The 144,179-nt window shown below is 39.4% G+C and overlaps 5 protein-coding genes across 18 annotated transcripts; 2 read left to right on the top strand and 3 right to left on the bottom strand.

The window, feature by feature from the left end:
* Positions 1-786: 786 nt before the first annotated feature.
* cspg5a (chondroitin sulfate proteoglycan 5a) lies at positions 787-60,720 on the bottom strand. 8 transcript variants are annotated; one of them, XM_086312244.1, is made up of 7 exons: positions 60,166-60,720; positions 37,879-38,863; positions 21,944-22,132; positions 12,354-12,432; positions 8,852-8,908; positions 5,195-5,296; positions 1,705-1,844 (listed from the first exon to the last, which is right to left on the bottom strand). In XM_086312244.1, the coding sequence occupies exons 1-6, from the start codon at positions 60,260-60,262 to the stop codon at positions 5,210-5,212; spliced, it is 1,494 nt and encodes a 497-aa protein (XP_086168370.1). In that variant the 5' UTR covers positions 60,263-60,720; the 3' UTR covers positions 1,705-1,844; positions 5,195-5,209. The 8 variants fall into 8 exon arrangements, with proteins under 8 accessions (XP_086168371.1, XP_086168366.1, XP_086168367.1 ...); XM_086312245.1 differs by lacking the exon at positions 5,195-5,296 and having other exon boundaries at positions 787-1,844; positions 12,276-12,432; XM_086312240.1 differs by lacking the exon at positions 5,195-5,296 and having other exon boundaries at positions 787-1,844; positions 60,166-60,719.
* An 11,857-nt stretch (positions 60,721-72,577) lies between these two features.
* LOC147319544 (uncharacterized) lies at positions 72,578-82,876 on the bottom strand. 4 transcript variants are annotated; one of them, XM_086310049.1, is made up of 7 exons: positions 82,522-82,876; positions 81,125-81,221; positions 78,966-79,060; positions 77,883-78,677; positions 77,129-77,326; positions 76,516-76,726; positions 72,578-74,133 (listed from the first exon to the last, which is right to left on the bottom strand). In XM_086310049.1, the coding sequence occupies exons 4-7, from the start codon at positions 78,586-78,588 to the stop codon at positions 73,881-73,883; spliced, it is 1,368 nt and encodes a 455-aa protein (XP_086166175.1). In that variant the 5' UTR covers positions 78,589-78,677; positions 78,966-79,060; positions 81,125-81,221; positions 82,522-82,876; the 3' UTR covers positions 72,578-73,880. The 4 variants fall into 4 exon arrangements, with proteins under 4 accessions (XP_086166175.1, XP_086166176.1, XP_086166177.1 ...); XM_086310050.1 differs by lacking the exon at positions 82,522-82,876 and adding an exon at positions 82,049-82,436; XM_086310051.1 differs by lacking the exon at positions 78,966-79,060.
* Positions 82,877-88,444: 5,568 nt separating this feature from the next.
* smarcc1a (SWI/SNF related BAF chromatin remodeling complex subunit C1a) lies at positions 88,445-115,313 on the bottom strand. Of its 2 annotated transcripts, none has more exons than XM_086312246.1 (28): positions 115,083-115,313; positions 112,725-112,844; positions 112,542-112,627; positions 112,101-112,182; positions 111,547-111,639; positions 111,371-111,440; positions 111,019-111,088; positions 110,732-110,807; positions 110,230-110,355; positions 108,560-108,654; positions 107,893-108,023; positions 106,548-106,607; positions 106,373-106,410; positions 105,872-105,990; positions 105,452-105,523; positions 105,200-105,313; positions 104,722-104,875; positions 104,022-104,132; positions 103,842-103,901; positions 103,299-103,557; positions 102,258-102,419; positions 101,157-101,212; positions 100,086-100,239; positions 99,667-99,851; positions 99,315-99,449; positions 94,705-95,062; positions 93,846-93,971; positions 88,445-91,690 (listed from the first exon to the last, which is right to left on the bottom strand). In XM_086312246.1, the coding sequence occupies exons 1-28, from the start codon at positions 115,266-115,268 to the stop codon at positions 91,599-91,601; spliced, it is 3,390 nt and encodes a 1,129-aa protein (XP_086168372.1). In that variant the 5' UTR covers positions 115,269-115,313; the 3' UTR covers positions 88,445-91,598. The 2 variants fall into 2 exon arrangements, with proteins under 2 accessions (XP_086168372.1, XP_086168373.1); XM_086312247.1 differs by having other exon boundaries at positions 108,560-108,678; positions 115,083-115,298.
* Positions 115,314-117,010: 1,697 nt separating this feature from the next.
* Positions 117,011-131,587, top strand: LOC147319546 (uncharacterized). Of its 2 annotated transcripts, none has more exons than XM_086312254.1 (7): positions 117,011-117,372; positions 117,550-117,630; positions 120,899-121,184; positions 121,766-121,920; positions 124,061-124,343; positions 124,766-124,896; positions 130,999-131,587. In XM_086312254.1, the coding sequence occupies exons 2-7, from the start codon at positions 117,567-117,569 to the stop codon at positions 131,064-131,066; spliced, it is 987 nt and encodes a 328-aa protein (XP_086168380.1). In that variant the 5' UTR covers positions 117,011-117,372; positions 117,550-117,566; the 3' UTR covers positions 131,067-131,587. The 2 variants fall into 2 exon arrangements, with proteins under 2 accessions (XP_086168380.1, XP_086168379.1); XM_086312253.1 differs by having other exon boundaries at positions 124,766-124,909; positions 130,999-131,586.
* Positions 131,588-137,976: 6,389 nt separating this feature from the next.
* Positions 137,977-142,723, top strand: LOC147319547 (uncharacterized). Of its 2 annotated transcripts, XM_086312257.1 has the most exons (6): positions 137,977-139,206; positions 139,403-139,474; positions 140,076-140,361; positions 140,725-140,879; positions 141,301-141,583; positions 141,807-142,723. In XM_086312257.1, exons 2-6 carry the CDS (start codon positions 139,411-139,413, stop codon positions 141,955-141,957), a joined length of 939 nt encoding a protein of 312 aa, XP_086168383.1. In that variant the 5' UTR covers positions 137,977-139,206; positions 139,403-139,410; the 3' UTR covers positions 141,958-142,723. The 2 variants fall into 2 exon arrangements, with proteins under 2 accessions (XP_086168383.1, XP_086168382.1); XM_086312256.1 differs by having other exon boundaries at positions 137,977-139,474.
* Positions 142,724-144,179: the final 1,456 nt, after the last annotated feature.

Raw genomic sequence — 144,179 nt, forward strand, 5'->3', positions numbered from 1 at the left:
GTGTTTGTTGTCATGATTTATGTGCTGTGAGGGCAATTTTTGTAACAGTAGACCAAAATGCCAGTAACATCGTCAAATCTCTGATTTTTTATTTTCATCCATCTATCTTTGTAATAAAAAAAAAAAAAGCAATTTCTGCATCCAATGTTTTTGTTAAGGTCAAAATCTTACATGTTGAAAGTTCCTACATCATCAAAAACACAATTTATTTTAAGTTTATTAACCAGTATGGAACAATTAACCCACCTTTTCCTCCAACTTCCATTTCATCTACAACTCTACTTTTATTTATATTTGTCTGGAATAAACTAGATTACACACATCCCTCAGGATTGACTGGTGTGTATAGTCCTAGAATTTATCATTCAAATCCTGGTGTTTTGTTCCCACCCTAACGTCCAGCCTACCTTAAAGAGCTTTCTGCTAAATATTGTTAAATTACAGAAATCACAAACTTTTAAAAATTCTTTGTTTGTTTGTTTTTGAAATTTTACACTAAGGTTAGAAAATCATAATGATTCTTGTGAAATATATGTCAGCATCTAACAGCCACTTAGGCTTATATGTGATACTAAATATCAATATTAGACATAATCTGTGCTTTTTGAAAATAACTATTAATTGTTGTGAAGCGGATCAGACTCCCCAACCTGACTGCGTAACCAAGGAAGTACATTTATGACAAGGACTGAAGAAGCTGCGTTCAAAGCCATGCACAGAGCGTTGGAATTCAGGGGTAAGAAAAGGGGGAGGCGACACTGAGGTAAAACACAGGACCCAAAGAGGTCATGTTAAAAAGGTTTATTTCAACAACTGTCTGAATCTTGTTTGTTTATTCTCTGTTCGAAATCCCAAAAAAGTACAAAAAAAACCAAAAAAACAAGTACATCAAAGGATTAGAAATCACATCAATGAAAACCAAGACACATTGTGTTGCTTCTTTTAAATCAATCCAAGCATTGTTTCTCCAATATTTATACATACTCACTGGATTAGTCAGACAAACATCAAAACCTCTCAGTAGCTTTATCTTAACTTTTTTTTTTTTTACATTGACGTTTTACGTACGTTTTAAACTTCTGTATGATTTCTTTCTTTTTACAAAATACACCAATGCAGGCAGGGGGAGGGTGTGTCTATGTGTGTGTGTGTATACATATAAGTGTGGCTATGTCGTCATCTTTTCACAGTGGGTGTATGCTTCTTATGTGTGTATGTGTGTGTGTGTGTGTGTGTGTGTGTGTGTGTGTGCAGGTAAGAAAGATAAGGGACAGTAGAGTGACAGCAACAAGGGGGTAACAAGGGGCTGCGAAACAGGGGTGTGGCTGGATGTAAGGGGGTGTTGCAGGGCAGCAGCAGGGTGCAATTGGTGGGGGTGGGGTTACTTTCACCTGGGGCAGTGACGGCGGCGATGGTCGTATATGATTTTTGCGGCGACTTGGGGCCGCTTTGTGGCAGTGTTGCCGTGTTGGAAACGGGTACAGACTGTGTTGGTTGGCTGGTATATTGGCTGGCTGGCAGGCTGGCTGATTGGTTGGTTGGTTGGTTGGTTGGACCACTTAGGTGCACACGGCAGCGGATGGACAGCAAGCAGGGAGGGGTTTGCGGGCACCCATTGCCGGCGCACCTTGTCGTTTTTCGATGTTGGATTGATGGGTTGCTGGGGTTGTTTTGTTTCACATCATGTTGTTCTGCAGTGAGTTTACCTCCGAGGAGTTCTCCTCGCCCAGGACCTTGTGGTTCTCATGTTTGGGGGTCAGAGAGTTGTGGATGTTGAGGGAGTCATCCTCCTTGGGCGGGGCCTTCACCGGGTCCTCCAGCTTGTTCTGGGAATTAGGATCATCCTACCCAAGAAGGGGTGGAGGAGGAGTGGGGGAATAAATTACAGTTAGAACCAAAGAAATCAATCAACCATCAGTCTGATTTTTAGTTACAACCCTGCTTATTGGTCGAGAACTGCCTCTGGGTTCATTTAAACTTTCTGCAAAAGAAAAGAGTGGACTTTCTTTATCACGAGGATTCTTCAGCAAACAGATTACCAATCGTTCCATATTAAGTAATTCTGTATTAACAATTTATGCCCAATGCCAGCATTCAGTGCCAGTTTAGGAAATATTTTGTGCTTTATGTACCAAGGCAAGGAAAGAATGTGGAGGTTGGAGTGGCAAATCGATATATGGCTACATCCAGCCACTATTCAGTAGTTTACATTATTAAAACCCACATTTTCCATAATGTTGACCAAGCATTTTTCAATAGTTTTTCAGTGAGACACACTCACCATAGTGTATTTTTCAGAAAAATGAATTCATGATTCACCCCAAGCACACAGATTCTGAGACGTCAGCACTGGCACTGAACCTAAATATTTATTTTACTGAATCATCCAGTACTAACATTCCTATTCTAGCTACAAACTTAAAGAAAACAAAAATGAGCTTTGGCTCAACACATTTTTGATAAGTTTTAATTTGTCTTTAATTTCATGCATGGAAACAAATTGTCATGTTCTAATGTGGTGCTTTAATGGACCACACTGCTGCTGTGTTTACCTTTTTCTTTTGCTTTTAAAGTTGGATCTAATGAGTTCCAAAAATAATACAATCAGTACTACATCAAATAATACATAAAAGTAAAGATAGGTATTGATTGATTGATTGATTTTTTTGTCTGCACTTAATGGTTAACTGTGAACTGACATTTATCAGTGCTTGGACAGAAGAGCACAGGTGTGAGAGGTGAAATAAGGATATACTCAAAACAGCAAAATATAAATGAAAATGCGTTATGTAATTTTAGGTTTTCACAAGCGTAGAAGGCCGAATGCCCTTTCTTGTGTGTAGAGCATGGGAAGCTGACAGATGCTTTGTGCATATATCAGTGTACGTGTGAATGTGTGTGGGGGGCTCTATTGTGCCAGATCGGCACCCTGAATGGAACAAAAAGTTCACTTGAATTTATGTATGTGTGGGAGCTCTGTGTGACCATGTATAAGCGTTTAAGATTTAATATGTATTTTATCCATGTTTAAAAATAAAATGCAAGTGAACTGCTCAATATGGGCATTCATTGATTTTTCTTTAATTTCGTGCACTGAAACAGAATTTCAGCTAAATCTTGTGTCATCTTGATCAGAATTGTGAAATAATGATGACTGAATTCGATTTACCTGCCACAGGTTACTGGAAACATAAAGCAACAATTGTTAAGGTTTAAGTAGCAAGAACCATTTTCCCCCTTGTGACAGGAAAACCTATCTGCCATGAAATGAAACCAACATAAGTTTTGCTGTGATGAGTATATCGGTATATTCAAGTAGGTTTTGGGACCAGTCACAGAGAAACCGGTCCTTGACACTCTGGCAATCACCAGTTACTAGGGAAAACTGTGTATTTCCCGACTGGTGAATGGTTGCTGGCAGTTGCTGGGAAATCGGTTGCAACAGCCTCAGTTATGCAGGTCTAAAGACAAGTCAGGGTCTCCCTGGCAACTACACTTGCCAACATATTCTTTGTTAGTTGACGAGTAGTTGCTGACAGTGAAATTGGTCATAAAGAGATATACAGTACTGCACCAACAGCCTCCTTGTGATTTCCTTGGTTGCTAGTAGATTGCCATAGTTAGCCCTAGTTTGCAGGTAAGATGTCTTAAAGATGTCTGCAAATACTCAACTTACTTGCAGAGCTGAGAAAGTGCAACACAGAAAACAGAGAAAAAGAAAATGTTTAGCTTCAAAGTAAAAGTTGTCTTTTAAAGTTGCAGCACCCTTTTGAAACATGTTGGTGCAATCAAAGCAACTGTAAGGAGGTTTTTGATCCAGCACGCTATTTGTGACCAATTTCACCTAATGACAGCCAGCAACCTCCAGCAACCAGTTGCCAACTGGGAAACACACATTTTTCCCTTGCAGCCTCTGAATACCAGGGGCTGCCACACTTCAGTCACACTGGCTCTTCTATAGGCCTGTGTGGCTAAGGACTTAAAATGTCAGCTAGATTTGAAAATTGCAATTATAAGGTGAGCATCCATAATGCATGATAATTCTTCACTTTAACCTCTTCAATCTGAAATTCATAAGCAAAATAGAACATTCATAACATTTAGTATACAGCCTATATAATATTTTGTGACTAGTTTAAAAAACGCTCGAATGCTATCATAATGTAAGCATGTAATAAAAAGGTTGTAATTTTTAGCATTTGTGAAAATATTTACAACTAAAAGTTTTATATTGGAAAAAAATACAATAATCTATGATAATCAGTTTACACCTATCTTCATTAGAGTGTGTTATAAACAAAAAGTGATTGCAGAAAAATGCTGGTGAATTGGTTTGACTTTGGATTTGTAAAAACTTTAAATTCTGCAAAAAACACACGTATAAGCCTTTAAAAGCTGTCAGAATGGTGAAAAATACCATCAGGAAAAACAGAAGGTATTGAAAGCAAAAATAATTTTAGTAGCAGTCATTTCAGTGGTTTAAAAGCTCTGCTGTTTATCATGCTTGGCTGGTATGTTGTGTTTGGTTGAGGCGACACTGAGGTGAGCTGCATGAGCGACACCATCCACCCGCCCTCCTTACACCTTCAGGCAACCCAGGAAGCACATGCACATCCACATGCAAAACCCTTACAATACACCCCATGGACAGTGATGACCGCTCATGCAGTGCACCCAGCGTCTTCCTGCTTCACCTCCACCGTGACCATTTAGTGTCCCAAAACACAAGAAAATGAACAAAAGTAAACTAACCCTGTTTGATTATCTGTGGGTACCACCGTCATACATACCCACCGGGGGAGAAAACTGTTGTGTTTTAGAGGTTTCAGTTTAATTCATCTGAATTTAATTAAGGTCAGAGGGGAAAAATTGATTGCAGAGTCTATTTTAGCTCAGTTTTCCAGCCTCTTAGCTTCCATTAATTTTGCATGGCATCATCGACCCTACTGAGCTGAGGCATCCTGGGGCGTCAGCCTGAGCCTCTCTGTCACACTCACAACCGCAAGGGTGCACCCATACAGGCAAGCACAAACAGAGTATGTCGAGATAGACACATTCATTCAAACACGTGCGCACGCACACATCAAATTCCAGACCCTGGGGCCTGTGCCATTCACAAACACCCCCTAATTGAATGTTTGTGTTTAAATTCAATGGCACTTTTTTAGAAAGGAAGAGCAGTGAGAGCATTTACCCGATGGCTGCTGGCCTAGATAGTAACTTCAGGCAAGACGTGTGGATACGTCACTTCCATGGTTACGGGATAGGGGCCCTCTTTCCTCCCGTCAGCGTGAAACTGTAAAATGTTTGTGTTTGTTGGATTTCAATGTTTTAGTGCATGGGTGGAGAGGGGTGTGGGCATTGAGTGGGCAGCAGTCACAGAGTCATCAGGACTTTTGAGTGGGTTTCATTTTGGGAGAGTGGGAACAGAGAAAAACAGGGCTTTGATGATGATGATGATGATGATAGAGGCACATGGACAGTTCCTGACGTCCTTCTCTTGTGTACTGGATTCCAATTTAGTTTAATGGTCCTGCAAATTGCATGAAAGCTTTGGGAAATAAATGAATATTGCACTTAAGATTCATTTGCAATCACTGTAATTTTAATATAATAAAACTTGATGTTAGTCTTTCTGTCTTTCAGTTATTTCCTGTTTTACTTAGTTTTCTCTCAAATCTTGTTATGCTTTTGTTCCTTTCCCTCCTTTCAGATTGTTATAACTTTCAGTCTGTGCCAGATCTTCAATGCTCCTCATGTATATGTCTATAAAGCCTCCCTATGTCCCCTCCATGTGTTTCACTAGTCCTTGTGTTTCGGTTTTTGGACCTATTTTGGTTTCACATTTGAACTTTGTGTTTCTGGGTTTACATCACCATTAAGAGTCCTGCATTTGCGTCCTCTCTCCACCCCTACCTAACCTGACATAAATACTCTTTGGTCATTATTAAATGATAAATCCTAAGCCTCTCCACACTTGCCCTACTCCCACACTATTTATGGTTGCCAAAGTCAGAAATATTTAAATAATAAACATAGAGGGTTTTTGTTAAGTAAAAGGGTAAATATGTTTTGGATCTTGTCAGAGACCTGAATTTAAGGATTTAGTGTTTTAGCTACAAAACATTTTGATGGTGTTGTATTTATGTATCAATATTTTCTTCAGTTTTTTCTCTGCAGCTGATTAACAGTGTTTAAGAGTCAATACACCTTTGTGTGTTTTAGCATTAGCATTATGCATGAACACACATCATATTAAAATATTTGTACTGGAATGCATGTGTGTCTGCTAATATTTGCCTGCTTGTATTAAAAGGAATGCCACCACGCATGTGTATACATAGCTGTTTGAGTTTACTGACTGATGTTTGCCCCTGAGTGGATATGTGTCTATATAAGGACTGTGCAGAGTTAGGGGGAAGCACAGGGTGAGGCAGGCAGTCGGGACACTGCACAATGCGGCTGTGACTGTGTGACTAATCCAAAAAGGAATAGCATGGCAAGCATCACTCCAACATCCTGACTTGGATCTGAATATGGAGTATTTTGAGTTTTAATCATATGCTACATTGTATGCATTTTATCAATTCAATTCAATTTCATTTACATAGTGCCAAATCACAACAACAGTCGCCTAAAGGTGCTTCATATTGTAAGATAAAGATCCTGAAATGATACAGAGAACCCCCAACAATGAGATGACTCCCTATGAGCAAGCACTTGGTGATAGTGGGAAGGAAAAAACTCCCTTTTAACAGGAAGAAACCTGCAGGAGCAGGCTCTGGGAGGGGCAAACATCATATAGTCTTATGTCTTTTAAAGGCCTGTGCTGAAGTGGTGTGAATTCCCCTAACGAAACAAGTCACTGAATAGGAAGTTGGGTCTTACCAACAAATAATTATTAGTAGAATTAATCATAAAAGAACAATTTCTTTGGATTTTATTACTGCAAATGGTTAAGTACCTGTATGCACTCACACTTACCTTTTTATTATTTATTTATTTAAGTGATTCTAAAGCTGCGTCCTTTCTCGAAAAATTTGGACAGTCACATGAATCATAGCAACAACAGTTCACCGCTGTCACAATGACCTACAGAGAAGTCAAATTTAAAGTCAGAAGTTTTCAACTATCTACTTTATTATCGAGATCAAAGATTAATCACAGAGTTTGTTGTTTTAAGACCACATGGATCACACTCTGCACAAAGGATCATAAGAACGAAATCATTTTTAAAGAGAGTATTTAGTATTTTCTTTGCTGATTTACACATCAAACCTGCAGCCTTTGCACTTCAGGTTAATTCTGTTATGATAAGTCAGTCTGAGAGCCAATTCAGTCAGTGGAAATGAAATCCTCTTAGAAATTACAGCCAGCTCTGCCTGGTCAACTCATTTTCTGTGTGGAATTTATTTAGTATTGACAGAAAACAATTTCATTTCAGGGTTTGCTGCAGAGAAAACTGTGTGTCTGAATTTCTGTGAAGGGAAGATTAGGGACAAGTGGGTTCAATCTACCACGGTGAATGAAACACAAAGCATTCTATTACTTTGAGTGTTTTTTGTGTTATTGTGCAGAAATGGCATTGTGTGAGGGGGTTCAATTTCTCTGTAAATTCGTCTTTTTCTGAATGGTATTTCTTCTTCCATTAAAGCCTCAGCATGTGTGCCTGTGTGTGTTATGGAGGTGGTACAGTGGCTGTCTGGACATGTGACAAGGACCTCACAAGGTCAGCAGCTCCTTGTGGCAGCAGCGATGCTGTTTTTATGCCTTTGTTAGACTGGATTTTTTAACTTCTAGGCATTGGATCTTTATTGCTGGAGGAACGTAACCAATTTAAATGCTATGTGTTACAAAAAAATGCTTAAAAAGGGTTAAAGGGCTACTTTAGTATCTCACTTTCATAAAATTTCATGTGACAGATTAACAAAAGAATAGTCAGATTAAAGCCGGCATGTCTAAAATATTCTCTTTTTTCTGTCTTAAAAACTGAAAATAAATGAAGCTTTGCATTCAAAGAAGACATTACTCCATTTTCATGAGCTAGCTAGCAATTTTTTTTCAAAATCTGGAAGCAGAATATTAGTGTAAAGCCCCTCAAATTTGAAATATATATATATATATATATATATATATATATATATATATATATATATATATATATTTAAATGTGCCTTACACTCGCAGGGCCTTCATGAGTTAGTGTGACCCACGAGTCCTAGTGCCAGTCTCAAGCCTGGATAAATGGGAGGTTTGCATCAGGAAGGGCATCTGGTGTAAAATCTAACCAATCTGATCTGTCCACTGTGGTGATCTCTCAGAAAATAAGGGAGCAGCCAAAAGTAATTACCTACACAAGTCAAAATTAAATGCTTTTTTTTTTTGCCCTTTAAAAAACCTGTCAGTTTAATGCTACCAAATAAGTTATATTTGCATCCATTTGGCTAACACATACTAACACTGCTTAAAAAAACAAAAACAAAAACAAAATAAACACCTGAAGACCATAAAAGCTGGAAAAATAAGGGTATTATATAAAGCCATACTTTTAATTCTTATTAATATTAAATGGAGCCCAAAGTTTACCAAATGTAAATATGTCAGGTCAACACTAAATATTGGCTGTCTTTGTTAATTTTAGTTGTGTGTTCTGCTCTAACATAGCATGTTTTTCTGACTTTACTATCCGTTTTTATTTTGGCTTTTATTGATTTTGTGGGTGGGAAAGGCTCAGATTGATTCACTGATAGTTGAAAAGGGTGATTGACAGGGCCACAGTAACAATGAAAGAGCTGTTTGGGAAGGCGGAAGAGAGGATCGGGACTATCTAACATTTGGGATTTGATCTTACCTCACAGTCGGACTCCTCTTTGGTCTTACACTCCCAGGTGTATCTGCTCATGGTTTTCTGAGGGGAGGGGGATGGGGCAAAGGGTTATACTCCTCAAAAACCATACAAGGCATCCTCAGAAAGACAGATAAGGACGGACAGAGAAAGAAGGAGGGTGAAGCGGAAAGAAAGAAAGAGAAGTAGCGAGAGGCACGGCAGATCAGAGGTGATACAGAGAGATTAAGTGGCAAGAGAGGCAGAGGGAGAAGAGGGAGGCAGACAGGAAGAGATAGAGACAGATAAAACAGAGAGAGAGAGATGGAGCACTGGAGACAGAGACCAATAGTAGGAGTAACTAGACTTCCTCTTGGATGTCAGCTGATATTCCCAGCTGGCTACAGATGCGGACTCTGGTGCTGCCTGGTTGTAACTCTGTATCACCACAGTACGTACAGTTTTGGATATTTCTGTTCAGGTCTCAGCCTTCATAGCACAGACACTGCGCTGTTAGTTTGGAAGGGAATTCAGGGTATTTGCTTTATTAGAGGATTATTTGGGGTTTATTTGGGGAAAACTGGTGAGTTCGTGTGGTTTTTGGTTTGGGTAAGTTCATATGGAAAGGTCAGTTTTGTATGTGGTTGGCAAACCTGTTGCAAAATTAATCTGGGTTGAATAGTAGTTGGAAACTTTAAGATAGTGTAAGATACTAGAGAAGGAAATCAGTTACATAAGTAAATGATTTAATAATCACTTGCAATATTTTATATATTCTGATTTATTTCTTTTACCCTTGGACACCCTCACTCTCAATAGCACTAGCATTTTTTTATTAAACGTTCATTCGAAACACTGGAAATCTTAATTCAGAATACAAATATAAATTAATAGACCTGCAGGATAAATATGTGAAGCCTGACATTGCTACGGTGATCGTAACCCAGCCTTGTGCTTAAAGGTATATTTTTGTAAATAAATATTATCCTTCTCACCAAATACTGTGATGGAAAATATTTGCACAACAGTCCTAAAGGCATTTTTACATTTCCATGTTTGCTAGCCTGTGGGTTCTTTTTTTACTGTCTTCTCTGGCAAATTCCTGCATTTCTTGGTTCATTTTCACCAGCTAACTATAAGTCAGTGATATGTATGACACTGCATCAGAAATGTGTACTATACATAATCGTCAGAATTATGTGTAGATCTCACAGTGTAGCTTAAATTGTGCAAACAGTTTACAAATACTATTCAACCCAATGATGAGAGGTAATTTGCAGGGTTTGATGGGTTGTCCTGAGTTAGGAAGGAGAGCTAAGAGACGATGTTAGAATACGATGATGGGTTTTTTTTTTTTACTGCTTTGAGTTTTTAGATATTTCAGGGTTATAAATGGTAAACGGTATTTAGGTGTGGTTACAATGAATGGTTGTGACAGTTTTCCATCTAAAAACTGCTAGCCTATGCTGTCGCATAATATTAAAGATAATCATAAAGTAAAAACAAAAAAACTAAACAAAACAAAAAAACCCGAAAAAACCTACAAAGTTGTTAGAGGGTGGTACCACATTTTCAAAAGGTTTAAAATCTGAAAACAAAACAAACTCTTTACCAGTTGTAGCACTACAACTACCCATGCTGCTACAACGTTAGCGTTAGCTCTACAAGCTACCCATGCTTCAGTTAGTGAGGTACCTGTCGAATCTCTGCTGCCTCCTTCAGGCAGCAGCGAGACGTTGCATCTCAGATGTTTATCCTGATAACCCCAACCATGTCCAGGAAATATCCCTTAAAAGCTTACCTGGTTCTGGGATTCCTTTCCCCATTTTCTCCTCCCCCAGAAATCCAGAAAACCCTCCCATTTCCCCGCCCACTTTCAGGATAAACAAGTCAAGCAGACAATTTGTTAAAAGTACAGATTTCTTAGCAGCAAAGCAAAGCTGCGGTGGCTGATATGGCCACTGGGTGGTGCATATTAGCGACAGAGCAGGCATGCCATGACATCCTGATGCAAGAGGTGATCAGAAAGAGATGGGATAGGGAGGGGTCACAGAGGGGAGTTTTTTGTTTTTTTCTTATAGTAATCAGCTGCATTATGAAAACAGTCCATAAACATTCAGACTACATGGTTTCAGGAAATCAGTGTTTTTTGGACACTACTCAGACAAAATAAATTAGGGAACTGTTTTAGACTTTGCCTAAGATAAGAAATTATAGGTTATTTCCAGCCATTCTCACTATTTCAAGTTTTCATTGTACTTGAACTATGCTATGTTGTAAAATAGGATAAATAAAAACTACACCAACAAACTAAATCAATAAACAGAATCAAACTATAAGCCTTTACAAAAGTTGTGTTGCAATGGTAACGGGCTGCAAGGGCTCAGTTACTCCTTGGGTATTTATTTCTATGATTCATTACAGTCCATAATTCAATTCAATTCAATTCAATTTTATTTATATAGCGCCAAATCACAACAAAAGTCGCCTCAAGGTGCTTCATAACCTAACAGCAGACATCTAAGTCCACATATTTGTAGCTTGTCAGTGATTTTGAGAACAGCATTTGTATGACATGCGGGACCTTTGTGTTGGTTAATGAGAAACTTGTTTCACATTGTAAAGACATTGTAGACATGACGATCCACAACAGGAAGTGTTTCAAAAAGGCGTATTCTTCAAGTTTCAATCAAATTAGCTTTTCTCATTGTGTTAAAATGATAATTGAAAATGCAGTGTGTAGATCTACAGTTGCTAAAGGTCCTTGACTATCTGTGCAGATATTACAAATATAAGTCAGGACATGACTTCATTGTCATGGGTACCGTATATAGTACAGAACAGCATATTTTCACATGTTTATGCTCTTTAACTTGAAGTCGTGTTAAATTTAAATTTTAAAATGTAAGAATTGAGAGATTTAATGCATTTTTCTTGTTTTTCCAGGAATTGAAATGTATATATGGGATGAAATTCAACTTGCAGATGATGCAAAATAGCTTCTAATGTTATGTGAGTTTTCATCTTGGTTCATTAAAATAAGAATTTGAGGTATTACAAAGACAAAAAAACCAAACAGGAAAACCTGTAGAAAAAAAGAGTGTGATTTGTTTGTGATAAACAGGCTCAAATTTAACTTCAAAATTAATTCATGTGATAATGGATTAAATTTGTTCTTAGATAAAATCCTATGAATGTGAGGGTAGAAATTATTAGAGTGCATGGATGCCCACTCGCTTTTATTGCATTTAGATTTCCTGCAGTATTTTAGAAAACTCCCACCATTCTTTATTGCACTATGACCACTCCCATCCCCCTCCTTTAGCATTTCACACCTCGGAGTATTGGAGAATACTCATGCCCATGCATTTGGAGGAGAGTCGAGGGCCCGGGCAGGATTTGGGGGAGATGCAGAAAAAGGGGTGAGAGATAGAGGCGAGAACCACGTTACCTGACAGATAATGTTATCATAGTAAGCCAATGCACGGGCATGAGGGACGTTAGGAGGGGTGTCGCACAGTTTCCTTACATTTGGGTGGGAGCCCTCAGCGATGGTGGACAGCGAGAAATTATCATTGTGCTGCTCCGATGAAGGCCGGTACTTACTGCTGGGCATCAGAGGATGGGATGGAGAGGATGATGAGAAAAAAGAAGGAAACAATTAGGAGAAGAAAGATGGAAAAAAATAAAGATGTTGAGAAATTCAGAGAAGGAAAGAATAAAATACAGAGCACAGCAGCGAGGTCAAAGATGAAAGTGAAAAGATGTGAATTTGGGAGGACAAAAAAAGAAGGTTGGAAAAGAGCGAAGATGAGGAAAGAAAGAATGACAGTAACGAGAGTAACGGTAGGAAAATTGCAGGGCCAGGTTTGGAAATGTAAGTTGCCAATTTGAGGATCCAGCAAGTAAAAAAGGGAGATGCAGCAATGATGTGAAAAAGAAAAGGGCATTAGGCGACAAGAAGAAGACAAATGGAGAGATGGTAAAACAAAATGGGATCATAGGAGAAAATACCAAAGTATCAGTGGAGGAAAAAGTGAAGAAAATGACAAATTTAGGGAAAGATTACATTGTTGACAAAAAAGATAGAAGGGGAGAGAAAAAGCAAGAAAGCAGCATTAGTCAGACAGCAAAAGATTAGGACTTCTGCTTGTCAGAAAAAATCAGACACAAACATTTTATCTGTGATGCAACGAACTAAGAATAAAAGGATACCTGGATCAGTCAAAAGACTTCACCTTGACTCACATTTGACCAATGATTGTTTAAAACAGGGAAAAATCCAAACAAGTTAAAAACATACTTTTGTGTAGATTCGCTTTTTCTCAACTCAGCTGACACGACTGATGCAACTGATCTGTGTTAATAAAATCTAGGAAAATAAAAATCTCTACCATACAAATACATTATACACATCCCCCGCCACAATATGAAGCAGTATCGAGTCTTGGACTGTAAAAATATCTGGTGGTTACAGGTTGCGAAAAGTCTGGATTGTCCACCTACAACATCGTTCAAAACCCTGCAAAATGAAACCTGCTGTTTTCAATCAGCAGTTTTCAGAAAGGAATTAGAAATGCGAGCACTGATGTAACAATCTTTTATTTAATCAGACACTAATGGGGTGAAATTACCTGCTTTCACACATCACTTCCCTGATCAGAACATGGATGTAGGAGGAAAAAAAATCATTATTCTCCTAAAGAAGCAGCTGTATATTGGCTATTTTCAGCAAAAGGCATGCAAAATCTGCACCAGGTCCTAAAATTTTAATGCTCTGATGTTAGATTTTTAACTGTTTTACTACAGTTTTATTGGCTTGATTGATTATTATTTTTTATTTATTAGCATTTTAAGACTATTTTTGTCACTGTTACAATAAAAAGCAGTTAACTACTTCTGGCTGCTCCCCTATTCACAAGGGGCTGCTACAGCAGGTAGCTCCGCATGTTTGATTTGGCAGATTATTTACACCCAATGCCCTTCCTGACTCAATCCCAAAGGGATTTGTATCTCCTCCTGGGATGGAACCAGGGATTCATATGGAATTGCACAAAAATTAAAAATCAAAAAAACAAAACAAAAAAAACTGCCTTTTAAAAAAATGAAAGAGTAAATAAATTGCAGCTAAAATCTAATATTTTGTTGACCCATCCATCCAACCCAACTTCATCTGTGTATAGCTCAGATTTCCTTTTCTCCTCTGATGATAAGAAACATGTATTGAAAATTCCTGCAAAGTGTTTCTTTTTTCCATCTTACGCCATAAAGGAACATCTTTTTACTGTATGTTAGGTTACTAAGCACACACAATGGAGCACTGACGACATATGCAGTATGGTTTAAACTATGGCGCTTCTGTCATTCACCATCTAATCTGTCTCCTGAAAACGAGGTGTACTGCTGTGAAACAGACACAGATACACTCTGGTTTTTCTTTCATCTCAGGAGAGAAGCAGCAAAGAGGAATTCCCTTTCTATTTTCTTCCACTTCAACTTCTTAACTCAAAGAGATGTGTGTCTCAGAGGTCAAAGCAGACAGTAGCAGAGTTTCATAGATTTGTGTCTTCTCAGCTGTTATTTGTCCCACGCACATATTAACCTTTATCCTGAGCCTCTTAACATTTTAAATCCCTTTCTTATCAATAGTTAAACAAAAGGCTGTGATCTACTTACTACACAGACACACAAAAAACACTACTGCTTCTCTGATCCGCATTCCTGAGATTTATATTTGATGAACCACAGAACAGGAAAAACAAGGTAATGACACGAGAGGGGGAGACACTGAAGTGCATCACCAGCTTTGGACCATTCACTCTGCTGTCTTTCTGCCAATGGCTGTTAAAATGCTGCACCTAAGATAACAAATATATATTTACATACTTGTTGCAGAGTTTTGTGCAGATTCACAAATGAAAAACTTCACAATTAGCCATATAGCAGCTGCAGGTATCATGACGTTTTCTACCTGCCTAAACAGGCTTTCCTTAATATTAATTCCTTCACAATAATGAGCCCTAATATATCCTACAGGTTTGGTAATTTTTGATTATTGAAAATTGCCAGTGACAAGTACAGGGGGTGATAAATTGGTCACTAAATGAACATACTGGTAAAGCTGGAAATTAGTATCAAAGAATTAAATGTAAGAAACAATAAACTGCAGTATAACGTAATAAAAACATGCATATGTAGTCTGAGCAGTTAAATACATAACTTGAATCTATCAGACAGGTAAGGGCAGAGATGGGCAGTAACGCGTTACTTGTAACGCGTTACTGTAATCTGATTACTTTTTTCAAGTAACGAGTAAAGTAAGGGATTACTATTGCAAAATCAGTAATTAGATTACCGTTACTTTCCCGTAGGAACGCTGCGTTACTGCGTTACTAAAACCGTGATTTTTTTTGCGAGAATGTCTCATGACAGTGACGTAAGCAAGTGCGACGTTGGTGACAGCAGCTGTGTGCAGATCAACAATGGATAATATATCGAGTGCGGGAGAGAGTATGAGCGTGCAGCGTTTAAAGTGTGGAAGTACTGACCTTACTTTGAGTTTGATTCCATAAAAAGTGACAAAAACATTAGCGTCCATCGTGCGTGGGAAGAAAACTTCTTTTTACAGCGAAAAAAACCCCTAAACTTCCGAGCAAGCACCGAGTAGCTACGACGTGATGGGAAACTCACAGAGACACTCGCGCGGATTCTTCAACTGACCGCAGCACACCTGCACCAGGGTAACCCTCCGCCTACCCTGCTCCTGCTTTACAGGTGAAAATAGAGCAAAAGGACCGCTGAGTCTTTGACTTTATTTATTTTCTGCTGTGTTTTACTTGCATCTGTTTGAAAGAGTGAGTAAAAACACAAAAAATATTTTATTTTATGTGCTGGAATGTGTAGAAAATAGGTTTAAATGTTAAACTAATTTATTCAAGTCAGAGAATGTTGCATATAATTAAATGTTTTGCTTGATGCATAAAGTTAAAAGATTAAAACTGATAAAACAAGTTTAAAAAAGAGACTTTTCCATTTGATTACATTTTGTATGATGGATTATGTAGAAAAAGTAGAATTGGGCTGAAAGATCTATCACTTTATCACCTCTTCATGTTGTAAATCGTGTTTTTAAAAAGTAACTAAGTAACTAAGTAATTAATTACTTTTGAAAATAAGTAATCAGTAAAGTAACGGGATTACTTTTTTGGGGGAGTAATCAGTAATTAGTTACTGATTACTTTTTTCAAGTAACTTGACCAACACTGGGTAAGGGTAATGAGTATAGTGCTTATGATAAGTCAGACAGACCAAGGTTGAAACAGTCGTTCTGGATTTTGAAATAATATCCAGATTATTTGTCTTGAAGAAGGTCTGGGTGGATGGATGGGTCAATCTAACTTCATACTGGTGCTGTCATTTTGATTGAATTTGTCTTATTGTTAAAGTTATAGCATCTACTAATGTTTAATTCTAACAAATTAGCATTCATAAACTTAAACATATTATTTCCTAAAAGTGAAACCAAGTTTGTTTTTTTTGGGGTGGGGGTGAATAGTAACTATGTAACAATTGATTCAGGATCCTATGTTTAATCTCATTCCAGCATTTGTCATTAATGACAATGAGCAGCTTCAGTTAGTATAAACAGCATTACATGAACAAACTGGTATTCAGCTTGATTCCAGATAGGTGACGCCTATAATTTGATCATTTAAATACTCGAGATAGAAAAAAGCTCATTACTGTTCAGATAGATGAAATTCCCTGAGGAATTTGAAAATGCTTCATAGCACTTCATCAATCTCTTCCTCCTCCCTCCCGTTCTCTCTTTTTTTCCCCCTGCTCCATCTTCGACCAGGATGTTGGGTCTGATCTCGACTGCGGCAGAAAAACACTGCAATTACCCAAAGCAGATGGGGGAGTGTGGGAGTCGCATGTATTCATGAGGCTTGTGAGAAGCACACACTCTCCTCTGTGTCACGTTGAGATTTTTTCTCTGTATCCGCCCTCTTTTATTCCTCTTTCACTTTCTCTTTCCTGCAACAGTCCCTCTGCCTGTTTCATCCTGCCCTCCTTTTTACTCCCCTAAAATGTCGCCCTTCGCCTCCATTTCTCCTTTATGCTTTCTTGCTTCTTTCTCCTTTCTTGCTCCTCTTTGATTTCTTTTGCCGACCACTTGATGAGGCTCTGTTGTCTCTTTCATGCTGCACCCTACCGCTCACACCCCTCAGGTCGCACAGCTGTATGTAGGTCAACCCCGCCTCCGCCTGTTTCTCCCAGCCTCCCTCCCCTCTGCCTGTTCAGACTGCCCTACTTTCAGCTGGATCCAGAGTACCACTGACATCACCCTATCCCCCCCTTTTTTTAATTTCTGCTCACTAGCATTACAGCTGCTACTGACTGCACTACTTTTCCTTCTCACCATCATCCTCATCGTCCATAATCTCCATTACCATGACTAGCAGGAAGATAACCTTCTCAGTGAAGCTAAAAATAAACACTATAGCGTGGGATCTGGTGATGAGGAGCCGGTCCTTGGGTTCACATTTGCATCCGTGATGCTTCTCATCCACAACAGCTCTGTTGCTAGGGAGATCATCACTAAAACGCCAGGACTGGCAAAGCAATGCCGAAACAACCCCCACCCACTCTTCTTGTATTCAGTCCAGCCCTGCAATCTGTCTGTCACTCTCTTTTTCTCCTTCACTGTCCTGTATATCAAAGAATCAGCCTTTTTTCGCGTTGTGCATTTTTACAAGTGTGTCCCGTGGTTACAGAATAAGGTCCCTCATTAACTCCATAAATTGTCCTGAACACGACTAACAATGTGTGTTTTAGAGGCCAAAGCAGTTCCTATATTAGAGCATTTTTAGTTAATTCTTTGCAACACATATATACATATACAGGTCTTCAAATATCCCAAGTATTATCTTCAGTGGTCAGGTCATTAGATACATGGGAGTGATCTGTGCAATCTAACTGAATCCAGCACAGCTCTTCTGCCCCAATGTTTACTGGTATGACACACACTCACATAAAAACACACATCTTATAGGTGTTAATCATTTAGGATGCAATGCATTAAAGCTGTGAAAAATGACCAGGATGTTCAGGAAAATATCTTTTATCAAAATAAAATCCATTAGTTTGTTGTAGAAAGGTATCAGCATCCTTTAATATGTCACTTTTTCAAAATAAAAGCCCCCAATTACTTTTTTAACAAAAAAAATGTGTGTTTCTAATGTTCTGACCCCATATTGCATTTTGAAGTATGCACAAACGTTTCTCATTTTTAAGTCTTATTCTTTAATGTTTAATTTTCTTATTTCTTGTGATTAAACTAAAAACTAAACATTTTGATATTCATTACTTTTGGTTCAATCTGCAAAACTTTACATCTGAACTCTTAAAGAGCTCTCTATACACTCTAGTAACATCAATGTAATTAAAGATGCAGTGCAGAGTAATTACTTCAGTGACTGACTGAAAAAGAAATGCTAATCGTTCTCCAGTATCTCAAGATTTCATGATTGCAAAATGCTCGACACATCCCCGTGTGCTGTAAGAAACTAAAACAGTTATTTTTTCCAAAAATGTTTAAAGCAGTTCAAAAATGAGGCAGGTCAATTAATCATAAAACATTAGGCTGAAAACATTTTTAAAAATCTGAACCACATGAAACCATTCAACCACAGTGGTGGTGAAAAATCCTTCACATCAAATATGCTTCATGCATCAAAAACACTTGCGATGCCTCAAAACCAGAACAAAACCTTTCCTGCTTTTCTTCTTTGCACTGCCTGCCGCAGCTATCTTGTCATCAGTTTTTCAGCCGGCTGCTCGCCATCAGCTCTCCATGCCGCCCCTCCCACCCCTGGCTTCCTTCTGCATTCCTTCAGACTGTCCTCGTCTCTTTGCCTTTTCTTTGTTGGCTTTTCCCTTCTCCTCCTACTTTTATACCTGTATTTTTCTTTCTTAGCTTCACTTTAAATAGCGTTAAACTATTCTCTGTCCTAGAAACTGGATTCAGACTAACCTCGATTTTTGACTCTATAACCAAGCATCCTATTAACCTCAAAGGTTTAAGTATGGTAAAAGGACATTATTCATTTATTTCCACTGTTGTCAAAAATTTTGACACGTGTTAAAAATACATGAATTAAACACAAATAAAAAATCAGTTGCTGTAATATTTAAGCTAATTTTTGCCTATATATTTGTGTTCTCCTTGCTTTGCATGACTCTCAGTTCAAAATAATCCTTATATATCATACACTGGGCCTTTTTCTAGCCCATCTATATGAAACAGGTGGTTTTAGTTCATCCCCCCATATGAAGCTCACGCTCTGTCTTTGACATCAGACAGTTGAAAAAAAATCTGTGTGAAACTGGGTGTTTAAAACATTCTGGTGCCCAAGCTTTTGGCTCACAAGGATTAGTTCATTAGTGCATATACTGAACTCATTACTTGAAATTTTGGGCCATGTTTAATGTGGCCATTTCACCTCTGTCATAGTATGACAGAAAATAAGGACAGACTCTGCTGTCTGTTTTTTTTACAAAGTTCACAAGCTTAGCACTCCTTTTTTAAAGTACAACATATTAATCACACATGTGGCAAGAATTGAATAGAAGGTGGCATAACATGACTTACACAGGTACATTCATGTGAAAAGGAATGTTTTCACATGTCACTGTGCAGACCTGATTTCCTGTCCAGTACACCCTGTGATTCTAGATCCAACCTAAGCACCAATAAATCAAAATAATTAATTACTGTGTGATTTGGCAGTTTCTGACATTGCTGTAGAGGTATTTTAGTCCACACTTCTTTAAGTTGTTGCTTTAGCTCATTTAGATTTTTTAAAATTCACCTTTCCACCATTCTGTTGTAGATTTTCAGTTGTGCTTAGGATCATTGCCCGGTTTCTGACAAGCTTTATACAGAGGTCGTGATCAATTCAGTGACTGGCTGCAAAACAAGCCCAAATAACCACCCAGCGAGACATCTGCATGTCGTGATTGTGGTTATGCAGTCGCTGTACTGCTGCAGAAAAGCTGCAGTTTCACTCTTTCGTCCTTGAGCTCAGCACTGAATCTCTTTTACTTCAAATGTTCTGAGTCATTCTTTCCTGAAAACTTTGCTGTGAGATGTGAGAAGTAATTGCTGTAAAAAAAAAAAAAATACACAAGCATTTTCTGCAGCCCTGTCTCTGAGAGAGGAAGACTCGTGTTATTGTTTACCTCACCTGCCTTTCTTTTTTTACGTTTCTAATATTTTCTGTAATTCTGCTACGAGCCTCTGACATTTTACGAAATCTTCACTCTGTGATTTCAGCTCCCTTTAATCACCTCTAAACATCTAAATTAAAATGGTGCAACATTCTTAATTAAAATGTAACTTTTACAAAAAACAGAAATTGTTTCTCAAATAATATCAAGTTTGGGTTTGGGTCCCTTAAATTAATCAGAGATTGTTGTTGTAGATCAGTGCTCTCTAAAAAGAGGCAGGATCCCTCAATGGGAGGTGCTTATCATACTCATTGAAATTCTGCTGTTCTTGGTTCTTATTATTATTTTCAGTCTTTGCCGCCTGTTGATCAACATGTTTCACAGCCAAACTTCTGAAAACAATCCTGCTGCGGTTTTAAACTCTGTACTTTTTCCTTTTTCTTATTGTACACCACTGATTTCATCACTTGCTCAGACATGCTGGTCCAAGGACCTTGCGAGCTCAGATATTTCAAACAGATATTTTTTAGATTCCTTCTACCAAACTTATTTTCCCCTGTGCTCTCTCTCTGCATCAGCCGCTCTCTGTCGTTTCACACAAACACAAGCCAGGGTGGCACTTTGGCCCAACGGCAGTGCCAGCCAATAAACTGTTTTCTGGTTGAGTCATCGATGGAGGGAGTAATGTACTGCAGCTGAGACACAGCGACTGCCGAGTAGCTGATAATAAATCTGCTGCATCATATTGCCCAAAGGCCCCAGTTTTTAGTTTTGTTTGACTGATCTTTTAAAGTAAAAAAAAAATGAAGTAAGTGAAAGTTGAGTGTGGAGTTTGCAGGATACATGACAGAGGGGGTTTTATCTGTTTATTTCTTCTTCAGAATTTCCCTACTCAGCGGACTTAAACCATCTTTTATTTTGTTCTCTGGAAGCTCTTGTTTGCATTAACAAAAATATATCTAACATGCAGAGGCTGGTGGTATTGCCAGACAGAGTGAAGATAGACTAAACAACTAGATCCTTTCTTTTTTGAGCTGGATGAAGATCCAGTATTTAATAAAAATGGGAAGATAAACAACTTCCAGGTTTTTTTTAAATAAAAGGAAGATTTTGAGATTTTGGATTATTCGTTATTAGTACTGAAGAGTTAGAAGGGCAAAGATATGTATTTTTAAAGTGAACAACAGTACAAGGTGAGCTTTGCATATCAAAGGACTTGGTTGTGTCTGCCTAGCAGCACTTCTAAAGCGAAAAGTGACTTCAAATGTTACTTTGGCAAGAGCCAAGTCACCCATTCCCAAATATATAATTTAACACTTTTAAAAAAGTATTTATGAGAATCTAAATCAGGGGTGGGCAATTCCAGGCCCCGAGGGCCGGTGTCCTGCAGGTTTTAGATGTGTCCTTGAACCAACACAGCTGATTTAAATGGCTAAATTAGCTCCTCAACATGTCCTGAAGTTCTTCAGAGGCCTGGTAATGAACTAATCATGTGATTCAGGTGTGTTGGCCCAAGGTGAGATCTAAAACCTGCAGGACACCGGCCCTCGGGGCCTGGAATTGCCCACCCCTGATCTAAACTAATAAATTACTGCTACTCAGTGAATATTTTTATGTAGGATGATCATGGTTTGAATGTTTATTCAAGATGTCCTGCCCTAGTTGAAACAAAATGCATTTGTTTTTATCACTTTTTATGATCATAATTATTTACTGGTTTGTAAGAGACCAGTGCACCCTACCCATTTTGGCCCCAAAATGCTCTCACTGTCTTGTTTACCATACACACATCAGCGGTACTAATCTTTACATGCTGTTATTTTGAGGCACAAACCAAATAAGGGTAAAAAAACCCAACTTTTTTTCAGACTTTTGTCGTCTCCTCACCTGCGCTTACGCAACTTCTTATTCTCTGTCTTGAGCACGTGGAGCTTCTTGGCGAAGCACACGATGATCATGAAGAGCAGCAGGACCACCAGAGCTGAGGTGCCCACGGCCAGACACATCACCTGGAACTCAGTAACCACCGACTCGCAACGGGCACCCTTGTGCCAGATGTAGTCCTGGACGTTGCATCTGAGGCAGACAAAGAGGTTTCAGAGGACAGGTTGAGAGAGAAATTGAGTCAGGTGGAATTACATATAGAGAGTAAAATCGGGGACAAGGGGAGGAAACAGAGCAGAACAAAAAGATATGACCGGGACGATGAACAGTGAAGAATGTGAAATGAAATAAGTTGTGAGCAGAAAGGGAAGGAAAAAAGAGATCAGTGAGTTAAAATCATGTCTTACCAATTTCTGCGAGTTTTGTGTGCCTGTCAGTTTCACGTTTTAGCCAGTTACAAGTTATACATTTGGCTTTTAAGAATTATTTAATGAACACACATGCTGTGAATGCCTCCGTACTCAAAGTCTCTTCATTAAAGTTCAGGATTTCCTCTCTGCTTCTGATTATCTTTAATCAGAAACAGAGAGATGTGGGAATTCAGGAGGCTCTTTACATGCTGCCAAAAGTCCTCCAAATGTTCCACAACATGATGCGTGTTACATAAACCTTCAGCGTAAAGCCATCTACTAGAAGAGCGTTTGTCGCCGGCAGGTTTGTGAACGCTTTATTGAAAAATATACAAAGTCATCACTATGTGTGTCTGAAAATAGAAAGTGAAAAAGGAAAAACAGCCTGAGGTGATTTTTTTTATAAACACACTCGCCATCAAACAAAAACACACGCATACACAGTCAGAAAAGATATTAGCGTTTAGAACATGTAACACAAAACATATGGGCAACCATGTGTGGATGTATATTGTGTGCACACACACACGTCGACACACAAAAACACACACAGCTGCCATGCAAGTCCCAGACTCCCTTCATAGCCATTTGGCGGAGTACGGTGTCCGCCCGGGGACATAAACGACAGGGGCAGATGGCTTTGTCTACAGACTGTTTGGCGTGTGAAATGGCAATGACTATTTCACCACTTAATGAGACTGTGATGCTGCAGAGAGGCACTACCTCACTGCCACAAGTGCAAAAATGCAGATGAAAAAAGTGGAGGTTCATTTTTGCCTTAAAGGACTTTTGCTTATTATCCCAACTATGCTCAGTGATGTCTAGTTTAATTTCACCCATTTGTTTTCCTGCCAACAGTTAAATGTGGAGATCAATAGAACTAATGTGTGTGTGTGTGTGTGTGTGTGTGTGTCACAGAGCTAGAATTGTGAGGTATTAAGCTTAGCTGAGCTACCTTGGCTTTGTCTAAACTCACAGCTTGTACAAAGAAATTCTACCATTCTCATGTTTATAAAACTACATTCCAGAATAAAGAATGGTCATCATCAACCAAAAGCAGCCATTCATAATTTAATTTGTCTGATGTGTGAATTATTAACAAGCAGTCCTAAAATGGTACTGATCCATCCAAACTTTGACAACCTGTGTATAAACTTAAAAATGAACGACTCTACATATGTTGATTAGGTGTATTTCTGATATTTGGACAGTAGATTAGATTGAATGTTTCCAGTTGTTATGCTAAGCTGAGCTAATTGCATCTCTGATTTGGGTATATATGATTGCATTAACCATTTTAAACCTTCCAGGGACTCTAGATTCAGAAAAGGCCATGTTGTAACCTTAATTAATACTCGTGTGGTGACAGCTTTGGCTTTGGCTGCATCTCCGCTACTCTCTGTGTCACGTATTGTATCCATAGATCTACAGATCTACACAAACGGAGGACCATAAAAGTGATTAAAGGTGCTGGTGGTGCTCATACCCTCTGACTGAGCTCCATACATGTTAAACAGGCTTCTTTCACTGGCTCACTTCCTGTATCCTTCCTGAATCCGTGATGCTTTTATTTTGCCAGCTGAAGGAAACACTGGCAACATGCCAGGAGACGTTTTGAGTTCGTGCATGTATGCAAGAAAGAGAAGCGATGAAGCCCAATATCACTTTTTTAAAAATGTAGACTTCACTGCATTCACTCTCAGAGTGTTTCTGCATTCATACAAGTAAGAGGTTTATGTAAGATGGATAGAGGGAGGGTGTAGGTGGGGGAGAAAGGGACGGATGCATAAAGGAAGAAGGCGAGCAAGGATGTGCTAGTCACCATGGCAACCCAGCTGAGCGGCAAACAGAGCAGACGTGAGGCTGACATGCCATCAGACACATACATCTGCTCTGAGTGGTCCGGAGGGACACCATTCTGTGTTAGTGGCCAGTTCCCCGTTTATTTTTCTCCCATTCCCTCCCTCACTCCCCCTCCTGCTTCTTCACTCCTGCTGCTTGTCTTCTTAAAGATTTCTTTTCTTGTTCAGTGGCTCTCTTTCTCTCCCTTCATCTCCACCCTCATCTCTCTTGTCTCTCCTTCCTCCTCCTCCTCCTCCTGCACTTTGTCAAGCGCCTCCAGCTGAATTATGTCTCTCCTTTCAGTTTGTGCAACTGTATTTTTTTTTTACTCTTTTTTTTGACGTTAGGATTGAACACAGCAGTCCGAGTCGAATATCGTAATCTTGCTATAGTTGTAAAGGAATGAGCAAAACGAAAGCCAGCAATGACCCTATCTGTAATGAGTGTGTAGCCAAAGTCTGATCTATCTTATTCGTGTAATACACAAAAGTTCATCAACATCAAAATGAGAGAACAGAATTTAAATTTACAGCTCAGCTTGTCTCCAAAACTCCAACTGAGACAAATTCATCAATAATCAATCATTTTAATTTAGTGTGTTACCATGCTAACACTTGTTATTATGCACTCACTCTCCTGCCAACACATTCCCATTGTAGCCCATCAAATACTTTACACGTTGTGTCAGAAGCTGCTAGGACAAGGATACAAGCAAGGTGTCCTTTGGCATCGGTGCTTTGATGCACTGGCTGTGCTGATATTGAATACCAATAATTAATAATTATGTTTGAAAATGGGACAGTTCATCAACAGAGGGGCTGCAGTTGCTGTTCCTCCTTTGAGGTTTAAGTTCACGTTTTGCTACCCACACATTTAAGGCTTTAAGGACACGACACTTAATATGACACATTAACAATAATGATAAAGGAACAAGGAGAGCAATATTATTATTAATGATATCCTTTAATAATGACCAGGGCTAGGACTAGGACACTTATTTCATTGTTGCTACAACTCATCTTTCAATTCAGTTCAGTTCAATTGTATTTATGTAGGTGGTTGGAGGTTGGAGGTTATGTTGGAGGTGAGCTTCCCTCCCTCCAAGACATCTACAGGAAGCGGTGCCTGAGGAAAGCGGGGAGGATCATCAAGGACTCCAGTCACGCCAGCCATAAACTGTTCAGACTACTTCCATCAGGAAGGAGGTTCTGCAGCATCCGGTCCCGTACCAGCAGACTGAGAGACAGCTTTTTCCATCAGGCCATCAGACTGCTGAACACGTCATAGACACCTCACCTTCACTACTGGAACTTTAACATTATGCACTCCATACTGTACAGTAATGCCACTGTTTTGCACATGTCTCAACTCTGTATATTTTTATATATTTTATTTATTGTTTGCTCTATTTAATTTGTAAAATATGTGTATACACACACACACACACACACACACACACACACACACACACACGTAGAAAAATATTTAGTATACACATCCAGAAATGCATATACTATTATATATTGTACATATATTATTAGTTTCAGATGTAGCCATTCTTGTATTTTGCTTGTTTACATTATTGTATTTTGCACAACTCTGTTGCTTGCACACAAGAATTTCACTCACATGTACTGTACCAATGTACCTGCACATGTGATGTGACAATAAAAGTGATTTGATTTGATTTGATTTGAGAACCAAGATTTTGGTAAAAGTGGGACAGAAAAACTCCTTTTTAACAGGAAGAAACCTCCAGCAGTACCAGGGAGGCTCAGGGAGGGGTGGGCTAGTTGGGGTTGAGGGGAAGGACACAGAGACATGCTGTCGAAGAGAGCCATTGATTTAGGCACCAGTGCCTGTGTCTGTCTCAGAGACGTCAGTATTTGATGACCTGGGATTGAGAACGGGGCTCACTCTGTGATGTAAATAATGACTCTGTGACACAAGATATCCTCCAGAAACTTTAAGGAGATTTTAGTTTAAATTCTGATTGTGAAACAGAAGAACTAAGCTAATAGCAACATTTCTCTTATATCCAGTGTGTAAAGTATCTGAATGACTTACTCTGACAGAGGAAGGTCTTTGCCAATCAAGCCAGTACAGAAACCCATGAAATCCCGCAGTCAGCTGATGTCATTTTTGTTACTGTTGGGTTAGGAACCATGAAAAGGACCAACTGAGATGTTTGTGGGAAAATTCATGCCATCAAGACTTCAAAGCATCACGAGTAATTATTAAGTACTGAATAAAAGCCTGTTTTAAAGTTTGATTGCACTTGGAATCAATTAGGAGAAAGAAGGTAGAAAAGTAAAAAGAAATGACGGAAAGCTGAACTACCAGCTAATTCCATTGTTTTTGTGGGATGTGTTGACAGCAAGAATGACTCCGGCTTCCTCCATTAAGATTGTTGGAACACAGCTTAACAGGCTGACACAGGAGGAAATAGCTCGGCTGGCTTGGCTTGGCTGAATTTCCAAGAGAATCTTTAGGATTGAATTTCCTCCTCCAAAAGTCTCGCGTCCCCACCAGCTGAAAAGGGGTGAAATCAAACTGGAAAAGACCCTTGATCAGGGAGGAAAAAACTTTTACTGTTAAATCTCCTTCAAAAGCACCCAACTCCACTTTGGCTGAGATATGACAGACAGCCTCCCTCATTCCCAGTCCTTCCTTCTATAACACTTCCCACATATCCCACAGCCCTTCCCTTTGTGTCCCACAGCACAGTTTTTTTCCCCTCCCTAACCCATCATTATCTCCCTTGCCGCGGCTCACCACAGCCGCATTTAAAGCTACATTGTAGCCTGGCAGTAATATATCGGAGTTAGACTTGGGGCATCCTGAGCCACATTACAAAGAGCTAACAAATCCTCTCAATATTTACCTGATTATGCTGGCCTGCTGTGCTGAGTGAGGCAGACAGAGTTTTTATTTAACTTGCAGAGGATGACAACAGTGCAGAATGGCTAATAGGACCCCCTGCTAGCTTTGATAAGGAGTAATGGAGGGTGAGAATGGAGGATATGAGGGGGGTAATGAGAAAAAAGTTAGGGTAGGACAGGGAACTGTGCAAGAGCAATGGTGTCCTCGGGATTTCCATATGCTTGTTTGTCATTCACCTAGGGACCATTTTTGATCCGAGGACACCACAAGGGTTACGATCGATGGATTGGAGCCAAAAGCAGATACTGCTACTCAGATTTTGGACAAATTGTCATGCAGCTCCCATGCAATATAGCCTAACTTGCTCACCTTAAAACCAGGTAGACCCATGAAGAACTATGATAAGCATATTCAACTTTTAGCAGTTGGCATCCCGTGCTTTCTTCTGTTTTTGTTGTTTAATACCCTCCTTAAGGGAAAGTGATTATTTTGCAGAGTAAAGAGAGAACAAGCAAAGGGGAGATGCATATTTTATCAGGGTCTTTGGAAGGTTAGAGGGAGAAACAACCAAACATGTCTTATCTAAAAGAGCTGGATCTGGGGTGACAAGAGAGAGCAAAGCTGGGTGTTTCCTGAATATTTTAGCATAAGTCCCAGATTTGCATTAAAAGCTGTGCTTTTTTCAAACATTGTTTTCCTTGAAGCAAAACACATTTTCTGATGCAATAACTCCAGAATGAGTATGAAGGGAAAAACTGAGTCATTCAGAAAGAGGTGAACGTCAGGATTAAAGGCCAGCAGAGGACAGGAGAGGGCACGGCACGCTGCGTCTGAAAACTATAAAACATAAGCTTTGATACTGGCTCTGAAACAAAACTTTGAGTTTCTGTTATTGAATGAAAACAAACATTCTCATTTTCCTAAGGGCTCTAGGAAGGTTCAGACAGAGGACAGGATTATAAAACTGGAGCTGGTTTTAAAACGTTGACGGAAAGAGCGAGGAAACACTGGATGCAAAGAGAATCTCATCAGACTAGAAATTTAATTAAGACAGAGAGTAAAAGTTCACGGCTTCTTGGTTTTGTTTTACCAAGGAAATTATGTTTGAATGGGCTAGAATCAAGTAGGGTACATGAAAAATACCCTTGACTTCACCAGCGCACTCAAAGACTTTACCCTCTGTATGTACAGGACTCTGCTTTCTGTGTAGTCAGAAACACCTCAGTCCAATCAAGAATTGTTGCTCTGATCTGAGTTTCTTTGATTTCCAAATACAACCACTTCTTAGTTAACTTGCACAGTTTTTTTAAATACTTGACACAAAGGCTATTCTATTCTATTCTATTCTATTCTATTCTATTCTATTCTATTCTATTCTATTCTCATTCATCTGTCTGAAGAAAGTTGTTTGAAGGTTGTCAGGCTGTAGAATGAATCTAAAATCAATCAAACACGTCCTTGCGGGTACTGAATGACACATAAAGTCCCATTTCAGATTAAATCTATCTACATATATAAACATACTAAGTGTTATAAAGTGGGACAGATAAGTCTTCATTTAGACAGTTAACAGTTAATATTTGGTGTGTGGTTACCAAATTATGGTGCTAAAACCTTTGTTGAGGCTTACCTAGTTTCTAACTTCCCCGCCATAGTCCTAGAACATGAGCAATGTCTCGACAACTGTAGTTTATAGAAAATCTTTCTGATCTTGGCTCAATGGAATTAGCTATATCGAGCTTTTCATACACATATACAATGACAGAATCGGTAATCTCTAAGAGTTGGTCTTGAGTTTGGATGTTTTCTATGTTTTGTTCTTGTAACAGTAACAAAGACTTATTTGACTCATAAATGCTTTTAGATCTTCTGCTTTCTCTCCACCTGAGCACCGGCTTCTGATTAAAAAAAAGAGTAGGTTATTTAGCCCAACTTTACACTGTTTCAATAAACTGTTGTGATATTTGTGTGCAACACCATGCAGCTGAAAGCGTTTACACCTTTCACCACTTACTGGCTTTTCTGCTGTTGTTTTAATCACATGAGACACTAGATAATCAGATAGGAGACAATGAAAAATAAAACTGATTATTAAGAAGGGAGCTCTCTGCAACAACTCAAAAAATAAAAGAGATAAATGAACAAAGAGACACTGTTTTTGTAATCCCGGCCACTTTGGTTTATTAATGTGCATTGTTGTATTATTTCAGGTCAGATGCTTTTTCTCTTTATTAGCCATCCACTTAGAGTTCCCTGAGGCATCACATCATCTGCAGTACATTCAAAACAAACCAGCTTAAATAAAATATCACCACATCGGCTTCCATTATGCAGATGAAACCATTATAGCCTCATTAGCAGCCACAGAGGGTTAAAAACTGGACCATTCAATCATCCAGCGAAGGTAAATCCTTGAACTGAAAACAGAACGGGATTTGAAATGTCACAACACGATCAATGTATTACATTTAGCTTAAAAAATTTCAGAAACAGTGTTGTTTAGAGGCATTGTGCTGGACGACATTGCTCCAATTTTAGGGTAAAGCTAGGCAAGGACGCACATATATTGGTGCATATGCTTGCCTGCTTGGAACATCTAAATATAAACACCCAATTAAGCACATTCAGTTGGCTTGTCACATTTACATATCATTTTCTGCAGAGTTGCTTGACTGTAAGTACTCAGCTTCCTGCTATTATAAATAAACTGAGGCTGCTTAATGTTGCAAATGAGTCACTCAGCACAGAGCTGCAGATATGATTGTAACCAAAACCTATTTACATAAAACCCCTGTATCCCTGGAGAGCACCCACGCAACACTATAAACTGCAAACCAATTACAGATTTGCAGATGTGTCCCATGTCACACTAACTATAGGAATTACGTGGGGGATGTGTGCATTGAAAGCTTCTGTGTGTGTGACCCTGAGAGGAATACAGTAAATTAGATCAAACGATGCTCTGGGTTTCCCAAACAGGCTGACAAATGGATTCATCTTAATGCAATTAAATAATGAAATGAAAAAATGAAATGTTGGTGAACAGATAACAAAATCCACTTACAACCACTAATGTAGAGAGGAGATCGGACCCAGCATTTATTTCTGCTGAACTTGACCATTTCAGTGCAGATAGTGTTGTTAGTATAGCTGAGAATAAAAATAGATAGCTTGAACCTTTGGCAGCCAAATCCAACCCACCTTATGTTTATGTCTTAAAGAGTCTAAGATGAAGCACTAACCATACTAGCTGAGCTACATTGAGCACTGTGGCTCCAAGATTATAAGCAAAACCTATTTTGTGGGGATATAAACATATGAAACCTGCATTACATTTGATTCATCTCACAGCTGATTCAGGCTACTAAACTCTCTAACTGGATTTTCTCACAGTTTTTGTTTTTTTAGGTTTATATGACTGCAGATGGTTTTGATTTTATTGGATTTTTGCTAAAAAAAAAACAAAAAAAAAACAAAAAACCCAACAACAACAACAACAACAAAAACCAGCAGGTGTGCAATCACATTTTTACCTCTTTGGCATTTTTACTTCATTTTTTCAATTGTAGTAAAGTGTCGTGATTATATTCTTAAATCACAACTTCTTTTGCAATTCAATCATCTTTTTGAGCATCTGGTTGGATTTTGTGGAAAGGGGGAAAACTATGATAGAGCACAAAAAAATGCAGGAGAGACTATTTTATTTATTTATTTATTTATTTTTTACAATTCTTTCAAAATAAGAGCATGCAGAAACCAAAACAGAGACAGAGAGATATGATGGACTCTGAACAGTGATTAATAGATTAGAAAAAAACCTGGATTGGAATTGTTTGTGTGTGTGTGTGTGTGTGTCTGTTTGCATTTCTGTGTACACACAAGCTAATAATCGAAACATAGCTAACCTGCAGCTAGACAAACCTGGCCAAAAACAAATTTGTGAATATGTATGCGTGTGTGCAGCCAGCGATTCATTATGTCAGACAAGATTTTTGGCAAAAACAAACTGTGTCTGTTAATGCGTGCGTGTCTTTTTTCCCTGGCGTTCTCCTCAGCTGTAAATCTCCTGTGTGTTTGAACTCCGAGCTGCTTCCATGACCCCCACGCTCTGTGACTCTGAGGTGATCCCTCATGCACCCATAATCCAGTGTGTGAGAGCATTTGAGTGTTTGTGTGCATCTAAGTGGGTATTTTGTATGTTTCCATGTCCTGATCATGAAATCTTAAATGAATGCAAACTGCTGTTGGTTCTCAAAACCTCACTTAATTATATCAAGCTGCAAGACGCACACACAGACACACATACACTAGTAAACTCGACCTGGCTCGCCCAAGTCGTTTCCATACTGGCAAACATTATAAGGTTCTGACTCATTCTCTCAGTCAGTTTCCCCTCCACCTCCTCTTGTTTTCTCTGTCCACTTCTCCCTTTATATCTGTCTCCTTTTTATTTCATGCCGATAGTTTCTCGCTCTGTTTTTCCCTGATCACTCTTTTGATTTCCTTTGTATGTCACTTTCTTTCTCCTTCCATTAATCTGCTTTCCCTACCACAAGCAGAACATAAACACTCTCTCCTCTCCTCTCTTTCTCTTTCCCTGATGCATACCCTCACTCTTCACTCCCTCAGATTTCTCATCTGTTTCTCCGAATATGGTCCTTTCAGTCCTGCAGCTCCAGAGGAGAAGGCAATTTATGGCACTAATGCTGTCAGATCCCATCAGTCAGGAGGACAAGGGAAGCCAGCACCGGAGATGCCTCAGATAGCTTAAAAAACAAGATATCACATTGCAGTATGTTTATAACGACTGAGGTTTAGAGTTAACATCTCACAAAATGAAAGCAGTCACAAATGCATGTACAAACTGAAGGCCATGTAAGAATCTAATTTGCTTAAACAGAGTAAACTTGACCAATAAAAATGTGATTTTAGTTGAAAAGAAAATGACAGCTCTGACATGTGGTGTCTCAGCTTGCTACAGACAGGCGAGTGCGAGTGTGTGTCCAAGACAGCTCAGGCTGCAGTGGAGCTGAAACTTCTCAGGAACTTCCATCTGGTGCCGTTTTTGTTGTTAATGAAACATCTCCAATCTTCAGTATTTATCACGTAAAATATATATTTACATCCTTACATTGACCTTGACTCTGAAGTACAAATATACAGCATAAAAAAGGGATATTCTAAGCAGAAAAGGCTAAAATATATCAACTTTTAGTCTATGGTATTGATCAAACTACTGCTTCCTATAAATCCCAGTCATGGAACTTCACTGAAGGCCCAGCTATGCTGAATTGCACATATTTTATTAGAAACTCTGCTTTCATTACACACAAGTCGTTAATGTTAATGTTTAGTTAATTTCCATTGTTGAATACCACCTGGGACATCTGCTGTTAGATGCTGTTCAAATTTTGCGCTGTGTGTGAAATTACCTCCATGACCACACAAAAGTATAAATGATTCAGTCATTTATTAGTGTGTGCCACACATTATTGCATTATTTGAAATGCAGCAATTTAGGCCCACAGCACTTTTCTGTAAAAGCAGAAAACTAGCCTAAGATAAGGAACAAGATCAAAACTGGGGGACGTCTTTGTTATTAGGCAATAGTGCTGTGAAACAGTGCATCAGCATATCAAGCTGCAGCCAACAGTTTTCAAAAGCTGTGACATCCCTTTTAACGAGTAAACTCAATAGAGTGCCCATTCAAAGTCATTCTACCAGCAGTAGCTGTTCTGTCTGTGTTTCATTCAGTGAAATGTATACTTTGCCTTATTATTATTTGCTAAATATTAATAAAAAGTATAAATTTAGAAACTGTTCAATAGCAGTCATCCATATTCTAAACTGTTTATACAGGTCAGGGTCACTAGTCGGGTAGAGGTTACCAAGCAACCATTCATAGTCACATCCTAACCTACAGCCAGTGTAGAATAGAGAAAGAGACAACCTATGCAGACACGGGGAGAACGTGCAAACACCACACAGAAAGGGATGGTGAATTGGTGCATTTGAACAGATGATTTTCTTGCTTAAAGAGGTAAACAATGCTAACCACTGCAGTGCAGCCCATACCTACAAACACTGATGATGAAAATGGAAAGCTTTGCACCTCTGCAGGTATGTAATTCTATCTTTAAAAGAGATATGATGGGCATGTCTGAGGTCAGTAAAACACACTTCAAAGGGTCGTGAGTTTTACTGCAGAGGGTCAAAGGTCCAAACATTCATCCCCCTGTAATTGAATTGGCTCCATGTCCAGCTCCAACTCCAACACACATGCACAGAAATGTACACCACACACACATACACACAATTAGAAACATACACGCAAACCTAGTCACATGTGTAATCAGACGCACACACAGACAAATATATTGGTCCTCATCTGTGCCAGCGCTCTATTGACCCACATTGAGCTTTTGCCCAGCAGTCAAACGCCTCTCAGTATCTCTCAGCCCTCATCTGACTCACTCTCAGGAGGTTCATCAGTGCTACTATCTGCTGACTGAAGCCCAAAATCTGCCCTAAATATCTGGATCACACTGTCCGCTTAGCAAGAGTTTTTCAGCATCGCTGAGTGAGCTTTGCTCCATTTCCCATTCAGTCAATGATATTTGTAATCTGTTGATTTCATGCAACAGAGATGATTATTTCAGTCGTGCTCGGTCCGTAATGGCTTTTTTCTTTTAGGGTTTTAGGTTTTATTGATTTGGAAATTACTATACTAAAAGCAGGTAAAATACTTGAGATTAAGTCTATGTTGTAATTCTCTGAGAGCCAAATTGACACTTGTTTGCATGATGTTTGCATGACGTCTGCGAATATATATAATAATAGTTTTTATTCAGTAGGTTAAGCTTTAATTTACTGCAGGTTTTAAGAAGAACTGATCAAGTTGAAGTAAAGCATGTGCTCAAACTCATGGTTTCTATGCCTGAGTGTCCTTGAGCATCTGTGCGACATATATTTGAAAACCTGCTCATGCCTGTGAAGGTTCGTATGGACCACTGTATGGACGTCTAAGTGCAGCCCAAAATCTGAGGCTACATGGGATGCGTATGTGCCTGAAAAGTAAACTGGATGCTTGTTGTGTGTACAATACTTATGTCCTGTTGTTTATACTGTACATTGACAATCACAAAACAGAGCATCACTTCCTGTTGCTGTCAGGAGGTTGCCATTGTGTTGTCTAGTGCACATGTGTTGAACGTATTCTTCTAGAAACACCTGTGATTGTAGTATAGAAATATGTATTCACCCAATTTTTTCATATCGAGATCAAATTTGGTGAACTATAAATGTGAATTGTCTGTGAAGGTTCTCAGTCATCCAGGTCATCGTAGTCAAAGGATGAATGAGAAAAGATAAATTTGAATTAGCATCATTCCATAAAAGCAACGGTGACCTTTAAGGACTTAGTACGGTGAGACCGTCCAGAGACAATGCAACCCAGGATTTACAGCTGTGGTGCACCATCCACTTTTGCATATTGTGAACTGATGTGCATCATGAGACATACTGTTCAATAATCATGGCCAGTCAGTCTCCAGAAATAGATCCATTTATAAAGTTAATTGTCTACTTAGCAACCATACCAGAGAGACAGCTAAGTGACATTTAGCAGTGACTGACTCGTCAAGCTCATAATACCACATCTAAATCTGAATTTACATCAACCACATACTGACTACTTGATTGATTCCTGAATCATCCCCAGTAATAAAAATATATATAAAAATACTTGAAATTTAAATACTTGGGATGGGTTTTGTTCTGTTAAGTAACTTTGATGCAGCGTCATTCAAACCAGACATTAAATCAATCGTCTCCTCTTTACAACACCACTACCTGCAATACATTTATTTCAGGAAAGTGAGGTAAACAACAGCTAAGAAAGAAGTCATGACCAAATGGGATAAAAGGCAGTCAGTCCCACATTGATGAGATGTGATGTGGTCCATTAAGTTAAAGTAAGCTGAGGGGATAAATCGCTGACCTTGTTGCTTTAATGAAGGTAAATCTGGGCTTTTTATTCACAATGTTACATTTTTGTTGGAGTGCATACAGAGTTTTGTGAGTGTGTTTGGTGTGTGTGAATGAGAGCAACATTTTGAGTTCCAGTGGTGGAGCTGATCACCATTGTGCATAAATTTGCATGTCAATCAATGCAGCTGTTCAGCAACTAGAAGTAGCTTCTCACCGATTAGTTGATTCCTTTCATAATTAAGGGAAAATGTGTGTAAAATCACAGACGAGCCACCATCAGAGATCATTGGTGTGCTGTGGTTGATTTTTGTTTTTGGTGTAGCTGTTTTCCTTTTAACTGTTTTAGTTAGTAGCTGCTTACAAATCACAGAATCTCTGTTTGTTTGTTTATTTGTTTGTTTGTTTTTTAATATATCACAGAAGAGAAAAATGCAAAATTTTATGATGAAATCATTAAACTTCAACTATAGACACACAAATTTTGAAAGTTCATACAATTAACCTTTTGCAAGCTGCCTTGACAACGCTGACCTTTGAGTGAACGAGGCATCAAAGAGTTCAAAACTGAGAAGTCTGATGCAGATTAGTGGCTGTGCTGCATCAAGAAACAGTCATGGTTATGAAGACTGTAACAAAAAGCATATCCTTTAAATATAGTGAAGAAACTTTAGTGCCCCTGCTAGTAAGTTTAAAATGCCAGAATAAAATACACACATTAAGAAAATGAGGTGTTCGAGTGTGCTGTTGTGTCAGCAGTTAGCTCGTCAAATATTAAATGTACAGTCATATTAAAGCAAGCAAGAGCAACAAAAACTGCACAAGAAATGATTACAATTATTGCATGATGAAAGAAAATACTCAGTGCAGAGTAGGTGTAAGCACAGAGAATTTGATAATGCATGATTAATATAGCATATTAATAATTAATAATTATTAATTAAGTATATTAATCTTGAGCTGCATCGACTGTGCTGCGGTAATAGTGCCTGTTTCAAGTTACATAAATGCAAGCTTACCACAGCTGCAGTGCTGCATATCGGCCGATCTCAGTACCAGCCAACATGCGCTGATGAGGGTCCACCTGGCCCACCAAGTACAGCAGCGTTACTAAATGTACCCGTGTTTAAATGCATGAATAGTTAAGTATTTGTTTTTCAAAATAAATGGATAAATAATAACATATAATATAATAAAAATTAAAATAAAATAAAATATTAGGTGATCAACAGCCTCAAAGACTTCATTTATTGCATACTGAAAAGTACTTAATAATATAAAGATGAAAAAGAGGTCAAAACAATTCTCTCTTTAAAGTAGGTGCACAATGCGGGTATAAATGCAGTGAAAATAATTCTGTATGATTAATTGTATGATTAAAGTATATTAAGTTTGAGCTGCACTATAAATAATATAATAATTGATTGAGTGATTGATTGATCATACTTTATTCATCCCGAGGGAAATTGGGATGTGATTGGATTGTGGTAATGCCTTTGTTGAGTTGTATAAACCCAAGCATACCACAGCTGCAGTGTTGCATATCAGCTGATCTCAGTCCAGTGTCAAGTTTTAACGCATTTTTGTGAACTTGCCTTCTCTAAAACAAACCACAATTTATTTTCTTAATCATAACCAAATAGTTTTAGCGCCTGATTCTGACCAAACTATGAAAGCTAAAGTGAAAACAAAACTAAACCAAACCAAAACTCCCACAAGGGACATGATGTGGTCTCCTAGTTGACAGCTGTGTGATCTATATCATCGTCACTCCAATTTCTCCAGTCTCCAGAGCTGTGTGTAACAGCACAAACACCAAAGCCTTACCTTATGTTTTTGTTCTAATCAACATGTTAATTGAGACTCTTTGAGGATCCTAGAAAGCTTTTCAGAGCTGGAGTGAGGGCTGTGAACAGCTGTCTGTGTTTTTCAAAAGTCAGTTTTGTTTTCTGAAAAGCAAACCCTTAGTTTGGCGCACAAAGCCGGGGCTGGAATGAATCTTACTATTCAGAACTCAGTCATTTTAAATGTGAAATGATTTTGCCCTCATCTGAATGTGGACAGGACTACAAGGCAATGTTTTGATCCACAGATGCTCTCTGATAGTTGACGTTCAGTGCTCACATTGACCTGAAAATACTCAGTGGCTTACATTAAATTTTCATAAATGATGCACTTAATCCGTTTGACTTTTGACCTCCACCTAGATTCGCCTCCACAGCAACCCCATTGGACTGAGTCCCGAGGAAAGTTATTAATGCAGTGTGTAGCTGATGCCCGAGAAGCTAGTTGTAATGTAATGACACAGAACTGGTCCTAAATATGAGATCCTAAATTTAAGATAGCATCTAATTTACAGTTTGTTATATACATCTGAGAGAGTCTTTGTATGTGTTTACAAAACTTTGCCTTCAACTTTATGCATGTGTGTTCATAAAATCCTGTTTATTAGAGTCTGTGCAAAGTCCAGCTCTGGCAAATGGGGGGCCATTCCCTCATAAAATGCTCTTAAAATGCATTGTTTTTTATTTTGTTTCTGAGCTTTTCCACATGTTTCTAACCAAAAAGCAGAAAACTAAATCAGAAGTTTGCTGAAGCTCCATTCAGCCTATCAGATAACACATTTATTTGTTTATTTTTTAACACAGTCGCAAATAAGTTAACCCGTTTAAGCCTCACACAGCTACATTTGTATTAAGTGGGTGATATTTTTGAGGCAGGTTAAAGCACACTAACAGAACCTGCTGAGTGGTTTGGTCTTGTTTCATATAGTGTTTGTATAGGCTGGTGTGACTGAGTGATCGTCATGTGTCATACCTGCAGAAAACCTCCACGCCATCCAGCTGGTAACACTGTCCTCCATTGAAGCAATAGTTGGGCAGCATGTCACACTGCGAGCGGCAACTTCCGTTTATCATCTGGTAGCCCACACGGCATCCATTTGGTAAGGCCGCTGGAGGGGCTACCACAGGGTCTTTTGGTACTGGAGCTCTTGCACCAGGAAATGACCCCCCAGGGAAGAATGAGCCAGACCCGGGAAGCTGTGGCTTGGAACGAGCAGGAGACCCAGCAGCAAGTCGGAGATCTTCATCGGTGTCATAAGCATCAGTTGTGGTGCTGTAGGTGTACTCATCAGCAGTGGGGGATACACCGTCGTCATAGGGTGTAAGATAGTCGTAAGTATCTGGCATTGCCCAGGAGGTTGTGTCGCCACCTTGCAGCTCATGGGCCAGTGATGAAGGTGAGGCGGGGGCGAGGTCTAGGTTGCGCCCACGAGAAGAGGGGTCAAAGAAGTCCACGTGGAGGACATCAGGGTTAGAGGGGTTAGTGGCGGCTGGGGGTGGGGCAGCGGTTGTGGTGAAAAGGTGGTCCAGGTCGAACACAGCTGTGTCCTTGGCATGGATCCAAGGTGGGTCAGTGTGTGGCTGACGCTCCTCTTCATCATCATCCTCCTCCTTGCCCTCGTCAACTCCCTGTTTGCGTGGGTTGCTAGGCAACAGATGCTCCGTCTCAGCTGAGTCGGGGCTGAGCTGTGGTGGAGTAGCCACACTGGCATCTTCTACTGTGGAAACCACCGTTTCACCAAACATGCCACTACTCTGCTCCTCCTCCTCGCCGCCACGGGGGATACGGCCAGCCCTTGGGGTCACGGTGCTGACTGGCTCAGGGGTGGCTGGGCTATTTATTCCAGTTACCACAGCAAACATTTTGTTGACTTTGATTGGCCCTTCCTCTTCATTAAGCAGGGAGGTGACATTGGACGCACTATCCGGCTCAGTGACATTGATCCCAACAGCGTTTCCTGCAAAGACACAGAAAGAGGTGTAAAGTAAACAGAAGGGAATTTTGGAATAGCAAAGAATTCCCACTTTCTGAACTCTCTGGAAGACGCCACTTGCAAAATCATCCAGAGTGAAGAGGCCCAAAAGTGTAAAATAGATGATCTAAAAAAAGAAAATTCTAATAGTTTTAGTTTTCAGTTCAGAGACAAGGAATGTGGTTGAGTTTGTTAATTTTTTATGTGGGTTTAAAATGTAGTAAAAAGTTTTTACTAAGTAACATTTGGTAACAGCACTACAAGCTACTTTTTGATATTTTGCATTTTAATTTCACACAATACTTGATCAGAAGCCATCTGACAGACGTCATTTTTGACCACCTTAGCTGCTTCTCTTGCACAGCCTAAGTTTCTGGTGTGATTTAACTACCAATAGCATCTCTTGAAGTCATCATTTGAAAAAAAGGTGCCTTCAAGTTAATAAGTCATAATTCCACATTAGCAGAGTGCAACCTTTTCTCTCAGCAAAATCCGCTTCACTGCAAGAAAAAACAAATGGACATCTGTATTATTTCATTTCAGTTTAATCATATGATCAACACTGCAAAAACGAAAATAAAATACAGTTCTTCTGTCAAAAGCAGGTGTAAGCAATTTAGCCATTTAGCCCCCTTTAACTCTTATTCACTCATTACTACATCTACAGCGGCCTCTATGTGAACTGCAGCCAAAGCTGTCAATCGACTCTGTTAGCATTTGAAAAGTGGCCCATGGGAAACGCCGCCTTACATAAATATCACTCTGCATTATGAATATTCAAGCCATTATGCATGAATTTCTTTTTGAAACTGTGAGCAGAGTCATGCTTCAGTACCGCTTGAATGAAAACATAGAGTTTAATGAGGTGAAAACAATTTAGCTCCCGAAAAGAGACAAATTTGCATCATTAAAAACCTTTTAACCCTCCAATTAACCTATTTCTATGAAACATAGCTGCTTTGACTTGTAGGACCTAAACTGTATGATTCTGACGCTGAGTGACTGCATTATTAACAGTGACTGAGAAATTCCATAAAATACACTTTAAAAAAAAACAATGATCAAACTATGTTAATATTCCTTTTTTGGATATGTTTGTACTGCTGACTAAAAGGTGATGATAACCTCAATTCCCCGAGGATCCCGAAAGCCCCAAACCCTCTGAGCATGTTTTGATTTTTGGATGATTTAATTCACAAATATTTGAACCACTTTGTCACAACTTCAGCAAATAACCCCATTTTTATTAGCTCATTATAAGGCTCTGTGCTCTACATGTATTCCTACACTAAGTTGTCCTTAATTAAATTATAACAAAAGAGGCCCAACAGGAAATTTGTGCTCATGGACCCCCAACAGGTTAATCCGGCTGCAGTTACCACAGATTATTAATTTAAAGCCAAAACTGCAGTTTTCAAATTTCTTTTGTTATCATCTGGACCACTGTGTACCAACATCAGAGAAAGCTGTGCTCTAAGACAGGTTAAAACAAACTCCTATTACCAGTGTAGTTCCTCTAAATTCCAATGCAACAATGGGTTTAATGACCACCATGTTATACGTTATATGCAGCATACCTGCTTAGAGTAGAGATGGACCAATCCGATATTACATATCGCTATCGGTCCGATACTGACGTAAATTACTGGATCGGATATTGGAGAGAAATAAAAAATGTAATCCGATCCATTAAATATCAAAAAAGCACCTCACAAAACTTGCAACATGGCGTAACTCGGCTCATAACCATAGCACGTCAGAGCAGTGTGCTCACGTGATAGAGCGGCTGTGTGTATTTGTAGCCTCCCTACCAAACCGGCATTTCATCTCCGAGGAAGTTATCCCAGAGAGAAGTAAAGCAAGTGTGTAAGTTCATCTCTGAATGTTTGTAAAGCATTCCAGCGTTAAGCTTAACAACCGATTTATGGAGCGCCTCTTCTCTCTCCTTCCCTCTCCTGTTGCTACTTCAATCATGAAACTGATCAATGATCAGCTGATCGGCTTTTCTGTCGCAAGTCCATCTCTCTTCTTTGTTTTTGGCCCACTTTGCACCAGAAAGAGGAAACCAGCGGCTGAACAGCAGCAGCACGTTTAACCTTGATAAGCTATTGTTAGAATGTATTTAATATTACTTTCTACACCAGGATCCTTTTCTATGCAGCTGACAACTGGTAACTGTGCAGGGGCGGATCTAGCAAAGTTTAGCCAGGGGGGCCGATAGGGTATGAACAGGGAAAAGGGGGGCACAAAGACATACTTTTCTTTCTTATTCTCATTTAAAATGTCTAGCTTTTAATAAATAATTATCTGAATCTTACACCCAAAGTTTTAATCTGATGTAAAATATATAGAAGTCCATTACTGTATATAGTAACTGTTAAGTCTAATAAACCCTAGTAAGCTATAGTACTTTTTCCTTTGGGAAGGTACCATCTGTGCAGTCTGCAATTCTGTTGAAGAAAGATGTTGAATCTATTTAATTATTCTTGAAAAATAATTTATTTCTCTGTATTTTTTTTCCACACTGCATCAAATTAAAGTTGATTACGTTGATTAAGCATCATGAGGTGGAGGGTGGGGGGTGGTTCCCTATTTTTTTTTTTTTGCTGGGAGTTTGAAACCCTATTAATTAGGTTGCTTAATATTTCTGTTAAATACTCTTTAAAATACCAGAATAGGAAGGATGGAGTAGGTTTAAGTTTATTAGATTGATCATTTTAGCTGAACTATGAAATATTTTGGGTGCAGTGTATTTTTTACATACAGGTATAACAGAATAGCTTTAGTGTTGTTGTTTATTTAAACTTGAGTATGAACTTATACAAAATGCAGCAAGATATTAAAAAAACAGTTTTATTGATTAAAAAACACTATATCGGATTCATATCGGTATCGGCAGATATCCAAATTTATGATATCGGTATCGGTATCGGACATAAAAAAGTGGTATCGTGCCATCTCTACCTTAGAGATTTTTACATCTGACAATCAGAAAGCTTTTAAGGTAGTTAAATAACCTTGATGAGATGAACTGTGCTGATAAAAAAGCCAAATCAACATCCAAAAGGTGGAAACTATCTTTTTCACCTCATGCAGTAACTTTGCCTTAAATAAAGCTCCCCTTTATGACCTGGCTTGTGAAACAGCCTTAGCTAATAAAAACTCGTGTGCATCCAGAAATAGAAGAAAAATGCTGATCCCAAATAAGCCGTGACATCAGAACTATTACTATGAAATATTAAACCATCAAGGGACTGAAACAGGGGTTGGGAACAGATCACCGAAAACATCACCATCTTTTTGTATGTGACCTGGCCCTGTAAGCAAAGCAGCACAAAGTGAATGCTTATTTATGGGTATCTAACACCAATGTACTCTGCCTATCACCAGGAAGAGGCTTAAAATCAGATCATGGGAACACAAATATTGGCAACGTAACAAGAAAAACTGAAGGAAATGCAACATCTGTTGTTAACTTCTGGATGGATGCAAACTGCATTTCGTTGCCCTGTACCTGTGCATGTGCAATGACAATAAAGTTGAATTCTAATTCTAATTCTAATTAACTACATACATATTCAATAATGATTCAGCTGGTCCTGTTTGCGCTTTCCAGAGAATTTAAGTTTCACAAACCAGTGATCCACACAGTGACTTCACATGCGGAGCTTATTTGTCATTACAGAACGAACAGAGTGGGCTCAAGGAGGCTGGCTAGTAAAACAAATCAAAACGAGGCATGATTGGCTGTATCCTTATCCTTTGGTCGATTACTTCATCCGAGGGTGGCTTGTTGAGTCATGCAGAAAGCTGCTTTGCTGCCGCTCCCTCTTTGGATTAAAAGAATAATTCACTAATGTCTCTGAATGGTGAGGAGCTGGGATTAGGGATTACAGGACTAGAGAATGGAAGGGATTTGGGGGTGCCCTGCAGGGGGGAGGTGATGATCTTGGGGAGACTCAGACAAGACAATGTCTCGACAGCTGTAAGAAAACTGTAACCTAAATTTGTAGTGTAACATGCCATTTATACCGTAAATCATAATGAAACATTGCACTTCATTTTCAGAATGAGTATGTGCCAGTTCTTTCCAGTAAACCAATCACAGAGAACCTCCCAACTGATCTCAAACATAGAAGTAATGTTCTCGACATGACTCTTACCGACTGACACGTTCAGCCGTCAGTTGGTAAATAGTGGAATTTTTTTCACTAACGTCTCTGCTACTATATCTCCTGCTAGTTTTGCTATAAGCCACTAATTGATAATGAAGTGTTTTAATAGAAATTTACATTGGAAAACTGTTTCTTTTAGGCAGGTAGTAGTTTTATTCGGAGGAAAAAAAGATAAATGAATAATGATAAATAAATAAAATGGCTCTTCAGTCTCTTTTGGCAGAGACACAAGTCATATCAGGCTGTGACTCAGACTAAATTTGTTACGGCGATGGTTTGATTTAGTACTCTAGTTTATTACATTTTCCTAGATCCAACTTTCTGCTCAAATGCAATAGTAATGGTTCCAGTCAAAAATATTTTTCCATGTTAAGACGATAAGATTTCCTAATTAACTGACTACTGTATCAGAGACCAAGGCCTAGTCAGCTTCAATAGAAAAGAAAACATTATGCACAATGAGTTTTTAATAAGCACAAGATATTAAAAAGGTCTTCTGCATGACATATTTATCTGAAGAGAGATCATATCTGCTTTATAAGAAAAGATCGTATCAGCCTGGAGTTTAATATTAATATTGAGTCTGACTGCAATATTCACCATTTATTATCTGCACTCATAAAAAGGACTGACATCACATTTATGTAACCTGTTTTGGGCATGCACTAATTCAAGTCACCAAAGTTGAGTCACCAATGATCCCCACACAGTGAATAAATGCACTGTTGGTCCTGTAAGGAGCTTTGGCTAACAGCCTCCTCCAAAAAGCATATGTGAGGATATCTGCGAGGATCTTTGCTGACTGCTGTTAATCTCAGATGGTGAGGCTGTGGGCATTTTAATCTCTAAACGTTTTCCTGAACACTCGGTGTTATCTCCACTTACACAGCGAGAAGTTCGTTAAATCTCATTGCCACCAAAATTTTATGACTATGACGAGATGTCTGACCAAAGCAAACACACGCCCTTAGATAGTCAGAAGCTGCAATCTAATAGTGGCGTCACTTCACAAGTGCAGAAAAAAAAGAAACATCTGGCTACTGAATATTTTGGTAGAGAAAAAGATTAAAATATCTGAAAATTGTAACTGCCCAAATGACATGTTTAATTATTGAAAAATTACCACAAAATTACAAATAATGAGCCTTGAATATGATAAATAAATTAAAAAATTAATAAAATATGAAAACTGTAGAGATAGACTGGCAAATTTATGATTTATAATTAAAAATATCACATCAGCACACATAAGTATAGGACCATAATTCACCTGACTATGTCACTTCAAGTTTAAAGCTGCAATATCATGAGATTGGGGCCTGTTGTATGTAAGTTCAGTGTGCGGTCTTATCATGCTTCTGGGATCGTGAAAACCTGCAGATACTCCCTCAGACTCACAATTATATTCACTGTATAGTAAACAAGATCACACAGTATGTTCAAAGACGCAATACACTGCACTAAAACAAACTAATCCAAATAAGCGCACGTGCGTAAGGCTCCTTCCAAGCGGTCCTGTCATCATTAGGCAGTAGGCTGTCACATCAGCTGCAAGGTATTTGACAGGTGGAAGCCTTCAGTTTATTCAAAGATTCTTTTCTGGCGCTGCAACATTGAGCTGCATCTTTGAAGCTGCGGTCATTCTGGGGCTAATCCCTCCAGCAGTCCCTCAATGTACTGCTGTTTAACACATCAACTGAGCAGCCAGGGGATAATATGCCAAAACCACAATCTCTCTATTGCTCCCTCACACACATTAAAGAAATGGGCTTCACAGTAACTACACAAAAACATTTTACATGCCTAATATTTGATGCTCACTAGAAAATTAGGATTTAAGATGCGTGCATAAACACACTGCCTTTCGTTTGCTTCCCATATCTCGTGCTCTTTGTCTACACACACCTGATGGGAATAGACTCACCGCATGACAGCTTGTCCACATGAGCACAATATCTGAGACAGACAGACAGTATTCGACATAACATACTCCTCCTTTAGCTGCTGCAACAAACCTGATGAATACAAACCGTACAGGCTGAGAAGCAGACAGTAATGGCTACAGCACAACCGTAGATAATGACAGCAGGGTGATGGTGAGAGATGATGACAAGGGAAGAGAAGTAACACAGTGACAGAGGGAGGGGGGGGGGGGGGGGGGGGGGAGCTCAAAGAAAAACTAAGGGAGGGGGTGACAGTGTGAGGGATGGAGTGAGATGGTGAAAAAGCCAAAGTAAGAGTGACAAAGAGAGAGAGAGAGGAGGATACTTTCATGGTCTATGAAATACTCTTGGAGTTTTACTCTCACTATGTCTGTCAGTAGCCAAAGTGAAAAAAGTACACTGCAAAGATCTCCTATCCACTCTGTACTGTCAGCTGTCAGTCACCTTAAATCTAACACTGTTTCTGCTGGATAATATTACAGTATGCTTCTGGTTCAACAGGCAGTGCTTAAAGACCACTGGTGTGTGCATGCTTGACAGCATTTGCAATTGGTACCATTCAACTTACACAAAATTGCATTAAGTCTCCAAGAGGTTGAACTACTATGATCAGATCAGATCCAGAGTCTGTGACGTGTTTTGGAAGAATATGTACATTTTAGTTTCTAGTTCCACATTTAATATTCAGCTGTAGTCAACTGTACTATCAGTGCTTTGCAGTATCATAGGTACACAGGTCTCCACAAACATGTTGAATTAGCAGGGTGATTTGTCGTAGGCTTTCACCGACAGTAATTGCAAGGAGTCGTGACAGGCATGACCGAGCCTTTAGGACAAACATCTCTAATGACTTGTCACTTTGTTACCATACGGGATGTAAAACAGCACTGACATAATTCTGTTGTGAGATATGAGTAATGACAGGACATTACGGAAACTGGATCTTAACATTGCTTCATTCTTGGCAGCTGTTTATGAGCCAGAAAAGCGTCATTCTGAATAAAAATGGAGGATGGGTGGAGCACAAAAATTACCGAAGCTGAGGCTGGCGTCGTGCCAGTCTCAAAAATTTTGGAGCTTGTCATTTGACAGTTTTTAGTGGAATAGAATAGAATAGATCTTTTTCCGTCACTGTTATAAGCACAGTGAAACACAGTATAAGTCTGATTTGTAGGATTCAAAGAAAGAAATGAGTTCGGTTAGTTAACATTTTGTTATATGACAGTTTTTCTTATATTCTCAGTTCTTTGCACAAAGTAGATTTGTAATCAGCTCTCCTCACAATCTTTTGGGGTAACTTTACACAGATCTCATGTAGCCAGTATGCCGATATCCACTAAGCGACTCTACAAGAGCCAAACCTCTAACTTAAAGCCTGTTCTCTACTCTGCACAGTGAACTTTTCACCAGCAGTTTGCATCTCTAAAGCTTGAAATCAATGTGGATGTGCACTCGCTTTACTGACAGCTGATGCACTTTACTGACTGACTCTGCATTATTCAGAATAAGCATTTTTTTCTTACATCTTTACATATGCAATGTTGTGCAACCCGCCTACAGTAATTAAAAAATGAGTAAGGCACAGCCACAAAGTTTCTCATACTGTATCACCAATGAAAAAACACTCCAAAGAAGAGTAGAGCTGTTGCTTTAAAACTGTAGTTGCTTTAAAACTACTTGAAGACCTGTTCCTCTACACATGAAAGATAACTTTGAGCCCACATTCCAACTGCTAGACGCTGAGTACAGAAGGCTCATCTACAAGTTAGCACACTCAAACTTGTTTATGCACAATAACTTCTGCAGACAGAACTCATGCGGTCTGCTGTTTGAGACCACAGTGGTGTCAATGTGCCTCACTGTGCATCTGTGGACTGGGCTCCAGTTAAGTGCAATTGTCTTCCTTTCAATGGCTCATTAGCTTAATTGGATTAACGAGGAGGAACCGTTTGACAGACAGCTGGTTAAGGAGCTGCGTCTGTGACAGCCCGAGAAAGTAAGTTCTGCATCACATCGGTACACGGCATGTTTATCCCACAGTTGTTCTAATGAGCTGCAGGTAATGTAGAAAATTCACAATTTATACAGAATAAATATTTGCTATTCAGTGGTGGTATAAGTCACCTGAAGTACTTTAGCATTTTTAATGTGCACGATATCCACAACTAAATTAATAAATGGTATAATCAGGCTATGACTTATTGCCTTGTCTAAGACTCATACATAAGCGTTTCATTGTTTATGTTCATGCCTTCAGAACATAAGAGGAAACTTAAGAACAAAAGGACCAACGTTTATGTAAATGCTGTTACAGAGCTGTTTACCTGTGGGCTGCGATAACCCAGTCTGTGTATGTGTCATTAAAAACTCAGATCTCATTATGATTCGCCGATGATAGAAGCACAACCTCCAACAAAACTAAAAACTAAACATAGAATTTCCATAACACATCAAAGCAGCCACTAACAGTTTCATCACACAGTCAGTTCAGTAGATGTTCTATTGCTTTTAATCATGTCACTAGTGACATCTTCAGTTCTTTTATTGCACATTCAAAACTCACCATTTGTTGCTTGGACCTTTTGATGGTGTGGCTTTGCACCCTGCACTTTCTAGGATTAAGAAATGTTCAACCTCAGCTTTCACACCAAGAATAAATGGAAAGTTCTCAAAGTACACAGAAGAAATAAATTCACCCACAAATCAGCCGAGCAGGGTACATCATAGAGATCGTCAAAGGTTTAGAGCAGATACTAAAATGGACAAAAGGCCTGTTTTACAGTATCATTTTCTCAGTGAATCACACCTCTAAAATTTGGTTGACATTTGAACTTTGGTATTAAGCTGAAAGTTGTCTCATCTTATTTTTAAATCAAAAGTGAGATTCGTGAGTTCATGAGTTGATAACATGGGGATTTTTTTTTTTTTTTTGCATTTTAGCAGAGACTGTTTTGGAAATTAGTTTTCAAAAGTCCAACCTTTTGCCCCTGCTCAAAATAGTTTACTCTATAATACAGTAGGGTTTGCATTAAAAAGAAGAACTTAACCGAACGGCCTTATACCCGAGTAATGCCACAAAACTGGTTAACCTAAGCTGCAAGGTTCAGTCAGAGAGCGTCAGTACAGGATTTTGGACTCTGTCAGGGTCTGAGACACACCAGTTGAGGCTCAAATGAGAAACCACCGAAATAAAAGAGCCTTTGTTTGTTTCCCTCCCACTTCAAATGAGACAATTAAACAGCATTACGCAAGATGACGCCTCACGCCGCATGTCTGTGAATCTGTTTATGGTTGTGATTTTGAGTGTGTATGTGTCTGTGCTGTCTCTCTGCCAGCACAGCCCACTGGTAATTGGGGTGGCTTCCAGCTCCCCCAGTGAAGGGTGTGGATGGTCATAATGAGAAGAGAGAGTTCGGCTTTAGTGTGTGTGTGCGTGCGCATCAGACTGATTGTTAGGGGGTGATGGCGCCTCAAGGCCAAGTGCTGTTAGCCTGTTCTGGCGAGCTGCCGACCCTCAGGCTTCGCCCTTTGTTTAACCCAGATCAGTTTGGAGAGAGGAAGCCACTAAACCACCCACAGACCTAGGGGACTCCGACTGGCCTTGACAGACTGTAAAGAAGAAGTTGATTGATAGTGACAGTTAGGGCCCGCCAGTCACTTTGGTGACCCAGAGTGGACTTTGAAGGTGAAAGGTTGGACAGTGGACAGATGACATAGAAAGGCTTGTAAGCGTCCGTTTAAGCACTGTGGTGCTAAACTGCCCATGATGCTGTTTTGGTGTGTCTACATTACAGTATTAGCTTAAAATTTGAAAGCATGTAACAGATTATCTGTAATCACTTGCTCTGCCAAGAAAAAAGAAAAGGAAAATTGGAGGCAGTGTAAGTTTATTCATCAGTCATAAAGTGCTGTGGAGTTGGGTTGGATGTGGTGGGCAGATAAAAAATATCTACGAGGGGAGGATCCTTGCAAAAAGCGCACAAAGTAGTATTTGTGTGAACTAAATAATGCAAATTGTATTGAAAAAGGGAAATCCTGAAAAAATCAGCATCTCTTTAAAACGAACTAAAGGTGAATAATTACATGGTGCTAGTGGGAAGAGAACTGTTTCTCAAATGGTATTAGTACTCCATATTCTCAGTCTTGGACTCTGTTACGTAGCTATGAGTGACTAATAGTTGAGTGACTAAAAAGTGAATATCTATTTAATTTTTACTGGATCTTCAAGCAGTCCCTTGGATCATCTTTTGTCTGTTTATGGCCCTTTACTTGACTTTCGCAAATAGAACTCATTGCATTAAAAAAAAAAAATCCTGTAACCTACTAAATCACACAATTTTGTTATTTTGATTGAAACTTCTCACATTTATCTGTAAATATTTTAGCCAAAATCTAATCCAAAGGTGAACAACACAAACATCTACAGAAACAAAGATTGCAAAGTAGCGTAACATAACAGGCATGTTGCTGTTAAAAGGGAATTTTTTCCCCTCTACATATAATATTTTGTGAGGGGTTTGACATACCAAAAGCATTTGAAAACCAATAGACTGAAAAATAACACAAAAACTGACATGAGTTTCTAGTTTTACTAGGACAGTTCACATTTTTTGCTTTCTTGACAAAAAATGCTTTCACTTTGAATACACCCTTATCTAGGTGGAATATTTGCCATTCATTTTTCATAGTTTATTGGATTAGTCATTATGGATTAAAAAAAAACCCCCACTACAAATAGTATCTTTGCCTTAAATAAAGATTCATTAAAAACACAGCAATCTAACTCCAATTTGATCATGTAGTCATGATAAAACCCGAATCTATCCCCAAAATGGTTTTCCCAAGTTGTTAAAGGCAAAAAACAGGACTTTGGTGTTTTTCTAGCAGTGACTGGATGTTATTCACAGGAATGAGATGATTCTGTGAAGGCGCTGGCACAGAAGTGACCACAGAAGAGACCAGTGAAGCCCAGTGAATGGTGATGAAACAGAGTGACTGAGAGCCTCTTTAACTCATTCTCATTGATCCCAGCTTCAAATACCTGAACCACATGAGAGCCACAGACACATTCCTCATCTCTTATCCCATTCCCACACTCGTTCTAACGAATGGGACACAAGGCCTCTTTATCTTTACTCGTGCTGCTCATTAATATCGACATAAAGCAGCGTTCTGCACTCTGCAACTGTTTTTCCTCACTCTCTCTTATTTTTCACTCATCCATTTCCTTTCCTATTCTCTCTGACCTGCCATCTCCTTACATGCTCCTAACCTCCCCACATCTTACATCATAAATATTACTCATCATGTCATCCCTTCCTCCTTCACTTTCCCTTTCATTTGTGCAATTCTTCCTCTCTATCACCGTCTCTTAATTTTCTCTGATTCACACTGATTTCTCTTTTCCAGTCTGACGCTGCCTTTTTTCCCTTCCGTCGTATAAATCCTTTCATTTCTGATTCTACAGGTGGTGGGATGGAGGAAGGATGTGTTGCCATGGATACACTCTCAGCCTCTCTAGGGTTGATGTAGTGCTCTGAACCCAACAAGAACGACATACATACACATAAAACATACACTAACACACTCATGGACAAACACACACACATGCACACTAAATAATACAACATTTGTCTGTGAAGGTTGATCTCAAAGTTTTGTGCACATTTGCTCACACATGAGCTTTTCCTCCACCTCTTTTCATTTCAGTGACAGATTTGGTACAAGTCCATATACGCATCTAAAGTTACACAGTTTGTTTTCCTCCTCTGCTGCAACAAATATGGGTTTATGAGAGCGCAACAGCACACTCAACACCCTCATCTGAAATTTGAATGCCAAATTTTTTGGTATTAATTTATGAATGGTGAGCGGGAATTTCGTACAACAAGGATATCTGCTGCATCATTTTAGGCAGTTGCATTTAGGTGCCTTGAGCATTTCAGTCTGCTAGTAATTTGTTACCATTGTACAAGGAGTAGCTGGATGTTGCATGTGGACCTTGTTTCTGTCACTAGTATTGAAAAATGGTCAAACACTCGAAGCAACTTGCCCTCTGCTTCCCATGGAGACTACAAAAAATGTCATTATAAAGACTGCAGCCAGATCAACCTTAACTCCCACTACAACCAGCTCACTCCAACTGTCTCACTCATCCACACCCAATAAGTTTCTTATAAATTGGGGTCAAGTATTAAGTTTTGTATCTCATAGTTTAAAAGGGAGAGAGAGAATGATCAGAACGCTCCTCTACAAGGACAATTTATTTCAACGCTTGTAGAAATTTCAGGTCAAATAGCATTGTGTTCAACATATAGCATTGTGTGAATTAAGCAAAGATCACACAAAATCATTGGTACTGACAAAAGAGGCAAAAAAATGATTCAAACTGTTTTGACATTTACTAACTCAAAGTCAACTTACTCAGCTTGTAGCTGCCATTAGAATGACACAAACAGGAATTTTCTTATCTTATGTCCTTTGTCTCTACCTTTCAAACTCCTTACATATATTTCAAAAACTGAAGTGTTTTTTTTAGTGTTTTGTTTAAATGACAATGATCTGGTTAAGTTTGTTTATGTGTAAATAAAATGTGTCTTGATGGAAAGTCATCAAAGGTATGACGTCTGTGAAGGTTTTCAGTCACTCAGGTCATCGTAGTCTAAGGAGGTTGGAAAGAAAAGTGTCTGGACTTCCTTAAGTTGCTTGAAGACGTTTCACGTCTCATCTGAGAAGCTTCTTCAGTTCTAAGGTCAAACAGTGGAGGGTTCCAGACTTGAGCCCTGTAGGAGTGTCCCCCCAAGAGGGTCAAGGACCCCATACTGATCCTCTACCTAATCACATGAGCCAAGGTGTGAAAACGGGTGTAGCTCGCATTCAGCCAAGGTTTCGGGTCAACTCATTGTGAAACCTGGCCCTACCCTATCATGTGAATTCCTAAGGTCAACAGGCCCAGGATGTGAGTGGGCGTTAAGGTGTCTGGGCAGGGATCTCAAAACTGGGTTATAGATGGCAGACAGTAGGTGTCGTAAGCCACCGCCTCTGTTCAAAGATGGTCGTTCACAGTGGACATAAATGGTATGACTTTTGTTTTTTTTAATTAATGGGATAACAATAAACATCTTTCAATGGTCCAAACACGTAGCCAATCACAGCAAGAACTCCATGCAAATGCTAGATAGTCTGTTTTGGAAAGCTTGGGAAATATTTAAATATATAACTTTAGGAGTTAAATTGGGTCTGGGTTCACCAGCTTGCAGAAGACGATGAATAAACATGAAAAAACTGATGTTTTGACCCATCCATCCACCCCAGCCTACTCCCCTCATAGTTATTACAAAAGGCAAACCTGTTTATTTTGCATGAACCACAATGCTGCTGCATGCATGAATGAATCAGTCAGATGTACACAGATCAGCATTTACTGTTAGCAGGACCTATATCTATCTGGACATTGTAATATAAGACTCTGATGCTGCAGACCCTGTGCTCATTAGTGTCAGAAATACTGGATTTAAAATGTTTTTGTCATGTTACCATGACAATTTCCCAAAGCCTGAAATCAGTTTTATTAAGACTAACTCTGATTAAACAATTTATTTAATGTCCAATCACTTAATGTGCTTGATTGGTGATAAAGACTAATTGCCTGCCTGCCTTGTGTGATACTAGAGTTTACTGTCATGCAAATTTGACCGTAAACTGTGAAGCAAACATCACACAATAGGAAAAAAAACCACTATGTAAACTATATAAACCCAGCTGCATAATTATGTCCTTTCCTTCCTGGTTGTTAGCCACGACAGGTGTGTGTGCGTCTGTGTATACGCTCACAGTGGTGTGTGATGGGCAGACTGAATGTTAATATGACAACCTGCAGTAGAGGCGGGAATGCGCACAGCCAGCTAAGGAGAGCTGGTGCACGAGCATGAACTCAGTGACTCGCATCACCAAGGACACGCTCTCAGACAGGCAGTCTAGCACCTACATAACACATTAAAAACAAACACATTTTAAGAGAGATAGACAGTAGAAAGCTGCTACTCTGTAGTACTGGTAACACAAAGAGACAGGTGCAAGCCTACACACAAGCGAAAAAAGATCTGATTCATCTTTCATACATTTTTCACCTTTTGCCTCACACACACACTACCTGCATAAAGACAGAAACATGTAAATTAATGTTCAAGGGTATGCAGAGTTTGAGTGCGCCAACTCAGCACTGCAAAGGAAAAAAAAAGCACACATCCTGTATCATATTGTCTTTGAGGGGGGAGAAAGGACAGAGGCACCCAATGACTGTCAAACTGCTCATGAAACTTTGTCAAGGATTTTCATGACTCTCTTTAGTCAAAAAAGAAAAGGAAAGGAAAAAAACGGCAGAGGATCAATGCCAAGGACGGTTACTGACAACAATCACACCTGTGAGTCAGAGCTGCAGCAAAAACACCTGGGCACAAGGATGATGACATAAAAGGGAAGAAAATGAAAATAGAGGGACACAGGTGAGCTTTAGCAGTTTTTATCTGTTGCAAGATTACCAGTTTCACCATATCAAAGGCAGACCGTTCTCACTCCAGCATATCAGTTTAATTCTTCTCATTATTCTGTGGCAATTTTTAAAGCTTCAAGGCTATGTAAGAATATTTTTCCCATGTTCCTCTTTGTAAACCCAACCTATGTTGGGTACTTCAAACAGTGCAGTGTTTTAGCTATGAATGCAGGTGACTATTGCGTTAATTTATATTACATACTGTACTTGTCCTGATACAAATAAACATTACACTGCAAAAAACAGACGTCAATGAACACCACCAGCCTGGAAGAAGAAATGTCAGATGTGGGCTGTAATTCACAGGTTGTGGAACAAGGAACGGCGAGTGTAGGTGGACTCTGTTAATTCTGCTGCACTTGTGGACTCACTTTCTGAGCTCTTGTTTGAAACAATAATATGAGCGACACTAAGGAGCAGCTGTTCCAAGTGCAGAGGTGGGTGGTTTATTTAAATGCGACAGCCCTGAGACTGGGCGTCTTAATAAGTATGGCAAAAATAACTCCGCTGTCACTTTGGTGATTTTGTCTACAAGAACAAATTAAGTCATCGCACCAAATGTGTGGAACTGATGCAGTAAATTTGCACGTTCAATCACACTCCAACCAGCGAAACCATTTAAACTACCATCAGTGAATAAATGTGATTACATTCAGCAGGAGTTCTGGTATCGCACTCTGCATTTATCTTCATGTTAAAGAGTTTTTCTTGCAGTATTGCTGTTGTTCAATTTTTTAAAAGCCACAACTTTTCTCAAATAAACACAAGAACCTTTAGAAATATGAGACTGACTGCCCTTCCAGAGATACCCAACAGTTTCTGAATCAATTTATAATTTCTTTACTATGCATAATGAAAACACTCAGTGGAAGTTCACATAAAATAACTCAACATACTTTGCGTTCTATTTTCATAGCTTGCTGCTCCATTTGGCTCAGTGTCTGCTTTTAAGGACATTATTCACTCGTGACCTCAATAAGCAAAATCTGACATTTAGTTTTATTAACTTAACAAATTATGCTTGTGTCGTGATGTATCGCTGAAACTATAAGCAAACTGGTACCACTTTGCCTGGAACATACAACACACATTTTAGACTTTTTGTCCTTTTTCACTGGGCATTGCTACTTTTCGACAAATCACACACACACACTTTTGTGTAGAGGACAGTCTGTCTGCACACACACAGCAATGCCAATAAAGCCTGGACAGCAGCTGGTCGGGTCAAGCCCGTGGCCACCTGCGTATGCTAGCAGTGATCTGTGGGCAGATCCAGGTGTGAGGATATTTCAGGTAAGATTAGGATCATATAGGTTCCTAACAAACAGATTTATCTGGGATGAAACACATAATAGCCAATGACATGATAATGCTTTGTACATAAGTCATCACATGTATAACTGTAGTCATATAACGCTTCCTATACTTGGGATGCAACTTTGCATTATTTCCACACACCACCAAACAGTAAGTAAGAAAGAAAAAATGCTAAAAGTATCAAACAGTACCTTTAAAATACTGCAAAAGTGCACAACTTCAAAAGTTAACATAAAAGTTTCATAACATCCTGCTTGACTTATATCGTAAACTGTGGGCAGATTCACTTTGTGCTGAATACTACTTTAATCAAATATCCATCTGTGCCCTCATGTCAGCCACTGAAATTCAGATCTGTGGAATATCATCACTGTCGGTCACTGGGATATGTATGCTTCATAATACCAGGGGATGTTGCTTTGATATCAGCTAGCCTTAAATCAGCTGACAGGAGCAGATCGGTGTAATACTTTCAGCAGGGCTGACTCTGTGTTATAATTGGCCCCGAAATCCAACTGAAACTTTTCAAAGATTTTGTTATGTTGCAAATATGTAAGAAACTGATTTAAAATTATTTTTCCAAGACTTCGAAGAGGAAGAAAAGTTAAGACATAGCTTGGTAGCTGTTGGGTAAGATGGGGTCTAGCTGGTTGTTCTTCACTTCAGCAGGGGTTGAACAACTGCCTGTTTGAAGAGAAATGATAGACCTAGAAGTGCTGATGAAGTTTATTTTTTAAGATTTCAAATGAGACTTAAATCTTGTCCTGTTTCCATTTTCTTTCTGATCTTCTGCTAAGAGCTCTAGTGGCGTCACTGATCCAGGGTGACTGTTTAGGCCTGGGATTCTTCGGTTTATATGGAGTATGATTCTCCATAACTGAGGAGCAAGTGGTGTTTAATAAATTAGTAAGGTCCTCAGTGCTGGGATAGGGCAGGGGAGCCTGTACAGTCCAAATATCTAAGGCGGCTTTGAAGGCCCCACAAAAACTGTTAGCAATGGAGGAATTAATATAATGTGACTGGCGGAAAGGGAGATGTGGTTTTTGTAGGGGAGAGAGGGAGCAGCACATCAAAAATGACAGAGAGCTGGTCTGATAAACAAGCATCAGTTATGTTTGGATTAAAAACTGGAATACCAGATAACTAGGTCTATGGTGCAGCCCAGTTTGTGAGTGTGTGCAGAGGGATGTGGCCTTTATATGAACTGATGTGAGTCTCATACAGAGCATTAAAAGGCAAGTAGTATTGTTAATGATATGCATCACATCCAATGCAATATGCAATCCATGTTTTTAATATGTTAAAGCTTTTTGTGTCACTTTTGCTAAAGCATCAAAATAAAGCTACTAAGTGTATTACAGGAAATAACACAGTCACAGTGAAGTCACAAGCCCTGGTACTCCTTCAGTCAGTGCCAAGCCTGGATAAATGAGGAGGGCTGCATTGGGCATAAAATATAGAATAGAGGAAAATGATATGCTGGGGTTACCTCACAAAGCGATCAGCTGAGAGAAGAAGTTGAAAATGAATCATTTAAAAAAAAAAAAAACATCTTCAGAGTGTTGCATCACAGATTCCTTGTTCTGATTCAAGGAAGACAAAATGGATATCACTGCTGTCTTTTCATTTTCTGTCACTTTACTAACAAGACCGCTTGTCGCGGCTAATTGCTTCCTGAACTCTGCTCTTTATACACAACTGCAGCGTTTTGGAAACGCCAGCCATCAATCCTGGCTGCTCTGCATGTCCACGACACACTCATGCCAGCTCAGATAGAAGATATGATGCAATATATAAAATCACATCACTTTCTGTACTTTCTTATAAAACCTGGAGTGCATATGCAAACTCTGAACATGTAACAAGCACCAAGGCTAACTGTATATGAGCTGCAAGGTGGCATGAAGAGATGAAGACTGCTTCTATGTGCTGAGTTTAGACACTATTGTTTCTGGAGCCAATACTAAATTGGCTCCACTGGAAATCAAACACTGCGCCGAGTATGAAATCATTATCCAGAAATAATGAATAGACAGTACAAATAATGATAACATCTACAAATTAGAGCTGGTAATAAAAGATTACGTCCACTCTCAGTGGACACAGACACACACATGCATGTATGGTCAGTAGGCGGAGAACCACCAGACTTGGCAAGAAATGTAAGCATTAGCCAAAAATCCAACCAACATTTTGAACTTAATGGAATTCAAAGCGCGATCGCACATTATGCCCGTGATATGAACACACTGTTCAGTGGATGTGTGTGGTTTCCATGGAGACCAAAAGGTGGAGGATGAGCGAGTGCAAAGCCATTGTTCACCAATAACCAGAGCATAGACGGAGTAAATTTTGTGTTGCTTGCTTTTTAAAATAAAGAGGCTGGACTGGGTTAGTGGAGTCATGGAGGGAGGATTTGGCTTGAAGATTAACCCAGTGCACATCAAAGATAATCTGTCAACATGCAGATATGTGTCAGCAGGCCAGAAGAGAAGAGACACTGAGAGAGGAGGGGGGAGATGAAGGGAGAGCATAAGATGAGGAAAGGCTGCGTAGATTCATGAGATTCATTACAGAAACAAGCGCTGGACACCGTTACGCCATCCATCACATATCAACCACCTGAAATGCTCATAGGGGATGGGACGACGGGAGAGACGGCGACATAAAAGTGTTAAACACACAAGAGGGAGGAGGATTGCAAATGGCCACGGGAGAAAAAGACGACAGCAAATGAGTGACGGGTTTCTGGTCGGCTGTCATCGTCTCAGCACAGTTGGCCTTGGTCGTCTGAGCATCAGTCACAGATGTGGGGCAAGCTGCCGCCTCCTTATTCACCGGTGAAGCGAGAAGATGTGATGATGATGATGATGATGATGTGCGTGTATGTGTGGATGGAGAAGGAGGAGGGGGAAGGATTGTTAGCCCAAGGTTGTTTTATGTTGTCTGCACCACATCAGCTGACCTGTTTTTGTTATCCATCCACTTAAGGTTGAGCTGACACCAAATGCCTGCTATAGTGTGGACAAAAGACCCTAAATGATTTATTGGTACTCAAGTTGAGTTTAAGGTGATCAAACTGTATTTTATTACCCTAAAATTCTTAGCTTGACCCACAAAGGTGATGATGAACAACAGCTGCTGAACGAATTATATTTTCTTACTGACATTTGAGGGCTTAAGAGGTTGAATCATTAGCTCATTAGCACCTGGTGCTAAACTAATATGGTGAATTTGGGAAAGAATATATGTGTTCATCATGTTTAGCTCAAAGCAGTGCTGCCCCTACACTCTAAAACAGATGATAGTGTAGCTGTGAGGAGATTTTTTTAATGATTCCACTGCAATAACTGATTAATATTGCCAAAAAGATTTAAGTTTGGAGTCGTGATGCAATATCAATACACACCTTTAAGGGAACTTCTTAATATTCTGACAAATGTGCATACAGCAAAGACACCACTGAGTTACTGCGCCCAGATTAGAAATAGTTCCAGCAAATAATTTTAGAGATGCATGTAGTTGAATGTTTTTAACTTTTAGGGGGGGGGGGGGGGGGGGGGGGGGTTCCAGTTGTCCTAGAAAGCCTTGCAGCATTATTAATCCTCACATATAACTTTGCTTGGGATAAATACATTTAAAAAAAATATTAATTTAAATGAATCTAAAGCTCTATCATCAATGTGCATTACATTGCATGGGTAAGGTTTGAAAAACTTTTAAAATCCTTTAAAAACTGGTTTTCATCATCACACTTTAGTGTGACAAAGCAGGAGAAACGGCCTGCTTGCATCCATGACATTAGTGCGGGAAACTGGAACAAAGGCTGCTGAATGAAATGACATAATTTGGTCGGAGGGTTAAGTCATTATTTTTGTTCGGCTGCTGCTGAATGTGTAGAAAGCTTCCAGACACATTTATGGATTTTGCTCAGTATTAAACAGGCGGACAATAAAATATGTGGCTTTAACCTCACAATCACACTCCATGAATTTCAGCGAGCGTTATGAAAGGAATCAGCCAGATTATATTAGATTATAACGCCAGACTGATTCCATCTCGTGCACGCTCCTGCATTATTAATCTGACAGCAATGTAGCTCGGCCGTGCGCAATGAATCTCAGACAAAGACACACACACACACACACACACACAGGCAGAGGCAGAGAGCTTTCTTGTCTTTTTTAATGTTTTTTCCCCTTCCTCTCTGTGTATCAGAATGTCCGTTCAGATCCCTTCATGAATTATTCATCAGGTCCCCCCCGGCCCTAATCCTCGCCTTTGTGTCGCTGTAGTGCCAGTGCGCCTCCAGGGAACCGGTTTACTGCATCGACTGGACGCTGTCACTGCCACAAATCTCTAAATTCTCCCAAAAATGTTCCTGCTGCTGCTTAATGTGTGCCCGCAGTGCTCAAAGTGATGATTTACTGAGTTGATTTGTCGGTGACTGACGTCCAAAATGCCGCCGTGTCGGTGCATCGGCATGTCTTTAATGCTGGAGCCAGTTAAACGGTTTTTAAACCCTCCCCTGCTGCATAATGACTTACATTGCTTGCAACACTGAACACTGAGAACATATAGTCGTATACTTCTATGACATCCCCATATAAGCCCTTCCACAGACTCACGGTAATATTTTAACTTATGTCTTAACACCCCCTCTTGCGCCGTGTCCGTATGGGTTTAAATTGACCCAGTTGTTGCCTCCTCTGGTGTTTCCATAATATATTCACGAGGACTTAAATTGCCGTCTCGTGCGTTTATCCTGACCTGATTTTGCTTTATGCCATTTTTGTTTCTCGTAGCATCTCCATGACATCCCCACTGGGACCTGTGTTCAATGGTGAGCTTTCCGTGACCTAATCAGGACATTTTCTCTCCTAAAATGTAAAGATTCACACGAAATTGCACAGGAAGCCCTACAGCGTGATGTCCAGGTGACAGCTGTTTTACTGTCAATAAAATGTATATATTTATTTAACATATAGCCCATTTTCGACGACGCATCCTCCGAAATCAGATTTATTTCAGATTGCATTGATTAGAAAATGACCAATAAAACGTTATTAATATGGCACCCAACTGTAGTCTATTGAGTGTGAAGTGTTGCCTAACCTACAATCAGAGCCTCACTGACCTCCTTTCTGGCTGCCCTGTGGGAGTGTGTTAAGGTACCCTGACTTGCTGCAGCAGCAAGAAATTTAACAAAAAAAAAAGAAAGGAAGAAAGGAAAAAAAAGAAAAATCAAGGAATAAAACATTTTGAGGTGATTAAACTGGACAGTGAAGGGCAGTTTCTTACCGCGGACAGACAACGGGATCAAGTGCAGAGCCAGGACGCACGACAGCAGCGTTAGTCTCCAGCATCCCGTGCAAAAGATCGCTTGCTTCTCCTGCATCCTTGCTGTAGAGTGATAGGCTTTGATGGTCAGACGAAAGAAGAGAGATTCCTTTTTGTTATAATTTTAATAACAAGAGAGTTCGGTGGAGGTTGCAAAAAGTAATCCGGACAAGTGGAGCTGCTGATTTGCGTGCGGTCTAGACTCAAGCCTCCCCGCGCTTCTCCTCCATAGCCGCTTGGTCTCAGCTGTCTCCGCGTATCTGCTCCGTTCTTTCACTCGCTTGTTCAACGCAGTGAGGCTGGTTACGGCTCCATCGCCAAAAAGCGGCGGTCGGAGACGGCGGTGGTGGGGTGTTGGTGGTGGTGGTGGTGGAGGCGGGGGTTACTTTTGGGGGAGTAGACGCACGCCGTGGCTCGGTTTAGCTCGGAACGGATTGGTGCTTTGGGCACTTTGTGACTGAGAAGGGAACAAACGTACGGCGGTGTGCAGTGCGCTCGGCAGCCTTCTCATCATCTGGGGAGGAGAAAAAAGGGCCGGTGATGCCCCCCTCCTCTTCTTCCCTACGCCCCCATCCTCATCCCTCCTCCCTTCCCTCCCTCGTTCATTTCCCCTTGAAGTCTCCCTACTCCTACTCCCCTCATCCTCCGGTTTCCTAAAACTTTCCCCGACTTTTTCTATCGCCAAAGCCCTTTTATCCATCTTGCTTATCCATAAAACATTTTGTCTCCCCCCATGTATACATCTCCTACAATATTCTTCCTTCCCTCATATTCCATTTCGCCCCCTTTCCAGACCCTAAACCTCTACTTTTGCCCATTATTGCTGCCATCCTTACAATTTTCTCAGGCATTATTTTCCTCCTCACTAAGTCAAAAAAAAATCTTAAAACACAAACAGAACAGAGCAAGATGTATGGTAAAAGTTCAAAACAGTTAAAACGCTATGGATAATAATCTGTGCTTGACATAAATTGAAGTTCGCACAGCCCAGGCAGCTACAGGTTTAGTTTATGATTCCTAAAGAAGTGCTTTGACATCTAGGGGAAGCATCCATCCCCAAGTTATCAGCTAATCAGCTGTAGTAACTCACTAACTGATGGTACATTTACTGCACACATTTAGCTTGGATGACTGATTCAGTCTCCTTCACTGAGCAAAGAGGCCTACTACACCTGATGCTGGTCTTTTGTTGCCTAAGCATCTCCCACTAGCACGCCAACCATTCCCAGTACTGCTGAATCTCCCACAGACCACATAAATCTGATGGACTACACTTTCCTCAAGCTTTTTATATATATAGCTTCCTCTTCTTCAAAATTCTTGTCTTTGTCTCTATTCTTTCTAAATCCATCCTCTCTCAAAACACATTCCCTCCTCCTTTCCCTCATTTATTTTGAACTCTTTTTTCTCTAGTTCCTCATCCTAAGGCACTTGCCCTTTCCCCTTTTTTTCTAAAAACAAGTGAATCCTTTTCTGGGTGACTCTTTTCTTCCTCTCCCAACTTTTCCACCTCATTTCACTCTTTTTTAAGGTCAACATGGAATGTTGTCTTCCCATTGTTGATGGTTTATTCTTTCCATACTGTTTCATTCACCTCTCTTCATCACCCCCTCTTTTTAATGCCTTTGTTTTTTGTCCTTCTTCCTCTGACTCATTATACATACATTAATTCATGTATTTATTGCAGAATATATCTCATTCTTCATTTTTCCAAAAACCTTTCCCATTCTTGTTAAAACCTTTTATTCTCATTCTTTAAGAAAGTTTCCCTCCTCTTCTTCACTGATTAAGTCAAAGCCTCCTTTTCCTTCAATAAACATTTTCTTCGATTTTCCACCTGCATCCCAAGACTTCTCACTTCTTCCCCGAGAGTCAAAGTTTTCCTCATCCATCACTCTTCCATTCCCACTTTTCTTTTTCTAAACTTTTCATCACCTCCACCCTCCTTCCAACCCTTTCCCACAGGTTGCGATCATTTGCTATTCATCTGATCATGCTGGATCTCAATAGAAGTGCACTCTTCACTCTGGCCACTTTTTTTCCGACGAAGGAGATCAGTCACTATCGAAGGAGCTTTACTTTCCTTTGTTCACTGCATATGCGTCTCAGAGAGAATGAGGTAGTTTGAGATCATGTTAAAAAAAAAGTGTAGTGCAGTCAAAACAACTAGCTTTGTTTGATGGTGTGACTCAGAGACTCAAACAAAAGAGGGGGAGTAGGCCTAGAGGAGGGATGGGGGTGTCTGCGGTGAAAAGAGGGGGATGCACATGGTGATGAATGCCCAAGGGCCTTGGGGGTAATGATCGTGGTGGGGGTCGTGGGCATTCTTCCACACAAAAACAGCATAAAGGAAGAGAACGAGGCTGGGCAACAGGAGGTGTTTTGTGCTTGGGTGTGCATGTGTATTTATATTTATACATATATGTGTGTGTTCTTGTAACACTACTTGGCTGCTTATGTGCATCTGTGCATTTGAAAGCAGCAGCAATGGCAGATTTTGGATTTTTTACTAAATGTTTAGCAGAATAGAAAATGTGTGCAGTGAATTGTGAAAAGTGGGTCACAAGGACAACTTGGCAGCTTTGATTTAAATAATATAAAATATTACAGATCCAGCATGTAACAAAGACCTATCCTCAACCAAAATACTCTTCATCTCCCTCTCTCCTTCCACCTCCTGCAATGACCCACAGAAGCTTCAGTGTACTCATGACCACAACAATAATGCATCCACACTGCTGACCTTTCTGTTCATTTCAGCTTTCATCTGATTTTCTGGGCGACTGCTTTATCTATTCCACTGTGTGATGCCACTGACAGCAATGCTGGACAGAGAAGAAATAACAAAAGTTGCCCTATCTGGTATGAAAATTCATTTCTGGTGCATTTCAGAACAATCTTTCACCAAAACGAGATATCTCCCAAGTCTAATAAACTGGTTTATTTGCCTTTTCACCAGTGTTTTCTTCATCTCATTCAGCTGTTTGCATTAATGTTGTCAGTTGGCAGGCTGAATTATTGGTCCAAAATTCATCATTTTTATAAACTAATGATTTTGGAAGATGCAATAAAGGAGAACTAAGGTGTGCAAAGCAAGATTTCCACGCTAACAGTCTAAGCATGCTGGTGTTTCATGGGTATCATGCCCATAGTTTAGCAGGATAACATATCAGATATGGCCTATGGTGAATATGTAGCATTAGAGTTAGAATGAATCCTAATCAGGACCAAATCTCAAAGTAGAAAAACTAAAGAGTTACATTTCACAGATTTTTGTTTTCTCCACATTGTGAAGAGGTAACCTTAAGTTACCAACAATGAAGAGATTCACATTTTGGCAGATGTAGGTCAAGTAATTAATTAATAGAGAGGTAAGTAATAGTATGAAACAAAAAGGATTAGGTGTTATGCTGCTCTGATGAGTACTGCTTCATTTTCCTTATTTGTTTAATTTTTCTTATTGAGGAAACTGGAGCACAGCACTGTTGTCCTCGGGATTCCCATATACTTGTTTGCCATTCGCCTAGGGACCATTTTTGACCCGAGGACAACACAAGGGTTACAATAGAACAAATTCCACAGAAGGCCCTACAGCAAGAAACCAGAGTTTGGTGACTATTTCATGGTTTGCCGTGACTTTCAGCTGGCTGTTGGGCACCAGATCTCGTGGAAATCTTTCCAAGAGTTGTTTTGATAATTGAATCAAAACAGCAAATGATCGACCTCATGATAGCACTTGAGGAACAAAAAGTCAATAAGATAAAAGGATTCTTATTCTGGGCACTCAAAATGTCCTCAATGTATTGTATGCATCATTTAAATCGGTGTGTAGAAACAGCACTGAGATAAAGTCGCACAAGTAAACATGGCAATTTCATAAAGCGTAATGTCATAAATCTGCTGTGAAAGGAGAATGTTCATTAAATTAGGATTAAAAATATAATTTAATATTTTTAAATTAAAAATCTTAAATGGTGGTGACTCAAATTTCCTGTTTGCATCAGTCGGAAACCCAGCTATTCATGAAAGTTTAATTGATCGCTAAAATTGTTGTTGAATTTCTAGTCAACAGGCTACTTGTTTACATAATTAAAAGTCTTCAAATGTACAAGAACTGGTATCACAGAAACTCCAACACAGTTTCTTTGGCAGCTGCAAACAAAATGTGTATCGATAGTAAGGTCTGATGTCTTCTGTTACAACGGGATAACCTTCATGTTCACTGTAAACAAGCACACAGATTAGGAACTACACATGAACATCAGCCTAATTCTGTCTGGACGTGTGGCATTTCCCACTGTTTTAGGGTCAATGCTTTCTACTATCGTGTACGTATCAGGGTCACGTGCTGTTGTTATGATAGTCCGGGCGCTTCTGTGTTATTAAACAGGAAACGGTGCTCATCAACACACAGATTAGGCCCATTTAATCTCTCGGTCAACCCCTGAAACAAAAGAAGCCTCCACCCCACCCCCATCCCCCCCGGCTCAGCACCTCTGATGGAATAATAAATGATATGGCATCCTGAGCATTACATTCTTCATCACCTACTCTTGTTTTCCTCCATCCTCCACTTGCTCTGTTGTCACAGTGCAAGCAGAATAATGAAAATCATTTCTAATAAAGTTGAACAACCAACGAGTTTCACATTTCCCTGCTGCAGTGTCATTTCCTTATCTAGAAGTTCCAGCCAAGAACAACATCCTCAAAATTTTGAAATAAAAGAGGAAAATATACACTTTTGGATGACTGGCTGGTGCATTATTCTGGCCCATAATAATAAAGACAGAAATCATTTTAGGACATGTATGAAAATAACTGTGCTGGGGCTTTGTGAGGGGACACGTACCCTGCCAGTTTAAGTCAGCATCTGCACAAGGTAGATGTAGTTGTGACCCATAAAGCAAATTGCTCACTGGTGGTGTTCCAAACAACTGGAGCTTCCTGAAACAAACGCCACAGCAGTCTTGTAAGTAATTGCAGACCTGGGGTTATTGTATGACCTATATCTCCATACACGCAGCGTAAATTATATCCAGTCTCATTAGGTTACTTTGACAAAGGGTGACGAGAGCAGAATCTGGTTTTGAAACCAGGAGAATGCTGCTTGGCATACATGTGAAAATAAGATGCTGTTTCCTGACTTATTGTTACAGATTTTGTAAGTCAGTCTTTTTAGAGTTGATGCTCATTCATTTTCTTGCCTATATCCTAAAAAAAAACATTTGTGGTCCAAAAAGATGGGGAATAATTACTGTGTTTGATATACTTACAGATTTCATTTGCATGAGTTTCACACATTAAAAACATAAATGCTACAGTGTGACTGTTTTTATTACACATTAAAACACAAACAAATAGTGTACATATTTCAGGAGGGTTTAGGGAACAGTGTTTGAACAATCTGACAGCAGCGGGAGGAAAAGACGTGCAGCGTTGCTCCTTTGAACTCTGTATGTGGAGCATCCGGTCACTGAAGGAGCTGTCCAGTGCTGTCAGAGTTTCATGCAGGGGGAGGGAGGCTTTCTTCCTCAGTGAAGACAGAGAGAGAGCTCTTCTCTCTCCCCACACCTCCGTTATATCCATTGAGCATCCCAAGATAGAATGTGCTGCACCAACAGACCACCGCAAAAGACCCTCAGCCAGATAGATACATTTTAAAAAGGCTTATGTAATAAAGTCCCAAATTTACCACGTATTAAAGTATTGTTATGATTACACAGTACTTGAAACCTAACAATAATTTGTTGTGTGCTGTATCTTTTGATACTTTATTTTTAGCAGAACAGCGTGGTTCAAAAAACAAACAGAGCATTTCAAACATTTCCCGTTTGTTTCCTGTTTGTAGACTACAGCAGCAATGTCTATCTCCAGATGGAGGCTCTCACCCATCTTCACATTTTCATTCACTTATTCTTCGTATAAATATCTTGAAATCATTCCTGTCAAAAAAACTTGGATCATCTCTCCCCATGTGGGATAAATTTTACTCCTTCTAATTCCAACCTGACATTTAGTATTGCCACTTCTCACGAATGTTTATTGTTTTGTTGCCTTTTGGAGCATTTTCATAGGATTATCTGATAAATATTGCTGTGAGGAAAAAACATCCAAGAAGTTTGTGCTGCAGTTTTGGTGAATGAAAATGTGTTTTATAAGCACGTAGCACTCATTAGAGGCCGTCTGTGTGATGTAGCTGCATAGTTTATGGACACAGCTAACCTATGTTAGCAATTTTGGCACTTTGACATGACCCTGACTCATTTGAAATGAGTCAGGGTCATGTCAAAGTGCTAAAATGGTCAAATGAGTCATATGACCATTTTTCAGATGTGGGTTAGGGGTTCAGATTGCCCTCACTTGGGTAAGGGGTCACACAAAGGTGATTAGCAACTCGATAGCTCAACCCAAGGTTTACCAGTCTAGCTACAAAAAACATGTAGTGTTCGCAGCATCTTTAAAAGTCATCTTTGCACAGAGGTCTGAGGCATCTTCCAGGAATGGTGGCACTGTTTTCCTGTGAACTGACTGTCAGTAAGCGGCTATTTCATATCTGTTGATCTCAAACATGGCCTGCTTCGGAGCACGTTAGATCAGCTCAGCTGAACAAGTTACCATGGTGATGGAATTCCCTTCATCATACCGACAACTCAGAGTTAACCCTGAAGTTATTCAGATAAGCTCAAATCCAGCTTCATAGTACAAGCTTCAGGTGCAGTATTGAGTGGATTTGCTTCACAGGGAGAGAATACAACAGGTTTCTTCTACAGGAAATCCACCTGATTCATGTCCAACATGCTCTAAACACCTGACAAAACTAAATCTATCTCAGTGAAAAGATGTTACATTTGTGGTGAACACAGGAACTTGGAAGCTCTGCGGAAATTAAAATTTAATGTACATCACTTCTGTCCTTGTCATGATCATTCAACAGATGTTTCATTTGTAGCCACATACACTCATTCATTTCAGTTAAATTTGAATTATGTACTGCAAATTAATAAAAAATAAACACGAATCTCACTTACCTTAAAAAACTTTATAGAGAAGCCAACAATCTCCTGTAAGGAAATACTTGACACCTGGGCATAAATATCAACCGATTTATCAGGAAAAAACCTCCAGCAGAACCAGGCTCAGTGAGAACAGCCATGTGCTCTGACTAAAGGTTAGGAAAAAGCGAGGATAGAGAAAAGAATGTAGAGAGATGGCAAACAGCATAACAAATACTTGGCAGGTTGGTGGGACCAGTCACCACAGATCGAGTAGTTCCAGAGTGAGAGAGACACGCTTGCCAGAAAGTACAGAGAGGTGGCAGAGAAGAAAAAGAACCAACCAAATCTAAGCTAGATTTAAATAATTTGTTTTCATTAGTTAATAAGACCCACTAAGAACTATAACACAATTAGGTAGAAATGATAAGAAAATCCATGCGGCTGTTTGTTTGAGTCACGAGAGGACTGGGGCCCATTCCATGACAGTGGCATGCCAGTTGTATGTAATATAAATTCATTTAAACTGTTAACTTAGACAAAAGCCAATCAAAATCTAATGTGCAATTTAAACTCTTATTGAGTTTAGAGTAAAAAATCCCCCTTTCTGTGATTGTTGGGTTTTCTCTGTATGTATTATTGTAGGGTCTACCTTACAATGTAAAGCGACTGTTGAGGCAACTGTTGTTGTGATTTGGTGCTATATAAATAAACTTGAATTGAACTGAATTGTAAAATCCAATGAGGTCAGTGTTGGAAGAAGAAATGCTGTGGATCACAGGAAGTTCCACAGCAGGCCAGAAGTTACAGAAGCTTAACTAAGGGAGGCTTAAGGGTCACCTGATCTAGCCCTAGCTAAACTCTGACATCTGAAGGCTTTGTCTCCCATTCTACTTTTGGAAACTCTAGGAAAAAAATAAGATTGCAATCTGAGAGCAAAGTGTTCAATTGATAAGATAGGTGCTAATATGACATCTAATATAATACTATGAGGTCTTAACAATATGATGGGACATGGTTATACAATGTTTTGTGGTGAGTAGAAGGATTTTAAGTTGAAATTTAGATTTTAGAGGAAGCCAATAAAGACAAGTCAAAATATGGGAGAAATATTATCTCCCCCTTCCCTGTCAGTGCTCTCGCTGCAGTGTTTTGGACAAACTGAAAGCTTTTAAGGGAACTTACAGAACAACCCAATAATAATGAATTCTAAATGATTCCAAGAGTCCCCACAGTGCTGCTAGGGACGAGGGTAATGCCATCCAAGTCAGTATCTGGTTAGACACATTGTTTCTTCAAGGGCCAAGTACGAAAATTTCAGTTTTGTTTGAATTTAGAAGTAGGAAACTACAGGTCACCCAGGCCTGTATGTCTTTTAAACATGCCTGTAGTTTAACTGCTCTTTATCATCTGGCTTCACAGATAAATATACCTCTTTAAATAGCAATAAAAATTTAGGTTTTGCGTTTTTTTATAACGTTACTTAAGGGACGGATGTATGGAGCAAAGGTTATTGGTCTCAAAACAGGGCCCCATGAAACTCAATGACACTGCTGAATCTCTGTTTGCCCTTCTGTAAACGTCACTGTACACCACTGTCATGTCTGTAAACATCAGCTTTCATTCTTCTGTCCGTCTGTCACAAATTACCCCGACACTCATCTTCACCCACGTCACCCTGCCTTCACTCTCTTCTTTCCTCCGTTAAACACTGTCTGTTGTTTTGGATGGTTGACCCAAGGTATGGAAACTCGTCCACCTTCAATACCTCAATTCTTTGCATCGTCTTTGCTACATATATTACCTCTCCAGACTCTTGTCCACCTGCTCCCTGCTCTCACTTATGTTGTTGCAAACAACATAGTCCACAGAGACTCCTGTCTGGCCTTATTTGTTAACCTGTCCATCACCAAATAAGAAGGGCCTAAGAGCTGACACCTGATGATCTCATGGCCACCTTGAACCCAATCAGTCACCCCTACCGCAAACTTGCAGTACCGCAGTTCCTCTCTTGACAGTTTATTATAGGCTTTCTCTAGAAGACACAGTGATGCTTCTTCTGACCTTGTCTATACTTCCCCAGTATCACTCTCAAAGCAAACACTGACTCTGTCTCTGCATGAAACCATACTGCTACTTACTGACCATCACGTCTCCTCTTAACCTAGCTCCCGCAACTCTTCCCCATATCTTCAAGGTATGCCTCCTCAGATGTATCCCTCTGTGGTTACTGCACCCCTGCACATCACTGTCCTCTCTCCTACACATCTTCATACCTCCACAGGCAAGTTATTTAGGCCAGCCACCTTCCAATTGACTAACTTTCCCTCATTTTCTTCATTCATCAGCGCCTCAAAGCACTCCATCCATCTTCTCAGCACGCTCACTTTACTTGTTAGTACACTGACATTTCTGTCCTTAATAACCCTAACCTGCTGCAGGTCTATTTCAATCATTAGAATGACTGTAGCAATAAAAATTAATGCAGAGTTAACTGAATCATTAATTTAACCAGAATAAATCCTCATCTGTATATCGTGGTTTAAATCATGACTCAAGTCATCACTATCACGTCATGCTTTCAAACAACATTGCAGTTTTCAGTCCACATCACTGACTACATGTGTGTAAAAGTCAGATAAAGGACTATAGTGAAACAATGGCTTTGGGGGAGGAGACAAAAGATGAGAAAGAGAGGAAGGGAAGGGTGCAGTCTTTGTATCACTCCTTCACTCCACCAGCTCCTGTAGTGCTGTGAACAGCTGGCCTTCTTTACCCTTCTCCATTTTTTATGATACTCACAGACACTTATTGGCACATACACAGTGCACACACAGGCACAACATTTATGCCCTTTTAAACATGCAGATACAGCAGTCAAATGTCAGCTGTGAAAACAGCATGACCAAATTATTAATAGACAATTATGTGGTTTGCATTATCAATATATTTAGACAGTGTACACTAGACTAGGTAGCTGGGGATCGGTCCGCCAAGGCCTCCGGTCCTGGCTGCCGCCTGGCACACAATGCACTCAACTCCTATGGCGCCTCCTGCGGGTGATGGGCCTGCAGGAAGATGTGCCCATGTCCCTTTTTCAGGCTGTGCCTGGCCGGGCCTCATGGACTAAGGCCCGGCCCTCAGGCACCCTCCCCAGGCCTAGTTCCAGGGCAGGGCTCCGGTAACCCTATCCCAAGCAGGGTGAACTGTTCCCTTGATGTTCTACTCACAGGGGTCTTCTGAATTGCTCTTTGTCTGGTCCCTCAGCCAGGACCAATTTGCCATGGGAGACCCTACCAAGGGGCAAAAGCCCCCAGACAACATAGCCCGTTGGATCCCTGGGACACACAAACCCCTCCACTGCAATACGGTAGCAATTCAGTGATTTGATGATCAATTTTGTAATCGTATCACCAGACCTGCACCTCCATTGCCAAAGCCGCTTCACTGAGCTGCGATCGCAAGGTGATGAAGGGAGCCACCAGGCTAAAGGAGGAGTCTTATCGGGCTTGGTTAGCCTGTGTTGTCTTGGTCGACACGTCTCTACAATGTTGCGTGGAGATCAGGGGCGGTACCTCTGGATTGGCAGACTGGGGTGGTGGTTCCCATTTTTAAGAAGGAGGACCGGAGGGTGTGTTCCAGCTATAACACTCCACAGCCTCCCTGGGAAAGTCTATGCCAGGGTGCTGGAGAAGAGGGTCCGTCCATTAGTCGAACCTCGGATACAGGAAGAACAATGTGGTTTTCATCCTGGTCGTGGAACACTGGACCAGCTCTTTATCCTTCTATACCTGAGGGTGCATGGGAGTTTGCCAAACCAGTCTACATGTGTTTTGTGGACTTGGAGAAGGCATTCGACCGTGTCTCTCAGCGTGTGCTGCAGCAGGTGCTTCGGGAGTATGGGGTGTGTGGCCCGATCCTTATACAACCGTAATAAGGCCTTGGTCCGCATAGCTGGCAATAGGAGTGTTTCAGGTTAGGCTATTGTTGACTACTACTGACTATTGTTGAAGAGTTCCCTTAAATTTTGAGTCAACATCTAAACAGTTTCACTAGCTGCCATATGAAAAATGCTAATCCTACTGCTAGTAGTGACCACAGATTTGTAGTGGCCTAAAATTAACTGCAAAACACTTGCAGCTAGCATAGGATTTTAATTTATCTATATACCTGTGCAGCTGGTTGGAGGCTATTGGAGAAAGGCATTTAAAGTCATCACAGAGCGGTGCCAGTGGCCTCACATGGTGACCTGCCAGGCAAACTGCTTGTTGCCACAGGCAGTGTAACAACTGAGCCTTTGCTATGGCAACAGTCTCCTCCAACAAAAGGGCAAAGACCTGTGGCGCTTTCAGCTGGTGCAGGATTTAGAGAGTGTACAAACGGATACACATGGCTCGATGCACTCAGTTTTCAGCAGTGATGAATACACACAAAACTGTTGAAACACAGCAAATATTTTTTTTATTACTTTTTTATGTTACTGCATGGTTTGGATTACTTGCTATGAGAAAGTTGTGACCTTAAGTCTGACCTTAATTTCAACACCAAACTCTTTTTTGGCCAACTGTGATTATTTCTGAAGCCCTAAAATACTTGGTATCCAAGACATGGTGAGTCATGAGTTTGTGAACTCAGCTGAAAATGTGCTAAACATGGATAGCACTAATAAGAAACTGTAGCAACCAAGAACAACAACTTATTAGTGGCACTACACTGCAGCATATGAATAAGGAAAAGACCTCATGCACTGCAGCTTACTGCACTTAACAAGTAGACATCCCCCCCAGCATATCATCTGAGTGTCCACATGAATTTATGCAACAATGTAGTTAAGAAATATGGACAAAGCAACAGGAAAAAAAAAAACACTGCAGTGCATTGAAGCGTTCCTGTTCCTGAATAACGAGTCTGTTTTGAAAATAAAGGAATAGAAAGTGTAGATACTTGTGTCAAAATTTTGGGAGTAAAAGTAAAAAGTAAATACTCAAGTAAAAATACCTGAAAATTCTACTTAAGCCCAATTACAAAGTATTTTTACTTGTATTTGTTACTTTGTACTTCGTCTCTAACTTTGTCTTACTCATTTCATATTTAAACTACTGCAGTCTTCTACATTTGACTTATGAGAAAGACTTTTGTCAGATAACTGCATCTGTGTGTGTAATTTATACTCATGTCTGGCAAATACCTAAATAAGACCGCTTTGTGTGTAATTGGATCTTTAAAACACGTGTGTAAGCATGTAAGGATGTGTTAAGGAAGGTGATGCTTCTCATTGTTGAGGCCAATTAAAGGAGAACCAAATCATGTCTTGTTTCAAGCATCTACTCACTCAAGTCTGACATTTAAAGAACAAAATAAATTTTTTATTGTTTTTGAAGTATTTTTTGTTCATACAACAACTGGGCAAGCTTGTGTGAACAGCAGGACAGATCATCGCTATCACTGTCTCATCCATCCTGGAGATGATCAAACAGCACTACATCCACAGCGTTTCCAGCATCATGTAGGACACCTTCAGTGGTTCCCGCTGAGTTTTTTCACTCTTACCGTCAGAGAGGAGATATAAAAGCTGCCCCCAAACAAAAACTTTTATGTTTCTCATGGCTAGGTGCTTGATTTTATACTTGCAAAAAAAGAAAAAGAGGATTCAATCAAACAATACAATTCTTCAGAAAAAAGGGCTTGTATTAGAAAAAAAACCAAAATAAAAAATATAAAAGTTCACACAACTTGTAAAAATTGTTTAACAAACACACATGCTTGGATCGACCATTCAAAAATAAGCACTGAATTAACATTAACAATCTGTAGCATTTCAGTGGAGCTACAAAGAAGCAGCTTCTTGCCTTTTCAATTCAGTTTGCTTGCTACTCAGTTTTGATGCTAATGGTTTGGGTTTGTTTTGTACTTCTGTTATTTGCTTTCATTCTTTGTGCCAGAAACAAATAGATTATAATAACAGTGACTTCAGTTTTTCCAGTTCATTAAAAAAAAAAAAAAAAAAAAAAAAAAATCAGCCAGAGCAAAATCAATATGCAAACAGATCTATCATTTCTCCCTGTTTAAGAAAAAAGAAAACTACCTTAAATGACCGTAAACGCAAAAACAAAATTAAATTTAAGGAAACTGATCTACAATTCATGTAAATCTAGAAAGATTATAATCCTCTACAAAGATCTACAACACAGCTCATGTAAATTCACCTCCTCATGCACTGGAAAAAGCTTTCTGATTAGGCCAACAGTTCAATAACTCCTCTGCAGTAATGTGGCTTTTTTGTTGGCTTTGAAATATACATCTCAAGACTTTCCAGACTGCTCACATTTAGGGTCCTGCCTGTTAAGGGTGGTTTAAAGCTCACATGTCACATCCACTATCGCGCACTGGTGTTGCTTCGGCCGGTTGTGCAAATCTAGATTTTTGTAACATGTAACACTGCGTTGTGCTGCTGTGGCTGCCGCTGGGTTACAGACATCAGTGTATGATTGTATGATCGTGTCAGAATTCAGATTATAGTGAGCGTGATGTTGCAATAGTTTGAAAACATAAGACTTTGTGGGAAAAAGAAAAAAATCTCTGCAGTGTCTCAGAGTCTGGTTGACGTCAGATGACAGTGTTGTCTGAATGTCAGTGTCTATCATTCAGCTTCATTTGGCAACCTGCGGCTTAACCGCGGTGTCTTTACTCCCCTTCCCAAACACAATCACATTCTTGAAAAAGGTTTCTTTGTCGCATTGTGGTGATGATGTTGATCCTGTTCTCGGACAGCTCCTGCAGCTCTCTGATCAGCTCCTGCAAAGACGGACTCGGCCAGGGGTGGTCGTTGCGGTCACTTTTGAGAATGTACGAGCGCTCCACGATCAGCTCCAGCTGCTCGAGGTGTTTGAGATTGCTGAGGAGCAGGAGGTCACTTTTTGGTTCCTCAAGGAAATATCTAGAAAAAGGGCAAAAAATATATGTTTTAGACTCCTGATAGGAAGATCTGGTGCTGGGGCAACTGGAAACCCAGAAAGAAAAAAGAAAAATTTGATGACTCTTTCCAGCAGATTAATGTTTGGGTTGTATTCAGGGGCGGAGCGTGGGGGTGGCTTACGGGGCTTAAGCCCGGGTTGTTTTGTCAGAAGCCCGGGGTATTTTGGAGTGTAATTTTTTCATAGTTAGATGCCTGGCTGACAACTGTATAAAACAAAAAGTACACACAATATTCGAAGCACATAGTGCACACTGTGGGAATTTACGACTGTGCGTGAATCCCCCCCTGATATTGGTATGATCCGAGCTCAGGCACTAAGCGACTGAGCGAGGGGGCGGGGGGAGCTGCTGCCCGTGAGTGCGCTGTTGGAGAGACGGAGCCAGCCATACTAAGGAGAGCTTAAGTTTGAGCAGGTACCAAAGCAAATCATTCGTACTGTACAAATAATGTAAATATGACGGTGCATCACGAAAGATTGATATCAAACTGATCACTTGACCAATATTATTTTACTTGCTCTTCAAGTGAATCAACAAATGGCGAAATGAAAAGCCGAACAAATGCTATTTTTTTAAGAGAGTCTTAGCTTATGTGTGTTTATTTCATATTTTCAGTTCTTACCCTCCCCGACTAAATCGGTTTCAGTTATGTACTGAAATATAAGAATGGACATTAGAGGCTTCTTTCAAAGAAAAAACTCAGGTAAATGTTATTTTATATATTATGCTTTGTATGTTGTTCAGTATATTTCTATGCAAAACAAGAGGGATTTCAGTACACAGCAGGATATTCACATTTGTAACCAGATATTTACACTTTAGGGAGAAAACATAAAACATTTTTACTGTACAACATCAATTTAGAGTAAACTTTTGTTTTAGATAAATATTGAAATATATTTTGAATTAGTTAAATGTCAGAATAAAGAGAGACAGAGCTGTCTATTTTTTATCACTTTCATCATATTAAGGAGTACATGTACACTAAGTTTATTGTTAATTAATAAGAAAACTGCAGACGATTCCATTCTGAGCTGAAGAAGCTTCTGATAGGTTAGTAGAGTCCATGTGAGTAAATTGGTGGCACAGCTGTGGATGCATATAAGGCAAAACACAGAGCCTGTTTCTTTGACATGGGAACATCAAGAGATGTCAACCAAAACACCAGGAAAAGAATCGTGGAGCTCCATAAGTGTGGCTCAGTATGAATACAATTTGGTGCCATTTGCAATTAAAAAACACAGACAGTTTCTCTCTTTACTCTTAAAGTTAACAAATATGTTTTTATATTTATCAATCTAAAAAAATAAACATTTAGTCTGATTTGATGTTACAATTAAAAAAGTGTTTGTGTTTTGATCTGAAGAGTATGTAAATATCTGGTTTCAACTGTATATTTGATGATTGTCAGCAAAAAGAGGGAGAGAGAGGAGCAGAGATTGAGATGGAGAATGAGGACAGAACAGAGATGAACAAGAGCAGGTGAGACACACATGTTAGTCAAATGGTTGCTTACTAAAAGTATCACTGTATCATAGGTCCTCATGTATCTCGTACCTAGTGTTTCTTTTTAGGTTTGCTATTTTTCAAATTCTATATTTATTAAGTTCTGCAGGCTTGTTTGCACAACAAAGCTAAATAATTATATAAACTTTTCTCAATCTAAATATTGTACTTTGGTAGAATTAAATAAATAAGTGTAGTGCAGGTCTATGATGATTTTTAGTGCTACTATCATCTAGTTCTGATTGTGGTTATGTCTTGGTTAAGTCCTCAGTAATCCTGCTTTTGAACTGTTGTAGTCCTGTTTTAATTCCGGATCAGTTCTGGGTCTGGTTGAATTGGGGTTTAGTCCTCATGTCTTGATACAGCCCCGACTTCGTTCTGTCTTGCTGCTCAATTAAAAAACTAGTTTAAGGTGTCCTGCATGTGTGATATATATATTTCCCTATATGAAGTCATTCTTTTTTGAACAAAACTCAAAACAGAGCCTATTAATCTTTCAGTCATTTCTACACCCCCCCCCCCCCCCCCTCAAAAAAAAAAAAAAAAAATCCCACATGCACACTACCCTTTAGGGCTAAGCCCCGGGTGTTTCAAATGTCTGGCTCCTCCTCTGGTTGTATTTAAGAAAATGCTGCAACATAGTTTAAAGTTCTAGTGCCTTTGTTAAATAAATGAAGCAAGTTTAAGCCACCAACATTTTTTTTTTTTTTTTTAATTGTCAGTCAGTACTGCATGAAGGTAATCGATTAAATGTAATCTGTAATAATTTCACTGAGCAATGTTATCTATCTACAATAACAATAAATACTAAATAGAAAATAAAAATCTGCCATCTCACCGTATCCTGAGAGTCTTGAGCTGAGGAAATAGTGAGGGAAGCTTTTTGCAGAGACTGCCGGAGAAGCGGTTCTGATGCATGTCGAGGTGCTCAAGTTTCTTGACTTTCTTCACGATGAAGCATAAATCCTTGAGTGATATGATCACTCTCAGCACCAGCCTGGTCACACGGGGTGGAAAAATGGTTGTATAGAAAGCAAGAGGATTCCCACCTAGACAGACAGAAATCAGAAGAGTTACAGGAGGCAGTTTTGGCCTAAAGCTTGATCTTTTGCTTTTTCTTTTTTTTAAATTTTATTTGCTTCTTACTTTTACAAACAGGAAGAAGGAACAGGCAACACATGGGACAAACAAAGTTTTCATCCCCCGTTTTCTGATCGAGAAAATTTCTCCTACTAACTAAGGATGTATACAGCATCAGAGTATTCACTAAAATGCTGGCAGGCAACCTTTACACAAATACTAATACCTGCTTTTTAAAATTAAAATAATGAGTACTATTTGTAGTGACTTATGTGGCTAGTCTGTGTTACTGCTTTATTTTGTATATCAGGTCAAATTTGCGAAACTAAACTAAAAAAACCAAAAACACATTGAACAATGGTGACACTCACCAATGATTTCCAGTGATTCTAGCTGATACAGATAACTCAGCCAGGACTCTAGACGACATTTGACGCCAATTTTTAGGTACCTATAGCGAACAGTCAGTGACTTCAGTGAGGTCAGTCCCCTCAGCGCGTTCTCAGACAGCATGGTTTCTGGGTAATTCACCAACTCCAGAGAAGTCAGTGCTGGGCCACCGTACGCTTCTATAGGACCAAATAATGGGAGCAAGTTAGTCAAACGTTTGCTAATAATTTGGCACAGTGGCTGATCTAACTGTCCCACCACTACAGGCTTAGGTAGTAAGTAAAACTCTGAATGGTGACTGATCAGTAAAGGACATCTTTAGTTAAGTTTATTAAGACCCTCATTAGTTGCAGCATCATAGCAGCTATTCTTCCTCGTGTCACATGTGATCCAGCAACTCTTAGCAAGTTGACTCCTTTAGGAAAAAACTATGATAAACAGTATCATTCACTCTGTACTCAGTAATGTCTTTTATGCTGCAAGTTAGATACATTGCTAATAAATGTATGAAATTACTGAAAGCTGTCTGATTTTTTGACCCGCTGAGTCACAAAATACATTTGATCCAGTTACACAGCAGCTGTAAATGTTGTTTGGGAAGCAATTTAGCAGGTAAACCCACATGTAAAGTGTGATTTTCTTTTGATAAATGCTATTTTAATATTTCAGGTGAAAAAAAAATGTATACTGGTTCTGATGCAGGGTTATAAAATGCTGTAAAGACACTAGACTTACCTGGGTCTTCTGGGTCTGGGGGATAAAAGTAGTCGTCGGGCAGTGGCACTGGGTTCTCTGTAATCTCCCAGGATAAGTGTTTCAGCTTCTTTAGGTTCAATAGCAAGTTATGGAAGGCCTTAGATGGCACTGGTGCCACCACCTGCAGCTTTGCTTCAGCCTGCTGGTGAAACAGCAAATATTCCAGATTGAACAAGCGTGACACGCTGTTTACGAACTCAGCAGTGCTTGGCAGCTGGATGTTACACACACTCAGGTGAGTCAGCCGCTCTGCTAGCTGCCCAGTCTGACACTGCTGTAGCATTGGCTCGCTCCATGTGGCGTTTCGTATCCCGAGAGTCTTCAGGTTGGGGAAATCAGGCAGGTTGTCCACATTTTTCTTCTTGTAATGCTGCTGTGCCTCCATGCAGACAATAGTGGTGAGCCGTGGGAGGGACTTCACAAGGTGTTTCCAGTCTTTGGGCCTCAAACGTTGCACTGCAACATGGGTCACCCTGCGATACTTTAGTGTGTCCCAGAATCCAGCGGTGTAGCGTGGAAAGTTGGATAGGACCACCATGTGGTTCCGCCATAGGCATGGGTGGTCAATCAGCTTTTTGAGGACTTTGCAGCAGCAGCGTACCCTGTGCTTTTCCTGTGTGCTCAGGTAGCTGAACACCATGACCCAAACTTCGGGTGGCAGATGTGATAGCCACTTGACCCTCATGTTGACTTGTTGGAAGCCTCAGCTCCAGGCCTGTTTAACGCTCCTTTGGCCTAAAACCCTGCCTTCAAGTTTTCGAAGGCAGGCTGCACCTGAAAAGTTAAGAACAATAACACTTTTACCATCCAGACTAAAATAATACAAAGAAGATACACAGAACTCGCTTAAGCCATCTCTCAAATAAGTTTATTTTTGGCCAGTTACTCAAGAAAGTCTCTTGATGCATGCTCAGCCGAACAAGGTCTGTTCAGTGGAGAAACATTTCTCCACTGAACAGAATCAACTTTTTGGTATTTCCTTACCTGGCTGTAGTCGAAGGACTATTTTAACACATCTCTTTAGTGGATATATATAGTTCAAAAATAATTGTGATTTCTTACCTGGTAGAAACTCCTGGGAAAAATAAATTTGGTCTTATGCCTTCAAAAAACACATCCCCATGATCCAAAAGGCCAGAGGCAGAAGCTTTTCCAGCCTGCACGCTCAGAGTCAAATGAAAATGAATGAGTATCTCTGGTCTGTGACTCTTAAAAAGCTTGCTGGTACTTGATTAACATACGACTCCATGATGTAATAATACCTGCACATCCTGTTTATCTACAGGTTACTATCTACATGTGACCTTAGTAATCAGCCTCTTGTATTGTCCCCGAGTCTTGATTTTGTCACTAATCCTTTGTGTAGCGACAGACTCCTTGATCACCCAGATTTAAACCACACCTCAGTGATTGATTGGCTGAAGCCCCACAAAAGAGTTAATGTCTGAATATCTAAACCCGTCAGCCATTTTCTTACAGACAAAGCAGCCAGAAATTTTTCTAGGCAATGAAAGACAGATGTTCATTTGAGAACACAAATGCTCATTACAGTCAGATCAGAAAAGAGTGATTAATCTGCCAGCTCCTGGAAAAAAGTCTGTCCAAGGATGTCCAGCAGTGGTAATGGGTCTGAGACAACCTCTGACATGACCTGATTACTCAAACATTATTGGCAGTTCTTGTGTGAAAGAACTGTTAAAATAAAATACCTTGAAGGATGTAAACAACTACAAAAAGACATGACTGGACTACAACAAGATACAAAATGTGTCCAGTTCTCTCTGTGATCACATTTGCAGTGATGTGTATAAGTGTTGGCAAACAAATGTTGCTCATCTATGCAGCACATCTTGAGCACTCCACTGATTATGAAGTGGAGAAAGAAAGTTTATTTACAGTCCATGTAAAGTACTCAGCCTGTACTCTATTACTTACGTATTAGGAGGCTAAATCTTAACATCTAACAAAACTTTATAACACTCAAAAGTCAGAAGCCAAAAAGCTGAGACTATTTAGTCCTATCATATCCATCCATTTTGTTCAGTCTGTAGATGGTTTCTGCAAGCTGATAATTATAGTGCATGTCAGCTCAAACAACATTTTTTATTCTGCAGTTTGTGTATAAATATATTTCATGTCTTCAGAGGAACCCAAGTGATGATGACTTTAACGCTCATTCAGTGTGTTTCCTTCCATAATAACACAAAGAGGTCTAACAGAATAAACAACCATGTTTTCCTACTGAAACTGATCCAAAGCATGTAAGTAACGATCTGCTGATACTTTGAAACAAAGGTGGTGAGAGAGAAATGATCACTTATTTATCTACAGTTTACAGTCTTTTCATCTCATGGCCGGGTGGGTCGACTCTCCAACGACTATCCAACGACTCTCATAAAAGCCCAACAACTCTCGATAGCTCGAGTCCCCACAAGGCGGTTAATGGCTGGGTATCTATAGCAGCCAGTTGTTTTCACACATGCAAAGAAACCACCAGCTTTTCTAGACATTAAAAGACAGATGTGCTTATTAGAATAAAAAAGTTAATCAAAGTCAGACCAGAAAACTGTGTTTGATCTGCCGGCTCCCTACAATAAAGTCTGTCCAAATATGTCCAGTGGTGAGAATGAGGCACAGCTTCGAACATAAAATGACTGAACCATCATTTCCAAGAGTTCTGGTAGAAGTGTAAACACATTCACACTTTTCCCCCACTATTTCATTTTGCTATTCATCTCTGTGGTTTTGCTACAGCATGAACACTGTAGTCAGAAAGAATTTGCATCCATAATTCTTGCTAAACTATTGTATGTAAAAAAAAAAAAAAAAAAAAAAAAAATTTTACACTGAGTTGTACCAAAAGTTATGGCTCATCATTTTAGCTAATTGCTCATCAAACTGAAAATATTCTTAAAAAATAAAGTACACTGGCAAACTGCAGATACAGATAAGAGACATCTTACAATTCTTTATCCTAGAAGTTGTAACATCACAAATTGCGGTGTAATCGCACCTAAAACATGAGACTGTAACAGATCAGCCTAAATAAAGTAAAATAATTAAATAACTGGAAATTTGTTTGCGGTTTAGCTCATTCTGTCCTGAATTTAAACATTAGCAGAGTTAAATGCATGCACGCTGCAGGCTTTCTACTGTTACAAGTAAACATGCTATCAGTTATTCATCATCAGTTTATAATATTAAACTGTTATCAGACTTACATTGTAGATGCTCCTTTGAGAGGTCTTGACCGTTATTTCTTGATCAGCTGATCAAAGTGCTTTCTTGGCAGTTATGAGGGAAATGATCGGTCAACTCCTGGGAGGGACAAGGAAAGAGATTTAGTTCAATTGTATTTATGTAGTGCCAAATCACAACATCAGTTGCCTCTATGCTATGATAAAAGGCGAAGACCCTACAATAATACTGAGAAAAGTCCAACAATCAGATGAGCAAGCACTTTGGTGACAGTGAGAAGGAAACATTCATTTAAACAGGAAGAAATCTCCTGAAGAACCAGGCTCAGGGAGTGGGAGCCATCTGCAGACACTGGGTTAGGGAAGCTGATTGTTTTTAAATTTCATACTTTTCTTTTTTAGCAATGCTATGCCAATGCTAATGATATATGTAAATAATGAATAATAAGGGCCAGGCGACGGGCGAGCCGTAAACACAGCAATATCAAACATAGTCATTGCAAGCAGAAAATAAAAACAAAAGAAAAAAGGGCAACTAATTTGGTATATGTAATCCCAGATCAAGTAGAGGAAAAGCGTTGGATCACAGGCAGTACTTTGTTGCAGCGCCTCTGACTTTCATAAAAAGCCAACCTGAAATCTTTAATTGGAACGTCTCATGACTAATCATTGAATGTCACTTTAATCCACAGTTGCTTTGGACTGCAAGTCTATGTCCTTGTGTTTAGGTGTTACTGCTGGTTATTTCTTATCCGTGTATTTCAGCCAACCAATTTCATATAATTCTGTCACAAACACTCTCCTTTCTGCCCATGTTTTATTTTTAAAAGCATGCTAATTTGAATTTTCTGCCTACCTTTTGGCTTTTTGTTTCTCCCTTCTATACAGTTATCTGCTCCACCTTAATGTGTCTAACCTGCATCTGTATTTAAGGTTTGTTTTACGTACCTTAGTTTCCTTCCAGATGTGTTCGCAGTGTTCTTTTAGTACTCCTCCCATGACAGTCTTCTAGTGTTTTTGCCTCTGCTTGCTTCATATTTCTCTGTTTGTGTGGTTGCATTGATTACCTTTGTCCCAACTCCTTTTTTATCACAAAGAATTTGAACCTTAATCTCATCAATGGAGTTGCACATTTGGGTCTTATCAGTTGTTACACTGCTGAAAGGTCCTCTAGTGTTTTGCAAGGAGCACTAAAAAGACACTTTAGAAATGTCTACCATTGCATTTTGGGGTAGCCTGTTTGTTAAGGGTCACTAGTCAGGCAGGACTCAAACAGTTCAGTGCGTTTATTTATTTACAGTAAATAACAGTTTTAACAGGAGATCAACCCCAGCAAAAGTCCTGGGCTTCCACACAACAGGGTTATTCCACAAATCCACATGGATCCAAAGATTCTCTCCCAAGAACACAAAACAGCTCACCGCTCTCCCGCAAAGGTCCCTCGTAGACAAGGAAACAGCAGGTAAGCTGCTTTTTTTTTTTTTTTGTCCCAACTTACAGGCAAACCGCACAATCCCAGTGGTGAAGGAGCCAGACTTCACTAACTGGTTAAAACTCAACAATCCAACAAAGACTGCAGCGCTGCCACTATCTTAAGTGGTAGCACAAACAAGGACATCGGGAACAGGTGTGTGACTCCTCCAGGTGTGTAAGCCAGAGGGCGGGAACCAGAAGAAAGTCCCACTTCTGAACCAAAACCAACCCATGCACTCACACACTCGATAAAGGAGAGACATTAAAAACTGCATATAACTCCTGTACATCGCACATGTTGGCGAGGTGATTGTTAGGATGAAAAGCAAACTATGTTGAATCAAAGAGAGCAACAATGCTAGCTCTCTTTGAGCACAATATGCAGACTTTAGCTCAAGGGTGGGGAACTCCAGGCCTCGAGGGCCGGTGTCCTGCAGGGTTTCGATCTCACCTTGGGTCAACACACCTGAATCAAATGATTAGTTCGTTACCAGCCCTCTGGAGAACGTCAAGACATGGTGAGGAGGTAATTTAGTCATTTAAATCAGCTGTGTTGGATCAATGGACACCACAGAGCAAAGAAAGCAGAACCAAAAACAGCTTGTTGTGCAGTCACTGGGGCACCCGTCAGCCTCCCGTTAAAGACCACAGACAAACCCACAATGTGGATAAACAAACAACCAGTAAATGCTGCTGGCCTCTCAGCTTGAAAAGCTCAGCATTTTGTTACCAGGATGCAGACACGCTGGTGAACATGACAGAAGCTGTAGATTCTAATAGCTTCTTTCAGAAGATGAGGCTACAAAATGGCAGTAATTTACAGGATGGATGCCAACAGGAGATATTTTATGGGACCAAAGCTCTCGCCTAATGCTGTCTGAGCTGTAAGAAGAGAGATCACTTTCTCTTTGATAGAGTTGAATAGGTTTTTTTTGTAAGAGTTCACTAGACTAGCACTGCTTCCTTGCTTGCCCTAACTGAATGCCACTGATGTGTTTTCATGCACGCCACACATTAAATACAATAAACACACATTTTCCCCCAAACTTTTCATAATTAACATTTGTGCTTCCCCCCAGCCTCCCACATCTGGACTCAATCTGCCACTACAGATGAGCTTTACACTTCGCAGCTCAGAGATTCTCTCTGTTTCTCTCTGGATTTTATCTGTCAATCCCCATATTCCCTCTCCGCAGCAGCTCTCACCTTTACTCCTCATCTTTTGCTTCACAAAGAAATATCCGGACCACAACTCGATGCATCACTATAACCGGTCCTCAGAGGGTGAATTTACTTTTGCCAGAAGCAATTTTTCTGGCCCTGACCTGAGGGCATCTACCTGCAGGATCACATTTAGGACACGATTCAGAGTGGTAACAGAGTCATCTGTGAATGAGACAAGTCATCAGCCGGGTTTAATAAAACTAATGAAATGAGAATCTGAAGCGCTGAATGAACAAACTGTGTTGTGTCGAGGATTTTTTGGCAGTGCACACAGAGAGAGTGAGTGTGCAAAACATTTTTGGCTGTAACGCTGCATCTACTGCCACACGTGAGGTCATTTTTGAAAGAGCTTGCCAACAAAATCGGTGCAAAAATAATTTTTCTCTGCAGAGTTGCAATGGGATCGCAACAAGAATATTACTATAAGTAACACAACATTAAGTTGAATACATTAGGAAAGGTGAAGCAAAAGTGTCACCCCCAGAAACAGCCTTACTGATGGGATGTTTACACAACACTTAAAGTTACTGTGCAGTGTGAATGAACTGCAAATGTGATGCTTTTTCCCAAGTCAAAGCAAAAAAAGTGAAAAACCAGTACAATCCCTTCCCTTGTTTCTGTTTGAGAAATGTGTGATCTACCAAATTTTATCACCTTAGCTGAAAATATTGGTGTCACTCCCATTTCTTCTGTCCTTTACTTAACAAACCAAGCAGAAATAAATGAGGCATAAGCCACCTTTTCAACTGCTGCTACTAATTCCTAATAGCTTTTCCATTTTAAAGGTGTATTTATTTAAAAAGGGTTAAAATGGGTTTTCAGCAAGGCTGTTTTTGAAGAAGTGAAGAACTCTTCTGAGTCCTCCCAGTTTCACTTTAGTCAGAACACCAGTCAAGCAGAGATTGACACTGCTAATTTTCAAAGGTCATAACTGGGCCAGGGATGGCTTCTCTTAGCCTCATCCTGAACCTTCCCCTCTGCTTGTACATTTAGGGCACACGACTGGCATTTACTCTGCAGAGAGAGAACACATTAACACACATGTTCCTGCCCACATGACCTCTGGGAAGACATAAGTGTGGTTTTAGCATGTGGACCTGTGAGAAAAAGTGCATTAAGGGTATATAATACCAATACCTCCATTATCACCACTGAACTGCATACTTCAATTCAGCATGTCACTGCAACTATAACATGTTTTATCTTGTAATACTAGGGATACCATGAAGTAGTATTAACCTTCACTGTCAGCTATTTAGTAGCAATTGTTGCTGTTTTTGTAACTGTGAATTTTACAAGTTTGCTCTTTGTCTTTTCAAAGTTCTATTTATGACTCAGAAAAATGGAGCTGTTACCGGCTGGAGCGACGAGCATAAACAGATTATAAGAAAGAGGATATTGTAAAATATAGCTGACAAAACACGTTTTTGTTGCAGCCAAATCTCTAATAAACAATCCTGAACTGTGTAATACTTGTATGTCCATCAGATGATGTTCACAAGGCCAAAAAGTGGCTTTAAAATGGTGAATAAAGTTAAAAACACCATTAATGACTCCATTACTCAACAGATCAGAATTTGTTAAATACGTTTCAACATATTCAAATTCTACAAAACCTGAAAGATTACTTTTATTTAATCGTACTCATGTGTGGCAAGCAAACAGGAAGTCAGCCAGATTCTGAATAAGTACTCAACAAACTCATGGCAATCATACAACTCTATGCGCTAACCTCATTTATATTGATAAATAAGGAGGAGAAAGCTAAGAGTAAGATGAGCACGCAAAAATATATTTGTAAAGTCAGCACTATTTTCTCAGACTGCATACTAAAAGGTCTTGTCACTAAAAGGCCAATGTTTGAGCTCATGTGTCAAGTTAAAAGGCCCTTGTGTAAAACCCTCAACCACTTCTTTCCATCTCGTTGTCAGGCATTTTTGGTATGCATCAGCAATATGCAAATTGGTCCGTTTTTGTATCCTCGTTGGCAGGCAGCCGGCCTGTTTTAGGCTGGTTTCTGATGTGGAAACCAGTCAAGGACAGCAGGTTTTAGAGTAAGACTTTGTACTGGATGGCTGCCAATTTTAAATCAAAGGGAAATTAATCATGACTATTAACTCTAAATAGAGCTTCAGTTTAATATTCCATTGTGCTGTTATATAATATATCACGTATATGCTGATAAAAATGTTCACGTGCACTTTTTATTAGTTTGCTGAACTAACCAAGCATGTTGATGCTCCAGGCTAAATATTTAGTATGCTAAATCTAGATCAAAGTTAGCCACCCTGCTGAGGTGTCCTTCCAAGATGCCATGCAGAAGGCAAAACATCAAGACTTTAATGCTCTTGCAGTTTAAGTACTTAGCAGGTGTGTTCCTGGGAAGTCTTTGAGTAATGACTGCTATCCAACCTGCAATTAATCAAGGGGCCTCAAGTGAAATTTCCGCAGACCACCAGAGGGTCTACTTAGAGTGCAGACATACTTTTCATCAGATTTTAACCACTGCCTGCAGCAACATCATGCCTGTATTTGTCTTAAAAACAATAAAAGAAGGCTGTTTTGTGGTTTCATGGTGGCAAGAAATTCAGAGAAAGGTTTGGCTCATGTAAAGTGGAAACAATGAATTCTGACTACTGGCTATAAGTTGTATCTAAAAATACTATTAAGAACTATTCACAATCACATCCCTTTGACAAAAGCCCATGGTTATTGCGATGCAGGTTAGCAATATGGCAGTTAGATTGTCATCCTCCAGGCCAAACCTTACCAAACCAAAAAAAGTTCAGCTGTTTGCTTGTATTTTCACCCTCTCTCTAGTATAATTTTCTCTCATAGCAACCATCTGGATGTCTTCCATCAATACATCCATGGGACACAATACCTCTCCCTTTTTTCTGTCCATAATTAAAAGCCAGCTTCCACCTTTTACCATTCATAGTCCTTTTATTTAAAGTCCCTATGTTACTGTCTTTCCTCATCTCTGGCTGCCCCCCAAAACAAGAAATAGCACCAGAAATTGGCCCTGTTGGTAAACACCATTAGAAGGCGGTCCTTGACAACCTTGGTCAATCCAGAATAGAAATCTTATTGATTGATTTGGCAAAGATTTGACACTGGATGCCCTTGATGATAATACTAGTGTAAGGTTCTTTTTTTTTTTAAAAAAAAGTAAAGTCTAGTTATTAAAAACAATTGTTTTGAAGATGAAAATTAGCTATAGAGACAACAATCAGATGGCCATTCTTTCACACCAACACACTGACTTCATCCCCAGAGGTTGCTCACAGTGCTTGAGCAGAGATGTTCCATTGCCCTCTCATCAAACTTCCCACCCCCCCTTTCCCAGTCCCACTCAGGGAGTAATCACCCTCTGGCCCTTCAAACCTCTCAATAACATACACATGGTCAATCTGCTGTATGCAGAAATCCCCCCCCTCGCCAGATTACAGTGCCAGCCGGGCGGGATTAGTTTTCCTCTTCGTTTGTTCATACACAGATTCTACAAGCAGAGAGCTAAGCAGCTAAGGCAGCAAAACAAGCACACCAATGACATCTTCAGCCCAGTTATCATGGATCCCTCCAAGACCTGAAAAAATGCTCAGTTTGTTGCTTTGTTATTTCACTTAACTATAATAGCCTAAAATATAACTTTTGCAGCCCAAATCATATAGCAGTAACTTTGTGGACAGTACTTTACCTCTGTGTTAACTTGATTCATTTTTCTTTTCCTATACTACAATTATTCTCTGAAGCTGTCTAAACAATACATAAAATACTTAAGGAAATTTTATTTGTGCGCCACACAAATGCAATGTTTTAGCTTTGTTATGAAAAATGTATCTTCGGAAATTAAAAATGTAAGAAATGTGCCAAAGGAAATGAAAAAGCTCAAATTATTTGATTATAATAACAATAATAATAATAATAATAATAATGTGACAGCACTGTGTGTCTATCATAACCATTGTTGAAGAGGTAATGGCATTACAAATTAATCATAAGGAGCTTGAAAGAATAGTTTATTGTGATTTAATTCAACTTTTTTCATTGACAACCACATATGCATGTTCTGTTTGGTCAGTGTTGATTCATTGCATGGTGCTCTAAAAATCTACTGTTCATTTCAAGTCTCAAACAGACGTTTAGACTTCACCAATTTTCTTCCACAAAAGCCGACTAAGCCTGTGACGTCACTGAAAACTGTAATTTACACATTGTGAATGCATTATGTGCAGATGTTTTGGAGCAATGTCCCTAATCCCGACACAAAAGCACAGGATAGATTATCCAGTTTGTCCTCTTGAAGCTTGTAGTTCACAAAAACACAATCACATGAAGTATTAACCCTTACAAATATGAAGCAATGTACTACTCGTGTAATCTGTTTTTTTTCTTTTGGAAATGACTAATTCAGTATTCACTAATAGCAATTTTTTTTTAAACTCTGAATTAACTTTAAGAATTACTTAATTGTTAAGACTTGGGCTTTCAGGTGATTAATTTTTAAAATACAATCTTGTAACGGCAATATAAAAACATACTTATTTTCTACATTCTTCTTTTTGTGCAGTTTCAGATGAAAACTTTTGCAATTTTAGCAATTGTGCTTTTAGTCTAAATAGAAAAGACAAAGAAACTGAGACATTTTCATACAAAACACAGTTTATTCGACAGTGTCTAGGTCCAAGTACCAACAGACCCCATACAAAATAATAAAAAAAAAGAAAAAAAAAAAGAGGGGGGGAGAGAAACAAATGCTACAAAGAACAGAGAGAACTTCCATCTACACAAAACATCTCCTTGAAAATACATTACCAATAACACAAAAAAAAGTATCCATTAAAGATAATATATGTAAAGAAAATCCCATCATATTTAAGTGATATTACATAACAAGCCTGGTAAAATGTTGAATGGGAGGGCACATTGAACGAGAGTGTGAGCGAGGGATTGTACGGTGTGTTTGTGTGCTTTCTTCTTCCAACAGACTGGGAGAAGAGGGCAACAGTCAGTGATGCAGCAGTCATGTGGGCAGGACAAAGAAATTATTTTAAAAGAAATTAAGAAGAAACAAAAAGGAAGGAGGTGGGGAACAAGAGGTAGCAAAGGGGTGCGCAGAGAGGTAGTAGATAGCAAGAGGAAGATTTCTAGAAGAGGTAGCTAGCAGATGGAGGAGGAGGTAGCAGAGATACTAACAGTGCTAGCAACAGGGAAGGAGTAGTAGTTCTGGTTAAGACTTCACATTAAAACATCCTCATATTGGATTTATTATTCACTTGTATGTCAGCTTTAGAACGATGCAGGATGGTGAATGCAGACTAGTTGAAATGATGATTAGAGCAGCAGGAATAAAATAAACATTTTAATTTATTTAAAGCTAACTTGCAAGTGTCATAAAATGTTTTTAAAGGGTTGAAAGCACTTGCTGATGGCCTGACAAAAACAACTACGTCATGAGGAAAACGGGCTTCCAAATGTTGAGAACGACTCGTTTCGAGGAATAAAATTCCGATTTTAATTTCCAAGATTACTGACATGAAAATACTTTAAAAAGCTCAGAAAAGGGAAACCTGAGCAATGGAAAATGTGGGGAATACTGCGACAAACCGCAGCTAACAAATGGATCTTGTGGTGAAACTGTTGTCCTATCCTAGAACTAATTCAGAGGAGAGACGAAAACAAAAACAAAAAGCCCATAATGTTCCTTTTTCCCCCTTTTATAGCTACGGGATTTAATTTAAATTTTTTCAGACACTTTGTTCAGCTGATACTGAAAATTAACACGCAATAACTGTTTTTCTCTCAGCTGAGGTTACTTTAAATTTCCCATTACAGAAAAAGATAAAGGAAACCAGCATCCAGCTTGAGTAGCTGATATTTAAATACCAAATCTGCACACAAGTATTCAGTGGTTTCGCCCCTTGTTTAATTTAATTTACTGTGACATGACAGGACAGAGCGTTTAAGGACTAAACAGTTATGATTACTTAGTAACTTAATATTTTTCCGTGTAATGGTTTGATACACAAAAATGAGGATATTGCAGAGTTTTACAGTAGCTGGAAATTAATGCAAAACGTGCACTAAAGAGGGGAGGAGGGGGAAGAGGGGTTAGCGAGGTAGGCAGCACTAGGCGTGAAGAAACTGAGCATAAGAGAGGGGGGCGGGGTTTAATCGCTACAGTATCAGCACCTAAAAACATCTAGAAGCCCACCGTGCTGAGGAAGAGCATCGTCGTGTTGTGATGTTTCAGCCGCATCACAGCGTCTCCCTCTCTGTAAAGGCTGTGTGAAGGTCAGCAGGAGATTACATGTGTGTTTGTCCAGTGCTTTGTGGCAGGGTCTGGCCAAGTCGGTGTGTGCATGCAGCCTCCAGTGTTCGCCACAGCTTAGCTTACATGTCTGTGTGTGTGCGTTACAGTGCTGCAGGTGGTGTGACAGACAGAGGAAGGAGGTGGATGTACTTCCTTTCATGGCTGGAAAGTCCTAACTTGTGCCTCACAAAATGAGATTTAGCTTCCAATTTAGTTTATATTTGCCAAATACTGCAAATGTCTTTAGTAAGCAAAACTTTTAAATGTTAAAATCATACAATTTAAAGATTTTACTTCTCTGATTAGGAGGTCACAAAGCACTGAGAAGAGAACTTGGAAATTTCTGGTCTTTTTTTAAATGGAATTTTAAAGTCCAGTAAAAAGTCCAGTAAAAAGTTGGGAAAAAAAAGTAATTTTAGTTGAACCCTTACATTTCAAGCACAACTAAGAACAATTTAAACCTTTTCAGCAGGTACTGTCTCTCACGCCTATACTCAGATACTGTTAACAGTATTTACAGCTGCCATTTTTGGGGGGTCAAGGAGGATGCACCTTATCAGACAAAGGCAGACCTAAAGTTAAATCTCCGCCTGCCTCTTTGTTCAGTTTTGACTTTATATCTCAAAATCAGCTAGAGGAGAAGTGAGTAAAAAACAGATTCCATACATTAAAAAAAAAAAAAAAAAAAAGGCACAAATGACCATCACCCAGCCCTCTGTCTGACACACACATTCACAGACACACACACACACACACAAAACTACAGTGTATCATTTCAAGAGGAGCGAGAGGTAGATACTCGACAAGACAAGAGTGAGGGCAGGCTGGGTCCCCCATGTGTGTTTTATTCATGTTAATGTCTGAAAAATCTGCTTGCTTCAATACACACACACACACACACACACCACCCACCCCTACAGGTCACACCAGCTCTCTAGTCTCGCTAGCTCCCCCTAGTGTTTGTCTTGGAGAAAGAGGAACCAGACAAAAAGCAGGGCGTGTGTTTTGTGAGACTGGAAGGGGGTTTCAGTGCAATTAAAACAGCACTGGAAAAAGAAAGGAGGAAAAAGAAAAAGAGATGAGACAGTTTTTTTAAATCATTATTTGTTCTGTCTCCTTGTTTTGTTTTCTGTACACAGGGTCATTGTCTAAATCCTTGGTTTGGCCCAACAGAGCAGAAAACAGTGTTTATAAGTAGACGACCCTTGCCGCTGTGCCCTGAGTGGAAGTCTGCATGTATGGGTGCATGTGTGAAATGTCAGGTTACCTCTGCTTTTGAACCCTGTGTGTGTCTGTGTGTGTCTGTGTGTGTGTGTGTATCCTGTGATGAAGTTTATAGTAGATGTGAGTGCTGAGTGAAAAATACCGAGCCAGTAGCAAAGGCCATCAAAAAGGGGTTGATGTTCAGAGAGTTAGCTTCAAGCTTGTGTGCTTTTGTGTGTGTGTGTGTGTGTGTGTGTGTCCACGCGTGTTTGTGTGTAGCTCTTAGTTGTCAGCCACTCGCCCACTCGGAGGTGCTGGAGGACCTACAGGAGCAGGAGGGATCGCTTCAGGCTGTGCAGGTGGTGGACCAGGATCTAAGAAGGAAAATCTTGGTTTTAGAGCATAAAGGAAGCAAGCTAAAGTTTGAACTAATATATAAATGAATATGAAGGTAACTGTAATCCTGGTATTTTCAATACCAGTCATGTGTAATGAACCAGTTCTACATGGTATTTAACCCTTTAGTCTGGCTTTCATCATTTGCATTTCTCTGTGCAGTCGCAGCTGCACTGTCTCTTCTGTCATATTCAAGACAACATTACAACACTGCTTCACTAAGTGATAAGCTTGGACGTGAAGAGCTTTTCACAGAACCAGAAATTCTCAAAGACCGCTTTTTCAGTGGTTCAAGTGGCTACCATCCTCCTCCAGTACAATTTATTCATCACAGGTTAATTGTGGATGCAATTTGTAAAGCTGATATCTGACTTTAAGAGCTCTCTCTACTGGATGATGAGGCAAAATACATCAAAAACAGTCCGTATCTTTAAAGACAAAAAGGTTTCATCTCATCACAACAATCTACAACGCTTAACCTAGCTACAGGGCAATTATTAGACTAACACACACAGCAGTGGTGTGAGGCTTTAAATTAAAGCCCGCATTGATTTCTGGTAACCATAACTTATGCAGATGGGCAACATAAATGACATCCTAAGGCATGAAGAAAATTGTATTTTTCTCCTCCTTTAAAAAAAATAATTACAGGTTAGGTATCAAAAAGTGCAAACATAGCTTTAAAAGTTAACAGTCTAAGAATTAATGGTATCGCTATAATATGTCACCTGCAATAAATCGAACAAATTTTGTTTCTCTTGAGGAATGTAAATAGGGATGGGTACCGGTTCTGACATAAACGGTAGTAACCAGACCGAAAAGCAGCGCACATTTCGGTGCTTTATTTCGGTGCTTTTTTTTCCTGAGCTGTGATACACTTCTAGCCAATCATTTTACGTTTCCGAGGATAGTAGGTGGGGCCAGGTACGTACGTTCTTTTATGCAGAGCTACAGATTAAAAATGTCCAAGGCGAAGCGGTCAAAAGTCTGGCTGTACTTCACAGCAAAATATGCAAACTCAGCAGCCTGCAACAAGTGCTTTAAGCTGATACTGTGATACTGTCAAAGGAAGTAACACCAAGAATCCGATGAAACACCTGGCGACGCATAGCGTTTTTTTTTTTTAAAAGCCGAGAAATGCGCCGTATTTGATGGCAGCAGCAGCCGTTCTTCTCTGCGTGAGTAGCTTAATGTTGTTCGTGTGTAATTTACGTTGAGTAGGCTAACCACGTTATTACATTAATGCATGTAAGGTGAACTAGCAAACATCATCATAGCTACATGCGGCTGTCTTCTTGTTTGATGGCAGATACTCCCTTCACCCTGGCCAAAAAGGCTAAAATGACCAAAGAAAAAGAGGGAAACAGCTAAACATGAGAGGTTTTTGGACAAAGTTTGTATTTTTTCCATTGTTTAAGCACTGCTTCCAGCCAAGAGTGATACCATATATGCCCCATAGCTGCAGAAAAGGCTAACATTGTTATCTTTTTACAAAAAACCAGCTGACCATGAGAGGTTTTTGGACCAATTTTGTGTTCTCCATGAGCACCGGCACCGTTTCAAAAGTACCGATTTGGCACCGGTATCGGATAAAACCTAAACGATACCCATCCCTAAATGTAAATGCTGAGAAGTCTCTTCAATACAATGCAAAACAAAAAATACGATTAAGTAACACCATTCAAAGAGTTCAAATTTCAGCTTTAGTACACGTGGAAACACAAACAGCAGCTGCCAAAAAACTTAAATGCATATCATTACACTGGTGCTTAATTTCAGATGCTGATTGGCTGCTTTACAAGGTTAGAGAAATCAATGCAAACCACAGGGTCTGTGCGTGCTGTGATGCTAATAAGCAGCAATGATCCAAATGTTTAGCTGCAGCTGACATTCAAAGTAAATACCAGCTGTCAGCTCCGGGTCAAAGCATTATTTGAATTTCCCAGAAAGATTTTTTTTCTTAGGTTGTTTGTTGGGTAAATAAAGGATCCTAGAAACAAGGCCATAATTTAGCGTGTATTGGTTTTGGTGAATTAAATTTTCACAAATCAACAGAAATAAACCACCTTGAGTTTGCTTATACATATTCAAAAACAACACAAGCATAATGAGAGGGTGACTATTTATACTTACACATGCCGTTGGGGGCTCCGGGGTGGCGTGGGGGCATCATGGGAGGCATGCCACCGGGAGGAGGCCCAGCAGAAGGAGGGCCAGACATCATACGTCCAGGCATTGGCTGACCTGGTCCCATTGGTCCTGCAGCATGAAAAGTACAAATAAGAGAAATCAGACACATGGAGATCAGATGGACATAAGGAAGAAAACCTACATGAGGTGCTTCAAACCAGAAACAAACACTCAACCAACAACTAACATGATTTTGTAGAGAAAAAAAGCCATTTAATCCATTCTGTCCTTATTCTCTGAGAACACTTGATATGTTATTTTGCTGAAGTTTAATGTAATGAGCCAATTATGTCCACATTTTCCTGCAGTTCCCAAAAGCAAATAATCACCAAGGGTTAGTCCAAATGACCAAAATACCAGTCCAAATTAGTGGGACTTTAATAAAGTAATTCATGTAGCTGTTCTTTTAGGTAGATTAAGGCATCATTTATAAAAAATAAATTAAAAAAAATAGAAAAAGAAAAAAGATTAAAATTGTTAAGCAAGTTAGCAGTTACTACCAAGCTGGCTAACAAGTGGCCAAGATCTAAGACTACAAAACATAGCTGCTAGTATAACTTTGGGTATATATGAAAGACAACCCACTAAAGGCAGCAGAGAGTAGCTACTGAGCTATCAATATCTGATATGGCAAATGTGTAAAACAAACAAAGTCATAACCTGGTAAAGCTGCTGACATTCTTTCCATATGAAAATGCTAATATTTCACAATATCTAAAAGCACACATCTGCTCCCCCTGTTTCAAAGCTCCTTAATCTCTGTATCACTTTGAGCACCAGTGTAGTTTTCCTTTCCCTTCACCTGTCTGTCCTGGGTGGTGAGGGGCCATTGGGTGGTGACCCATTGGGGGGTAGCCAGGGTGCATTGCAGCGCCGGGTGGGGGCCCTCCATGGTGTGGTGGAGGTGCTCCGTGGTGGGGAGGAGGTCCTCCGTGGTGTGGTGTAGGTCCTCCTGGGTGCATGCCTGGTGGAGGGGGCCCAGAGTGTGGTCCAGCCCCAGGTCCCTGTCCCTGTCCTTGGGCCTGGGCAGCTGCAGCAGCAGCAGCCGCGGCTGCCGCTTGCTGCTCCATCTGCTGCCTCGCCTTCATTTCGGCGTATTTGAGTTGCTCCATGTGGAACGCCTGACGCTCAGTTAGCAGCTGCTGCCTCTGAAGCTCCAACTGCACAGAAATGCAGGAACCATGAGGAAAGATTATTTTAAGACAGTTATAATACCAAATACCACCAACAACTGGCAGGTATTGCAGTACATAAAGTTACATTTTCATTGCTTTGTATCCTGATAAAGTCTGCTTTACGCCAAAAAGGTGCACACTGACAAAATGCAGGCCTGCATATTTTACAGGGCAGAAGCCTAACTTATGAATACCATGGCCATGAAATCGAAACACAGTTTTTACACATAGAGGTTTTCTTGTTACAGGCCACAAAGGTATATTTTACAACTACTTTTAAAAACGTTTTTTTTTTTTTTTTTAAATCTTTAAAAACTGTGCATGCATTTAAGAACTGAAGAGCTCGTGCTCATTTCCATTTTGTCCAACTAAACAGGTCGCTGTTTTGGCCATTCCTGATGTCAATCAGCGGCCTTTCCTGAACTTCTCTAGTCTGGCAGCAATAATTCTTCCTCCAGACTGAACTTGCAGTAGATGTACAGCTAGTGTGTGTGCAGCTATGCTGAGATGAATGAGCGAAGTCCTACAATTACTACATAGGCCACTGCACTCACCACACATTCCTTATACTGATGAGACTGGACCCACAGTATCATCAGGTGGGTATTTCAAAACATGGATATAAAAATAAAGAACTACAGCCAAAGTCAAAAAGAACGTTTATGAAGCTAAAAAGAAATAAACTAGCTTCATGACAAAAATCAGAAAAAGAAAGGGGGAGGTCTGTTCAGTTCCTTCTGCATAGCACATACAGCTCTAAATAAAGCCTTGTGTTTCTTTGTTTTAGAGTCTCAGTGTTTTACAGTTTATGTTAGGAACAGCAGCAGGAGTGGGTTGGTTTCATTCCAGCGTTCAGAAAGCCTCTTTAACCAGACTCCTTTTCATGCACTGTTTACAGCTGTGAAACTGGGCTACACTGCCAATGCCGCTACCGTGAAAACACAGTTTTACACTCTCACTAGCGTCTCCAGGGATTGTGCAGGGACAGAACACACACAAACAAGAGCTGAGAGTCATTCATTTGCTCTGTCGGGGCAGGTAACACTTTCACTTGCCTCACTGAACAACAGCTTTGCTTTGGAAAAAATGTTCTCCTCACAGAGAATTAATGCTGCGTCTCTTTTTCAATCTCTATGGAAGACTTGGGCCAAGTGGGGACAAACCTGTTGACTGGCCAATATCTGTTGATGAATTAAATCTTTATTAGTTACTTGTGCCAATATAGCAACAGAAGAAGCGAAACTTTGTAACGCAGTCTTTTCTGGACAACTCCAAAGGATGTGCTAATCCAAATAGTTATATTTCTTTTTCATTTTAAAGTGTTTTACAATTATTTTACATTTTTTTAAACAGTCTAATAAAGACTTCTAACAAGTAAGGATATTTGTGTATTTACCTATTAATTATATGGTAGTGGTGTAATGTGTGCACTCATGTTCCACCTTTAAACCTCCTAAAATATTGACATTTGTCCCAACTTAAAATGTCTGTTCTTAAATTTAGGAGTTTAAATCAAACATTCAACTTTATCTCAATATTTTGTTACACGTGTTGTTCTTTTTATAAAAAAATATTTCACAGGCTAAGATGGGGTATCTGTAAGTATGAACAAGTTAAATGTAAGACCTTTATAACACAATCTTAAGAGAATATGCTGTGAAAGTCGCATAAAAGTGAAATATACCCTTCCCAAGGAAACCTGTTGATGGCAAGTTAAAATGGTGTTTAAGGAAACGTACAAATATTTGGTTAATTTTAAAACACCATCCCAATATTTATCTTTTCAGACTGCTACAGTAAACCATTTGCACATATGCAAAACCTATTAGGTGAAACCTTAACGATGCAGTCATGCTGTATGAGCTAATTGAGTAGCATTATGTGCCGGAGATTTTCACGGTGGTGAGAATGAAAACGTTCTTGACTCTGTGGTGTAGTGGTTGAAACATTTGGCGCACACAAAAGATCCCCGGCTCAAGGCTGAGAGGAGACACAAACAAGGCTTTAAGCCTTGATTATTGTGTGTATCTGTGACGTCCATGTGGCTGCCTGTTTTTTGCCACTGCTCGGACTTGTCTGCAGAGAATTTACATTACAATGCATGAGCCTTGAGTAGCAGACTTCAAAATGAGTACTCTGCTGTTGGGTCACCAAAAACATCCAAAACAAGCAGTTCTGGATCTCCCCACAATGTACAGGGAGTGCAGAATTATTAGGCAAATGAGTATTTTGTCCACATCATACTCTTCATGCATGTTGTCTTACTCCAAGCTGTATAGGCTCGAAAGCCTACTACCAATTAAGCATATTAGGTGATGTGTATCTCTGTAATGAGAAGGGGTGTGGTCTAATGACATCAACACCCTATATTAGGTGTGCATAATTATTAGGCAACGTCCTTTCCTTTGGCAAAATGGGTCAAAAGAAGGACTTGACAGGCTCAGAAAAGTCAAAAATAGCGAGATATCTTGCAGAGGGATGCAGCAGTCACAAAATTGCAAAGCTTCTGAAGCGTGATCATCGAACAATCAAGCGTTTCATTCAAAATAGTCAACAGGGTCGCAAGAAGCGTGTGGAAAAACCAAGGCGCAAAATAACTGCCCATGAACTGAGAAAAGTCAAGCGTGCAGCTGCCAAGATGCCACTTGCCACCAGTTTGGCCATATTTCAGAGCTGCAACATCACTGGAGTGCCCAAAAGCACAAGGTGTGCAATACTCAGAGACATGGCCAAGGTAAGAAAGGCTGAAAGACGACCACCACTGAACAAGACACACAAGCTGAAACGTCAAGACTGGGCCAAGAAATATCTCAAGACTGGTTTTTCTAAGGTTTTATGGACTGATGAAATGAGAGTGAGTCTTGATGGGCCAGATGGATGGGCCCGTGGCTGGATTGGTAAAGGGCAGAGAGCTCCAGTCCGACTCAGACGCCAGCAAGGTGGAGGTGGAGTACTGGTTTGGGCTGGTATCATCAAAGATGAGCTTGTGGGGCCTTTTTGGGTTGAGGATGGAGTCAAGCTCAACTCCCAGTCCTACTGCCAGTTTCTGGAAGACACCTTCTTCAAGCAGTGGTACAGGAAGAAGTCTGCATCCTTCAAGAAAAACATGATTTTCATGCAGGACAATGCTCCATCACACGCGTCCAAGTACTCCACAGCGTGGCTGGCAAGAAAGGGTATAAAAGAAGAAAAACTAATGACATGGCCACCTTGTTCACCTGATCTGAACCCCATTCTGAACCTGTGGTCCATCATCAAATGTGAGATTTACAAGGAGGGAAAACAGTACACCTCTCTGAACAGTGTCTGGGAGGCTGTGGTTGCTGCTGCACGCAATGTTGATGGTGAACAGATCAAAACACTGACAGAATCCATGGATGGCAGGCTTTTGAGTGTCCTTGCAAAGAAAGGTGGCTATGTTGGTCGCTGATTTGTTTTTGTTTTGTTTTTGAATGTCAGAAATGTATATTTGTGAATGTGGAGATGTTATATTGGTTTCACTGGTAAAAATAAATAATTGAAATGTTTGTTTTTTGTTAAGTTGCCTAATAACTATGCACAGTAATAGTCACCTGCACACACAGATATCCCCCTAAAATAGCTAAAACTAAAAACAAACTAAAAACTACTTCCAAAAACATTCAGCTTTGATATTAATGAGTTTTTTGGGTTCATTGAGAACATGGTTGTTGTTCAATAATAAAATGATTCCTCAAAAATACAACTTGCCTAATAATTCTGCACTCCCTATAGTATAATAACCACACGAGGTTAATCCCAGATTAATGGGATGGCTGTGTCAGGAAGGGCATCTGGCATGAAATCTGTGCCAAACCAAGCATGCAGAGCCATCCGCTGTGGTGACCTCTTGGGAAATACGGAAGCAGCTAAAAGTAACCTGTGACTAAAAACATTCTCCTTTGACTTCAAGTCTTTTTAAAAAACGTATTAGTTGCATTAATAATTTTATAGACCTTTTAAAGATCTGTAGACACTTTGAGAGGTGGGTACTTTATAAATCTGTCTTTGCTTCAAACAGCTAATTTTCCACTTTAGAGACTAGGCGTAGTTTTAAAGTGCCGGATGAACTTCTGTTAACAGCTCACCTTCATTTTTGATAACCACAGTTATAAGCCTTTACTGAGCATTAGAGGATTTGAGTGCCTGCATTAACTGAAAGTGAAGAGTCCAGCTGCCCAACAGAATACAACATTGTATTGAAGTATTTCTGACTTACAGCCTCTTTCTCACGGTCCATGATGGTCTCAAGTTCCTCAAAGTGTCTCAACTTGATCTCCAGTTTCTTCATCTGGGTCTCGACCAGCAGAGCCACCAAGGACTTGATCTTCCGCTCCTCCACTGCTGCCAAATGCTAAAAGGAAGGCAATGGGCTGATGGTCAATATCTAATCAATGCTAAATAACCATTTCCAGCATTTTACTATTTTAACACAAAAAAAAAAAAAAAGTACAGGATTCCATCAGAACAACAGGTACACAAAATTATAGCAGCAACACAGTGTCATTTGAGAAAAGCTGAAGTTGTTCCATGCAATTGCTGTTGCAGAGTCAGCAGTCCTGCAGTCTTACCTTGGCTTTTGTGGCAGCAGATGCCAAGGCAGCAGCAGCCGCAGTGGCAATGTTTCCTTCTCCGATATCATGTTCCAGCTTCTTGCCCTTGTCCTCTCCCTCCTCTGTAGGGGTTTTCTCCTCCTTCTCCTTCTCCTTCTCCTGGTCTGAAGATGATGTCTCCATAGACTCCTCTTTGTCTTTGTCTGATAAGGAAAAGAAAAAATAGAAAAGATCAAGCACTTTATGTAGACTTTTCAAAGAATGTGTGTGGAAAAACATTATCAGATTTTACAGACTAATTAAACAATAAAACATTAAATAAATTAGCAAATCATCAGGATAATCAACCAGAAGTAGACCCTTTAAATTGCAATTTAAAAACAAAGTTGCATGCCTGTGAAATGGAGCTTTAGTTTCACTTTGGCATAAACTGTTACCTGCTTGAGCGGTCTTAGCCTCCCCTCCCTCTTCATTCTCTTCTTCACGCTCCGATGCCTCCGCTCCCTCTTTTTTCACCTTTTCTGTTGCTTCTGTCTTGTCGCTCTTCTCGGCAGACTCGCTCGGCTTCTCAGCTTCATCCTTCAACTCACCCTGAAGGTTGAGGAAAATCAAAAATGGTAGGCGTGCCACCACAGAAGGAAAAAAAAACCCCAACAACAACAACTGTACTGCGAGTCTGAATTTAAGATTTGCTCTGAGATTTGAGAAATAAGTGTGGTTCAGAGTAGCTAGCTGCTTAAAAGTGTTGAATAAAGGACATTCATTCAAGGTTTTTCACCTACAAAATGCTGCGAGTACACTCAATAGTTGATCAAATCTCGCCCCTGTTAACTTTCTTCCCCCAATCACTAATGTAAGAGAATAATTAAGTCAACAGCCACTAGTGTCATTACATTCACTCGCTTTTTAAAGCACGAGACGAAGGCTAAAAGTAAATGAACTGGAAAGTTCTAAATTGTGCAAAAAATAAGTGAAGTGGCTATCAATGTAATAAGTGACAGGTCATCTGTCTGTACAGGAACACTCATGAACCTGTTACAGCATGCCAGACTATCTGAAGCTGTAACCTTGTAATAACATCAGAATAATGTAGTTAGTCTTTGTTTTGTTTCATTTTTTACTCTTGAGCAAAACATGATTAACTGATCTGGCTGGTAGTAAGACACTTCGCAATATTTTGCAATTAATACACTCTTAATAAAACCTGAGGTATAATTCAAACCATAGTTTTGATCAAAATAATCTACCTCACCATTGAATGGGATTATGTTGCATCTCCATTACCAATGCTTGTCACCCCAAGTCTGGTTATATTGTGTACTTTCAATGAAAAACCTAAACCATGAATGAATTCAGGTATGCACATGGCCCGAGTTGGATGTTTTAATCTGATTTATTAATCAGTTTGACCTTTTAATTAGTAGGGGATTTATTATAATATCCATTTATAAATAGATGTTTTCCTATGAGACAGTGAACATCTGAAGATGCATGAAAGGTGGTCTCACCTTGTCAACCTGCTGGGAGTCGGAGTCTGTTTCCATCTTTTCCGGCTCTGTGGTTTCTATAATTGACAGCAAGACTGAAAAATCAGCATCTGTCAGACAGATAAAACTAACAAAGAGGGTCAGAGCTTATTTTAAATACATTCTAAATTTACATAGATATTACCAACATTTGTGATATGACTGTAGCTGAATATATCATCCTGTCTGGAGTGAAATTAACTTATTGATTTACTGAGATAAACAACATCAAAAAGCATCGTTTGACATGCAGGTACTAAGGTTGAAAGCACTTTAAATGAATAGGCCCACAGGAAATGATAAGTGTTGTGTGTACACTCACACGTGACCGGGTGAATACATGCGTGTGGCTGAGTGTTAAACCATGTCACGGGTGCACTTGAGCGTATGTTAAGAGTTTGAATATTGATTTCGTGCCAGTTGAGTGCTTTAGGCTAAAGGAGGCATGGAACACATTTAAACTTATTGATTACAACTGTAGCTCAAGAGAGCATTAATCTTTAACAAGTGATAAGTATTGTGTGTGTGTGTTTGTTTGTGTGCAGGGGCGATGTGGGTAATTTTCAAGACAACACAGAGAGAGAGAACGCGATGAGAACATCCATGAGTGTGGTGACCCAGTTTTCTCCTTCACCTCCTCCCACTGCGCTGCCCCATCTGCAACCGCAGCTTTAATCCACTGGTTACCACAGCAGTGTACACAGAAACACCACAACATTTCACAATATGTCTTTACTCCTCAGTAGCCTGCTGGTAAAAGGACTGATGTGTAGCAAAAGTCAAATACGAGCCTAAATATGATGAGAAACATCGGTTAGCCTGGACATATGCACAGAGCAGCAATTTACATTAGAGTGGACATCCCTCATTGCTGAATAACATCGTGATGTTGGAGCTGGTCACAAAACTACCAAACCTCAGCAAAGACAGACGATTATTTTAGATGATACCTGCCTTCCCCCAATCAGGAAATGCTTGAGGTATTACACCTTCTAACATGTTTAGAAATACGTTAAAGACTTTCGAGGTTGGCTTGGAGGCATCAGCCTGTCTTTCTTTACTATCTGTACAAACAACACTCACCAGTCTTTTCTGGCTCCTCGGGGGCAGTTCCAGCAATGCCGCTGCTCTCCAAACCAAAGGCGGGATCCACCTTCCCAGTAGTTCTGGCTGCCTCCTGCACCTTCTTCACGTGAGCCTCCACCAACTCAGCTGGCACCTCTTCACGTACACGAGAGAACTCCTCTGCAAACAAAGAGTGGATGTTTTTTACTTTCAGACTCTCATTGATAGTAATATGACATTTCATTAGTTCATGGTGTGCTCAGACATGAAGCTAGTATTATATTCCCAAGCATGCCAGCTGGACTGTGCAGCTCGTGTTTATTCACTTTATAATGACAAAGTAGTCACATATGCACAGACAGTTTTTGGAGCTGCTTTCAGTATTGTGTGTTCACTTGGTGTTCTCTTTTTATTTAGTTTCAAAAAGCAGTAGTAACAGTGTTAATTACTCACAGAGCTAAACCATTTTTTTTACCTGTACATAGCTACTTTCCCCCTGTTATTCTTCCCACTTAAAAAGAAAAATAAAAGCCACACATCAGTATCGGCTCATATTCTAACTTAGCTGACAACAATCAAATCATTTGATATTTATTAATTACAGTGGCCAGTGTTTGTCTGCTGTCTCAACTAAATCTCATGTTACGTTATCTGAGCAATTCAGTAGTTACATTTATCTTCTACTGGTCTTTTTGTTTTTAGTGTAACTGGCACAAGACCAGGAAAAATATTACTAACTTGTGTAACAGGTCACTTTTAGTTACACAAAAGTAACACGTGTAACCAAAAGGCAGACATCTCCTCTTTAACGTTCAAAAATCAGAACCATTCAAAACCCAACCCATGTATATTTGTGGCTGCATGATGTTGTTTAAGATAATGAAACTGAATATACAGATAAATCTCTAGTATCTCCTCTGAAGTCAAGAAACTGCTGCACTGATATTTGTTGTAAATGTTTCTGTTTCTAGCTATTTAGCAATTAAAATACAGAAGCTCATTAAAATATCGTATAGATTTAAACCCCGCAGTTTATGGCTCTTTCCCACCAGTTCTCACCTAGTGCTGCCTTGGCTGCAGCAGATGCCACTCTGGGATCCACAACAGATGCCAGGAAGGCTACTGTGCTCATGACTGGGTTCCCAGACTGGCTGAAAGGTATGGGCTGATAGGAAAGAGGCCCAAGTGTGGCCTCCGTACTCTCCAGGTATGGATCTTCAATGGGCAACCGCAGGAAGTGCAGGATGCACTCATCTTGGGTGCGTGAACCAACATGCTCCGAAACCTTGTTCCAGTCATCTTTATACATCTCCAGGGCCTAGCCATAGGTGACAGGAGTGACGATACAAGTCTTATTATAAAAAGAAAGCCAGAGAACATTTAATAAAGCAATATTTATAATTCCATGAGGCATAAAGAGTTTATCGCCATCTTTTTTTGTTAAAGACAAAAAAAACATAGAAAGAAAATGACAGAAAAAAGTGTTGTTGTTTTTTTTTATCAGGTCATAAGAACAGGCTGAGCTTATGATCAGCAGCCAAACATTGGAAGTTTTTCTTATTTAAAACAGGACACTCCTATCTTCTGTACTTGAAGACTCACCTCGAGCAGCAGCAGAGTCTCCTGCTCAGTCCAATCTCTGGTAGTGCTGCCTGCTTTACCCTGAGGAATCAAAGTCCACAATAGACATTTCTTTGTTTTTAAATTCTAACACACCAGCTCAGAGAGACTGTTAGAACTTCAAACATGAAAAACACATTATGAAGTTGAACAAGCTCCAACCTTGATGCTTTTCCTGTTGTAGAGGTCAGAACGAAGGCTAAAGTTCTGCAGGTCAATGGGCTTGTCTTTGCTTTTGTCTGCAAAATTGGGCATTGGCTGTGGAGGAGGAATCTGGAAGGAATAAAATGGCCACACATTAGCAAACCATCTTTATGAAGATGTATTTTTTTGCAATAGGACCATCTGATGCAGCAGTTTTACAAATGAAGCTCATCAATGAAATGGTACAAGGGTATAATGGAGGGAACCCAGAGAAAACAACACAGCTGTGATTTTTATTATTATAATTTCAGTGATAATTGGTTTGCAACTATTTCAGTTTGTTTTTCTTTTGACATCTTAATCAAAGTTAAACATCTTTTGGTGTTGGTGTGTTGGCCAGAAAAACAAAACAAACAATCAAATCACAGATTCCATGCTTGCCTTTTAAAGTGAATTGCTAGCAAAAAGGACAAAATTCTTCAGGATTTGATCTATATTTGGTGTAAAAACAAAAAACAAAACATAAACCCCCACAAAACTATTTTAGGTGTTTAGCGATAACGTTCAGGGATGTTATTAAAAGCCACTCTGGAGTGAGAGTCATTGCTCAAAAATTTCTTTATTTGGAACCAATCTATTTATCCTCAAAAAATATGGTCCTTGGCTGCACAAGTGGATTCAAACCTACTTCTTCCTTCCCTCTTTAAGTTGTCCTTACCGGTTGGGGTCTGTGGTTAAGAGGCATGAGGCCAGAGGGTGTGTCAGCCAGCACAGTAAAATGAGGAGTGGGTGGGGGGCCCATTGGCAATGGACGAGACTCTGCATCGACCTGGTAGTTCACCAAACCCCACTGCTCCAAGAATGCATGTACCCTGGAGGGGGAGGGGGAATAATTACATTAAAAAAATAATTAAAACAATGAAAAGCTACTTATCATCTTCTCTTTAAAGCATGTGTGGCACCTACAAAGGTACCAGTCAAATGCATGGCATTTCTTCAGGACTGTGTTTGGCTGAAGGCCTCCCAGTAGGTGTTAACTTGCATAATACAACAATTCAATTCATTTAGGGTAAGTTTTTAATATTCATAAATATTTTTTATTGAGTTAGCCACTGCCCATTAATCCAACCAAATTAATATGTAAAAAAAAAAAAAAAAAAAACCAGAAAAGTTAACAACATGTGGATCTGTCGAACCTCATGATGGCGCAAACATCTCCAGTCAGGTTCCTGCGGCAGGAGGTGGAGGTGAGGTACTCCTGAGGATTCAGCCGATACGTGTCGATCATGAAGTTTCGATAGGCCAGGTATCTGTGTTGAGATGTCGCAGTATGTCCCGTTAGAATGATAGGAGACTTATTATATGAAAGCTGCATTTTTATATATGTGGGACTGGTGTGTGTGTGTGTGTGTGTGTGTGTGTGTGTGTGTGTGTGTGTGTAAACTCACATTTCTGGAGTTTTGGACTTGTTCTTTCCGTTGAAGAACTCTGGCAAGGCTCGTCTCTCAATCTCATGGATGCTAACAAGAAAGGAAAAGAAAAAATATTGATAGATATCAAAGTAGGAAGAAACAATGTTATTCCTAAAATAAAATTGTATTTTTAATGGCAATGAGATTAAGAATGGCCTGCAGATGTCATCAAGTGCACCTCTAACTGCATGTAAACTGCAGCTGGTGGTTTTTTTTGTGTTTTTTTAAAATGCATCTGTAATCCATCTTCTTCCAAACAGCAACATCTCACTATCTCTCCAAAATAAAAAGCCTCCTATCATCTCCACTCCACATAAGCTTTTGAAAAGTTAGTTATAACTTATTAACCAAGTTATTTGTGTAATGTAGCTTAAGTTTCAGATTCACAACACTTACCTGTTGTAGTCAAACCAAGCAGCATAGCTGGGGATAACGATGTGATGCGTCTGTTCAGTCACATTGTCCTCATTGGCATCCAGTCGGTTTATTTCACTTTTGCCTTGTTCCTCATCATCCTGCAGAAGGATAAGCAGACAGGTCAAGTAACAGCAGTCTGAAAAAAGTCATCGTGCTGTGTAATTACAATTCATGAGACAGCCCTACTTTGGAATTAAAGTGGCTTTGCTCACAAACATTTATTTTAAAAAAAACAAAAACAAAGCCTGTATAAAGAATGAAGAAAAACAGCAGGTGCACGCTAGTTTTTAGTTCTTTGAATAATAACTATAGGGATATTTTAATCGTACCATTTCCTCATATTTCAATTAGATTTAGTTTAACTGAATCAAAATACACTGTTTATATTACATATCACTCCCAGGAGTGACTGGGAGTGATATGTATATGTGATATTCCTAACTACACTAGAGAGATAAAGACAGGAATCAGTGGTCTTACCTTTCCACCAGACATCACAGATTCATCTTCCATGTCATCTGGAAAAAATAAAAATAAATGTCTCGAGTCAGGTTTGCTTTTAAACTGCGGAGCAGCTTATGCTCACATACAAAAGATGCTAATCTCACTCATATAACTCCTACACAAGGATACAAGTTCATTTATAAATACATACCCAAGTCGGCCACATGCCCTCCTTTGACCGGTGTATTCTCGCTGTCTTTCTTTGAATTTGCTGTGCATGGAATAAAAGAAAAAAAAATGTACAAAGTGAAGTACAGAAGAGGGGAAAAATTAAAATATTTAAGAAAAATTATTCAAAGACTGTCTAATTCAGCCATGGGCATGAAGACAATAACGAGCTTTCTGGTTTGCAAAAGGGGAGACTACAATAGACTGAGTGCGTGTCTGTGTGCTGGAGGAAGACAAGGAGATTTCTTTGGGACAAAAGTGGGACATAACGAATGGGACTTGGTCTAAAAAGAGTATTATAGACAGAATTGTGTGTGTTGGTTTTAAAGGGAATCTTTAAGCAGAATACAGATCATGAAAAAGAAGCACCCAAGGGTTTTTTTCTATTTTCTGACTTAAACTGTGAGCGTCAATGGGTATGTTTTTTTCCCTTGCTGCTGAGGGGATTTTCTTGTCATCATAACATAATGATTCAGTACACAGCAGCCACATAGAGAAAAATCACAAAAAAATGAATTTAAAATTGAATGAAATAAAATGTATCTCTGTTTAGAAAAGGACAAACCTTACAAAGAGAGAAACAGGACAAAGATCACAGTGCAGGTTTCTTACTGCTTATAAAGCTCTAGCTGAACATTGCAACACATAACAACAAGACTGAAGAGGGCACTTATGACAGGAATCATTTAAATATCCTAATTTCTGTCTCTGATCTTACTGGCAACTGCAGACAAATACCATTTAAAACTGTTTATATATATTATATATATAATATATATATTATGTTACAATTATAGATAAAATCTAAATACGACTCAATTGATGATCAATTAAATGTAAAGACAGTAAAGTCATTTTAGTTATGCGTACTTTGCTATACATGCTATAGAGCAAAACTTTACATTTGTAACTGAATATTAAATACCCTTTTTATCTGCTTATGTAAAATTTCTTTAATATGACTATTCTGTGATGTTTAACTACATTTAACAAATATCAAAGTATTGATGGCCAAGTTAGGATGCCTATTGTGGTAAAAAATTATTTGGTCTATGCAAGCAGTTTTTGTGTCCATGTAACCACCTAAATTTAAATTCAATTAGTTAGGCGTTTCATAATAACTGTCTGACGTTTTCTATGACAGCTAAGACAGAATAATTACATTCATTTTAGAAGGCTAAAACATTTAATGAACAAGTGTATTTAATTAATCTAATGATAATCCAAATTAATGCTTTAATACACAGGAAAAGTATCTCATGTACAGATGGTAGTTTGCAACACAAACACAAATAGAGCCAAGCTTAGCCCCTATACTCAGCACATACCATTCTTGGAGATGCTGCCCTCCTCCATGCTAGCACCAGCTGAGGAATCGTCCATGTCTTTTGTCATGTCCTCTTCAGTGTCCTCCTCTTCTCCTCTGTGGCCCCGTCGTTTCCAGTGAGGTCCCGGGTTCCTGAGAGAAAGAAAGGATTTATTTGCTTTTCTCTAACTGTTAAAACGTGACAATAAAAAAAAAAATCAAACACCAGGATAAATAACTGATATCTTATTATACTGCACCACAGGGCTTCATGGTCGTCCTATTTCTACTCACATCAGTCTCACTGCTGTACAAAGTGACATGTTCATTCATTAAATATAGTCTACATTGACTCAATCACACATACACAGTCCTGCTACCATAAATGCTCCCTAGCACAATCACTGTGGATTAATATCCAAATATAACTAGTCCCCAAGCCTTGGAAAATAAATTTTTGCAGCATATTTTATTAAAATCTGCTTAAACAAAATGAATGATACATCTCCTGTTCCTGAGTCACATTAAGGCCTGTTGTCTTTTGAAAAAAATGTATTGGATCACCAAGTTTTATCCTTTAGAGACAAATCTGAAGTTTTAGGAGACCACTTGCACAAATCTGCATTTACTCAGTACTCGCTACATTTTATACTACCAATAAAAACAAAAACGAAGAGAAGCATCCTTACCCCTTCTTGCCTCCCTTCTTACGGGACTCGGCTGGAGTGCTGGGTGGAGAGGGTGAGCGCCTCCTCTTCTTTCCCGCAGAGTTGGCCTTGCGCTCCTTGCGATCGGGTGTACGGGAAGACTGATCAGACAAACCCCGAGCAGCGCAGGGAGCGAGGGATGGAGGATGAGAGAAAGAGCGGCAGAATGAGAGGATGGAACGGTTGCACACACAAGGAGGGGAAGCAGTGGGAGAACGACCGTAGGAGGGGTGGGGTGGGGATGCCGTGGAGGTGGAGGAGACGATCAGGGTTCCTGTTTGTCCTCTTCAAACAGACACTCTTTCACACTGACCCTCATTTCAGGATCAGAGGAATTTCTCTTCAGCAGCAGACAAACTTTTTTTTGTCCAGTTGTCACTATTTGATTCTTTTTTTCCCCCTTTTCAAATTTAATAAAAAGTAACAAAAAAAAAAGGCTCCAGATTAGATAAAATGATAAGCTTTTAATGTGTTTGCTGTGGCTCTATAGATGATGTTAACTTCGCACTCTATGACTGCATTCTGGAGATTTATCCAAGTCCTACAAAACAATTCATCCATTGTCAATAAATTTGGAGCTTTCATAAATATTTCTATCCTGCAGATGGTGCTTCATCCACCAAATTATAAGAACTAGTAGAAAAGCCTAAGCCTGACCAGTCAGCTTTTCATAAATCAATGTGATGTGAGTGCCCGCCTATTCAGCCCAAACTCACACTTAAGCGAAAGCTTCATCTACAGCTTCACACATGTAAACAAGGATGAATATGCCAGCCAGCATAGCAGTTCCTGATGATTAGGTCAGCTGGCAGGCTGTCCTGACTGCACTTACTACAATGGCCATTCCTGGCAGTCTTTTTTCTGTTTACTTCCAGGCATACTCTGGGGCTGAGGATTAATAAAAAGCTAATTCATATAAAAACTATTTTTTTGAAAGGCTTAGTGAAGCATGTGCTTACTAACCTCATAGATGCAGTTCACTCAATGTTTTGTGTGAGTCCGTGTATGACAGAGGTCAAGAGTACAACGTAAGGGTAACCCAAAGAGCTACACTTAATGGGAAACTGGAGCACTTAAACATCTGTGTGGCCAGTTTGCTTAATGCTCACATGAGTGATCATGAGTGATCAGTGAAAAGGCCAAAACAATGTAAAAGAAAACTTAATGTCTCTGGCATCATAACTTTTGGAGTTCATTTACTCAACATGAACAGGAACCCTGAAACTCATTAGAAATAGACAAAGTGTGAGGAAAGGCTTGGAAAGGATGGGCAGCATGCAGACTGAAGCCAGTTGTGAACGAAGAAGAGTGAGGTGCACAATCCATACAGCAAAGCAACATGCAATGGGACAGACTAACAGCAAAAACATTCAAATTCACACCAGCATTCACACCTAGTCTCAGTCAAATAATTTCCATTTCCAGGCTTACATACAGTACAGATTTGAAGACCAATTTTAGATTAATACCTCTACAAAAGAGCCAATTTCAACACAAGTCACTTGTAACAACGATCAGGTTGGCACCCTTTAACAACAATGGTAGGAGCGGTGCTGTCACACTGTACTGATATAACGTGGCTGGAAAACCTGCTTTCTCTTGGATTTGAAGTTTGGATCACTGACACACACCCACACAGCAAAAACACATACCTCTTCCTCTTTGGGGAAAATCTTCTGGCGGAAGCTGACTGGCTTCTTGTTCTCATCCACTTCGTAGTCTTCCTCATTCATCCACTCATTGAAGGCATCTGTGTCTAAAACCCACTTGGCATGGACCTTATCAGAGTAAGGAAGGAGATAACAGAGTAGAATCAACTCATCAATTTACTCTGCTGACCTAATTTCCCATTATTTTTCAGTGGAAGACACTAAAGAACAAGTAGAAGAGACAGAAATACATAAATGCAAAAACAAGGAAATTGGTTAGCTGATGTGGTAAAGCCGCTTCACTTTACATTTTAAAATAAATAAATACAATAAAACTGCTTGGTATGCAGGTAGAAACACATGTCAGATGCATACAATAGTGACCATTTATATTCTCAGGACAATTTATAAACACATAGGTAACAAAAGCCAAAACTGGAAACTCTAAGGGACACAAAAAGTCTTCCAGTATCAAAAGAAAACCTATTGGTTACAGACATCTCACCTTCCAAGGTCTGTCAGTGCTGGGTGGGTCCTCTGGGTCACCGTCTAACTCACTGGCTGACACCCAGGTGTCGTAGCTAACAAAATAAAAACAGTTATCAGTAACTTCATGAAGTCATGAACAGAAATATCTCTCTCAGGATGATTCGAGTGATTATTTATTTTTCTTTTCTTTAATAAAATGCCAACATTTTCCTAAAATGCCCAAATATTAGAAGGAAATAATTTACATCCACCAGCTGAAGCACAGATCTTTTTGTGAGCTGCTTAATGCCTCACTCTGCTCACCTGTCTGGGTAGAGACCCCAATGGACAAGCACCTGCTTGTCTTTTCTCATGACAGGACGCAGCCACTCCTCTGCAAAACATAAATACCAATATTCAGGAGTTTTCACAATTATTTACACTTTTATAAGCAAAAACAAAACTAAAAAAAAAACAAAGTGGTAAGATTACCAAGCAGTATTTGATCACTTTACTATATTTTAAGTCACTTTTAAAATCTTTCATTATTTAACTGTAGTAATAAGTTGGTTTTAGGTCAGAAGGATAATGAAGTGAGAATGAAAGAAAGTAGATATGTGGTTCACATTACTTGACTAAGAATTAAGTCCGTAAATCACAGAGATAACTAACAAACCTTCTTCTTGCTGGGATAGTGATGGGTAAATGATATGGGTGGCCTTCGACTTGTCATCAGTAATGGAGCCCTGAAGAGAACAGAGAAAAACAAAATGAACAACTTAAAAGGCTGCTACACCAGAGGGTCCCATGAGAATTTTACTACTCTGGAAATCATTTCATTTCTGTGCTCACCTGGTGTCTTTTGATGATGTCTTTGAGCTTACTAGCCTGTTTCTGCTCGATGTCTGGCGACAGGTAAACAGTGGGTCGAGTCAAGCAGTTATTCTACACATGAAGAAGGTTTAAGTTAGAGTCACGCAAAAAGTTGCTTTATAACAAAGCAAAAGTACAAAAACAAAAGTACACTCACTTATCTCTCAATGCAGTGATTACAGTTGAAGTTTTAAGGGACACTTGACAACATAAAAACACACCTTTACCTCATTTCCATACAACTGCATACAGTCAAAATCTGATACCTGCACACTGGCTAAATGGAATCTGAGCTTATTCATTTAAAATGTTAAAAGACTTGGAGTTACTGAAACTTACAATAATTTTAACAATAAAAACCCTGTATGCATTTTGAAAGTGTGAATGCCAGTTAAACACAACTGCAATATCTGAACTTCATAACTAGAATACACGAAGCCTAATTGAATTTTATTAAAGACTGCACTTTGATTAACAAATGTACTTAGAATAAACATAAGGAGAAGCTCGAGCATTAGGACTTTGTCCTGTACCTGGACCAGGTTCTTTTCAACATTTAAGAACATTTCCACGTTCCTGTCCATCCGGGAGGGATTCTGTAGGTCAAATCTTCGCCTGAGAATGACACAAAGCCACATGAATATTCAAATAATAACTCTGCATTTATTATGACTTTATGTGCAACTTCTATGCCCTACGCCATCCATGGACTGCTGAGATATTCAACTTGGGGGACAAATAAAGTCATTCAAGGTAGTACAATCACTGGGAACTGACACAAATGGTTATTTTTTTTAACTCCATAAACCAACATCCTAAAATACAAGACCATTAAGATTTTTGCTTATCTTCAAAATGCACAACTGAGATAGTTTAAATTATATTTCTAAGACCAATGACTTCAAAAGGAGGGTTTAAGTTGATGATCAATGTCAGACCCATCTGCTCATACTAAGTTACACAAGTTAACTTACCAGCCTTGCTCGCTCTTAAACTTGTAGACAGATCCCAAAATGTGACAGAGAGCACCTCCTGCCTTGAAATCCAGGAAACACTTGGCCTGAAGATATGAGAGGAACCATAAGAACAGAACACTTTACCATTTGGGATTCAACTGTGATGGCGATTTTTGTAGAATGCAATGTTTGTATGCTTACAGGTAGCTTTGTAAGAGCAGGATTGTTGACTCTTCGCCCAAATGCGTCTTCCTGGAAATGCAGCAGTTGGACCACGAGACCTGCCAGGGATTTACTGGAGGGGGAGTCATTCTGGACGTACTGGAAGTAGGCACAAAAAAAAGTTATCAGTAACATGATAGCAATGGCACAGATTCCCATCTCATCTAGCAGTCTTTTTTTTTTTTAGCAAGTCAAGGTGGTCAAAAGACAGAAAAATACAACCTACAAGAGTTTAGATTTTTTTTTTGTACATGAATTAATTCCAAAGAAATGCTCAAAAGTCTGAGAATGGGCTTCTTCATTTGATAATAAGATAACTCTTTATTGTCATTGCACAGTCATTCATAGTACAATAGTACAATGAAATTGGAAAACTGTCCCACAACGACATTGCATACAACACAACATGACATAACACATCACAGTATCAAAACTTAAGTAATAAAAGGAAATAATAAAAAGAAGTCTGTTACCATGATATGAGCAGCCACAAGAGTCGTTTACTAGAGCTCTATTTCTGTTTTGTTTTGCTATACTAGTATTAAGCAGTGGGGTATAGATAAGTTAGTCCTGTAAAGAGGCTCATGCACCTCTCAGATGGCTTAAGTTATGACGGAGAGCATCATTAGCATGGTTATCAGCAGCTGGGAACATCATCACAAAGATAAGAGCAAGCCTCGCTCCAGAACATCCAATCATGAATTCATGAACCAAATAATATACAAACTATTGAGTAATGTTAAAAATACATTTGATTATTTTGAAATTCAAATGTTTCTTGGATCATTATGTTAAGTTGGTGGGGGACAAAACAACAGGGTGATATTCACAGGTGGGCAGACTTCAGCAGATGAGGTACTACAGGGTAGAACAGGAGGTTTGGCTACAGGAAGCAGAGATAAGAGTTACTGAAATAATTAGGCAGATTAGTCGAATATCAAAATAATTGTTAGTTGCAGCTCTAGAGAGTCAACAGACTAATGATTTTTGTTTAAACTTGTTATATCTTTTGCCTTGCATGGCGACAGGTTTCTGCTTAGACTGCTGTCCCTGATATCCAGGTCCTGTTACCAGCAGGACAAGAGGGATAGTTGGATGCTATTTATTTCCTGATCTTTTTGCTCTAGAGAATCAATCTTGACCAAAAAAATTTAAAAATCAAGTCATGACTTTATCCTTTAAGGTTTAGCCAGTGCAAAATCAATGTAATCCAACGACAATGTTAGTGAATCCCATTTATATACTGTTGCATCACCAAATAATGACATAAGGTTTTAGTTGCTTATTTTAGATTTAGTCTATGCTAAGTTCATGCAACACAACAACTAAACACTGGCCAGAAAGATCACAGTCAACAGCAACAAAGTACATTTAAAGCTGGAAGACTTTCCACTGCTATATGGCCTCAAATAACTCACATAAATATCTTTGCAAAAAAACCCCAAAAACAACAACAACAACAACAAAAAAACGGATGTATTTATTATTCTTAAAGGCAACTTTATTGAACAGTGGATATACTTAAAAAAAGCCAAGTTTATATATGAAATATTGTAATATAAATCTGCGCGTAAACGCTGTATTCACAAGCCCTTATCTATGCCATTTCATTTGAATAATGTTTCTGCTATAACTTGAGCAGGCACAACGTGTTAGTGGTTTTGAATGAGAGCCTGACGTGACAAGAGGAGCACTCTTTGTTTGGCTAACTCAGTAGGCAAGTGCAACCTGCACGGTGTGCTATGCTGCTGTGTTGACAAAACTCAACACATTGACAGCATGGAACAGGACTGGGCCTGCAAACAGCACGCAGTGAAGTAGATAATGACCTTCTAAGTAAAGTACTTTTTAAGATGGCATAAAAAGAAAGCTGGGGTTTATTAAGCTAATATTATAATTTCTGCAGGGTATGTCCCGTGACTTACATACAGGTTAGCATCTTGGGCCTTTTGAAAAACTAATAAGAAAGTCTGGTTTATCGTTATTTCTTTTTAATGATAAACGTATTAAATACAAGTTAAAAAATTATACGCGGCTATGTGTCGCTCGTTTGTAAACATTTCCCCCCTGAGCGTCATATTAGTAGCAACATTGAATGGGCAGTTAGCGAGCTAACAATAGCTATTTGATAAACAAGAACTGATAACTCTTAACTGTTCAAGACAATGGGCAGTATACTGACGGTGAACTCCCAAACAAAATTATATATGAGCACTCTTAAAACTTAACTCTACTTAGCTCTGGGTGGCTGCAGCTAACTAAAATATGAGCGCCCCTTTGTGCTAGCGGGACGCGGGCCTTCATAGAAATCAATAGAGGAGCGGGCAGCTAGCTTACCTTCTTGTAGTGCTTTCCGATCCAGAGTCGCACCGTCTCCAGCTGGGATATCGTGTCTGAACTTTCCCAAAATTTCGCAGACGGACCACCATCTTTCTTTCGTCCCACTGCGGTTAAACCACCGACGGGGCCAGTGGTCGGTCCACCCGAGCCCGTTCCGCCTGCCGTTGTCGCCGCCGTCGCCATTGTGTGTTTTGTTCGCTGCGTTGTCTTTCTCCTCCACGGCGTCCCTCAGCGTGCAAGTTTTCGAATGACATTGCGCAGCCGCAAACGTGTTGAGTAATTTGAAGTCTCGCGAGCCTGAATATCAGATGGTCCATGGGAAATGTAGGCACCTGAGAAGGTTCCGCCTTTTTTTTTTTTTTTTTTTTGAAGTTAGTTTATGTTAAAAGTAAGATGGCGTATTGGGGCCATGGTATGTAAAATAAAAAAAAATTTAAAAATGGGACCGGGTTGATATAATAACTTAATAATAGCCATTACAAGTAATTTGAGTACAAAACTATCAATTTCCAAAATTCAAGTCAAAAATGTCAAAAAACTTAAATTAAAATATTACATTTTTAAAGAAAAATCTTGCACTCTTTATGGTTATAAATTCACAAAACTAAGAGGGGAAAAAAGTTTGTTTTTTTAATCTAAGATTAATGTCTAAAATGTATTCATTCATTTGATTATCATCATTATTATTATATTACTCTTGTCTGTTGTTCTCATGTGGTTTGATACTTTTTCCTGCAACATACAGATTTGAATCTTCGTATGAACTTTTATAATCCAGTGAATGTGTTTTTGCCAACAAGATCCAAGTAGCCACATTATAGTAACAAAACACAATTTAAATTTTTTTTGGTGTTGCTTACAGATTTTTTTTTTCTGCTTTAACTACTCAAACATAATATGAGACTTATATGAGAGTTCAGTCTTACTTTTTTGGAGGGGGGGGGGGGGGTTTATATGTACTAAATTAGCACTTTTACTTTTCAAAGCTATTGTATGGTGCAATATAAATTAACTATTGTCATGTAATTTGATAGACAAAGTTGACTATTTGTGAGCAGCAGTCAGGATGGCGCCATCTTGTGGTGACACTTTTTTTTGCCTACCAGCTTTGGCCAGATTTAACCTCAAGAGAGATTATTTTTTGTCAGGTAATACAAGACTCTTTTCAGCTTAGTTTGTGCCTGTGTCTGTACAGAGCCAGGAGGTGGAGCAAGTTTACATGACTACACTGTGATGTAAATAAAACCTCAATAACATGTAGATTTCAGTATCTATCTATGTCTGTTCAAGAATAAGAGAATAAAGCTGTCTTCACATAGGTTTACTTCTTGTAAATAAAGTACATTAACATATAATCTAAAAGTTAAGAAAGTGTTTCCAAAAAGTGGTGAAATGATTATTTTATTTTATTATTTTTTTTATTGATTTACTTTATTTGTTTTTGGTTGAACACTACACTCTACACTACATTCTACTTTTCTCTAATTCTCTAATCTCTAGTCTAATTAAATCCACTAGTTAAAAAAAGTAGCTTGTTAAAACCCTTCACAAGTTTAATCGAGCACAAGAGATAAAAAATGTGTCACGTGCCCAGTAAAAGGGGTGTACTGTTTAAATCCCAGCTGAGCTGATAACGGCACTTTATGATACCGGTACTGGGAATTTCAAACCCCAGCTGATAAATATCTGGTAGATTAGTGAGCAAAATCCTTTATATTCAACAGAAAAACCTGTACACGAATCACAGGGAGTGGAACAGGAGCTCTTTTTTTGCTCCAAGCACATTAGCACGGCCCTATAAATGAGAAAAAATTACAATAGTGTGGCATATTCAGCATAACGTTTCAGATTTTGCTTATATTTGTTGAAAACTGAATAAACCAGAAGCGAGTCAGTTCATTACTAAGGTTGGGGTCGGATTTACTTTTGGATTTAACCCACTTGAGATTGACTTGAGTATATGAAACCCATTTAACTTTTTTGAGAAATGTTTTTCCTCTTGTTTTTATTATTCTTGCCAGTTTTTCTATTTTTCACTTTTTCTTTTTAAGTTTTAATACGCATGGTACCATAAACCTTAGAGCTAGCCTGCATTTACCAATGCTTTTTTACAAAAACATCAGAAGCTCCCAATGCCCTATTTTGTTTGGTAACTGAAATGAGCCTTATCTCTACAAGTAAAAGGACAAAGTCCTCGGTGGGTTATTGATAAACAAAGCTCATGTGCCCTGGTTGGATGTGAATATAAGTAACAATCCTTAACAGCAGCTCCTCATCTGATTATAAGGTATGTAGTTTTTATTTAAAGACGTAAAATATTCTCTAAGGGGGTTAAGAGGGCCACTGTTTGTTTTTACTTCACATAAATGTGTTTTATTTTTGTTTAAATTTAGTTTAGAGTTTAAAAAATATGCAAGTTGGGGTGAATTCAAGCACATTTCCCAAATGTATTTTATTTTCTCAGTGTGAACAGTAGCAACAATGAAACACATTCCATCACTGGTTTTGCTCCTTCTCCTGGGAATGTCCTCAGCACGCACCTATCGTAAGTATGATCTGGGTATATATGGACTCTTTTTTTAAGGAAAAGTAGTTATATGTAGGGCTGCTCGATTATGGCAAAAATGATAATCACGATTATTTTCACTGAAATTGAGATCTCGATTATTTGACGATTATTATTTAACAATAACAATGTATTGAATAATGACTTTAAAGATTGTCAAAAATAATATAAAATAGCAGAGGTGTGGACTCGAGTCACATGACTTGGACTCGAGTCAGACTCGAGTCATTAATTTTATAACTTTAGACTTGACTTGAAAAAATGTTCTAAGACTTGTGACTTGACTTGGACTTTTACACCAATGACTTGGGACTTGAATTGGACTTGAACCGGTTTACTTGAAAAGACTTGATATTTTACCCCAAATATAAAATTTAACATGCATATTATATAGAGATTGAAAATGTGACGTCATTCACGGGTAGAACCGCAAAGGATTCTGGGAACTCGTGGCAAGCGGTACTACCGCACGCAGGCTTTCAATTAAAATCAGTTATACAGCGATAAAAAGAAACACAAAAATGTCAAGAAGCTATTGTATTATTAACTGCAATAGCCGGTCGCATGACAGCCACGGGAAGCCGACGGGTAAAGAGATCGGTTGTTATCGGATTACGTCGTTGAAGAGAAATTGTTCGAGCCATGTTTCCGAAGTAACAAAGACGCGACGGGTGGCCTGGATTGCAGCCATTCAAAGATCAAATATAACGTCCCAGAACACTCCAGCTCACAGGTTAGTCTGCTCCAAGCATTTACACAAAGGTCAGTGTTTTTTAGTAGTTAATACGTCATTTTTCTTAACATAATTGGTGATATAGGTTACAAGCAAGTCTGGCGCTGAACAGAAATTGTCGCGCTATGCTCCTGTGTTTATTGTGCATAAATAGTGAATTGTCCTGACACAATATTGCGTTTCGCTTCTGTTATTATGGTACATTGACAAAAACATATACTTTTATTCACAGGATAAAACAGGTTTTTTGTATCACTAATTGCCCAGTACGATTACAGCATACAGTATTATTGTCACTGCTACATTTCTGTGATGGGTACCAGAAATTATTTCCACTACTAATTAATTACTGTTGAGCTCAAAGGTCCTATTAATAAACTGTTAAGGAATGTCTATTTATGACGACAATTTGTGAGACTGGTAAACTTATGATACGTACGATGGTCTTTACTTTCTACACGGTGCATTTCAAGGTCCTGCACCCATCCGTCGGTAAACTGTACCTGGGCTTGTTGCAGTGACCTGAAGTTACTAAACTTCATGAGTGTATACACTCACTCCAAGAACCGTATGATTATCATACGGTGCATATAAATATGCTAAGATGAGATAGCTGACTTCATCTAACTAGCAAATGTTGTCCAGGCTACGTTGGTGATGCAGTTTTTTTTAATATGTATGATATTTTTGTCATGCGATTTTAAAGCTGGTCCTACAACCGCATCCAAGAATAACATGCAGCTTATCTCAGAACTGTCGGTGAAAATTATTCTTGGAGCTAGGTTTAATTGAGCTGCATTTTAAAGAGGTGCAATTTCACAATTTGTGTATATTTTCTAAGTTCACTATTTTGTCATGTGTTGAGAAAAACACAGATTTAAAAATTACATGGTCTAATATTTACATTTAGCATATAACTGCAACATTATTTTTTCGTTGTTTTTTTTTTTTTAAAGACTCGAAAGGACTTGAAATTCAAAGTTTCAGACTTGTGACTTGACTCGGACTTTTACACCAGTGACTTGAGACTCGACTCTGACTTGCCTGACATTACTTGAGACTTGACTTGAGACTTGAGGATAAAGACTTGAGACTTACTTGAGACTTGCAAAACAATGACTTGGTCCCACCTCTGTAAAATAGTGCAAATACTGATAACAGTGCAAATGTTTGCAATATAAAAAAATAAATGAAAAATGTAAACATCTATTTTGAGTGAACTTTGCAGTGTTGCTCTGTGGTGCAGCTACGACACTGTAGCAAAGTTTACACACTGTGTCTACTTGATCCACGTCTGACTCCGCGAACCCATAATGTTTCCACACCACTGAAGTTTTTTTTACCTCTCTTTTCAACCAACAGCAGTCACTCTCCTCTCCAAATAACTTCTGCTTAGCTTTCCGAGCTTCCCTCGGGTCCTCTTAATCAGCGGTCCCAAACCCCCGGGCCTCGGACCGGTACCGGTCCGTGAGTCGTTTGGTACCGGGCCGCGAGAGTTGAGGCTCAGGTGTGAAATGTATAGTTTTCAGGGTTTTTATCGGTTTTTAGCGTTATTTTGTTATCATTTTTTATCATTTACTCGGTTTTCCTGGGTCTTTTCACGTGTGTTATGAATAAATTTTCTTTTTTTTCGGTACCGGTACTAGTTTTATTTTGTTGTATTTATCCGCGACACCTTAAAGGGCCGGTCCATGAAAATATTGTCGGGCATAAACCGGTCCGTGGCGCAAAAAAGGTTGGAGACCGCTGCTCTGACACGTGTTCGAAATGCGGAGAGGTGCGCTCGATTTGTCACACGGAGCAGCGCGAGAGTAAAGCACGAGGGAGGGGCTAATAATCGGCTCAGTCATTTTTAATGATCGTTGAAAGCCCAGATCGTAATTTAGATTAAAATTCGATTAATTGAGCAGCCCTAGTTATATGTAAAAGATAGTGATGTGAAAATGATAAACTCATTGCCTCTTATTATTAATAAGAGGCAATGAGTTTATCATCAGGTAGAGATAGAGAGTGAAGAAGTATAACAGAAACTTAACAGAGTATAATGTGTTAAGTTATTTGCAGTTACTGCAGTTTTTGTTTAGAGCTGGATGCATTATGTAAGTAATGCATCCAGCAACATCAGTGTCTTACATAACATGTAAGACAATAATACTTCCAAAAAACACATGAAGGAGTCAGTTTTTTAGTTTCTACAGTAAGAACTTTCTTTTGAACCATTCTTTTGGCTCACCAAGTTCAGCATCCTATGTAATCATTTTAAATCATGGGTAGACTTTGCTGACTAAGCAAACTAACCAGCAGTTGTGTTTGCTGATAATTGTGCATCTCTACCAAATATGCCTATCCAAATATGTTCATATACTACAGTCACTGTATTACTGTAAACAGAGTTATCAAGCTACGTGAGGAAGTAACTAAATGAGGTACATTTGGATGGGTGCTCATTTTCAGCTGCTTGCTTGAATGCATGTCCTTTCATGATATCTTTCATTTGCATTATGCTATTGCCAGAAAATGTGGCCCTGCGTGGCAAAGCAACCCAGTCAACCTGTATGAGTACGGTATTGTCGGCTGCCTACGCTGCAATTGATGGAAACCGTGATTCTGACCTTCACCATGGATCATGCTCGCACACCGATCAACAGACTGACCCCTGGTGGAGAGTGGACTTGCTTGAGTCCTACATTGTCACTTCCCTCACCATCACCAACAGAGGAGACTGCTGTCATGAAGAGCTCAACGGGCTGGAGATCCACATAGGCAACTCTTTGAATAATGATGGCTTAAATAACCCAAAGTTAGTAAATATAGAGCAATAAGGAATTACCAACAACACTGTGATTCTTTGTCTTTTGTTCTGGTTATCCTGTTTTGGCATTTTACTCATTTTTACCTTTGCAGTGTTTGTTTATTGCTGTTTTCCTGAACGGCAACAGGAGAGGTTGCTGTAGGACTGACATTGTTAGATGCCCACATTCTTTTTATTGGCACTCCCTACAATAGATTCCTATATTAAATCATTCCATTATATATTGAAATAGAGAATATTAAGTTACAGTTTTTGTCAATTTTGTCAGCACAACACAAGAAGAATAAAGTGAAAGAAGTGCCAATGACTCTGTGAGTATTGTGCTATAGTTATGGAGTGCTTACAGTTTAAAAAAAAAGAAAAAAAAGAAATACCAGTATGAAAACTGAGAGTACAGCAGGCACCTGTCTTAAAGGCCTATTCACTCACTCCAATCTCCTCTCTGTGCCATGTCTGTGGCTCTGGAGCTACCAGCAAATTTAACTAATTAAAAATGATCACGCTGACTATCATATGTTCTGATACTTGCTGCCATGGTAAATTGTATTTTCTCACACATTTCTTGTTAGGGTTGGAAAAATTTCTGAAGTTGGTGCAGGCAAATCCTACACTGTGAATTTCGCTGGTCGTGTGGAGGGGCGTTATGTAACTTTGACTCTTCCTGGTTCAGAAAGGATCCTCGCACTCTGTGAAGTGGAAGTCTACGGATATCACGCTCCAACTGGTGAGAATTTGAACTACTACATGAGTAAATGTGCACGGTATGCAGCTATATTGCCAAACTCCGGTATCCAGAGTTTCAAGCTGATATTAAAGCAGTTTAACAATAGATATATGAAGTGCAATAAAGTTTAAACAATTTCAAATAGAAACGTGAAAAAAAAACACCCAGTACTTTATTTCCTAAAAAAAGCTGCAAAGCCAGCACGTCATTAGTGTTCATCACTGTAACCATGACGACAAAGAGTTTGCTTCATGAATTTTCTTTTATTTAAAAGAAATTAAAATAAATGTTTTTTCTTTTATTTATGTAACTGCTGATATTTATTTAGACTGCTTGCTTCCTATTGATTTCTCTGAACTAACTTCAGTAACGCCTTTATCCACACTATCAATATATCTACTAGTCCACATTCCTACAAAGAACTCTTATCATTAATCAGTGCTTTGATTTTAAATATGATCAGTTAATCTGTATTAAGAGGCTAAAGGCTTTTAAGGTGGAAGTAATTAAATCATTAATTCAGAAGCCTTTACTTATTCCAGCTTTCTTGTCCAGCCTAAAAAGGAAAAAGAAAAGGTTCATAATTCAGCAAAGCATAGAAAGGACTAGCAAAGGTTACCAATGATCTCTTTATTGTCTCTGGGATTGGGTTCATCTCTGTACTTGTGTATTGCTAGACGTCACTGCAGCATTTGATAACTCTGAATAAAACATTTTACAAAAGTAACTTCATATTTCCTAGAATACAATATATGTACAATATGTAAATACAATGTGTTGAAATTTTAAACAGGAAGAAAAGGAGAAGTCTATTGATTACTAGGTAGTGGGAAGGGGGGAGGGATTAAATAAGTTTAGGCTTACTTCTTTTTGAACATGAAAGTTTTTTGTAGTTGTAGTTGGTTTGTTTTCCTTTTGTAATGCTTTGTTTGTCTCTTTTTATTTCTCTGTTGTTACACTTTTTTTTAAACATGTTCATAATAAAGATTCAATTCAATAGTTATCCTAAACTGTTCATATAAACAAGTAAACAGTTTTTCGCTCACAGAAAAGTTCAATTAGGGATTGTTATCAGAAGTCAGAGCATATATATTTTCACTGCTGTGCAGTTATATTTATGTTTGGAACCAGATGATACAAATTGGTTTCTTAAACTACAGGTATGTTTTCAAGACTGGATGAAAGGTCCTCCATTACAACCATTTGCAGCACTGAGCCTTGTTCTGCCAGTGGTTTCTTCCTGTTAAAAGGGTGTTTTTTTTCCTTCCCACGTTCACCAAGGCTTGCTCAAAGGGGCTTGTATGACTGCTGTGATTCTCTCTCTGATACTGTAGGGGGTTTACTCTACAATATAAAGCACACTGAGATATTGTGATTACTATTATTATGAATTGTGGCTATGTAATTAAAGCTGATTTGAATTAAAATCATCCTGGGAAAAGTGTTAGGCAGGTTAGAGGGGAAGCTGTGTGTGCACTCCAGACCCAAACTGGACAAGTGGCGTGGCTCTAGCAATAAAGTGAAAGCTGCAATCTTCGATTCTAATGAAAACATAGATGAGCTTGAAAGGAAGGCTCTAGATTTACTGGTAAATATATGCCCAAACCCTCACCCATGGCCACGAGCTTTGGGTAGTGATCAAAACAATCAAACTGCAGATACGAAGAGCTTCCTCTGTGGGGTACCTGGGGTCAGCCTTAGTTATACAGTGTGGAGCTCATTTGAGAGGGGCTAAACGTAAAGTCGCTACTCCTCCACATGAAAAGGAGTCAGTTAAGGTGGTTTGGCATCTGACTTGGATGCCTCCTTGGTGGCTGGTAGGTGTAACCAGTGAAGGCAGATGGAATGACCTCCCTGAGCCTGGTTCTGTGCAGAGTCTCTTTGTATGAAGAGAGAGTTCTTCTTTCCCACCGTTGACAAGTGTTTTCTTATGTTGGATCACCTGATTGTTGGGGTTTTATCTCGGGTATTTTAGACTTTTTACCTTATAATAAAAATAATTTTAAAGTAAATGTTTCTCTATAGATAAAACTGAATTGAAAAATGTAATTGAATCTAATGCATTTCTTGACGCCGAAACATGATTATTGACAAGACATCAATGTTTAATTTTTTTTTTCATGAATTTGTTCTTTTGCAGGAGAAAATCTTGCACTTCAAGGAAAAGCCTCACAGTCCTCACTCTATACAATTGGTATTGCCTATAATGCCATAGATGGAAATTATAACGGCATATGGGGTGGGGCATCATGCACTCATACCAAACCTGACTTCAGTCCCTGGTGGCGACTCGATCTGCGCAAAACCCATAAAGTTTTTTCTGTTAAGGTACTGAATGTAATAGATTCTCTCCCAGAACGACTAAATGGAGCCGAGATCCGCATCGGAGATTCTCTTGAAAACAATGGCAACTATAATCCCAGGTACAATGCACACTAAAAACTGCAACTTTAATAGAAATTAAATTAATTACAAACTGGAACTATAGGGACATTTGCATCTTCCAAAACTGATGAGAGCAAATTTATTGTACAGCAGTGTGTTGATAAAATACAAATCATAAATGTGAACCATATTCAGGTTAATGTGGGAGTCCAAATAAATGAGGTAAAGAATATTAGTCCTCTTAAAGGAAAATACCAAAATCCAAACAGAAAATGAGTATGAACAAAAATTTCTGTGATTCCACTCATAGAAAGCAAGAACCTTATCTGACTTAATTTGCCCAATATCACCTTTGGGGTTGTCAAATTTTGCAGTTCCACACTGCCAAGTGAAGAATCCAATGTGAAACGCCCTGGTAAACGTCTTGGGTTAACCAAATAATCTCTGCTTCTTCTGCCAGGTGTGCTGTGATCTCAAGCATCCCAGGAGGTTCCATTCAAGAGTTCCACTGTAACGCAAGTGACGGGATGGGGATGGATGGCCGCTATGTTAACATAGTCATCCCTGGAAGACATGAATACCTGACTCTGTGTGAGGTGGAAGTGTATGGCTCTGTCCTCGATTAGCTGTAAAGCTTGTGAAGAATAACTGTGCAAGGTTTCTCTTACAGTTTTAGATACACAGTAACTCGAAAATGTTTTCCCAAATTCATAGGGTACGGAAGCATAGACCTGCCACCCAAAAGAAAAATAGAGCTATATTACGTTATAACGTGAAAACTTTATTGTTCTAACAAAATACTTTTCACGTTTGAACAACATAATATCACGTTATTACAATATACATAATTATCACGTTCGTACAATATAATATTTATATTGTAAGAACGTAAAAGTTTTTTTGTTTGAAGTTTTCTCTTTATCATGGTTTTTACCTTACAATCTAAAGCACCGTAATATGGAACGCCAGGACTGCCATAATGAATTAATTAAATACACCATTAAATAATTAATTAAATGTGGTAATAATTAATTAGATAAATGTTTACAACACATTTAATTAGTTAATTATTGACACATTTGATTAATTATTGACACATTTAATTCATTATTGACATATTTAATTAATTAATAACACATTTAAATAATTATTGACAGTTTTAATTAATTATTTAATGATTTATTTATTTAATTCGTTTTGGCACTTTTTGTCCCCTTCATGTCCGGCCTTGAAATCATTTTATCTGTCAGCCTCACCCATCAAACTAAGTGGGCGGGGTTAACGGTGCCACTGCAGCTTCTCTAACATTTGATTGGTTGCCGTGCAAAGTTAAGTCAAGACAGGTCGATCCTAGATAATCGATTGCTTGTGTGGACTTGGGGCAGCCAGGTATCCCAGAATGTATTTCAAATCACAGGCAGCAATGGTGGTGGTGGTGTAAAGTTTTAAAATACCCCGTTTTTTTGTCACCAACTACACTTTTAACAGTGCTTTAGCCGCGAATGTAGTGGCATAATCTTCACGTCTGGTCAGGTTGTCAACATAGAACATGTTTGCAAAAGTGCTCAGATGTTTTCAGAGATGTCACTAGCTCTGCTAACAGTCAGCATGCAGAGTGTACCGAGCTCACAGCCCCGGTGATCCAGCTTAACTGTTTTTCTTTTTGTTTGGTTTGTTTTTGTTTTTTTGAGGGGGCGGCGGCGGGGGGGGGTTACGTTAACCGGTTTGTTCACATATTCCACACTCCGTGTTCCACATGTTGCATTCACAGATTCTCGTTTTCACCGAACATCGTCTCTTTCCGCCTGGTCATAGCTGGACTGGCCACCGGTGGGCCGATGTGATTTTTCGTTTTTATGGGCCGATCTTTTTTTGTTTTTGTTTTTCCATAACGGTATAAACACTGAAAGGTGGTGGATTGGCCAGATGCTGGGAGATGTGTAAAAATAACTCAGTTGTTTGGTGGTGGCTATTGCGGAGCTTCCACAGATTCAGTAACATTAGCAAGTGGTGGAGGCCAGCAGGGGAGACAGGAGGAGGAGAGCCCCGAGGCGGCCACCGGTCCGAGTGTCAGGTGAACTGAACTTCAGGTAAGAAGTTATGACCTGCAGTCTATCTGGGTCAGATATAAACCAAGTTTAGTTTATTTTCGTTATGCTGACTTTTTACAGTCAGTTATAATAACTCATACTGTGTACTAGCTAGCATGACGGAGTTTTCATCAGCATTGTTGTAGCGAACTTTAAGGTTAGTTAGTAGAGTTGCCAACCCTCCCGTAAAAAGACGGAATCCTCCCGCATTCAGAGAAAATATTATGCGTTTCGTATTGAGCTGAAAAGGAACACAGTTTGTCCCGTACTTCAGCTAGAATGAAAAAAAGACACAAAGCTGGAGTTATTCTGTCTTTGCTGCACAGCTGCTGCTTCTTCTCTCATTCTCTCCTCCTCCCTCTCCTGTTGCTACTTCAATCATGAAACTGATCAATGATCAGCTGATCGGTTTTTCTCTCTTGTTTGTTTATCTCCCACTTTGCGCCAGAAAGAGGAAACCGCCGGATGTTGCACTAAACAACAGCAGCACGTTGTTGTTGTTAGAATTTATTTAATATTAATTTCTAGTCTCAGCTGATGTTTGCTGGAGCCACAGCCGTAAAAGCTGCTGGTCATGATGTCGGTTTGGTTATCTGGTGAGAGGGAAACATGAAGATGAGACCAGGAGATGTCCTTACTGAATCATCAGAGCTGAACAGGTAATGGAGAAACAGGTTTACCTTTTAGGTGACATGAATGAGTTGAAGGGAAGTTATGAACTGTTTCTGAGAGACAAATAACACCAGGATCCTTTTCTAAGTAGCTGACAGCTGGTAACTGTGCAGGGGCGGGTCTAGCAAAGTTTTGCCAGGGGGGCCAGGTAGGGCATTAACAGGGAAAGGGGGGCACAAAGAAATACTTTCTTATTCTCATTTAAAATGTCTGGCTGTTATTAAATAATTATCTGAAGCTTACAACCAAAGTTTTTATCTGACATAAAATGTATAGAATTCATACATATACCAACAAGACAGTGTACATCACTGTCACAACAGCGTCTGTTTTCATTCAAAGGCTTAATGGCTTTAATACCTGGTGGGCCGGTCTCTAGTCAAAATGCCCGGGCTGTTTTTTTTGTCCCAGTCCATTCCTGGGCACGACATGCAGTGAATTAATCTGAGAAGGTGCATTAAAAAATAAATGGCCGGGCCAGCGATGTACATTGCATATCAGCTCGCATAGACACATTAGTTGTGCCTCTTCTTAATGACGGTATCTTAGCTAACAACCCCAACTACCAGATTCAACTTGTAATTGGCTAAAAATAACTTAGCCTACTGGTGAGAGGGACGTTGTTAGCTTTCCACATTCCGACACTTCAAAAGCTTCAGGATCTGTCCGCTCAGCACAGCATCAGCACCACGGAAATACACGAGACAGAATTCACAATGCATTTTTGAGACTTTCAGGTGTATGGACCAATGTGTTATTTTCTGATCAAACCAGAAATCTTTAATGAGCAGCTAGATTTGTCTTAATGCCAGTTAATGCGACATCGAAGCAGCTGGAATCCACAGCTGTGCGTGTTCATGGAGCTTGCATTTTCACCTGCTGGACATCACTACCTGACAAGCTTAACTGTCTTCAGAACATTGCAGAGGCCTTATTGACAGTATTTGGCTCTACATATCTGTGTGAGCAGATTTTCTCTCACATGAAGAGTGTCCTCAGGTAGCCGTCTGAATGCTGGACACTCGGAGACCTGTGTCTCTGAGTGGGAGACCAGAGCACACATTAACATGTGTGTCTCTGTATTAACAAACATGCCATATTGGCCCAGTTTATTTTACTTATCATTGTTGTGAGGAGACCATAAATAGCATTTGTATTTTCTGTTGTACGGCTCATTTGCTGTTATGGATGAAAAAGTGTCTTTTTTTTGTTTCAAAATAGCTGATAACTATTCGCTGATAGCTGCCAACATCTGCGAACAAATTTAATTCTATAAAGTGGTTCTATATAGTGTGTAACTGTTAATATAGAGCGTTATTAAATTTATTGCTAATGCACTCATATGGCACACTGGCTTCTGAGGAAAATTTAAATGGCACTCATCATCAGAAAGGTTGCCTACCCCTGCCTTAGTCTATGTTTGACGTTTTATATCTAATCTTTGCTCTCAAACATTTAAACAGCAGCGAGTCTGCAGCTGAGGGAATACAAACTCAAATTGTCGGCATAGGTTTGATTGTTTCTTGCATGTATTAATTTGGTGATTTATTAAATGTATAACTGTTATTCTAATCTGCTGCTGATGAAAATGCAGATAACACAGATCACAACACCTGTTCAACCAATCACATTCATTCCACTTTGATCTGAGACAAACTGAGCATTCATCTCTGTTACAGTGTTGCGTTAGACTGCTATATTTTTGTGTTCTTTATGCTGTAGATTTTCATGTCTCTGGAATAGTTGGCAGTAATAAGGATGATTTTCTGTAAAATCATATTGATATGACCCGTGAATTACTCGTAGATGACCATTAGAGTGGTCAGCTGGGAAACTCTGTGTTAACTTAGAGAGCTGAAGATATCGTGGATATGCTGACCTCGCTCCGTGGTGTACAGGGCCGTTTACCCTCATGATTAATATTCACAATAAAAATATTAGTCGAACATCATAAAGTCTGTATGTGTGTCATAGTGTCGAACAACCTTTGTACAGTTAAAGTCAGCAGTTACTACATGACGGAAACACCAACGTTATTTCTTTTATGCATTTATACACAGGCCACGCCTATTACTGAACAAAAACCCAAAGATCAGCTGTTAATCGAATTTATTTGCTCTCTCTCCTCCTTAAACATATTTTTAATGTTAGTTATAATTCAGAATTGGCGACTGAAACATGTATGACACATAAGAACATCAGGAAATAAAAACCCGATAAATATAACCTCAGTAAATGAAGTCAGTGTACACTGGGGGTTATTACAGCTGTGTACCGGGGCCTGCGCTTTGTCGGTTGTAATAACAGCTCGATTGCTTGCGAAGCGAGCGGGTCTATCCCACGCTTTGCCGTGAGACTGGGCTGGGCAGACATCTCCGAAATCATCGAAGCACTTTTGCAAAGAGGCTCTACCTTGACAAACTGACCAGATATCTGAAGATTAAACCACTACATTCTTGGCTAAAAAATATTAAAATGGTATTTGGTGGCACACAAACAGGGTTTTTAAAATTTCAGTTCTGTTAGTTTCCACATGCTGGTTGTTGGCGTGCAGTAACGCCTTCTAAAAACAACGGCCACCAGGCCAAAGCAATTGTTTTGACTCGATCAGCGTTAACCCCGCCCACTGGGTTTGATGGGTGAGGTTGACAGATAAAATTATTTCATGGTGAGACCTGAAGGAGTCAACTGTGCCAAAATGATTAATTAAATTTGTCAAAAATATTTATTTAATTATTTCCTATTTTAATTAATTATTGCCACATTTAATTAATTATTTAATGGTGTATTTAATTAATTCATTATGGCAGTCCTGGCGTTCCATACTGTAAAGCAGCTGCTGCTGTCAATTGCTTTTCTATAAATAAATGAAATTTAAACATTTTACTGAATGTAGTAACCTAATTGTGATTACTGACAAACATCGAGGTGTAATTATTTTTATACATTTGTTGTTTTGCAGTTTGTGCTCTATGAATTTGGCATCGCTTATAATGCCATAGATGGGAATCATAACGACATCTGTGAGAGGCATTCTGCAGTCACACAAGAAACAAGCAACTCACATTGAGTAACTCAACAGAATAAGTTACAAACTACATTTTGGGGGATGTATTCTGTAATCTGTAGTGGAATACGTTTTAAAAGTAACCTTCCCAACACTTCCAGTTCAAGAATTCCAGAGTAATAGGAGACATGAAATGGATGGTCGCTATGTTAACAGTCGTCCCTGGAAGACATGAATACCTGACTTTGTGTGAGGTGAAAGGGACTAGAAAGAGAGAGCATATTTCTCCTGTTTTGGCTTCCCTTCATTGGCTTCCTGTTAAATCCAGAATTGAATTCAAAATCCTGCTCCTCACATACAAGGTCTTAAATAATCAGGCCCCATCGTATCTTGACCTTATAGTACCATATCACCTCATTAGAGCACTTCGCTCTTGCACTGCAGGCTTTACTTGTTGTTCCTAGAGTATTTAAAAGTAGAATGGGAGGCAGAGCCTTCAGTTTTCAGGCCCCTCTTCTGTGGAACCAACTTCCTGTTTGGATTCGGGAGACAGACACTATCTCTACTTTTAAGACTAGGCTTAAAAGATTCCTTTTATATTCCTTTTATATATTTTGTAATATATCTATATCATAGCTAACACACTTCTGGATGGATGCAAACTGCATTTCGTTGCCTTGTACTCGTGACATGTGCAATGACAATAAAGTTGAATTCTATTCTATTTTTGCTAAAGCATATAGTTGGGGCTGGACCAGGTGACACTGAATCCTCCCTTAGTTATGCTGCAATAGGTGTAGACTGCTGGGGGATTCCCATGATGCATTGAGTATTTCTTTTTTAGTCACCTTTCTCGCTAAACATGTGTTTATAGACCTCTCTGCTGAATCACACTTGTTATTATTCTCTGTCTCTCTTCCACAGCATGTCTTTATCCTGTCTTCCTTCTCTCACCCCAACTGCTCGCAGCAGATGGCCCCGCCCCTCCCTGAGCCTGGTTCTGCTGGAGGTTTCTTCCTGTTAAAAGGGAGTTTTTCCTTCCCACTGTTGCCAAAGTGCTTGCCCATAGGGGGTCATATGATTGTTGGGTTTTTTCGCTGTATGTGTTATTGTAGGGTCTACCTTACGATATAAAGTGCCTTCAGACGACTGTTGTTGTGATTTTGCGCTATATAAATAAAATTGAATTGAATTGAAAGTGTATGGCTCTGTCCTGGATTAGATGTAAAGCTTATGTCACTAACAAAAACAAATGAACAAACAAACTGGTTCTGCTGGCTACATCGAGTGATGACCTCCAGCTCGCTCTGGAAAGGTTCACAGCTGAGTGTGAAGTGGTGGGAATGAGAATCAGTACCTCCAAATCTGAGGCCATGGTCCTCAGCCGGAAAAGGGTGAATTGCCCACTCCGGGTCAGGGACGAGTTTTTGCCCCAAGTGGAGGAGTTCAAGGTTCTTTATTTGTCACATGCATAGTTATACAAGTATAACACACAGTGAAATGTAGCCTGACACGCTCCTCGACATGTGCAAAAATTGGGGGGGGGAGGGTGTAGAGGAAGAACATTATATATATATATATATATATATATATATATATATATATATACACACACACACATAGTATATACACTGGGTGAATGTGCAGTAGTAGTAGCAAGCAGGTGAATTCTGTACATTAATATGAATAGACATCTGACTATTTTACAGGATAGACAATATAAACATATTTAAAATTAAAGGAATTGAAATGTACATTGTGCCTTGGTTTAGTGTCTGGAAGAGAGTCCTGTCTCAGTCAATTATAGATGATGTGAGAGGGCGGGTGTGTGTGTTTAGGGCACGGATGGCTTGGGGATAGAAGCTCCTCTTGAGTCTCTCTGTCCTTGCCCGGAAGATGCGGAACCTTCTACCAAATTGCAGAAGTTGGAACAGTTTGTTGCCAGGATGGGACGGGTCCTTCAGTATCTGCGCTGCTCTAGTCCGGCATCTCCTGGTGTAGGTGTCCTGAAGCGGGGGGAGAGCAATCCTGCAGCAGCGTTCTGCTGTACGGATCACTCTCTGGAGAGCTTTATGGTCCTTCACACAGCTGTTCCCGAACCACGATGTCATGTTCTGTGTGAGGATGCTCTCCACAGCGCCTGTATAGAAAATCCTGAGGATCTTTGGAGAGACCCTGAACTTCCTCAGTTGTCGTAGGTGATACAGCCGCTGCCTAGCCTTTTTGGTCTGGACCTGAATGTGGGCAGCCCATGTCAGGTCTGAGGAGATGTGGACACCAAGATACTTGAAGGACTGCACCCTCTCCACTGGAGCTCCATTGATGATAATGGGCTTGTAGTCTCTGTGCTGACCCCTTCTGAAGTCCACCACCAGCTCCTTGGTCTTGCTGACGTTCAGCTGGAGGTGGTTGTCCTGGCACCACGATGCCAGATTCTTCACTTCATCCATGTAGGCCGCCTCATCGTTGTTGGAGATGGCACCCAACACCACTGTGTCGTCAGCAAACTTCGCAATGGTGTTGGAGCCATGGGTGGCCACACAGTCTGAAGTGTAGAGGGAGTAGAGCAGTGGCGAGAGGACACATCCCTGAGGTGCTCCTGTGTTGATGGTGATGCTGTTGGAGAAGCACCTGCCCACCCTCACCACCTGAGTTCTGCCAGTGAGGAAGTCCAGCACCCATGCACACAGACGGCTGTTAAGTCCCAGATCCCTCAGCTTTGTGAACAGTCTGCAGGGCACTATTGTGTTAAAAGCTGAACTGTAATCAACAAACAGCATTCGCACATAGTTACCCTGTTTCTTGTCCACATGGCTGAGAGTGGTGTGTAGGACGTGGGCAATGGCATCCTCTGTGGATCTGTTGGATCTGTAGGCGAACTGCAGCGGATCTGTGGTGTCTGGGATGGAGGAGGAGATGATGTTCTTCAGCAGCCTCTCAAACACCTTCATTACTACCGAGGTCAGTGCAACTGGCCGGTAATCGTTCAGGGATGAGGGTTTGCTGTTCTTGGGCACAGGGATGATGGTGGATCTTTTGAAGCATGTGGGGACCACAGACTTCGCCAGGGACTCGTTGAAGATGTAAGTGAACACACCTGCTAGCTGGTCAGCACAGCAGCGCAGCAGACGGCCGGTGATGCCGTCTGGCCCCGCCAGTTTACGTATCTCGGGGTCTTGTTCACGAGTGACGGGAGATGAGAGTGGGAGATTGATAGACGGATAGCGGACACTGTACCAGTCCATTGTAGTGAAGAGAGAGCTGAGTGTAAAAGCAAAGCACTCAATTTACCGATCGATCTACGTCCCTACCCTCACCTATGGTCATGAGCTGTGGGTAGTGACCAAAAGAATGAGATCACAGATACAAGCAGTGGAAATGGGCTTCCTCCGAAGGGTGGCTGGCCTCTCCCTTAGAGATAGGGCAAGGCTCAGAGTAGAGCTGCTGCTCCTTCACATCTAAAGGAGCCAGCTGAGGTGGTTCGGGCATCTGACAAGGATGCCTCCTGGGCACCTCCTAGGTGAGGTGTTCTGGGCATGTCCCACCGGGACCAGGACCCGAGGCAGACCCAGGAACAGCTGGAGAGATTATATCTCTCGGGTGGCCTGGGAGTGCCTTGGTGTCTCCCCGGATAAGCTGGAGGAGGTGGCTGGGGAGAAGGAAGTCTGGGCTTCTCTGCTTGGGCGGCTGGCGCCGGAAAAGCAGAAGAAGGTGGATGGATGGAAACAAAAACGCATGTTAACATCTCAAAAACAATAACAAACAATAACAATCATCAGAATAGATGGTAAGGTTTTAGTGTGATTGTTTATATAAAAAACAACCAGTGTAACTATGAACTGATTGTTATATAGCTCCTTTCTACTCTTCCAGAGTACTCAAAGCACTTTATACAACATACTGCATTCACACCATTCACAGAAACACTTTCTTCTAGGATTTAAGTGCATTCTATCTAACATTCATTCACACGCATTCATACTCTGATGGATGCATCGGAAAGCAACTTGGGATTAGTATCTTGCCCAAGGATATTTGGCATGCACACTGGGGGAACCACGAACCTTCCGCTCAGTAGATGACCAGCTCTTTCTCATGAGCTACAGCTACCCCTATGCAAGCTGTGAAAGTTTGTCTTGGGCTTTTAAAGATATAAAAAAGGTATCCCTAATTTTATAAGTACCCGCAAAACACTCATCAGTTAGTTGGACAGATTTCTGTTCTTGTATGAACATAGTTGGTTGGCAGTTGAATGTAAATGGGACTTTCTGAAAGCCAAAGTTAGACTATGAACAGGAAAATACTGTGCATTATTATAGTAGAGCAAAATGACTCAGCTATTATTATGGAATCTGCAGATGAGCTATATTGTCTAGTCAAAATATATGATGCGTGACAGTGAAGATGGTGCCATCCTGTGGTGACAATGTGCTGCTGTGTTTGGTGTTTAGATCCTCTGTCTTTTTACACTTATGGGATTTATAGACAAAAAATTGGATTAAAAAGGCAATTTGAAAATGGGTCTGACAATAAGATTATAAACAATGATACAGCTAGTGCAATTTGTTGACTTTATCAACATTGATTTAAATAATATACATTACACTGTTTATTTTTTTAGGTTTCACTAAAAATAAACAAACATCTAGGACACTAAAGAATTTAATGACTTTGGGTCAATTATTGGGAAGCCCAGAACCTGAAAGATCACAAATTTTGCAATGTCTCTGATCACAGTATTTTACTACGGAGTCTAGAATAAGCCACTTGTCATTCATGTAATTTATATAGAGAAAAAATGCAATATATAGACAAAAAAAAAAAGAAGAGTTAAATTTAACACATTGGATTAGCTGCTAATTATATGATATTCTGGACTGCATCTTGTACTTTTTTATCTTTGTTGCATTGAATTGTTAAAAGTGCCTTCTATATTGGCCTACATATCACACTGCGAGAAAAAGCTTTATTGAAGAAATGGGGGTCATTGTTTCCTGTTGCAGTAATTTTTTTTTTTTTTTTGTAATTTAGCATATAATAAACAATTTAAGTCTATCCATAAACTCCATTTTCGTAACCACTTATCAGTTTTAGGGTCTTGGGGAAGCTGGAGGCTATCTAAGCTGTCACAGAACAAGAGTGCAGGTCCACATTGAATCAAAGGAAAACCCTTCACACTCACTCAAGACAATTTATAATTACCAATTAACCTACTTTTTCTCGTTTATTTCAAATTGCTATGTTTATGTCATAATAATCAAACTGAATAGCTAATGAGTAACTGCCTTCAGCTATTGTGTTACCACAAAGTCTGGCAGATATAAGCAAACTGGTGTGCAAGGAATATGAATATGGAGAAAAAATATTTCAGGTGGCAAGCTGCTCATGATGCAAGAACTACTTTGTTTGGTTTGTTATTCAATATGCAGTATTTTATCTGAGCCTCTACAATGGCAGTGGCATTTGATAACTGAAATTGTTTCTGCTCACAGCAGGATCTAAAGAGCCCCATTAAAGTACCCAAACCAAAAGCTGTGTCTAAATGTTACTGCTAACTAATTTTACTGCTATATCTTGGTATTTACTTGGACATTGGCTCCCACTGTATGAATATATTTGTGTACTGAGTAAATGTAATTCAAAACCTTTAAAAGTAAAAAGCCAATTTGAACATCTGTGAGTGAGAAGTGTGAACCCCCCCCCCAATCCTAACCCTAACCCTACATTGTGCTTCTCTGTTTGATGTCTGAACTTTTGTTGATCGGTGGGAAAATAGATGCAGCTAGGCAATATGCACTAGCTGGTGAAAAGCATGTGCTTTTTGCAGTGATTATCTCCAGCATTGCTTGTGATTGGCACTTCTGTTGTTGCTAAACATCCTCTCAGCATGCACTAAACTACCTTGACACAAGATAAGTCAATCAGAGCTTGTAAGATAATAAAATAACCTTTTGGCTATCTGACCTTCCTTATTTTAATCTTTTATAGCAGAAATAAAATATACAACCTGCCTTTATGCATTTAAAAAATGAAAGCAAAAGACTTTATTGTATGTTGAACTGTTTTACCTCACGTGGAAGCACTTGTCCTGTTGGCAGAGAAAGACATCAGCACTAGAGAAAGATAAGATATATTTTCCTCTACCTTCTTTTTACCAGTAAGGAAGTTTGTTTTGGACTCTACACTGTAATATACTAACAAACTTAAAAGACCAAACAAACAAAAAACAACCTACAGACAAACAGAGTAGATGTGATTAACATTAGTGAACATAAAAGAGACATTTCCAACTACCAAAAAAAAAAAAGAAATATGATATTACTAATTTAACAACATAAATATTTTGTTATCTAATAGCATATTTAGATAACGTGGATGTTGGTGAATTTATTTGTTTTGATCCAATTTTTGATCAATCGACCAAAGTCACATTGAAATCCATTAGTGGCATGAGCTCTTTCAAATACTTTGTTCAGTTCAAGATATGTAGTCACTACCTATATACAGTAGAAAAATATGTACTGGACATGAGATTTGTTTATGCCCTCAGCAGCCTATTAATGTCACGGTTTGGTGGACATTGAGAGGTGTGGACCCAGGCATGGACAATTATGCAGGAGAAAGTGTTTCAAACTGAGATTGAGCCTTTATTGTTGCTGAAACAATTAACACAAAACCCCTAACAAAAATCTAAACTGGGGACAGCTAAACATGAAAATAGAAACATAAAACTAAACAACCTGAAATATGAAAACGTAGCTGGAGAGACACTGGGGAAGATGAACAGGATGACCAGGCATGATACACAGAACGATACACAAATGCTCCGACGAAAAACAGAGATAACCACACACTAACTATACACACAAGATAATGAGGAAATGGCACACAGGAGGGAGATACAGCTGAACCTAATTAGATAAGACAACAGGGAAGCAAAACAGAATACATCACCTGAGACACGGACCTTCAAAGTAAAACAGGAAATACAACTGGCTCAAGGACATGGACTTGAAACTACACAGGGGACATGGAGTACGGGGACCAAAACCTAAGAACTAGAAATACAAAACAGAAACCATTACAATAGCAGTCAAACCCCAGATAAAAACAAAGATCAATAATAATACATAAACCAAAACACTGGGTCACCGACCCAGGACCTCGACAATTAATTCAGACAGTGGTATTATTTCTCTAGTTTTTATTCAGGCTACACCAAACCACCTTTGTATTTAGACCACACTCTGGACTCATGAGGACAAATACATTTATTGTACTCCAATAATTTCCAAAATCTTTTGTCTACACAGCTCCAGGTCAATGGGGGCTGAAGATAGTACATGTCTGTCCTTATTTAGGGTGTTTAGGACTAATTTGTGTAGCAAGCAGATTTTTACATGGCCCAACACATCATATTAAAATAAAATACAACAGGGTATTTTGTTGTATTGCACTTTTTTTTTCCATACTGCATTTTTTGTTTCTTTTCTTATGTTTTGGTTGTACTCAGTTATCTTTATGGCTGCTTCTCTTCACGTTTTATAGCTGATGTGACCATAAAATAATAAAAGTACATTTCCCAGCAATCCCTGATCTCACCCACGCTTGATACATGAAATGAGTCTTATCTAAATACAAGGGAAAAGATAAAGAATTCTGAGGTATGTCAACAAATAAACAGCATGTGTTGTGACAGGATGCACACATAAACAACGACTTCTCATCTCCTTCTTTTACGAGTTTACGAGAAATTACTTTTTTATTGAATGGTGTAATAAGTTCCAAACACACGGTTTAGGGGGTTATTTGTTGCTTTTGTATGCATAGTGGCAGCATGTATGCTATATAAAAATATGTATTATATAAATGAGCAAAAATGTATTTTATAACTGGAGTCAAATATTTCAAAATAAAATATCTAAAAATGTAATAACATTGGCATCCAGCAGCAAGTCTGAACTGAAATGCTTTGTTATTGTTTTTTAAGCATTACAAGTGTACTGAGTTATTTTTGTAACCTCGGCAGTCACATCTTGCAGCCATACCACAAATTAGATTCTTGTTTCACACAGAGAGACTATCCATAGATATCATATACCATGTATAGACCTGCACACCTTGTGTATGGAGACACCAGTTTTCTCTAAATTATTGTAGGGACTTTACCTTACAATATTACGTGCCTTGAGGTGATTGTTACTGTGATTTGGTACTATATAAATAAAACTGAATTTCATTGAATTAAACTAAAATTAACTAAATTGACTTGAATACATGTGACCTTGTATTTTGGGTGTAAGGAAATCTATAGTTTTTACTCTCTATTAGTCTATTAGTCTTATTTATTTACACCCATAGAACAAATGTGTTAAATACAACACATCTTAACACATGTGCTGCATCAGCTCAGGGACAACGCATTTTGTGTGCATTTTTTACAAAATGTGTGTAATTTTTGTCTTTCTTGTTGACATTGTGTCAAAATTCACACATAATGAGTTAAATGTGTCCAACGCTTTTTTCTGTAATGTTTTAACACAACCTTTTTAAGAGTTTACTGGTAAATACAGTAGCTTGTTAGAATTCCAAGACAAGATTTTACTCTGGCATATCCTGTCACTGTTGTGGCACGTGTCCCAGTCAAAGAGTCTGACTGTGTAAATCACATGTGAGCTGATAACAGCACTTTATGACCAAACTGTAACACACAAAGTTTGTAGATTTGGACAGAGTCCGTGTTTATTCAGTGGAATTCATTTAGAGTAAAAACCTTGCAAACTAGGGCATGTTATTACAGTTAATGAAAACCCTCATATTCCACAGAGGAATGGGGAGAATGGAGTTGAACAGGAAAAGTGAGTGGGGAGCGGAAAACTCGAGATAAACTCAACTTATATTTTTCAATGACGTGTTATGTTTTTCCTTTTGCTTTGGTGTTTGAATCAATAAATCTTAATGACGGCCATATTTAAGAATTGAGTTTTACAAAAACATCAGAGGCTGCCAGTACCTAACCTTATCTATCTGTGTAAGAGGTTGAGTAATAAACGTCACGTGTCATGGTAGGATATGAATATAAGTAATGCTCCTTAACAGTGGCTCCTCATCTCATTCTGATTACTTTGCAAGGTATGTGGTTTTCATTGAATATTGTATAATACAGAGTTAAAGATGTTAGTCAATGTTTTTGTGTCAGCACTTGATTAAAGAGTTATTTTGTTTAGATTTCCTTTAGGTTTCTGACTTATGGAACAAATTTATTTTAAGTTTGGGATGGGAATTCAACATTTCCTCAATGTAATTATGTTACTAATTCTCTTGTCAGCGTGAACAATGAAAAACAGTTCAGGTCTGCTTTTGCTGCTTTTCCTGGGGATGTGCTCAGCACGCACCTATCGTAAGTATGATCTGGATACATAAAACTATTTGTGTTGTAAAACCTTTTAATGGAAAATTAGTTAAGCATAAAAGATGGCATATTGACAAGGGCCAACACACTTATCATCAGTTAAAGGTAAAGTAATTAAAGCAGTATAACGGAAACGTAAATAATAATAATAATAATAAATTGGATTTTATATAGCGCTTTTCAAGGCACCCAAAGCGCTTTACAATGCCATTATTCATTCACTCTCGCATTTACACACACTGGTGGAGGCAAGCTACAGTTGTAGCTACAGCTGCCCTGTGGCAGACTGACAGAAGCGAGGCTGCCATATCGCGCCATCGGCCCCTCTGTGTTACCAATATTTCAATAGCTAAAATAATTATATATTACAGTTATATTGGTCTATAATTCCCAGATGAAAAGCTTGCTAACATTAATCTCAAAAGTGGCAAAATGTCATTGTATTCTAAAATTGTTCAAGCTGTTCAAGAAAGAAAGTCCTTTATTTGGCATGTGAAATAAGAAATCTGGGTTTATAATGCAAATTTAATTATATAAAAGCATTTCTCATTATGAATCTTAAATCATATTTCTACTGTCTTATCTGCAGCAAACGTGGCTTTACGTGGAAAAGCTACCCAGTCAAATGAACTGAATCTTGAGCTCGCAGATGCCAGCAATGCCATTGATGGAAATCGTGAGTCTCACTATTGGGCTGGATCATGCATCCACACTGATCAGCAGACCAACCCCTGGTGGAGAGTGGACCTGCTGGATTCCTACATTGTCACCTCTGTGATCATAACCAACAGAGGAGACTGCTGTCCAGAAAGGCTTAATGGTGCAGAGATTCATATCGGCAACTCGTTACAAGATAATGGTGCTGGAAATCCAGTGTAAGTAAATGTATTACTCAAAACTCTAAATTAAAATGCTGCCAGACACATAAACAATTCATTGACCTTATTTGAAGACATAAACTTAACTAAAAGCACTGTTGCCTCACATTAAGAAGTCTGTTGAGCAGGTGCCCTTCAACATGATTGTTAACTGGTGGTTCTAAATGTGACATAGAAATAAATGGTTGTTGTGGTGCTGTTAGCTTGTCATTAAAGTGATAATTTAGGCTTCACCTAAATCCATGACTATAACTGGATAAGTACTTAGGAAAACTGATCAGTGAATGGATGTTAATTTGTTTGTAAGTACAAATATTTAAAATAAATTAAAAATGAATTCACTTCTTATCTTTGTTTTAGGGTTGCAGTAATTTCTCACATCCCAGCAGGCAGGTCTTTAACAATTACTTTTACCAGACTTGTGGAGGGACGTTATGTAACTGTGGTATTACCAGGGGCAAACAGGATCCTCCAACTTTGTGAAGTGGAAGTCTATGGTTATCGAGCCCCAACTGGTGAGTATCATACTGACACTTCAATTTCTATGTGCAATTACAGGTCAGAATTTGAATCATAATTGCTGAGACCATTACATCCATTTAATATAGAGGAATCTATTTTTGCTCAGTGAATTTGTACAATAAGACTCGCTGAAAAACAGTTTCACAATAGAGATTTGTTAGAGATTTCAAATCTGTTATAGATACTATCTGTTACTAATATACAAGCAATACAACCTCCACTGCTCATCACTACAACTGGTTAAAGTTTTGCATTGGTGAGCCACTGAAACAACAAACATCAGGCACACCTTGTTAAAATGTAACAATGTGAAAATAGTTAGGATTCAAAACATATTCAGACTGGAGTTCCTTTATTCTGCAAAAGCAATAATCACGCATCATTACTGATCTTTGCAACTGTGTCATTGTACAGGAGAGAACCTAGCAATCCAAGGAAAAGCCACACAGTCTTCACTATATTTACCAGGCATGGCCTATAATGCCATAGATGGCAATCGTGCCAACCTATGGAACCAAGCTTCATGCACTTGTACAAACAAGGAGTTAAATCCCTGGTGGCGACTGGACCTGGGCAAAACCCATAAAGTGTTTTCTGTTAATGTAACCAACCGCGGAGATGGTTTCCCTGAACGACTCAATGGAGCTGAAATTCGAATCGGAGATTCTCTTGACAACAATGGCAACAACAATCCCAGGTAGTTTACAGTTAATAAATAAATTCTGATGTTTCTGACTCAAGCATGTCTGCTTCAGTATTTGTTCGGTAAAGCACATTTATACTAAGTTTCAAACTCTGCAAATATTACTTTGCGTTAACTTACATCGATAAAGTATTTGGTAATGTAGTATCTTCAATTATCAGTGTTTTTTATTTTTATTTTTTATTATTCAACAACAAAACATTTTCTCTTCTGAAAGGTGTACTGTGATCTCAAGCATCCCTCTGGGCTTCACTGAAACCTTTAAGTGTAATGGGATGGACGGTCGCTATGTCAACATTATCATCCCAGGAAGAAGCGAGCATCTGTCCCTATGTGAGGTGGAGGTGTATGGCTCCAGGCTGGATTAGATGTGAGGATGTTGAAACTGTTTAGCTGAGGCTGACTTGTGCAGATTGATGTTTAAAATTTTAAATTTAGCAGACTTTCATTATTCTAAAGACTAGTAATATAGTTTGGGCAACATTTATTCTGCATGAATACATTTTTGACCACTGTGAAGCAGAAGAATTTTAAAACAAGCTGAAAAACATTATTTAACAAAATTATTTGGAGTCATTTATTTTGCGACCCCTGATAATGGAGTCGATAAAAGCAATGATGCTGGACAGTACTTTTTTTATACAATCACAACAATAAGCAAATCAAAATAACAACCAAGTGAGACTGAAGTTCAGTTATTTTCTTGCTTTAAAACTGGGGTCAACAGAAGACAAGCTGTGTTAAAACTGCAATAGATTCTTAACCACTTAAGCCCCACGCCCCCGGTACCGTATATTGTATATTTTATTTAACTTATAATGGCTGTAATATTTTAAATACAAGGTTTGTAAAACTTCTCTAAACTTTTTCATTTTTAGTACTCTATTTTTTTGTTGCTTTTGATTGTTTGTTGCTTTGCTTTTTACAGCTGTTGCTGAGTTGTTGATTTTGACTAAACTGAAACTGTACATTACTAATCCTGAACTTTTTTTTAAACAACTGAATATAAATATTAGCTTATGAAAATGAATTAAATATAATCTCTCATTCCGTGGCTGTTTTTATTTTTATTGTATATTATTGAGTATTAAAGCTTTTAGAGATTGTGCTGTGGTACCACTCTCTTCTTCAGCTTTTGGCTGCTCCCTCAGCCTCCCCTCTCTTTGTCTCTAAATGGCTCGACCCGAGCTGTACACGTATTTAATTTTGAACATATAGGAACGCATTTCTAAATTTGATAATAATGAATTACAGTAGTCCAGCCTAGAAGTAATAAATGCATGAACTAGTTTTTCAACATCCCTCTGAGACAGGTTATTTAATTTTAGAGATATTGCTCAAATGGAAGAAAGCAGTCAAGGTAAGCTGTTTGGAGGGGCAGTGGTTGGACCAAAACACAGGACTCGGAGACAGTGAATTTAACTTAAAGGTGGCAGCTTTTATTTGCTGGCAAATACAAACTGAGAAACAAACAATACACAGTGCAATAGCACTAAAAATAAAACAGAAACTCCAACTAGGATGAATGACCTAAACTGGGAAGACATGACATGACATGACATGACATGACATGACATGACATGGCATGGCATGGCATGGCATGGCATGGCATGGCATGGCATGGCATGGCATGGCCAAAACATGATGAGAGATAAACAAACAGCTAATGCAGAGGACATAGCAACAAACAGGGGAAGACACGGGGCTTAAATACACAGAGGGAAAACGAGGGAATGAGACACAGGAGGAGAGCACAGCTGGGAGTAGTCAAACATGACAAGACCAAGGGGAAGCAAAACTGAAAACATTAACACAAGACACAGACTGTCAAAGTAAAACGGGAAACATACAACAGCAACGCGGACTCAACAAGGGGAAACGGAACAAACCTGGAACGCAGAAAGAGAAACCAAGAGACTAAGAACTCTAAATAACACAAAAGCAAAGACGGGGTTCTTTTCGGTTTACCGCATGGACAGGACAATGGAGTCGGGGAAGAAAAGAGGTGGTGGAGTGTGTTTGATGGTGAACAACAGATGGTGCGACAGCACAAACATCTCCCCACTCACACGCTCTTGCTCGCCCAATCTGGAGCTTTTGATCGTTAAGTGTCGCCCTTTCTATCTCCCTCGGGAATTCACTGCGGTCATTGCCTGCACTGTTTACATTCCGCCTCACGCGGACTCGGACACTGCCTTATGTGAGCTACATGAGGCTCTCACACATCAACAAACACTTAACCAAGATGCCGCACTCATTGTTATGGGAGATTTTAACAGAGTGAATCTCAAACGGACATTTCACAACCTTCACCAGCACATCAACTGCCCCACCTGGGGCACGAGGACATTAGACCACTGCTACACCCCGTTCAAGAACTGTTACAAGGCTCAGCCCCTGCCGGCATTTGGAAAATCAGACCATTCCGCCATCTTCCTCATGCCTGCTTACAAACAAAGGCTAAAGCAGCAACCACCAATCAGGAGGGAGGTCGCTCGCTGGACGGACAAATCGGTGACCACGCTGCAGGACGCACTGGATGACGCAGACTGGGACATGTTTCGGCGCAGCTCTGATGACATCAACATGT

This window comes from Aulonocara sp. 'chitande type north' Nkhata Bay, linkage group LG11 (genome assembly GCF_057382095.1).
Source record: "Aulonocara sp. 'chitande type north' Nkhata Bay isolate Kocher_YH1m ecotype deep benthic linkage group LG11, A_spYH_male_GT1.1, whole genome shotgun sequence".
Lineage (NCBI taxonomy): Eukaryota > Metazoa > Chordata > Actinopteri > Cichliformes > Cichlidae > Aulonocara > Aulonocara sp. 'chitande type north' Nkhata Bay.

Excerpts from the sequence above, each read along its gene's own strand:
- cspg5a (XM_086312245.1), bottom strand. The coding sequence starts at position 60,262 with ATGCAGGAGAAGCAAGCGATCTTTTGCACGGGATGCTGGAGACTAACG. Across the intron at positions 22,133-37,878 it reads GGCGTGGAGGTTTTCTGCAG|ATGCAACGTCCAGGACTACA; the intron begins GTATGACACATG and ends TGTCTGCCTCAG. Across the intron at positions 1,845-8,851 it reads AAGAGGAGTCCGACTGTGAG|GATGATCCTAATTCCCAGAA; the intron begins GTAAGATCAAAT and ends CTTCTTGGGTAG.
- LOC147319547 (XM_086312256.1), top strand. The coding sequence starts at position 139,411 with ATGAAAAACAGTTCAGGTCTGCTTTTGCTGCTTTTCCTGGGGATGTGC. Across the intron at positions 140,880-141,300 it reads TGGTTATCGAGCCCCAACTG|GAGAGAACCTAGCAATCCAA; the intron begins GTGAGTATCATA and ends GTCATTGTACAG. Across the intron at positions 141,584-141,806 it reads AATGGCAACAACAATCCCAG|GTGTACTGTGATCTCAAGCA; the intron begins GTAGTTTACAGT and ends CTCTTCTGAAAG.
- LOC147319546 (XM_086312253.1), top strand. The coding sequence starts at position 117,567 with ATGAAACACATTCCATCACTGGTTTTGCTCCTTCTCCTGGGAATGTCC. Across the intron at positions 121,921-124,060 it reads CGGATATCACGCTCCAACTG|GAGAAAATCTTGCACTTCAA; the intron begins GTGAGAATTTGA and ends GTTCTTTTGCAG. Across the intron at positions 124,344-124,765 it reads AATGGCAACTATAATCCCAG|GTGTGCTGTGATCTCAAGCA; the intron begins GTACAATGCACA and ends TTCTTCTGCCAG.
- smarcc1a (XM_086312247.1), bottom strand. The coding sequence starts at position 115,268 with ATGGCGACGGCGGCGACAACGGCAGGCGGAACGGGCTCGGGTGGACCG. Across the intron at positions 111,640-112,100 it reads TTGAAAAGAACCTGGTCCAG|AATAACTGCTTGACTCGACC; the intron begins GTACAGGACAAA and ends CTTCATGTGTAG. Across the intron at positions 106,411-106,547 it reads AGGGCATGTGGCCGACTTGG|ATGACATGGAAGATGAATCT; the intron begins GTATGTATTTAT and ends TATTTTTTCCAG.
- LOC147319544 (XM_086310051.1), bottom strand. The coding sequence starts at position 78,588 with ATGAGGGTCAAGTGGCTATCACATCTGCCACCCGAAGTTTGGGTCATG. Across the intron at positions 76,727-77,128 it reads AGAATCACTGGAAATCATTG|GTGGGAATCCTCTTGCTTTC; the intron begins GTGAGTGTCACC and ends CTGTCTGTCTAG. Across the intron at positions 74,134-76,515 it reads CTCAAGACTCTCAGGATACG|ATATTTCCTTGAGGAACCAA; the intron begins GTGAGATGGCAG and ends CCCTTTTTCTAG.